The sequence below is a fragment of the Nelumbo nucifera genome, chromosome 3 (assembly GCF_055504915.1).
Source record: "Nelumbo nucifera cultivar China Antique chromosome 3, China Antique-T2T, whole genome shotgun sequence".
Classification (NCBI taxonomy): Eukaryota; Viridiplantae; Streptophyta; class Magnoliopsida; order Proteales; family Nelumbonaceae; genus Nelumbo; species Nelumbo nucifera.
Window position 1 is genome coordinate 1,462,063 of NC_142651.1, and position 144,179 is coordinate 1,606,241.

Genomic DNA, 144,179 nt, shown 5'->3' on the forward strand with positions numbered 1-144,179 from the left:
TTCAGGGAGCTAAAAATTTTGGATCCGTCTCCAATCAGTATTTGTTATATTTCATAAAGTCGTAATCCGATCCGACCCCTGACCCCATTACAAGTTAGGTCGAAACAGTTCTAAATTGAAATGATGCTATAACCAGTCATGAATGATTGGAACCCTATTCATGAAGGAAGAGGATGACTTCTTAATTTCCCCTATTATACCAGCTCTAAATGTTGTCAACATTTTCTTTTTCAACGTATGACAAGGAGAATCTATATAAGTCTCAAGAAGAAAACCCGGATATTAATTTAAGATAGGGAGATATTGACCAAATGCATTAATAAAACGTTGTAGCACCTCCAGACAATCGCTTCAGGTTTTATTTTTTTGCAATCGTGGACCTTGTAGTTTCAAGTACTTCTGATTTGCTCATAATTCTCAACCTTTTATTTTGGTCAAATACTTAATATAATATAATATAATAATTGAAAGGATAGATTTTTCATAGTTTATTTATTTGGTAGATTCCTTTCAAAAATTTCACTTGATAATTACATAAACCATATATCCAGACCATTAAATAGAACCTCAAAACTAGTCAATTGATCTTGAAAATCCAAGTGATGTTAAGTGGTTTCAATTAATCTTGGGCATGGAAGTAAAAAAAAAAAAAGTGGATGTAAAGTGCAAAATCTTATATTTTGTATTATTATTTTATATGTATTTGTATTGTACATATTTATATTTGTACTTCTTTTAGACTGAACCTAAGGGTTATTCGGCAAAATGGTTGGTTTTGTTTTTAAAAACAAAAAAGCAAAAGCAACAATGGTTGATATTATTTTTACTCATGTGGTGGTTGTTTTCTTTTTCTCAAAAAAAAAAAAAAACATATTGTCAAACACCCCTAAATAACATTCTCCACCGATGTTTTTAACCTGTCGTTGACCCTGACAGTCGAACCGCCCAAACTGTCACCCAGCTACATTTCCGGTTTTGGTTTCATTAAAATTCATCTTTTTAATGAAAAATCGTTGATCAAGTCAACAAATCATCAACCTAGATGACTTGGTTGGCCGGTGACGATTAGGTTTACTGACCCTTTGCCCAACCCAACCCTCCTTTATTTTCATTCTCCTTTTACTTTCTTTTTTCATTTTAGGGTTTCACTGAGAAGAAACAAAGGAGGAATTTTTGTCTTTCAGAAGAAGAGAACAGAGATCCCACCATCTTTGAGTGAGAGATTTAGTGCCGGCAACTGCAGTGGTTATCTCTGGCAACTTGCAATCAGATATGGAGTTTTGGAGGGCTTTGCTGAGAAGAAATGGAAGAGGAGTTTCTATCTTTTAGAAGAAGAGAACCCCACCATCATTGAATGAGAGATTTAGCGTCGAAAACTACAGTGATTATCTTCGGCGACCTGCAATTGGATCTGGAGTTTTGCATGATTTACATTCAATGTTTTAGCCTTTTCGTTGGGCAAGTTTTAACTTATAATTTCATTTTTCATTTTTTTTTATTTTTAATACTCAGAACTCTCAGGCTCTAATTCTAATATGCTGCGTTTTACATTCAAAACTATAGCCTTTCATTCTAAGCTATATTTTTTTTTTCCAAATTTTCTATTATCCTCTTATTGATTTAATCATTTAACGGCTGCAAACCTACAAGTCGACAATCCTTTTGGCTTTGTTCACTTTTCGGGAAGTTACTTATTCAGGTAAGTGCATTTACCCATATTCTTTTATTTCTCAAATAAATAAGAAAATAATTGTTTTAGCCATAAAAAATTATTATTAAAATTTAAAAAGGGTATTTTTATCCCATCAAAGTGTTGAAAATTTTCCCCCAAATGGGAAAATTACTTACTCACCTTGGGAAAATAAATTTTTTTGTATACCATACATAAATCTGGAAAAAAAAGAATATGAATATTTTGGTCAATGAAAACCAAAATTCCATTAACCAACTTCCCCTTTCAAAACTCAAAAAAACAACAGGCCCTTATAAATATCTAGTGACATTTGAAAGGTATGACACTTGAAAGAACATTGATCAATGGAAGCCTACATGAATTTTGATGAAAATAAGTTGATTTATTACCACTTTTATGATACGAGTTGATTGATTATATGTTTTTACTTGTGTCATAGTTTATTGGCTATATAACATTTTATTATTATTAAGCTGACCTAATTATTTTAGCATTAATTAATCTGACCTAATGAAAAATAATAAATAATAAGTATGAATGTTAACAAAACGGGCATTCTTTACCCTTCTATACATAAAATATAAAAAAAATTACAAGAATACCATGAAAAGTTATAAAGATAATCATGGAGTACCATTGTCTTACTGCAATATATATTGGACATATTTACTAACTTACACATATCATCATATACTTATAGGTGATGTTTGATATAGTTTATGATTATTCAGTAAATGTTTATTGATGGTGCCACATAAGCGTAATTTGAACATTTTCTCTTTTTTGTTCTTTTGCATACATTGAAAATATAAAAAGTGAACTTTGGTTTATGTTATATCAATCATTTGTAAAAATTATTTTTTAAAGCTTCTATAAACGGTCAGAAATGGTGCCTAACGATGTCCAGTTGTCATAAATGATTGTAATTAATGCATTTTTCGATTTTACTAGCATATAAAATACAAACCTTTTTTCAATAAACATAAACGGTACGGAATTTGATTACGTTTATTGAAAAAACGGTACCACCTCAGCGCCATATCAACATTTGGCGGAATAAATGTTTATTGGTTTTGAAACTATTGTTTGATACGAAAGTTTATTGAAAAAATACTCGTAAACGTTTTTTTCATCAGTTTTCGCGAAAGGAGCCGTTGGAGGAAGCGAGAAATTCTCGGTTAGCCGTTTCACGAAACGCACCTCTGATGTGGCGATGATGTGTCATCTGACGTGGCGTTTTAAATTTTTGATCCGGTGCAACGCGGATCTACCTTTCACAATAAAACATTCTTTTGAAGCCCGTGGAGGCCACCCGCAGACGGGGAGTTCTTTCTTGGGACACAGTGACGCCGACCAGTGGACGCCAGTAAGTTCGCCGAGAACACCGGTTTTTTTTCTAACGAATCATGATATCTCTCCTTGTTTTTGCAGCTCAATAACCATCGGCAAGGTGCTTCGTCAGCAGTTCTTCGGCTTGCGAATTGTCCGCCGTTCTTCAACGGCAAGGTGATTGTTCTTCGTCCGCTGTTCTTCATCGGCAAGGTGCACTTCTAACTTCTAATTTCTATTCTTCGTCCACCATTCTTCGTCGGCAAGGTTCTGCTCTGTTTTTAGTTCGGTGTTTTGCCTGATTTTAGGCTGCTCTGCAACACTTAAAACTTTCCCTGATTTGATTGCTCTAGTGGCTCAAGAAATTAAAAGATGATAAATATCTCAAAAAGCAAGACAAAACTTGTTAGCAACTTAGTTGGAACTTGGCTGAGAGGTAAGACACCTCTACCAAAAATTAGAACAGAACCATATTTATCCAACACTCCAGATCCTGCTAGTACCTTACAAATTGTCGTTTATCGTCTTCACCTTTCTTCCTTCCATAAGGGTTGGTTTCACTGAACCCACTTCATATAATGCGAATTGTATGCTAATATATATGATTTATATGCATCCTTAGCAGACAGGTGCAGGAAATGGTTGTCTGTTACTAGATTCTCCTGCATCAATTTCCAGATCAACTGCAATCCCTCCACTTTATTGCTAACTACCAGAGAATTACCAAACATATAAGAAGTAGGAGAAAAGAATAAGATTTACATGAAGAGAAGAAAAGAATAAGAAACAGGGAAGGTTTGTTACTAGATTCTCCTCCACTTTAACTGACTGCAATGAATTAAGAAAAAAAAAAAAGAAGAAAAGAATAAGATCGTACTAAGATCTGTCCATCAAATTCATCGCCCCATCCCTAAAATAAAACAAGAAACAGGGAAGGTAGTTTTCTTGTTTATGAAAAATGCTAAACCTTAAGATAACTCAGAATTTGCAACTCCTCTGGTATCAGGAAGAGCAAGCCATGACCTTCTGAACCTTCTGAGTGAAATTTGACCGATTTACATGAAGAGAAAAACACCGTCTTTCTTTGGCAGGTGTCTCTTCAAGAAACAATATAGAACAATAAATCTCTTGGCACTTGGCATGACTGCACGACACAATAGCCTTCATGCAGTCCATCATTAGTGGCTTAACAGATTGTGAATTAACTCTTCTATTTACACAAACTGGTGATTGTGAGCCATCAATAATTCAAGTGATTCACATGTTTGTTTTGTGATTGAATGCTCCCCCTCCCCCGTAATGGTGCTATTTTGATCTTATTCTTTTAAAATTTTAAAATTGATAAATTATATAATATACATCAATAAAATATGAAAATCAAAGTGAATGTAATTTAGACCGTTGAATCTAAAAATTAGTCATTAAATAAAAACATATGTAATATGGACCATTGGATTAACTAATAGATTCTATATCAAAGTGAAAATGTCACACTGAAACACTCATATGCCTGTTTCTTGAAACATGTCACCAAACAACAAAATATGAAAAAAACATTTATTGTGCTGAATTGTAAAGGGGTGTTTCTTGAAACATTCAAAATAGGCTCAATCAAACAATAAAATAAAAAATGTTTATGTAATAAAGGCCCATCTAATAAACATAAACTCAACCAAACACATGCATTATCCCAAGCCAATGAAAATCGAGGCACAAAAATAAGAATCAAGCCCGACGTAATTGGTTTTCTTCGACATGGTTCTATAAGGTGGGCCCCAACATTGACAACTTTATAGAGAGGAAAGCAAATAGAGAATAAATAAATGAACTAAGGTGGTGTATGGTTGGCTGTTCAAAAAAGAGTTATTGTGTTCGCTATTTTTTATAGTTTTTCTTTTAAAAAAAAGGAAGACAATACAAGTTTGATTGGTTAAGAGTTTTTCTGGTATCATAATCGAACTTTAAAAATGAGTGTTTTTACTTATTCTAGAACCATGGTTTATTGGTTTTGATTTTTAAAACTACCAACAAAATGAAAATGTCCGGTTGCGTTTGTGAACCAGATGGAACACTAAACTTAAAATTTTCACATACCGTGGTCTGAATGTTTAGTAATAACTAATAAGTATCCATTGGATATAAAAATGGGCTATAAGAGAGTATAACAGCCCATCTAGAGGCATGTGGACTGAAGCCCTAAAAGCTAAGTGGGCCGGGCTAATTTCTTAAAAGGCCGACGCAAATTGGACCCATATGTTGTCTGTCTTCCTGCTTTCGTCCAATGCCGATAGCAGAACAAAGCGAGAACTGAGGTGGAGAGCAGAAAGCTAGAGAGAGAGAGATGGAGACGAAGACAAGTGAAGAGGCGGAAGGAGCAAGCGTAGAGTTCGAGCCGTCGGACATAGAGTACGTAAGCTACGGGGGTGAACATCACCTACCCCTTATCATGCGCCTTGTGGACCAGGAACTTAGTGAGCCCTACTCCATCTTCACTTACCGATACTTCGTCTACCTATGGCCTCATCTCTCTTTCCTGGTTCGTTCATTTACTTCATTCCCAGGGTTTTTCTCTCTCTAGAGTTTTTCTTTACTTTGGTTTTCAGCTTTTATTTAGTTATTTATGCTCCTTTTTCTGATATGAATTTGTTGATGGTTTTGATTATTTCGATTCGCCTTTTTTATTTCTTCTGTTTTAGATTTGGTATTTAACGAAACGTTAGATCCTTTTGGTTTGGTTTGAATATTTTCTTCCATTTCAGATTTGAACTTGATAAAACAACGTTCGCTGGTTCTTTTTATGGATTCTCTCTTCCTTCCTCTCGCTTATTTAATTGAAAGATTGCAACTTGGTTTTCTGATGGACCTGCAGGCATTCCATAAAGGTAATTGCGTTGGAACCGTTGTGTGCAAGATGGGAGAGCACCGGAACACTTTCAGAGGTTACATTGCGATGCTCGTCGTGATCAAACCTTACAGAGGGAAAGGGATCGGTAGGCTTTTATATCAACATATTTCCTATTTATTTATTTATTTCTTAATTTTATAGTTGCATATGTGAGCTTTCTTTTTTCTTTTTTCTTTTTTTTTCCACACTTGGGGTCAAATTTTTAGTATAAGTAAATAGAAAATTAAAAAAACAGCTCTTTGCCCTATAATGATACACAATTAAGTGTTACTTATCCAAAAACAAAGGAGATATATATTTGAGGCATACTTCCATCCACTTTCGTCATGATAGTTGATAGAAGTTGCCACTACCAGTCCACAGTGATTACCTAAAATGACCATTACCCAATGTTGATCTTATCTATTTGGGGTCTTGGGAGGGGTGGACTGCATACAAACCTAGTCTTTGGCATTTTTTTTTTCACAAAGTGGGTGCTGGCTCAAACCCACTTTCCCATGCTTGTCACTTGTCAGCCCAAGTTTTCACCATTATACCAATTACCGAGCAACACACAATGATTACCTCAAATAGCTAGTGGGTCTAGAAATGAGTACTTGCAACTATCCTGATTAGTTGGCAAGGTACCCTATGCTTGAATCAGATAGATAAATACAAACTAACTTCTAATTTTGTAAGGAAGAAACCCCTTGACCTAGAAGTACCTATAATAAAGCAATGAACAATCCATACTCACAAAGGGAAAAAAGGTTAGAAAAGCAAAAGAAGTTATGCAGGTGGTGTGCTTTGCAGCTGTTAAGAATAAAACTTCAAAATGATAAATGAATAATATGTGCAAATGAGCAATAAAGTCTTGTGTTACATAGGCATGGCAAGGACATTCTATGGACAACTTTGGGATATCAAAATTTACACTAGAAGGCGATGTTTCTAATATGGACAAGATACCCATTTTGAATTGTCCATGCAACACAAGTAAAATAACAAGAGAGGTCGTCTGGGTAAGAGTAGCGCAGATAAAACCACAATAGAGATCACTTAAAATAAAATAATAAATAAGTAGAAGAAAAATAGTGTAAACCTTGTATCTAACAACCAACTTGGCCCTGCTATATGTATGATAAAAAAAATGTATAACATATATAATAAAATAACAAACACATATATGCATATATAGTACATGTATAATATATACATATGTTGTAGATCAGGCTGGGCAAGAAACGTTCAGCCCTGGATCTTGTTCAAGTAAGCTTCCTAGCCTACTTGAACATGATTTCATCTCTAACTTGTTCCATCCGTCTAGTGGCCTGTGAACCTATGTCAATTGGAGTCTGTGCTACACCATGGAACACGCCTCCCTCTCTGTTGAGGGCCCGGGAATAGGATCTCGTCACGGGTCGGTCCACGGGGAAAACCTCCTGTTTTCCCTTGTTCCTTCCTGCTCGTGATGAACCTATCTTGGCACCTTCGGTGATTTGTCCAAGAGATCACCAACTCTCCTAACTCACTCTTGACTGAATAATTTGATATCTCATTCAATAATGGGGTCTCCTTAAATAGGAGATTACAAGAGTCCTAATCAAAGGGAGTCTCCTTGCTGAATAGGGAGACTTCCAGTTTTATCTTGCTAAGGATAAGATAAGCTAATCCTAATCTGATAAGCTACTAACAAGATAAGATAAGCTAAGCTAATCCTAATCTGATAAGCTATTAACAAGATAAGATAAGAGATAAGAACAATAAGATAAGAACAAGCAAAATGAGTTAATCTAATCTAGATAAGGCTGCTATTGCCGAACTGGGTAGGATGAGCATCACTGAATCCTTGCTGCTGCTGGCGGTGGGCCCGGGGCCTGTTGCTGCCGGCGGCGATGGTACGTCTTCCCGAGGAAGGCGTCCATAACATTACTCCCCTCCTGGACTACGAGTTTGTCCTCAAGCTCGAAAGCTGGATATGTGGCTTGGAACTCTGCCAATGGGATCCATGTGGCTTCTGTTGGTGGTAGATCACACCATTCCACCAAGACTTCAAGGATTCCACGATTAAAACGAGAGCGGGTGATAGTTTTAGGCTGGGGGACCATTTTTCCATCTTTCAAGGGTGGCAGGGAGGGAACTTGGTCCAGGGGAACACCCTTAAATGGTTTCAGCAAGGAGATGTGGAAGACATCATGAATTCGACTAGTCTCTGGCAATTCCAGCTAGTAGGCCACACTGCCAATCCGTCGCAAAACCTTGTAGGGCCCATAGTACTTAGGGGCCAGCTTCGGGGCAGCCTTGTGGCGCAAGGAGCGCTGCCGGTAGGGCTGGAGCTTCAACCAAACAAATTGTCCTGGATCGAACGATAGTTCCCGGTGGTGCTTATCATAGTGGAGCTTCATGCAGAGCTAGGCCTGCTGTAAGCGAATGCGGACGTCGGCGAGGAGGGCGTCGCGGTCCTGTAAGGAGTGATCGATTGCGTCCAAGCGAGTAGATCCAGGCTCGTAGGACAGCAAGCGGGGAGGATCCGTGCCGTAAACGACGCGAAAGGGAGTCATGCCTTGGGAGGAATGGTAGGTTGTGTTGTAGCAGTACTCAGCCCAAGGAAGCCATTCCAACCACCGTCGAGGTTGATCGCCTACGAAACAGCGGAGATACATCTCGATAGTGCAGTTAACCACTTCTGTCTGACCGTCAGTTTGTGGCCGGTAAGCTGATGAGTAGGCCAGGGTGGTGCCGTGTAGTCGAAATAACTCTTTCCAGAAGGCACTAGTGAAGACCGGGTCTCTATCGCTGACGATGGATTCCGGCAACCCATGTAAGCGAAAGATATGTATAAAGAAGGCGAGGGAAACCGAAGTGGCACTGTACGGATGTGATAGAGGAATGAAGTGCGCGTATTTAGAGAAGCGGTCGACTACCACAAAGAGAACTGATTTGCCCCCTACCTTGGGAAGTCCCTCAATGAAGTCCATGGAGATGTCGGCCCAGATCTGCGATGGGATGGAAAGGGGCTGAAGGAGGCCTGCCGGGTGTAGGTTTTCCCATTTGTGCTGTTGGCATGTGGAGCAATTCTGGACAAAATCTCAAATAGAAGTCTTCATACCTCGCTAATGGAAATCAGTCCGGACGCGGTATAGTGTTTTTTGAATGCCCTCGTGGGTGGAGTTATGGATGCTGGTGATGATGGTGGGAATCAACGGGCAATCTGCTGGAAGATGGACTCATCCCTTATACAGTACCAACCCGTCGTGAAGTGACCAATCGGGGTCGGCCGTGCCGGTCTGGATCTTCTGCAGTAAGAGCGACCATTCTGGGGACTGTGGTGCTGCCTTCTTAATGTCGTCAAACAGAGAGATCCGAGGTTGGGAAATGCTACATAGAACCATCACGTCTTCTTCTCGCCTAGACAAGGCATCAGCTGCGCGATTAGAGGATCCCGCCTTATATTCCACCCGGAAGTCAAACCTGAGCAGTTTGCTAACCCAATGCTGCTGAGGGGAAGTGGTGAGACGCTGCTCTAACAGGTATTTGAGGCTGTAATGATCAGTTTTGACGATGAACGACCGCCCCCACAAATACGGCCTCCAGTGCTGGATGGCTCGGGCAAGGCCGATTAGTTCGCGCTCATAGGCTGGAAGCTTCAAATGCCGGTCAGCCAATCTGCGGCTGAAGAAAGCGATCGGGTGCCCTTGCTGCTGTAGTACGGCCCCGATACCCACTCCGGAAGCATCGCACTCAACTGTAAATTCGAGGGCGAAATTAGGTAATTGCAGGACAGGGGTTGAAGACAGTGCATTTCGCAGTGACAGAAAAGCTTCATCAGCTGCGTCGTCCCACCGGAAGGAGTTTCTCTTCAACAGGTTGGTTAACGGGGCTGCCAACACTCCATAGTTCTGTACAAATTTGCGGTAGTAACCCGTTAAACCGAGGAACCCGCGTAAGGCCTTGGCAGATTGAGGTTTGGGCCATTCTGTTATAGCCTGAATCTTGGAACTATCAACTGTTACACCCTGCCCATGGATGATGTGGTCGAGCTAAAGAACCTGTCGCTCCCCGAAGGAGCACTTGGACCGTTTCAGGAATAAGCTGTGTTGGCGTAGGAGTACGAAAACGGTCCTCAGATGGTGGACATGATCTACCCATGATTTGCTGTAAACGAGGATATCATCAAAGAAAACTAAAACAAATTTGCGCAGATGGGGCTGGAATACCTCGTTCATTAGTGACTGAAATGTAGATGGTGCATTGGAGAGTCCGAATGCCATGACTAAAAATTCGAAGTGGCCATGGTGGGTGCGAAAAGCAGTCTTCTTCACGTCACCGGGAGCCATGCGAACTTGGAAATATCCGGACCTGAGGTCCAACTTAGAGAAATACTGGGCACCATGCAACTCGTCCAGCAGTTCGTCAACAATGGGAATAGGGAACTTATCTTTGATCGTCCGGTCATTGAGTTCTCTATAGTCAACACAGAACCTCCACGTTCCATCCTGCTTCGCCACCAACAGAACCGGCGAAGAGAAGGGGGAGTGACTTTTGCGTATGATCCCTTGGTTCAGCATCGCTGTACATTGTTTTTCTATCTCATCCTTCTGTAAGTGAGGGTAGCGATAAGGCCTGACAACGACTGGTGCTGAACCCGCCACCAAAGGAATACGATGGTCGCAAGCTCGGGAAGGGGGAAGGCCCTTCGGTTCCTGGAACAGATCTGAAAACTCGGCGAGAAGTTTTTCCATGGCTGTCGGTTCTGTCTGGAGTGCATGAACCTGCGGTGTCTTTTCTTTAACCCTACAACCATGCCATGAAACTTGCTTGCCATTCAGGTGGAAGGTCATGGTGAGTGCGCTGAAGTCCCACAAAATCGGGCCTAGGGTAATTAACCATTTGACCCCAAGAACAATATCGAACCCATCCAATGAGAGTACAAATAAATCAACAAGAATTAGTTCAGAATTGACCTGTACTGGAACGTCCTTACAAATCCCTGGACTGTGAACTTTTTCACCATTTGCGACGGCTACCTGTAGTCGCGGCTGGAGTTCCATTGGTAGTTTTAACTGTAGGGCTGCATGTTCACTTATGAAGTTGTGTGTGCTCCCTGAATCGACGAGAATGCGCACCGGCTGACCTGCGATCTGTGCCTGTAACTGCATGGTCTGAGAGGTTTTAATACCGGTGATCGCATGGAGAGAGATCTCTGGTTCGAATGTGACGGGTTCCCCTTCCTCCTCCTCTTGCTCATCTATGAGAAGGCAAAAAAGCCTCTTGCATCTATGTCCTGTCGAGTAGAGGTCATCACAATTGAAACATTGACCTCTCGCTCGGCGCTCTGCCATTTCTGCCCTGGTCAAGCGCTTGATGGGAGGAGTGACCATGTTACTGCCTGTACTTGTCACTGCTCTAGAGGTGGTGGTCGTGGGAGGCTTCATTTCCCGGCTGGTAGCAGAAGAGGGGGTCGTTGCTGCTGGTCTTGGGGGCACCCACAAGTTCGGTGGACGACCCACATTAAAAATTCCGCGGCTGAGCTGCAGCTTGCGCTCAAATGCGCGGGCTAAGTTCATGGTTGTGACCAAATTTGGGGGATTCTGCATCTCGACATCCACTCGCAGGGGTTCTGCTAACCCTGCTGTGAACATATCGACTTGCTGGTCTGGTCGCACGGAGGATGCCCTCGCGAGGAGGGTTTGGAACTGTCGCTGGTATTCAGCAACTGTTCCGGTCTGTTTAAGGTTAATTAGCTCGCCCAATGGGTTGCTGGTCAATGGGGGTCCGAACCGAAGAAGGCAATAGGATTTAAACTGGGGCCAACTGAGCCCGGGTTCTTCTTGCTCTAACCGATAAAACCAAAGCTGTGCTTCTTCTGTTAAATGAAAGGCGGCTAGGCTTACCTTGTCCTGGTCATTTGTCCGTTGATTCCGAAAGAACTGCTCGCAGCGGTACAGCCAGCCTAGGGGGTCTCCGTTGCCGTTGTACGATGGGAACTCCAACCTGCTGTACTTGGGGATGATGGTTGCTCCATGGCCGACGGACTGCTGTTCGCCGGAAGACTCTGGCAGATCTGGCCGGCGGTCGTTAGCTACTATCCCTCCGTCAGAGTTCCTTTCCCTGCTGGAAAGAAACATCTCCATTAGTCGTCGCAGTTCTCGCACTTCACCTTTGATCTCACGAACTTCGGAGCTAGTCTCCACGAGTTGGTGCTCGAGGTCGTGGACCCTGGAAGGTAGCTGCTCCAGATCTCCCATGACGCCTTGCTCTGATACCAAGTTGTTGAAGGCCCGGGAATAGGATCTCGTCACGGGTCGGTCCACAGGGAAAACCTCCTGTTTTCCCTTGTTCCTTCTTGCTCGTGATGAACCTATCTTGGCACCTTCGGTGATTTGTCCAAGAGATCACCAACTCTCCTAACTCACTCTTGACTGAATAATTTGATATCTCATTCAATAATGGGGTCTCCTTAAATAGGAGATTACAAGAGTCCTAATCAAAGGGAGTCTCCTTGCTGAATAGGGAGACTTCCAGTTTTATCTTGCTAAGGATAAGATAAGCTAATCCTAATCTGATAAGCTACTAACAAGATAAGATAAGCTAAGCTAATCCTAATATGATAAGCTATTAACAAGATAAGATAAGAGATAAGAACAATAAGATAAGAACAAGCAAAATGAGCTAATCTAATCTAGATAAGGCTGCTGTTGCCGAACTGGGTAGGATGAGCATCACTGAATCCTTGCTGCTGCTGACGGTGGGCTCGGGGCCTGTTGCTGCCGGCGGCGATGGTACGTCTTCCCGAGAAAGGCGTCCATAACACTCTCCTTCAACAGGAACATCCTCTTGTAGGAATTCATTCCAATACACGTCCTATATCCGCAACATCCGGATGAAATTGTGTAGTACACATCCGGGCTTCTAAATAGCCGGTAGACCACATGGAAAGACTTGCCAACCAGGGCCTTAGTTTACTTTCTTTCATTTTATCACCTTTTGGAGCTACTCCTAGGTACCTTCAAATGACTTCATTTCTGACGATATCTTTTCTAATTTTTCCACGCATCCATCTCAGCATATGCATTTCTGCCACATTTTTTTGTCCTTTTAACTTTGTTGTTTCACTATGTTTTTAGATTTTTCAGTTTTTATTTTGGGTTTAACTAGTTAAAATAAATATTTCAGAAGCCAATTTGGGCTTATGAAGAAGAGAGATCTGTATTTTTTTATTGATCTAGAGAAAGCATGATAGAGTCCTTAGATAGGTAATATGGTGGTTTTGGAAAAGAAAGGAGTCCCAAATGGGCATATGGACCTAATTAAGGATATGTATGAGGGTGTAAAAACCAATGCTAGAACACTTGTGGGAGAGACATCAGATTTTACAGTTACAATGAGTCTTCCACCAAGGTTCAGCCCTTAGTCCTTGTTTATTTGCAAGCAAAGATTATTCCATTGTTTGAGATGGTGAGAGGGTGAAGCAAAGAGAAGTACTTATTTTGCTTATTATTATGTAGCAAAAAAAAGGGTGGAATATTGCAAGATTATTCCAGGGTACTTTTTTTTTATTATTATGTATCTAACAACCAGCTTGGCCCTGCAAAAAAAAAAGGGTGGAATATTGCAAGATTATTCCAGGGTGAAGACTGCAATCGGATTATCTCATTCCCAAGACCACAGAGTGCGCAAGGTTTATTAGAAGGGGAAAACCGGGAGAACCGGAAGCAGAGCAGGAATATGCTTTCTAGGGGTGACCCAGTGGTAGAGTGGAAAGATCACCAGGTTGATCAAAGGACAGAAGTACTTCCCAACCAACTCAGGAAGATAATTATTTACCAAACTTCGGAACAAGAGAAGGAGGCCAGGAGCAGTCCTACTCTAGCTTGTCCTTCAGTCCCAGGTAACCATGTGATTTCGGTTTGTGCTACTAATGTGTCTCTTGTGTCTTTGGTTCCAGATTCCGTTCCTGTACCATGTCCTGTAGCCCATGAATATGCAGCCGAGCTAGTAGGCGGGCTCTCTGAGGAGGGGGAGAGGGGAAGGAAGGATTGTGGGAAGGTGTGGGAAGAAAGGTATAGAAGTGGACAAGTGTGGGAAATCATTGAAAGAGTGTTTAAGGATGTGGAAGGGCAGCTGATATGGAGGAGGGAAGGGGAGGAAGGAAGAGAGGAGGGGTTAATGGAGAGGAGGGACAGGAATGAGGGTAGAGATGGAGAGGTTTACGGGGAGAAAGCAAGGAAGGAGGGAGGTAACAGTAAGGGGAGGAAGGTTGGAGAGGAAAGAACTAAGGTGGGAATAGAGGAGAGGAAGGAAAGGCAGGTAGACAGAGATGAAGGGGATTCTGTAGGAAGGGTAGGGGTGGCGGAATCAGTGAGAGAAGACACAATAGCAGAATTTGTAGGGAAGTTGGGCTGTAGGCTGGAGGATTTGAACGAGTTGAAAGAAAGTTTACAGAAGAGGAAGATGCAGATCATAACAAAGAAGAGGAGGTTGAGTGAAGTAGAGAGACTAAAGAGAGATGTAGAAGGAGACAAGAAGCTCGAGGTAAAAGGAGATAGAAGGAAAGGGGGAAAGTAGCGGGGTAGGTGGCAAGGGGTTTGTAAAAGAAGCGGAATGAAGATTCTTAGTTGGAATGTGAGGGGAATTGGGAGTGCAAAGAAGAGAGCAACAATGAAAGAGGTAATAAGACGGTATGACCCAGACATTGTGCTGTTGCAAGAGTCTAAGAGAATGGAGTTTAGTGACAAATGGGCAAGGAGTGTATGGAAAGCCAGGGGGATTAGCTGGGTGGTGGCTCCATCGTGGGGTGCTTCCGGGGGTATTGTAACAATGTGGAAGAGGGGTGTGGTTGAAGGGACGGAGGAGTTGATCGGAAAGTACTCGGTTTCCATGAAGTTTAAGCAGCAAGAGGATGATTATATGTGGGTGCTAACAAATGTTTACGGACCGAATGATTACAGAGAGAGAAAGGAGCTGTGAGAGGAACTGGCTGATGTTAGAGGGTTGTGGGATGGGCCTTGGTGCATGGGTGGGGACTTCAATGTGATAAGGTTCTCGGAAGAGTCAAATAAGATTAACTAGAGGGTGACAAAAAGCATGAGGAAGTTTAACAGTTTTGTGGATGCCTTTGAGCTTAAAGAGATTCCCCTAGCGCATAAGGCATTTACATGGTCAAATCTCCAATCTAGACCCATTTGCTCTAAGCTGGATAGATTCCTGTTCTCTTTGGATTGGGAAGAACATTGGGGAACCTTGGATGCTAGAGCTCTCCCAAGGGTGACCTCGGATCACTGGCCCATAGTGTTATGCAAGGAGGAAAGAAGGTGTGGAGGTCCTACCCCCTTTAGATTTGAAAATATGTGGTTACTGCATCCAGGGTTTACTAACAAAGTGAGGGAGTGGTGGCATGAGTGTAACCCGTCGGTGGAGTGGGAGGGGATAAAATTCCATAAGAAACTACAATTCTTGAAAGCAAGAATTAAGGAGTGGAACTTGATGGAGTTCAGGAGGACAGAAGAAAGAAAGGGAGACTTGATGAAGAAGATTGAAAGCCTTGACTTTAAAGAGGAAAGGGGAGAATTTGGAGAGGAAGACAATGACCTCAGGAGAGAATTGAGAAGACAGGTAGAGGATTGCCTGCACAAGGAGGAAATTAGCTGGAGGCAAAAATCTCGGTGTAAATGGTTGCAAGAGGGAGATAGAAACACTAGGTATTTCCACTCTCTAGCAGATGGCAGGAGAAGGAAGAACTTTATCTCCAAACTGGTAGTAGATGGAGTTGAGTTAGTATAGCAAGAGGAGATTGCTAGGGCTTGTGTGGAGCATTTCAAATATATTCTAAGAAGGCCTGTGAGTAGAAGGGTGTGGGTAGAAGGTTTGGATTGGCCAGATGTAGGGGTGGAGAACAGGAGAAGGATGGAAAGAAGCTTTAATATAGAAGAGATCAAGGAGGCTGTGTTTTCTATGGATAGAACAAAAGCTCCAGGGTCGGATGGGTTTACAATGGCTTTTTATCAGGATTGTTGGGATATTTTGAAAGATGATCTCTTGCGGGTGTTTGAGGAGTTTTTCAGGAAAGGAATTGTCAATCCGGGTGTGAATTCTACATTTATAGCCTTAATTCCCAAAAAGAAAGATGCATCCCACCCGAAGGATTTTAGGCCAATAAGTTTGGTGAATAGCTTGTACAAGATCATTGCAAAAGTGTTGTCTTTGAGGCTGAAGAAGGTAATTCCGGATATCATTGAATACTATCAAGGAGCTTTTGTGAGTGGAAGACAAATTACAGACCAGATCTTAACTGCTAATGAGAGTGTGGAGAACTTTAAGAGGGATAAGAAGGGAGTGGTCTGTAAGCTGGACTTGGAAAAGGCTTATGACTTGGTGGACTGGGAGTTCTTGAGGAAAGTTTTAACCAAATTCGGGTTTGGGGCTAGATGGTGTAAGTGGATCATGGGCTGTGTCCGGAATTGTCATTATTCAGTGCTAGTGAATGGGACAGTGGTAGATTTCTTTCCAACCAGTAGGGGTATAAGACAAGGAGACCCCCCTTCTCCTTTCTTGTTCATTTTAATTGCGGAGGTTTTGGGGAAATTGATTCACAGAGCAGATTCTAGGGGGCTCATTAGAGGCTGGAGGGTTGGGAGGATGGAAACCCCCCTCACACATTTACAGTTTACTGATGACACGATTCTGTTTTGTGAAGGTGGTAATGTGAGGTTTATCAGGAATTTAAAGTCGGTGATACAACCGATTGAGCAACTATCCAACTTGAAGGTTAACCTTGGGAAAAGCTGTGTAGTGGGGGTGAATTTGGAGGAGGGAGAGATCAGGGAGAGTGCTGAAGTGTTGGGGTGTGAAGTCACGGGGTGGCCTCTGAATTATTTAGGATTACCATTAGGTGATAATCCCAAGAGAGAGAGCTTCTGGAATCCGGTGATGGAAAGGTTTGAAAAAATATTGGTATCTTGGAAAAAGAATTACCTCTCTCTTGGCGGGAGAATTACATTAATTAAGGCCACGCTTGCTAACTTACCCATTTTCTTCATGTCGGTGTTTAAAATCCCAGTGAAGATTGCTAACAGATTAGAGAAGTTAATGAGAGATTTCCTATGGGAGCCGGGAGAAGAGAAGAGGGATCATAGAGTTAGCTAGGAAATAGTGTGCAGGAGTAAGTCGTGTGGTGGTTGGGGGCTTGGGAGTATTAGGAGAAGGAATATGACTCTGCTGGGGAAGTGGTTGTGGAGGTTTCCTTTGGAGAAGGAGAAGCTATGGGCTAGAATAGTGGCAAGTATTCATGGGCTGGAGCACAACGGATGGGACGCTGGAATCAGAGCTAGGATCACAAGCAATTCTCCTTGGAAAGCCATTCATGACCTGCTACCTTTTTTCATTCTTAATATCAGGTATGACTTGAATTCCGGTAATTCCATAAAATTTTGGGAACAAACCTGGGTGGGGAGCGCCCCTCTAAAGGATCAGTTTTCGTCTTTGTACGCTCTTTCTGATTTGAAAAAGGAGCCAATCTCGTCTTTCACCACCCCGTCCTCTTCCACTTCTGGGATTGGGTGGAACTTGGGTCTAAGAAGGGATTTGAGGGATTCAGACTTCGACTGTATTTCGAGCCTTCTTGCAATTCTTGATAACGTTGTCTTAGACCCCACTAGGGTGGATTCTAGAATTTGGACACCTAACCCCAATGGCATTTTCTCTTGTGCTTCTTTCTTCAAAGTCTTAAGTCAGTCCACCAGTCCTACCCTGTCCCCTTTTTCTGTTGGTGAGGTTTGGTGCAGAGCTATACCTCCTAGGGTTGGTAGTTTTTGTTGGGAAGCCTATCTGGAAAGAATCAACACTGGTGATCTACTCCAAAAGAAGAGACCCAATACTTGCTTGTCACCTCAATGGTGTGTTCTGTGCAAAGCAGACGGGGAGACCGGTTTTCACCTAATGGTGTCGTGCCACTTCGCGAGGTCGTTGTGGGTTTGGGCTTTCTCCTTGTTTGGATGCAGCTGGAATCCCCCATCAGACATGCAGGGCCTTTTTGCCCCCTCCTTCTTCAGGTGGCGGTTAAAAAGGGGAAGGACAATGTGGAGAGGACTAAGGGCTGCAGTATGTTGGACACTGTGGGAAGAAAGGAACTCCAGGATATTCTCAGAAACTCAGAGAGGGACAGCAGATTTGAGGACTATCATACAGTTTAGGGCGGTACAGTGGCTGAAATCTCTGGAAATATTCACAGATTACACTGTGGATGACATGTTGGGGAAGTGGGGTGAAATTGCAAGTTGCACGCAGACCAAGTCAGTAATGAGTGTGGCTTGGACCCCCCCACCTAGTGGATTCTTGAAATTAAACTTTGATGGATGCAGTAGGGGAAACCCGGGACAATCAGGGATCGGGGGTGTTTTTAGAGATGAAAATGGGGTCATCTCTGCTTTGTTCTCAGGCCCAATTGGAGTGGGTGACTCCCTTAGAGCTGAGATATGTGCAGTTATGGAAGAAGCTCGGAAAGCTAAGGAATTGAACATCAAGAAACTTATAATTGAAGGGGATTCAGAGGTGGTGATAAGGTGGCTGACCAAAGAACAAAATGATCTTTGGAAGTATAACAATGAGAAGAGGAAATTCAAATGGCTGGTGCAGGAGATGGAAGTTAAGACATGTTGGATTAAGAGATCAGCTAATTCCCTAGCTGACGGTTTAGCAAAACAAGGGGCAGAAAGGGATTCCTTGTTTTGGGCTAAGTTGTAATGTTAGTGTCCTTGTATCTTTGTATTTTCTTCTTTCCTTTCTTGAAGTTCTTTGTGACTCTTGGAAGATAAGTGTGTTTGTCTTCCACTTATAAATTTTCTACTGATGAATTAATGAAAGCGTTATTGATCAAAAAAAAAAGTATTAATTGATGAAACTAGTGAATGATTAAATGCAAAATTAGGTTTATGGACAACCGCATTACAAACAAGAGGTTTTAAAATAAGTAGGTCTAAAGCAGAATATATGCAATGTAAATTTAATAATAATAGATTAATAGGAGCACAAATCAGGATAAACTTAGGCTTGGATACCAAGAGATAGCTTAATGTGACCTCTTCTGGTACCTTAGTTCAAGAATTCATAACAAAGGAGAAATTGAGGAGGATGTCATCCATAGAATTAGAGTAGGATGGGCAAAAGAAAAATTCTATAAAACAGTTGTAAGGCCAGCTATGTTGTGTGGAGAAGAGTGTTATGCAGTTAAGAGACAGCTTGCCCAATAAATGAGTGTGGCAGAAATGTGAACGCTTGGATGAGTGGTAAAATTAGAAAGGACAGGGTTAGAAAGTAAGTCACATGAAGGAAGCTAGGAGTAGCTCCAATAGGTGATGATAGAAAGTAGATTGAGATGGTTTAATTACATTACATATATATAAGACCTTTTACAGCAGTTGTTAGAAAAAGTGATCGCTTACAAGTTCAAGGGGCTAGAAGAGCTAGGGGGCAGAGAAAAAAAGGACTTGGATGGAAGTAATAAGAAATGATTAAGCACCTATAATTTAACGATGGATATGGCACTGAACAGAAGGAAACTGCGAAACAAGATTCATGTAGCTGACCCCATATAGTTGGGACAAGGCTTAAATGATAATAATCATTCATAACAAAAGGACTTAGATGATAATAATGATGTAAACAATACTCAAAGGAGAGCATCATGTTATAAATTGGGTCAATGGTCACCTCCTAAATAACTGTGAGATTGATGAATAGGGCAACAAGGAACAAGAACTAAAGCAACCATTTAAATGCACCAAATGTCCAAATCTTAGGGGTGCAAGTCGGAGCCTCGGGGTTACCTGATTTCAAGAATTTATGCATTGAAATTTTAACAAATGCTCAACATGAGTCTGCCCAACTCTACTAAATCTCAAAATGAGTTGTCTCCTTATAACTGTAGAATTAAAGAATATAGCAACAAAGAAATGCAAGATGTTCCTCTGCAAATAAAACCAATGACCACGAACATCACGAGTATCATTGTTGTGAATGTTGTACTGTTTAATGTGTGTTATTGGATGAATTTTAACAACTCGTGGTTATATGTATGATCTTTAAATATATTTGTAGAGCAATTCCTTAATGTGTGCCTGGGTTGTGAATGTCATGCATTCTTAGATTTGTGTGGATTCAGGACTATTACACATCCCAAAGCTATGAGTTTTCATCTTTATTTTGTATTGTTTGAGTTTGACAAAAGCTTTAATGCTGGCCGCCAACCTAACACAACCCTGTTATCTTGAGATCAGTAGTGTAAGACATGCTCACACTAGCAGAGTTGAAGGAGCAGATTGAAAAGGACTTGGGTGGAAGTAGTAAGAAATAATTTAAGTGTTTATAATTTAACAACACATATAGTACTAAACAAACCAGAATGGCAACAGAATAGGATTTATGTGGCTGATCCCATATGTTTTTCTTTTCTTTTTTTTTTTATTTGGGGGGGATGAGGAAGCAGTTCATTGATAGGATAAAACAAAATGTTATCTTAATTTACCCATTGCATGAGTTTTCTAGTAGTGCCTACAAGTAAGAGAGAGAGAGAGAGAGAGAGAGAGATTTGACTTCATTCTTCTAACCATATTTGCCATTACATGGCCCATTTTGTTCCTTGCCCTATTTATATAAACAAAAGATAGATTTACTAAAAAAGGATGTTAGGTCCTGTATATGATCAATTAGGGCTTGTTCTGTCCATTGAACTTCCTTTATCCGCAAATAAAAAAGCTTCTTTCATGTCCAATTGATCAGCTTCCTCAAGCGTTGGATGATTGCCCAGATGTCAGCTTCATTTGATGAGTTGTCTTTACATAGTTGTCCTTATGCAGCAACAACCACACATTGGGAACATCTCCCTATGATTTTAACATGCATGTACTGGATGATTTATGTGCAGATTTGCTTGCAGGAGATCTGGGCCTGTCACATGAACCATCTATAAATATTCTAAAGCAAGGAGTGTTATAGACTTATAGTTCGGCAGTGGAAGGCTGTGACTCCTAATTGCTTGCCATAGTCAACTGCCAGTTGAAAGTATGCTTCTGCTCAAACCATAACTGATAATGGATCCAGGTTATTGCTCTTGAAGAGAATTTCATTTTGTTCATCCCAAATGCTTCTTATTAAAGCAGAGATGCAAACCATGTGGTTCCTCTTCAAGAATTTATCATCATTATTATTATTATCATACCACCAGTCTAAAATATAGACCGCTTCTCTTCTATGCAACATTGCAACTTGTCTGAATTGAGACCAACTTGGGCCTCAACCAGACAGCCCTAGTGAAGTTACATTCAAAAAAGAGGTGGCGTTGAGTTTCCATTTGCTCATTGTACAAAGAGCAGGATGTCTCACCTTTTCTTCTTAGGCTCCATATCCTATGCTTGGTGTGCACTGCTTCATTATAGTAATTCCATAGGAATAATTGTAAACGTTATGATGCATCTAAGTGCCAAATCCTTCTCCATTTGGCTGATCTTTGTGTTGATGGGCTAGCACACTTGGTGAAATCTCTATATGCTGGGGACATGTATTGTCAGGCTCAGGGTGTGGGTTGGGCCAGGCCCAAGCAGGTCTCAAGGCCATTAATATCCAGTAAAAACCCGGCCTGGCCTATGATCATGTCTATTATTTATTTATATTTATTCTTTGCCCCAACAGCTAGTCAAATTGTCTCAATTTCTTTTAGATTTTAGTGGGAATTCAAATCTGCTTTGCAAAATAAAAACAATCGTCTACAAAAGGAAGATAGGTTAGTTATTTTTCATCTTTTGCCAATTCAAATCCATTAATTTGTTGTCTAGTTGTCATTTAGCAATTTTGGGCATCTCATTTACTCTATATCATGGGTAGAAATTTCTACCACACATTTGAGGTTTAGGTGTTAATTCTCCTAATGGATTGTTATACTTGATTTGCGATAGAAACTAAAGTATATTTGATTTTTTCGCATAATTTGTGTTGTATATGACCAACTCAACATCAGTTAGATGACAAATAATGTTAATCCAACTGGAGATGGCAGCGGTTAATCGGAGGCAAGGGGGTCCCCAGCCCCCCCGATGGGGCTGGGCCAAAAATGACGTATTCTTTGGGGCTACTGTCGTTTTCTCAGAAATACGCAGAAGGGAAGAGGATTTCAAGGACTGAGAAGATCTTCAACACTCCAACTTTGGCCTTCACAGGGTGAAGTGCTAATCAAAGCTACTCCAAATCCTTTTTCCTGGAACTGGACAGGAAAAGCACGCTGGAACGATCCGAGTTCCTGCAATCTTGTTTGGTAGGAAGTTTCAACTTGAAAGAACTTGATATGGAGGAAGTACGTTCCTGGTCTTCAAGAGTGTGGAGATGTAATCAGGGCTTCGACGTGAGGTGTCTGGATGGAGAAAATTGGCTGTTCTTCCTAACCTCTAAGGAAGAAGCTCGGAGAATTTTGAATACCGGTGCAAGGTGTTTTGGGGGAGCACTTTTGCACCTAGAACCCTGGACGGAGTACACCAAGGTTTGGCAGAAAAGAGAGGATATGCAGAGACGCTTTTGGTTTAGAGTGTTCGGCCTCCTGGTACATTTGTGGAATAACGAAATAGGATGGAAAGTTGGAGATATGTGGGGGTTTCATGGAAGTGGACGACTCAAGAGGCTTCAGGGAATCTTTCGAATGTATGAGAATAAAGGTACGATGGATGGGGCTGTCTCCACAAGCAGTTAACATAGTGGTTGGGGAGACGATGTATGCAGTTACGGTCTGGCCGGAAATCAAAGCTGAAAAAATGAAAACCCCAGCGGATTACAAAGAGGTAGTCTCGATAGGCATGGACTGTCTCAGATTTTAACAGGGAAATCAACCAAGGAAAAAGCACAGGCAGTGTTGGAATATTTGGAGAAAGAAGACATGGAGATTGCTCCTGTCTACACTTATGGTAACCAGCAAAGTGCAGAACTCGCCGAAGGTCAGGAGGAAGAAGGATGGAAGAAAGTGGAGAGGTGGAAAAGAAGAAGGTGAAATCCTAGCCTAGACCTTCAAACAAATCCTACGGTCAGGAGTTTCGTGCGTCTGACAAAGGAAAAAGGACAAGGCCGGGTCGGTTTCAAATTTCAAATCCCTTTAGTTTGAAATATGCTGACGTGGCCTAGGTAGATAAGCTGGCTGATGCAGTAGCAGACCGGCTAAAAAATCACACTCAGGAGTTGGGCTTTGAAGCCCGCAATTTCAGGAAAAAGGACAAGCCTGCCCATTCTTTTAACCCAGGCCCAGTCCGTTTTAAAATCCCAGCCCAAAACATCAATCGGAAGCCCAACACAGATGGATCTGAAGGAAAAGGTAAAGGGAAAGCCCAAAATGTGTTTTCGGCTTCGTCCTCCTCAGAGACTGAAGATACTGTATTCGATGGAGAAGGATCAAGCTTTTAGGAGAGATGGGACACTGTGTATCAATGCAATAGTGAGAGAAGCGGTGATACTCTGTATGAGAATGTCCTATCAGGCTCAGGTGAAGCTGGTGAAGAAGAAGGTTCCTCCAGTAAAAGTCCATAGGCCCTGTAGGTCAATTATTCTGAAGGACCCTGTTCAAGCCAAGTCATTCTCAGATGCAGTCAGAGGCTCGGAAGAGAAAGTAAAGGGCATGATGGCGAGTTTGGAGGAACAAAATAGCATGGCAATGGTAGCTACAGCAGTGGAAGACGTTGGAGAAAAAGAAGATTTTCCACTGCTATGTCAAACACAGTTGCAACACACTCCAGAACCTCTCGCAATGCTCCTACCAGTTGATGGATGCTCCCAGAAGACAAGAAAAGTTGTAAAAGGAGAAACGAAGGCATGAGTCTATTCAAGGATTTTATTCAAAATTGGGAGCTAATCAATTTGCCCCTCTCTGGAGCTAGGTATACCTGGACCAATAATCAAGATAGGTCTTCATTGGTAAGACTAGACAGATTCTTGATCTCTACTGATTGAGAAGATGCCTTCCCCAACTCAAAGCAGGAAGCCCTTCCAAGATTTGTTTCTGACCACATTCCACTTCTATTAGACACAGGTGGTTTAAGAAAATTTCACCCCTCTTTAGACTTGAACACTATTGGCTGGAATCAGAGGAGCTGGTTTCCAATATCCAGCAATGGTGGGCCGAAAGTTTCTTCGAAGGCACAGCCAGCCGTGTATTTTTTAAAAAGCTCCAGTGGCTGAAAGCTAAACTAAAACAGTGGCAGAAAGAATGATCAAGGAAAGATGAGGAGAAAAAGGACTTGCATGAAATTAATTGCTGATTTGGATGCAGAAGAGGAAACTGGACCTTTGGATGAGGAGAAGAGAAAGTGAAGGGCAGGGGCAATGAAGGATTATGAATCCTTAGCTTACCAAAATGAAATTAAATGGAGACAAAGGCCAAGGGCTATGTGGCTAAAAGAAGGAGATAGCAATTCAGCTTTCTTTCACAAGTTAGCTAATGCTAGAAGAAGGCTAAATTCCATAAACCAGCTAGAGGTGTGAGATAAGACTATCTCAAGAAAAAGAAATTGCTGAAGCTTGTGAATTCTTCTTCAAAAATCTTTTCAGTGAACCTTGCAAACGAAGACCAAAGCTGAATGGTATTCAGTTTGACACCCTCACAGATCAGCAGGCCAAGGATCTAGAAAAACCTTTCTTGGAAAGAGAAGTTAAGGAGGCTATTGACAGTTTGGAAGGGGAAAAGGCCCTTGGACCAGATGGATTTACTATCCTTTTTTACAAGAAATTCTGGGAACTAATTAAAACGGAACTGTTGAAAGTTTTGGAGGAGTTTTATGAATCGGCTACTTAGAGAGAAGTCTAAATGCCACTTCCTATCTCTGATCCCTAAAAAAAGCAGAGCTAAAGAGATGAAGGATTTTAGGCCATTAAGCCTGATTGGTAGTGTATACAAAATCCTTGCCAAAGTACTGGCAACAAGGCTAAGAGCTGTGATGGAATCTCTGATTTCACCTCACCAAGGTGCCTTTGTTCATAATAAACAAATTCATGATGGAGTTCTTATTGCAAATGAATTAATTGACTCCAGGTTAAGAAGTGGGAGGTGTTTGCTGAAGTACAGCAGTAGAAGAAGAAGAAGAGAAGAAGCTTGTGAATGGGCGAAAATGTATTTTCAGCCGGCCCTAGAAGCTATTATATATATTAACAATAAGATATTACAGGAATAGACTAGAATGCCCCTGATTAGTGATGGGACACCTAGACATAATAAAATAAAACAGGTTTAGGCCCATAACAAACTATAGAACTGAAACATAAAAGATAAATAAGCCCACCAACACTTAACCACTCAATCCAACACTCCCCCTCAAGCTAAGCATGGATGTCAGTCATGTTTAGCTTGCCAAGTAAGCCAAGGAACTTCACTGAAGACAGTCTGTTTGTCAAAACATCAGCAATTTGCATCTCAGAGGGTGTATAAGGAATGCAAAGTTCGCCCGAGACAATTCTCTCCAGCAGCACTATGGGCTGTGTTGTCAGAAAGAAATAGAAGGCTGTTTGAGAAGAAATCCTCTTCTGAAGCCATGGTCATTAATTTAGCCGTAGATGCCATTAGGAGCTGGTTGTCAATGCATTCTGATTTCAAAGATGTTACTTCTGATATACTTTTTTGAGAGTGGACTTTTTTTGAGGTCCTTTTTTGTACAGATTCTCGTTGTACAAAGGACCAGTTATTAATATAATCATACTTTACCTTCTTTCAAAAAATAAATCTGTATAGATGTTTATTTTGGAGATGCCATTTCAGAAAGTTTACAAGTTTGTCTAATTGCATGGAAGGGAATTAAAGCGATTTCATTAAATGAGGTCTCTTATGTTTGTCAAATTTATGGGGCAACATTTGATTGTACTATTTGCTCTCTTTAAATCAAATTGAACTTTCTCGATTTTGCAGCTACAGAACTTGTAACTAGATCTATTAAAGTGATGATGGAATCAGGGTGTGAAGAGGTATGCTACTCTATTAAAGTGATGATGTAATTCTGATTATTGCATCTGAAAGGAAGAAGGATTTTCAACTTAAGTCTATTTTTCCTTCTAAGGTTGTCACCTTATCAAGTGTAAATATTTTATGCTCTTCTTTGTAGGTAACTTTGGAAGCTGAGGTGACAAACAAGGGAGCCCTTGCATTATATGGTCGTCTTGGTTTTATAAGGGCAAAAAGGCTTTTCCGGTACTACCTGAATGGAGTTGATGCATTCCGGCTTAAGTTATTGTTGCCCCGCCCAGAGATAAACCCTGCCCTGCTTATGGCTGCAAACAACGACAACAGTCTTCTACACGATAGTAACAAACCACCGGAAGGAAGCTCTCAACATTATTAGAGTAAATAGTTCAAGATCGAACACAGCTGTTCATTTATTTCTCCTTGTATTGCTTGGTGTAACGGTGGAATCTCGGTCCAACAAGAATGAGAATCCAGTCCATACCTCCCTAAACCCCAGGTATCTGTGACCAGCATTGGGTAATGGCCTTTTTTCTGCTGGTTTTTTGTTCTTGTGTTAATGAAAGTGTAAGTGTTATCTTTGTAAGTTTCTATGTCCTTTAATGGGTGATTGCATCCCATATATCATTCACTTCCAATTTTTCATTTAGAGGCCATCAATAGACTTTGTATGAATCTTGATCCAACATTTGATTCAACTAGCAAGTGTGCATGTGCTTTGCAGGTGACAATTTTTTATGATGATGGTGATAGTAAATAATATGTTTCCAAAGTTTTCTATAGTTTTTTTATATTTTTGTCTATAAAAATTATTCTTATTTGTCACATTTATTTCGTTCAATATGATGAATATACAATATTAGAGATGTAATCAAATGTTTTCTATAATTTTTTATATTTTTGTGTTTTTATTTTTTTATTATTTAATTATTACAACTAGGGTTTGCATATTTAACCCAAAAGGTTGAATTGTTGACTCACCACCAAACAGGAAAATAACTTCATTTTTGGGTGGGTTATAAATTTGTTTTTTATTTCTATTTTTAATAAAAACAATTGTTCTTTGTCACACTTAGTTTTTCCTAATATGGTTAATTAATCCAATTGAAGAACGGAAATTAAAACCCTAAATGTTAGATTTTGGAATTAATGAGGAGAAATGTAGTAGTTCAAATTACATTCCATACTCTAACAATTAGAGATGGAGCAAATTAAAAAATAAGAGTATTCTAGTTAAGAATAGGATTTGATGAATATTAATGATAATTAATACTTGAGATATAATACCTAACGGGAGGGATTTGAATGAAGAGCAAAGTGGTTGTTCAAGTCATTAATTAGAGATGGACTAAATTCAAAATTTGAGATACTTTAGTCAAATAAAATTTTGGCACTATCATTCACAATTTTACTGGTAGTATATATTATCTCAGATTTAGATGATCCATTTTATGAGATTAGATTTTATAATCTTTACAATTTGCATCTGATTATGTTAAAATGTCACACAGTCTACTTTTCATTAATTCATGTTTTACAATATGTTCATTCTTATTTTACAAGGTGTAATTGCCAATAAGACTTTAAAAATTTTAAAGATGTCAATTGTGACATGTTTTATCATTGGTTCACTTTTTTTTTCTTTCAAAATATTGTTCATGCACCATGCATTTTGTCTAGATTTCTTTCATTTTTATATTAATTTATTATATAAATATGTAAGTTAAAAAGTATAACTTTTTTCGTTTTTCCTCATTTAAAAAATGAAGGCGTAAACCCGAATCTGATCAAGTTTGATAGATTTCAAACCCAATGATCTAATCTAAGATCTCCAAATCAGATCAAAGTAGTTTATAAGAAATTATTTTAAGAAGTATGAAACTACCAGATACACTTAGGAAACATTAAGAAATAGTTGAATTAAAAAGGATGGCTGCAGAGGTGTCCTAGAAATATCGTTGAAGCAATCCTCTTCAAAAGACGTATCAGCTCTTCTGCTGTCCGTGAGATTTGTAAGAGAGGATGAGTATCTGATCGTGCTTTCTTCTATTGTTATTTTGCCCATTGCATCTGGTTTGGCAGTGGATTGAGTTTGAGAATTCAGAACCCAAATCCACATGAAAGCTTCGGTAGTCGGTTCAAATCATGGTTGGCTTTGTGTGACAACCGAGGAAGGGTAGAGAAAGCTGAGATTTTAACTCTTTCTTTGGTTGGTATAAAGTAGTGCACCTTTCTCAGGGGCAGCCTTTATTTCAAATCGGATCGGATTGATGCTTTTGGTGTTGTTACTAGGAACAGTTTTGGGAGGTGCCTTAGCTGTCTGTTTTGGTCCCTGTAGGGCATCCTCTCCGGCCCTATCTGAAGCTTTAGCTGTAGTTGAGACTCTGAGCTAGCAAGCAAGTAATCTAATTTTATCTACAATTGTTATAGAAAGTGATGGTAACCGTAGCCCTATGGATAACGTTTTGTATGTGCAGGACATCGTTCATGTGAGCAGAAAGTTGAATGTATCTTTCTCAAAAATTTGTAGAAGTTTGAACAATGCAGCACATTTAGCAGTTCAGAAAGGCCTGTGTTGCTCTGAAACGCTGATTGGTGTCAAATTCTTGGCTGAAAGATGTTGTCAGCTTTTGAAGATGGTAGAATTTTTTCTTGTCTTTTCCTTTAGTTGGTCTTGTTGTAATGTGACTTCATCTGTTCCTTTTTTTTGTGTGTGTGTGTGTTTTATAACTTGTTTTGAGTTTATCAATATAAATTGTTATTTCTACCTAAAATGGCAAGTTTGACCTTTCAACCGTAAATGGCAATTATTAGTCACATAAATGTATAAATGACACTCGTATGATGCCACAGTCCATAATTCTCACAAATTTGTATTCTTCAACCCTTTTATGACCTATTCCTTTAACATTGACAAGAATTCTCACCTTCATTTCAAGACTTGCTCCTTAAAACCTAATCAAGAATATGGAAGAAAAGTAGAAGATCAAATCCTTGTTCCTTTCCCTCTTTTGCTTCTATTACTAAAGCCTTGTTTGGCAATATACTTTCTTGATAGTAAGAAGGTAGAAAGCATGTGCAATACCTTTACTTTCACACTTTTACTTCAAAAACTATTTGAATGAAAACTTTTTAAAAACATAATTTTTAAAGTAAATATAAATGTTGACATTTAGATAGAACAAGACAATACATTTGCGCATTACATGACATCCATGTCTACCAGCATATGCCATATGTGTCGATGAATATACTTAAATGCCATATTGCATTTATATATGCTGCCATGTAGCACCAACATGCCATTAATTACATTTAAATGTCACATGACATTCATATATATTGCCGTGTGGCACATATATGGCAATAACCATATTCGAATGCCTTCTGACATTCATATATGTTATCGCATAACATAAAACATGTCAATGATTACATTCAAATGTCATATGACATCCATATGCCGCTACATAGTATATACATGCCATACTGACAACATGACACACATTATTTGTGTTAAAATGCCACTACATGGCACATGCATTTCATTGAATATATTTAAATACCATGTGACATTCATATATGTTACCACATGATATATATGTCATTAAATTTATTGTTATGCCTATGCTTTGCACACTACATTCATATATGCTACCATATGGCAAAATATATAATAGCACACATATAATTGATGTACACGTTTTTAGAAAGTATAAAACATGTAAGAGAGCCAAAAAATACAATGTATCAAAAATTGATTTTTTTTATGAATGAGTAAGAATTTCAAAAATTGATTTCATGCTTTTCATATTTTTTGTACTTTTATTTCATTTTTTAAATAAAAATGTGTCAAACAAATACAAAATTATGTTTCACACTTCCATACTTTCAAAGGTACCACGATACTTTTAAAAAGTCTTACCAAATAAGGCCTAAGAAAACATTTTTGTTAAAGAAAATGAGCAAATTAACAAGGATAGAAAATTCTCCTCATAGAGAACATTCTAAAGGAGTCCATGAAAACGGATCAGACAATTTGATGACTTTGGCAAGGAGAGAAAGATGCTGAATAAATAACTACTCACTAAAAAGGTAGAGACAGCACGAGGCAGAAGTAACAACGCCCATTTAGAAGAGAGTGGTGCCTATTGAGTTATTCGTCTAGAAGAGTGGTATTTCGATCAATGGACAATCGAATCTCATCATCCATGGACAATTTAGGGATTTTAAACCTTCCAAAGCATGGCATCATCAATTTTTATCAGTAGAGGTTAAAGCAGTTGCTTTTTTTTTTAAATCAACTGGTTAAGATGCAGTGTAGTGATAACAGAAGTGGTCTTTTATGATGATTTGGGTTCGAACCCCTTTACCAACATATAATTTTTAAATAATAAGTTTAAGTGGGGCAATTTCTTTTCATCAAACCTTAACCCTTAAATATAGGAGTTGAGAGACAATGTAGGATTTATTGTAAGAACCAATGAGGCGTTGAGTGAAAAAAGACGGTTAAATAAACCGATACAAGGGGCCAAGACATGCCAATTTGAGGCAGTGTCTCTGATATGTTTTGTTACTTTAAACCTTGGGTAAAACCATGGAAGTTGATAAAAATGGGCAGGAGAATAATTAAAGCAGGATAAGGCATATAAGAGAACAAGCACAATTTTACTCCCCATCCCCAACCACCACCACTACACCCCAAAAAAAATGGAAAAAGAAACAGTATTTTATATCCACATTCAGATGATATTTCCTTCATCTATACCCTCTATATGATTGACTAATGAATCAAAGAACCTAAGAACTTATGGGAGGCAGGTGACAGAGAGACTCATGTTGGCATCATGGGCCCAACTTAAGGTGGAGGCATCTGGGATGAAAAGCAGTGAAACAAAGAAACTCATGTAACTTTTTTGCCAACAATCAACTACATGGATGAATATCTCTTGCTCGCATGTAGGTCACAAACTGTCCAGATAATTCTGCTAGAAGTGATTGGACAATTGAGATTTCTCCATCTGCAAGTGAAAGTGAAATCCACCGATGTAAACCAATATCAAATAGCTTGTTATCAGCAAATTCAAGATAAAACAGTGATTAGTTGAAAAGCTAGTGTCATGTTGAGAAATTGTCTATAAAGATATACCTTGTACTTGCCGAAATGGAACAAACTGCACTATATCGCGCGATGCAACTCGTCCAATGGTACTCTCAAGTCTCTCTCCTTTATCTGCGTCCAAGGCCTACCAAACGAAAGCAGAATCAGGTGAACATGAGGTGCAAAAACAACTGTATCAAGTCAGATTTAGCACATGCAACTTTTAGGCCTCAGGTTGAATTTCCAGCAAAAAACAGATGGAAATAAACGCTTCTCTTTGAAGATAGAGTTTGAGGAAAATGCAGCACCTCCATGACTTTGAAGTCAGCCCCACCAACTCCCACAATGAGAATGGATAATGGCAGATTAGAAGCCTTAACAAGAGCATCTTTTGTTTCTTGGAGATTCGTTACTACCACATCCTGAAATGGTAATTCAAATTATAGAGGTATGGAAATGGGACCTCACAGTATGGCCAACCATCAATTCCTGGACCATTTGATGGTCCCTCACAGGAGAAATTTATGGCAACAAAGATCCAATGTCATACCCATTTGGTAGAATCTACTACATTTTCTGGGCTATTGGAGAACACATTGTAATAGTAGTCCAGAGAAAATATGACGGTATTAAAGAGGAATGGTCATGCTTGGCATAAGATAAAAAAGACCAAGGTGAGAAAAATAAGATGCGAACCTCACCCACTATAAGCTTGCCACTTAAGTGGTTAAAATGACAGTAAGGATCTTTGCTGCATGCATGTTGTTGTTCAATAGAAACCCCAAGTTCTCATTCTTACTGTCATTATCAACAAAACATAGTACTTTTGTTGGCTTCTGGCAAGAGAATGGCTGGCTATTGTTGCAGCAGTGTTAATAACAGGCCCAAAAAGAGCTGGCCGTCATAATGGAGGGCACTTGTATAAGCCATCATAATCCCTTGGATTCCTTCAACCTGAGAGGCAATATAATATGATCAGCTTAGTAGAGTAGAATGTTAACCAAGATATAAAATATCAGAAGCCACACGTTTAAAACCATTAGACTCATCGAAGGCTACTGACAATTACAGATTTTGACAATCTTTCACCTCACAATTGTAACTGCTTCCATTCAAGTTAAAACAATGAGAAACGGGGCCATCTATTGGTCGGGCTCCAGGCTGGAAATCGCTTATCTGAATCATAAAATTGCAATACCTCTCCAACCTCCAAGATTGCGTGAAAAATATCAAAGATCATCCAGTCGGTTTAGTTCAACAAGAGAGAATTAATAAGAAACAAAATTGGCAAAAACCAATTTCTTACTCTCTGATATGCATTTGGCCTGCCTGAAGGGTCAATATAGTGCAAGGTATTGAGGATAACCCTACTGCCACACCATCAGGAGCTGCCATGTCATCAGATAGATCTCCATCTACAGATAGATCTCCTTCTACAGATGTAACTCTATCCAGATTGAGAAAGAACTCAACTAACTAGATAGAGTTTAAATCTATGATAAACTCTATCTGATAGAGTTCAATGTTATCTAACTCTCTCCAACTAGTTGTACCTAAACTGTACTTCTTCATCTATAAATACACAGGATTCGAATGGTTCATCAATTCCATCAAACCATTCTCCATTTATTTGTTTTTTCTATTTCTGTTTTATTTCTTTAACTTGGTATTAGAGCTAGTTCTCATGACTTCTTTCAATAGCTCGACAGGAGGAGAGATCAACAACCTAGGGTCGTTGACACCATCATCTGCAACAGGCACGCCAGGTTCAATTCCAAATGTCTCTCACTATCTCCCTATCAAGCTGAATAGCGACAACTACCTGCTATGGCAAGCACAGCTTCTTCCCATTCTTCGTACTCACAAACTCATGGGTATCGTAGAAGGGAAGATTCCTGCTCCTCCTGAAGAAATTGATGATCCTGAAGATCCATCAAGGAAGATTATCAACCCAGCATTCGATAACTGGTATCAACTGGATCAACTAGTACTTAGTTGGATCGTTTCTTCACTTACTGAGGGTATCCTAGCTCAGGTCGTAGGTATGTCCTCTTCCTCTAAAGTTTGAAATGCGTTGGAAGAGTCATTTGCTTCACACTCACGTTCCAGAGTCTTGCAATTAAAGAGACAACTCCAGGGCATCAAGAAAGGTACTCTTTCTATTTCTGAATACATACAGAAGGCCAAAGATATTGCTGACAACCTTTCTACTGTTTCTAAACCTGTCTCTCAACAAGATCTTGTTATGTGTATTTTGAGTGGACTTGGATCTGAATATGAGTCCATTATTACTACTATTCCTAATAGACCTGATTTTGATAGATTGAGAATTGTTGATGTTGTTGGCCAATTACTCAATCATGAGTCTTGGCTCAAAGAAAATCATTTTACTAAGACTGATGATGGAGCTTCTGCCAATTTTGCTTCAAACAATAAAAGTAACTCATAACACTCCCAATAGTCGCACAATAGTTCACAGCACGACAGAGGCAGAGGCGGCCGTGGGAACCAGAATGATGGTTCCAAAAGAGGTCGTGGACGTAGCAATATTATCTATCAGTTGTGCAACATCCCTGGCCATGGTGTTTGGAAGTGTAGATGCAGGTTTGATATCTCCTATCTTGGTCCAAATCGACAACTTGCTCAAAATCCCACACCAGATCCAGCTACTGCTTTTCAAACTAGTTATTCATCACAGTTTGATCCGGCCTGGTATCTAGACTCTGGAGCCACACACCACATCACATCCGATTTGGACAATCTACAAATTCGATCAGACTATGGTGAGTCTGACCAGGTGAAAGTTGGTAATGGCGCAGGTTTGGAAATTAAAAATATTGGTTCTTCTATTATTTCTCATGACAAAAATAAATTTTATCTTAAGGATATTTATCATGTTCCCTCTATTACAAAGAATCTAATTTCTGTCAGCAAATTTACCAAAGATAACAATGTTGTCTTTGAGTTTCGTCCTTCGTATTTTCTCCTGAAGGATCATATGGGGAGAGTTCTACTCCGCGGGCCCAATAAAGGTGGACTCTATCAATTTCCCGCTTCAGCATCCATTCCTTCGTCTTCCGGCAGTACTGCATTTATTGGCGAGAAAGCATCAGTTCGAGTTTGGCATCATCAATTTGGGCATGCTTCAGTTAAATCAGTTCGACAAGTGTTGTCTCAGTTCGGTCTTCCTTATCATGGTTCGTTTGATATTTCAGTTTGTCATGCTTGTCAATTAGGAAAAAGTCATTGTCTTCCCCTCCCTAGTTCGCCATCATCTTACAATAGTCCTTTAGAACTTATTTATTCAAATGTATGGGGACCAGCCCCAGTTGAGTCAAATAATGGTTTTAAATATTATGTGTTATTTGTTGATGCTTTTTCTAAATTTTCTTGGATTTTTCCTATGCGCCATAAATCTGATGTGTTTAAGATTTTTATCAAATTTAAATGGCATGTTGAGCTATTATTTGATAGAAAAATTAAATGTATTCAATCTGACTAGGGAGGGGAATACCGGAGACTTTCACAGTACCTTGACTCTCAAGGCATCGGACACCGTCTCGCCTGTCCGCACACTCATGAGCAAAATGGCACAGTTAAAAGGAAGCATCGCCATGTGATAGAGTCCACCCTCACCTTACTGGTCGTCGCCTCTCTCCCCCTGAATTTTTGGTCTAATGCAGCTGAAACTGCGGTTTTTCTAATTAACCGCATTCCTTCACACTCTTCAAGGCAAGTCACCATATGAACTTTTATTTCAGCGCACACCAGATTATTCTCAAATTTGCACCTTTGGCTATGCATGTTATCTGTTTCTTCATCCGTACAACAAACATAAAATGGATTTTTGTTCTTCCCTCTGCATATTTTTGGGGTACAGCTCCTCTCACAAGGGGTACTGCTACTATGATGTTCAAACAGGACGAATTTATATCTACCGCCATGTCATCTTTGATGAAGATCGGTTCCCTGCCTTGCCACTGCCATCTTCAGCTCCAACACCCAACTCTACGGGTGTTCACTTACTGCCAGTAAGTATGTCTCGACTATCAGCACCTGTTCCTGCAGCTTCGTCATCACCCTAGACATCTTCCGGGACAAATGTACCCAGTTCCGATTCCAGTGATAATGATGTTGCAAGTGCTGGTCCTCCTTCTGCTTCAGATGAACTTCCACACACCCGACCTTGGACTCGGTTGGTTCAGGATTTAATGAACGCCACACAACCTGTCCCTGCTTTAGTTCAGCACACTCATTCTATGGTCACCGGGTCCATGCACACTCAAGCCTCTCTGGCTACTCGGTATCCTCTGCCCCTCTGTTATACTGCTTCTGTTGCTGCTACTGAATCTGAACATAGCACTTATTCCCAAGCCTCTAAACATCCTCATTGGTGTGAGGCTATGTCCAAGGAGTTTCAGGCTCTTGTTCAAAACAAGACTTGGGATCTTGTTCCGTATCATTCCTCGATGAATGTGGTAGGGTTCTAAATGGGTTTACAAGGTCAAATGGAAACCCGATGGATCTGTGGATCGCTATAAAGCCTGGCTTGTTGCGCAGGGTTTTACGCAAATACTGGGTGTGTATTTTTCTGACATTTTAGTCCTGTTGTTAAACCCACTACCATTCGTACTATCCTCTCTCTTGTCGTTTCTCATCAATGGGTTATTCGGTAACTGGACTTTGATAATGCTTTTCTCAATGGTATGGCAACTGAAAATATTTACATGCGGCAGCCTAAGGGTTTTGAGGATGCAAATCGGCCCAATCATGTGTGCAAGTTATCTAAAGCCCTCTACGGGCTTCGATAGGCTCCTAGAGCTTGGTTTTCATGCCTTAGCTCTAAGCTTGTTGAACTGGGATTTCGTTCCTCTAGTTGTGATCCCTCTCTTTTTATTTACTCTCATGGTGTTCACCATATCTACTTGTTGTTATATGTGGACAATGTTATACTTACTGGCACTTCCTCAGCTATTATCAATTCTGTTATTGCCAAACTGAGTCATATGTTTCAGCTCAAGGATCTTGATGATCTCCACTATTTTTTGGGTATTGAGGCTCACAGGGATCACACCGGACTTTATCTCTGCCAACGCCGGTACATTATTGATCTTCTTCATCGTGTTGGGCTGGCTGGTGCTAAACCTCTCTCTACTCTTATGGCGGCAAGTGCTAAACTCTCTAGACTTCATGGGTCTCCTCTCTCTGACCCATCTCAATACAGGAGTACTGTGGGCGGATTACAATATCTTACTCTCACTAGGCTTGACATCAGTTTTGCAGTCAACAAGGCCTGTCAGTTTTTACATAATCCCACTGATGAACATTGGATAGCAGTAAAGCGTATTCTTCAGTACCTCAAATATACCCTAGATCACGCTTTGTTCTTCTCCTCTCAGCCCTCTACCAGACTCTTGGCTTTTTCTAATGCTGATTGAGTAGGATGCCCTGATGACCGCCGGTCTATTGGCAGGTATTGTGTTTATCTTGGTTCTCATCTAGTGAGTTGAAGTGCTAAGAAGCAACAGACTGTTGCTAGATCCAGTACAGAAGCAGAATTTCGGTCCCTTGCCAATACTGCCACTGAATTAATTTGGTTGCAGTCTCTCTTACAGGATCTTGGAGTTTGACTTCCATCTGCTCCATCACTTTATTGTGATAATGTCAGAGCTTGTTACTTTGCAGCTCATCCGATTTTCCATGCTCGGACTCGTCATATCGAAGTTGATTTTCACTTCCTACAGGATCATATTCTCAAGAAAACTCTTCAACTCCATCATGTTCAGTCCCTGCATCAGCTCGCTAACATTTTCATTAAACCATTGGCTTCCCCTCGTTTTTCCTCTATTATGGACAAGCTGCATGTGCTTCCAATGCCCATTCTCTTGAGGGGGCGTATTGAGGATAACCCTACTGCCACATCATCAGGAGCTGCCATGTCATCAGATAAATCTCCATCTACAGATAGATCTCCTTCTACAAATGTAACTCTATCCAGATTGAGATAGAACTCAACTAACTAGATAGACCCTATCAGATAGAGTTTAAATCTATGATAAACTCTATCTGATAGAGTTCAGTGTTATCTGACTCTCTCCAACTATTGTTGTACCCAAACTGTACTTCTTCATCTATAAATACACAGGGTTCGAATGGTTCATCAATTCCATCGAACCATTCTCCATTTATTTGGTTTTTCTATTTCTGTTTTATTTCTTTAACTCAAGAAATCTGGGAGATGGGGATTTCCATTTGAAGCTGGTAAACAAGAAATTATGGTTAGATTTAGTAACTGAGCATGCCTCTGCCATCACAAAAACTAGTGCATATCAGAAGATATCTTCAATGGTAAATGATAGTAAATAATGGTTCTACAACATAAACCTTGAAGAAATTTAGGAAGCTCAGCAGGACAGTAGGTACAAAACAACCACCAGTAAAGAGATTTTTTTAGAAGATATCTTTCACTGGTAAATAATAGTAAATAATGGTTCTACAACATAGACTATGAAGAAATTCAGGAAGTACAGCAGGACAGCAAGTACAAACCAACCACCACTAAAGAAATTTTTGAGGTCAATAGATGAAGCCATCAGATGAGAGTAGGCCTTGGTGCAATGGTTGGGTTGCTCCATTGTGAGCTGAGTGATCAGGGTTCAAATATTGGAAACAGCCTCTCTGTATGTGCAGGGGTAAGGCTGCATATATCTGTCCCTCCCCAGATCCCACATTGGTAGGAGCCGCACGCATTGTGATGCCCTTTTTAGATGAAGCCATCAGATAATCTTCGAAATCCAATTTGTGGACTCTTCCGTAGAGCATCACCATTCCCATGACCATTCTAATTCACATAAAACATATAATGTTGATTATTGCTGCACTATTTTGACCCAAGGATCTCCTTGATGGGATCCATGGTTCAAATACACCATGACTGATGCAACAAAAAGAGCAGATAATGGGAGGATAATACTCTGATCCTCACAAGTAATTGGCTATGATTTTTTTTTTTTTTTTGATAGGTAATGGGCTATGGAAGATTTCTTTATTTTTACCCATTCTTTTTGGGATTAGCTGTTAAACATAATTCCTCATAAGAGTTGTTTAAAGTGACTTAGCATAAACTTACCTGTGAAATCAATGGCCACCATGAAGTTCAGTTCACACCCGCCAGCAACATAATCCAAAAAGGTATGTTGGACACTCTCTGAGAACTTATCAACAAATAACCGACTCTTTAATACCTGAGAAAGAAGTTAACATCCAATTAAAGAAAACAATCAAGCACCGACTGAATGGGAACAACCACCTTATAAGAATGACCATGACCTTGTTGTGGTAATTATTTCCTACGGTAGAGTGTAGAAATAAATTTTCTCCCTGCTGACTAGTCTGCAGTTTTTCTAAGTCTGCCAGTGATTTTTGAACTTTTCTGGTTGGTTCATGACATGGAAAAAAAATCAAAACTCCAGTAAACACAGAAAAAAAACAATAAATAAAAATGGTATCTACGTACCCAATCAGATCATGTTTGCCATTGTTATTGAAGTTAAAGCACTCTATAGTTAATGGATTATCCTGCACGTAATGAAAGATATCAACAAAAAGAGAGAGAGAAATAGCAACAGAAAAAGGAAACCCAGTGACTTCTGGGCAAAGACACTATATAATATATTATACAGATATTATTATACTTAAATGTGGTGGATAGATGGTTACTTCTTTGATTTTTTAAAATGGTGGTTTTAAGAAACCGGGACCATGAACGGTTTTCTGGTTAAACCAGTGGGTCATTTGGTTTTCTCTATAATCCAGTTTCTAGGGTACAACTAAACCGGACATAGGTCCAGGTCACAGTTCAACCGGCCGGTCTGGGCTGGTTTCCTAAACACTACAATACACCAATTGGAAGTTTTCTTGCAGGTAATATGGATAAAAGTGTTTGTTAACTATTTGAGAGGTATCCATAATCAAGATGATCCAAATGATCCTATTTGTCAGAAACCACACAATTAGCAATTCAAACTTGGAATCTTGGATAATCCACATGTTATAAGTGTACAAAGTATGCCTTGCACAGTAAGAGGTGGGCCTTCACGGAAAGACACCAGATTTCCTCTGTACATAAACCTAGGTTCTGATAAAGACTTGCTTCCGATTTTCTGAAGATTCAAGAATACTGGCTTCCATGTTGGGTTGAGATCATTCTTTTTCACTTCAGCATTGCAAACTGGAATAGATAGCCCATTCTCCACAGATTTTGATATTACCAAAAAGGGGTCCTGAAAAGATACATGAAAGCACATATCATTGTAAATCAATACTCCTATGTCACTCAGGGTACATGTACTCAAAAAGGTAAAGAAATAGAAATAGAATGCTATTCCATACACATGTGGAGAATAGATCCTTGTTTTCTAGATCTGAACACCGTAAGAGAATTTCTGTCATGTGCTTTGAGCCAACATATTCTTCAGCCCGAATGGTAAGCTCACCCAAGTTTCTGGGAGACAACCAGATCTAATAGATTCTTCTCTATATACAAGGTTTATGGTCAATGGCCGACTTGATTTAGTGATTATCTGCAAGAGACAAAAAGGTACAAACATGCAGTAAGTAGACAGAATAAACATTCAACAGAATGTGTTGCGTTTTGTAATAGAGATAAGATGAATAAACTTATGTTCAAATATGTCCTGGAAGCAACTTTGCTTAGTAAAAAAAGAAATCCAGAAAGTGGATTTTCATTTCACCACTAGCACAAAAATTGGAACAAGCCAAAGCAGTAAAAGATGATAAGTGCAAATTCGTCAGCAAAAGTTTGAACCATCCAATAAAAGAGTATGGTAGTCCAAGGACTATTTGCAGTGTTTCTACTATATACCATGTGTTTAAAAGCAGATCCATTGATTCAAGCCCACACATCCTGGACAAGATGTGAACTAAAATCACAGTTATGGAAACCAAAAGCCTTACTGACTTTTAATGCAATGATCATGTTTTTCGGATAAGAATGCCTATCAGTTAATTTTAAAGATCATTTTATCACAATAACCTTTAGGGATTTAAAATATAAAAGGAATATTAATTGGAGAAAGAAACTGTTGTCAATGCTTTGAAGTTTGAAGGCGAGAAGATGGTGTCTCTAATGCCAAATTTGGAAGAAAAGGTTCTGACTGATACAACCCCCTGCAGGTTTTGGATCTGATTGATATAGTACCAATAGATGAAACTGGAGAAGAATTAAATGCAACACCAGATTTATGGAGGATGCCATAGAAGTAAGAGGCTTTAAAATAAAATATGTTTTAACTTTGAATATTAATCTTAGGAAGAGTGTCATAACCCCAATAAGGCATAGAAAGCCTGGTGGAGCTGCTTGGATGTGGGTGAGTAGGCTCCTTATTAGATATTTGGGTAGCATATAAAGTGCCATTTGGGACTCGGTGGTGAGTTGCCTTCTTGAAAGGAAAATTTTTTGTCAAAAAGGGGGCAAGGTCACCTTAAAAGCACACTACCCGACCACCCATCTTACTTTCTATCCTTATTTCCTATCCTGGAAGAGGTAGGAAGAAGTTAGAAAAATATTAAAAGGGACTATCCTTGAGGTGGCTGGAGAGATGACAATAAAATTCATATAAATAGAGCTAGAGAAAGCTTGTAGCTCTATAGAAAAGAAGGGCTTGGGAATATGAAAACTAAGAGTAGCCAACATTGCAATGCTAGGAAAATGGTTTTGGATATTCAATATTCAAACAAGGTATTTGTAGATGCAGATCATTGAAGAAAAGTTTGGCTCACAAAACCATGGATGGGATCCAGGTGATGCAACCATATCTTATGGTTTCTCATAATGGAAAATAATTGAGAAAAATCGTATGGAGTTCATGAAAAGGGTAAACTATGGTTTAATGTATGGTGCCACAACAAGACTCAAGGGCGTTGTACCCAGGTTTGTATGCTGTAGCCAAGGATTGGGAGGCAGTAGTTGCTCAAATGTATGCTTTAGTAGGGGGAAAAGCAGTCTTGAGAGTTGAGACCAACTTTAGAAGAAATCTGCAAGGCTGGGAAATCAAAGCGGTGGCTTGCCGCACTATTATAGAAATTGTAAGAGCACATACCATATGAAAATAGGAAGTACAGTAGGAAATGGAGATAAGAAAAGTCAAAACATTGTTGGTGAAGTCATTCACAAACCAATTACTGCCAATCAGTCACAACGCTTTCCCAGCTAAGGAGATTTGGAAATTGGAAATCCAAAAACTCAACCAGTTTGCCATTCATCCTTTGGATGCAGTCCTGGAGAAATGCCTCACAAGAGACCATCTTGAAGAGGTATAGAACTATCACCTTCTGAATGTGTTTTATGCAAAAAAAGAAGTTGAAAATGTGGACCATCTGTTTATTCAATGTTTGTTCAGTTCAAAGGTGTCAGAATACTTCCTAGAGAGGATAAACACCCAGAACACTATAGGACATCTTTAAAGGTTAGCATGTGAATGGTCTAAACAAGAGGGGAAGACTAATTTGGAGCACCATCCTAGCAATCATGTTGGGCTCTTTGAAGGAAATAAATGGAATAAACTTTGATAATAAGGAAGTGGAAATTGATGAGGTTATAAGAAGAGTGATGGCCAGTCTACTCACAGCTGTCAGTGAGAATGAGCCCAATAACATGCATTTGATGGAAGAAGGGGATCTAAAGTTGTGGTGTGATGGTTTAGACATAATTGTAAGGGACCATGGATACACAGATATAACAGAGAGAAAGAAAAGAATATTTGAGGAGATGGGGAAAGTTTATGTGGACACATGGTTACAAGGCCAACAATGTTGTATGGAGCAGAGTGTTGGGCAGTGAAGAAACAATATGTCCAAAAAGTGAGTGTAGAAAAAATGTTAAGGCTGAGATGGACAAGTGGGAAAATAGAAAGCATAGGATCAAGAAGGAACATATTGTGTAGGAACCTAGGAGTAGCCCCTATATGTGATAAAATGAGAGAAAGTAGACTAAGATGATTACATCACATGCAAAGAAGACAATCTATAGCACCAATGAGAAGCGATTTGTTGCAAGTTGTGGGTCTGGAAGAGCTGGGTACAAACCAAAAAGGATATGAGTTGAAGACTGAAGTTGTGCAAAATGATTTGAGGGCCCATAATATAAAAACGGATATGTTACTGAACAGCATGGAATGTCAGAACAGGATTTATGTAGCCATCCCCCATGTAATTGGGACAAGGCTTAGTTGACTTGAATTTAATTTTAGACAATAAAAAAAAGTCATCACCCAATGTTGGTCCTAGCTATCTGGGGTCCTGGCAATGTATGGTATAGAAAACAAGGGGTGCTGTTACATAACAAACCTTGGGACTAACAGAGTGCTTCTCTTCAATGACTCAAACAGTTAACTCACCCATAGTAGGATAACAGAAGGCATTACCTCAGATAGGGAACAAGCAGCCTCCCCAAGAAACTGCTGCTCTTCCAGCTTTAGCATCTGCAGGTGTTTGGAAAACATATAATGAATATATTACTTCAGCCTTGAAAACTTTGAAATTGAACAAAGATAACTGATGCCAAAAGCAGAAAAGCAAGTATCCAATAATATATACACGCTATGTAAGGTTTCCCCAAAACATTCGGGAAAAGTTTGCCTGTTCTGCTAGAAAAACAATGCCAGGATTTTTAACGATAAGGCTCAAACAAAGGAAGCTGACCTTTTCCATGGAAGATATTTTTTGGGGATGACAAATAGTGACTTTGACGTCAACATCAAGGACAAGCACTAGCCTGCACTGGTGTGCACCGGCCTCTCATCTCATCAAGTAAAACTTTGATGGGTGTTGTTTAGGCAATCTAGGCAGGTCTTGTATGGGTAGAGCTTTTAGAAATATAATGACCATGTTCTAGGGTCCCATTGGCCGTGGAAATGCTACAAGAGCAGAGTTCTTGGCTATCTTACAGGGATTGAGATCGACAAAAATACTTGATTATAGAGACCTCTTGGTGGAAGGTGACTCAAAGATGGTGGTGAGCCAGTTTAAGAACAATAATGATGGCTGGTTGTGCTACAGGCATAAAAAGAGAGAGAAAAGACAATCAACCACAGAATTGACAGTAATATAATATTCACATGGGTCCATAGATCAGCAAACAGCCCTGTTGATGCACCAGAAAGGGAAGGGATTAATAGAAGATTGAAGAATGTTATTTTGAGAGGTTGTATGCCACTGGATATTTCTTGATTATGAGTTAGGTAGCTGGTGCCAGCCTAAACTAAGAGGGATGCTTGGCACACTTGTATTTTAACTCATTCATTTCCATATATCAATAAAAGTTTAAAATTATTGATAAATAAAATTTGTTTTGCCTTTCACAAAGAAACAATAAAAGGGAGAGAGAGAGAGAGAGGAAAGAAAGGATTTGTTGTTTATAGACCTTGAATGAATAGATCTACATGCATGTTTTTCATTCAAATTCATTGATTTGGTTATCCATAGCCTTGAATCTCACTTTTTGGCAGGAGATCAAATGAGGGAACCATTTTTTTTCATCTATGATTGGATTTCTTCATATATGCTGGAGGTTAACACCATATCCAGTCCACTGTTCCAAGCAGTTTTGCATGGACATCCCATCCCACCCTTGGAGGAGTCTCACAAGTTCACACCGTGTCCAAAAGTCCACTCATGTCAGACTCTTCAAAATACATGTTAGGCTCCGCTAAAGTACAAATCAGACAGATTTTCCAAAATGCCCACCACATCAACTCTCCAAAACATGGTTTTTAAAAACGAATCGGTGACCAAACCGGTCAGGGGTCTGGTTACCAGTTCGAATGGTCTGACCATTCGACCTGAACGGCCGGCCCGTTCTAACAAAAAAATGGAAAACGGTCAAAACCGTTCGAACGGTTAATTGGCCGGTTCAGCGGTTTGCTGACCAAAATCAACGGTTTTGGGGAAAAAGCGGTTTTGGGGGAAAACGGAACCGGTTCCCGGTTTTCCGGTCCATCCGTCCGGTCTGGTCCGGTTTTGAAAACCATGCTCCAAAATTGTGAATGTTCTCCTTAAGTACTTCTACATAAATGCATATGTATGTGGACATGCTTTCTTTTTAATCCTCTAGTGTCTCATGTCCCAATGCTACTAAATACCAAAACTATTTTATTAATCCTCTACTAAATACTAACATTATTTGTTTTTTTCTTTGCACAAGTTCTAATAAAGCAACAAAAGCAACTGAAGTTTGATACTCTTTGTCTTATTCATATTTATTAATGAATAAGATAAAGATAAAATTAATAAAAAAAATAGCAGCAATCATGATGGTATGCAGTATCCTGTGACGATTGCCATGATCAATTCCATATTTTGAGGACCCAAACACATCATTTAGTGGTTCAACCATTTAAGCCATTCAATAGGGGACTCTAATATTTGAATTTCCCCAGTTTGCAGAACTCATAACCCAGAACCCATTATTGGATCTTTTGCAATTGGTGTAAGAAATGAAATTATAAAAAATAAAAGATAATCAGGTGGCAAATAGGCAAAGGTTGTTCCTTATAGATACAATAGGTAAGAAGATCAACTAATGGTAATAATTGTTCTGTTCTCAGGTCCAGTGGGTGTGGGGGATTCCATCAGAGCTGAGTTTCTTGCTGTTTTCCAAGGGGTTCAGATTGAAAAATAATTGAATTTGGAGAAGGTAATTATTGAAGAGGATCCCAAGTTGGTGGTAGTCATTAATAAAATATCTAGCAACTATGACCTTAATGAAGAAGTTCAAAAGATTGAAACCGGAGACAGTCATATGGGTTTCTAAGGACTTCATGAAGAAGTTCAAATGGCTGACTAGCACTATGACCTTAAAGATACAATGGGTATTTCTCTGTAAAGGGATATCTTCTCAGGAAGCAAATGGACCTTTAAGGATTAACCTGCTAATTATATGGAGAAAAGAACTTGTCTACTAGTAAGATATTCATTAAATCAGTTTCCCCAATTCATCAAAAAAAAAGAAATCAGTTCCCCCAATTTGTTACAAATGAATACAACAAAATAGATGTACAACAATCTTAAAGTAGCACACTGAGATTTCCTTTGTTATTTGGAAATTCATGCATGCTAATAATGATTAATGTTTCACCCCAGAAACTGTGATAAAATGTAGCAACCAATGAAACAAGCATGATAATAAGCATTTAGACTTACAATAAGGTCTGCACAATCTCGAAATGATAAGTAAGAGTATGTTTTGTAATCCATACATGATTTAATGAATTTAACACTACTTCAGTGCGACCAAGCTCATCAAGTGTTCCATCTTTTCCTTTTGCATAAATAACTGACATGGGGTCACTCTACAAGCAAAATGAAACTTCTCAGATAACAGGCAAACCATACTGCAACAATTACAGAACTTCCAGAACTATGGAGCAAAACCACACAACTTTAAACAAATGACTTTATAAGTTATTTGGTTCATAGTATTTTAAAGGCTAGAATGTAAAGCTTAAGTTGGCTACAACAGTTGAAGTAAGTTGTTCTCAGGGTTGTGCAACGGATCATAAACAAACTGAGTTATTAGAAAATGTTCATATCTCTAATATTTGTCCTGGCATACTTTGCATGAAACTAGGGCAAGTTGTCATCTAAACTAAATTGTCTTCCATGCAGCCTAATCACAACAATCATGATGAAAAACAAAAACTGACAAAATCCTGAGTGATTCAAGAGTGCTTCAGAAATTTGTTGGAAAAACATTTAAAAAAAACTACAGCCTGAGGTGATTAGAGATCACAACAATCTTGATACAATCCCCCCCCCCTTGTACTATTATTTTTCAACCTTCTGATACTGTATATGCTGTTTCAATCTTCCCTTAGAGTATGATGTACGACATTTACAGCATATAACAGTATTAAAAGGGGACACATATTGAATGAGACTATGGCCCCTTCTGCTTTTGCCATATTACCACCACGCCTATTCTTTACTTAAAGATGGGAACAAGAGTCAAGAGTACCAACACGTACCCAATTGTCCCTCGATGGATAAGCATAGTAAAAATTTGATAGCATGAGCAATGAAGGGAAGATGTTTAGATGTAAACTACTCACCAAAATAATTATATTAGGAACAATAAGGCAAAATATTCAAATTGCGGAATGACTTAGATCCAATGCAAGTGATGGTAATTTATACTCTACAAATAGTTAATGACAAACCATAGACAAAATGTCCCGATCTCGCAAGTTTGATGCAGATAGTGATAACTGTCCCACATGTTTTCCAGGGTCAGGTCAATATTAAACCCAAAAAAAAGGATGTGCTAAATACAATAAAATTAACTACAAATGTCTATAGTATCCATAACAAGACAACCCCTTGGCGAAGACTTTAATCAAACATGGGACCCTGGCAAAGCAAAAAACATCTCAAAGTATTTCCTATGGATATAAGCATCCAAGTCTGGCAGTGCTATTGAAAGCCCAAGCAGGAAAAAACCCACCAACAAACTCATTAGCCCAGAAATGGCAAGCTACAGGATATGGGATTATAGAAGTCCAAACTTAAAGCATATAAACAACTATAACCATAAAATTGTAAATCCATGCATACAAGACCCATTCGTAATAATTTTTCTAACCATTACTGATAGGAATAAAAAGTCCAAAGAACTCAAAATTTCAAGTAAATAAATGTATAAGCCCTGTAAAATAGAAACATACTATGTATATATGTGTATCTCGTCTAAGATCTACAAAAACTCAAATTCTGCAAGGAAAATAATAAGGCCATTCATCACCCACTAATCTCTTGTCACTATGTATTATGTAGCAAGTATTTGGCAGTTTTTTTACTATTACTATTATTATTATTATTATATTTTTTTTTTCAACTGATGTGGAGAGTTTGAATCCACATTGTTAGAGAATAAAACCTCACTTAAAAGCTTAAGCTTTTAGGCTGAATGGTTCTCTGAGATGGTATCAGAGTGACTTTGACCAAGTGGTCTAGTGTTTGAAACTTGTCACCTCCATTATAATTAATTAAGTTTCAGCACAAGGTATGGGTGGGCTGTGCTGTTCTATCTTCAAGCCAATTGGCTTCCATGTGAGGGGGCATGTTAGAGAATAAAACCTAATCAAGAACCTCACTTAAAAGCTTAAGCTTTTTAGGTTGAATGGTTCTCTGAGACACGTGTTCAGTCATAAAACTTGGACAATGTCCAGTGTGCCTTTTGTAAAAAGAAATGGAATTGGTATGGTGATTATGGTCATTGGGAGATGTCCCCAATACACGTAAGGTTGGGATGTTCTGTGGGTTTTTGGGGCGCAGATGTGAATTCCCTCACTCTTCCCTCTTCAAAGGAAAGGAGTGATTTAAGTCTGTCATGTTATCTACGGTGAAGTTGTCAGTGGGAGATGTTCCCAATACACGGTTGGTGGGGCTTCTGTGGGGTGCCCTCTGTGGGGCACAGATGTGAATTCTTATTAATACTAGGCCAAACATCATGCACCGATACGATGTTAGTTCTGTACCATTAATTCATGATGGGGTGGCTTCACCCAACCCATTCTTTATCGGGCTTAAACATAGTTTTAGGCTCACGAGCTCGGTGCAAATGCATGAAAATGAAAAGTTGGTTTAATTTTGTGACAATAATTTTTGCATTTTTAGTAAATGACTTTTAGTTGTGATGGGTGCAAACACAACTCCCAAGATTGAAATATACCACTCCACTAGGGTTGTGGGTTAAAGGGATAGGCAATGGGCTACCCCGATTGTGTAGTCCCATAAGGCTCCATTTGGGAAGAGTGCAAATACAACTATGTAGAGTGCATTCTGCTCCATGTAAATGCAAAGTTGATTTATTTTTGCACTATAAATTTACCTTCTTGCCAAACGATTTTTAGTTGTAATAGGCACAAGCATGAATCCCAAGACTAGAATATACCTTTTTAACATTTATTAACTTTGAATGCAAAAATTGCAAACTTTGCTCTCATTTTTGGTGCAAACATGCCTTGATATTTGTAAAAAAACATTACTTTTAGTACATAACAAGGTTTTTAACCCATCATTGACCTAGATGGTGGAACTGTTTAAACAATCACCTGGTTAGCTTTTCGAGTATAGTTTTAGCAAAATTCTCCCTTTCACAACAAATTATTGACCAAGTCAACAATTTGTCAACCCATATGGTCAAACCAGATGACTCGTTAGTGGGGCAACAGTAGGGGTGCTCACGGTTCGGTTAACCAAACCATTGGCTAATTTTTGAAACCGAACTGGGGTTATCGATTTTTGGAAAACTAGTAACTGAAACTGAACCGAAGCCTATTGGTTAACCGGTTAACCGGTTCAGTTTGTCGGTTTTTTGGTTTTTTATTATTTACAATATTTATTATAGAAAAATATATAAATATATAATAAAATACTATAAATATATATAATAAATGATATATTATATTATATATATTTATATATAATGCATATTTATTAATTTATAATGTAAAAAATATAAAATATAAAATATAATATATGTAATATATAATTATACATAAAATATATATAAATATATGTATATTGGTCAATTCGGTTAACCGTCGGTTTTCTATTTTGGTTAACCAAAACCTAATTGGTACCTTCGATTTTTTAAACTATTGAACCGAAACTGAACCGATTGGTTTGATTAACCAAAATTCCGGTTCAGTTTCAATTGGTTCGATTTTTTTTTTCAGCTTTTTTGCTCACCCCTAGGCAATAGTTTTAATTTTGAAAGACTCTTTCATTCCATATTTTAGGTTTAAAACATTTAAAAATAACTCTTTGTCCCATATTTAGTTGAACTCCCTTTTCCTTTTGTTTCTTCATTTCTTTGTCATTTCCAAGGTTTTGAACCCATTTATTGACTTAGATGGTTGAACTATTTAAACTGTTGCCATGTCGAATTTTCGGAACTCGATTTTAGCAAAACTTGCCCTTTCACCAAAAAACATTGACGGAGTCAATGGCTAAGTCAACAAACCATCGACTTAGACAGTCAAACCATCGAACCGAACGACCTGGTTAGCGGGTGATGGTTTGAATTTCATATTACTTTTTTCATTATTTTATGTTTAAAATTTTGAAAATGACCCTCATGTCCCAGATTTAGCCCAACCCCCTTCCTTTTATTTATTCCTCCCTCCATTCTTTTACGTAGGATTATCAAGAAATAACAAAGATGAGGGGGAAATAAGAATATGAAAACACCAATACATCATTGCTTGACTTCGAAACAGGCATCTTTTTCATCTTTCACTCATTTTAGTATAATTTCCTTTTGTTTTCAATTTTCCCACGATTCTTTAAGCTGCAACCTGCAATTGACAACCTGAATATGGACTTTGAGCTTCAAGTTGGCATTTGGCAACACTTTTGAATATGTTTGGTTGTAGCATTCCAGCTCTTAGAAAAGTTGCTATGAGGATTCATAGCCAAACTTGTAGTTATTTTGGATGTGAGTGTAATTGGAGTGTTTTTGAACGTATACATATAAATAAATGAAATACATTATAGCAGAAAAATGACTCAATGACTTTATATATGTCCATTATAACATATGCTTGAAGTGTAGGTATGAATTTAGTCGCTCATCTTCTTATTCATTCTATTTCATTAGTTATAAATTATTGATTTGTTCACAACTAGATTGTGGCCTATTGGCCTATGATTATTTGATCATAACTTGTATGAAGAAGATTAAAGACTATGATCCCATTGAGGTTGAACACGTTGACATCATAGAAGATGGAGAGTGGATGATGTTGAAGAGCTTCCACTACTTGATAAAGATGAGTTAGAAATATGTTTAAGGGGGGTGATGACACAAACTCAAATCATGTATTTGTCAATGAGATCAAAGAAAAAAATGCTTAGGGAAGAAGGTAAACGAGTAATTGCATAAGTTGAAGGGATTATAACAAATGGAATATAATTACAACTATGTTAGAAAGTTTAGGGGAGATGATTGCAATTACCAAATTTCAAGGGAGGTTTCAGCAACAACTACAAACTTCAGAGGAGGTTTCAATGGTTTTGATATTAAGGAAGATAACCTAATTAATGTAATTGCAAATTAATAAATATAACATTTACTAAGTTGACTTATCATATTAATGGGTAAATTACATAAACCTCCTCTCTATTCACCTATTTAAGTAATTGAAGTAAGTTACTCATATGTTTATTTTACTTAATAATAATTTACTGATATGTGACTTTAGGATTTTTCTGAATTATTGTTGGTTTAACATCATTGTTGACTTTTTTTTTCTCTCCCCCACCCTCAAAAGGATGGTTTATCCTTCACGTCTGCTTTAATTCGTTCTATCATAATATTTGGTAGCAGAATTTCATGTGCATTTCTAAAATATAAAGGTTGTGTTTGGTTGCAGTGCAATTTTATTTGCACTAGTACAAGTGAATAGGAGTGCAAATGTAAAAAATGCAAAATCTTGTTTAATTTTGTTTTTAATTTTACTTTATTCTACTTCATTTATACTTTAATCAAACAAAACAAGCTAAAATTTGAAACAAAAATAGGTCAGAATTTACACTCAAATCATTTGCACCGCCATGGTTTTGCATCAGTACAAATATATTTGCATTGCAACCAAACACAACCAAAGGCACATTCACACCATTAAAATAGTTGATTTAAGTTTTAATTGGCTTGGAGCATTTAAAACCGTTCCTAACCCGATTATGATTGGGACACGAAAGAAAACCATAACCAGATCCTATATAATTGGTTGGTTCATTCTAATTTGTGGATTTGCTAACATTTTTATTTTTATTTTTTACTTTTTATGATCATTTAATTGAACATCTCCTATAGTTTTATAGATTTACTTAGCCCTACCCTATAATTTACATTTTACTAAAACACCCCTTATAGTTTGCTACATATTTACTTGATTGACCTTTCATTAAGAACTATTTGTTTTGCCATATGAAAATAGTAATATGATCACCTAAACTAAATGGAAAATGTTTAAGGGCATGGATCCATGCTTTTAAATTCCAAAAGTACCCCTAAACTGAGTGGAAAATGTTAAAGGGTATAAATCAATGGTTGTTTATTTCAAAAGTATCCCTAACACTTTATTGTATAGAAAACAAAATTGACCAAATAGAGAAAAATAGAGTGGTTGTATGTGTTTTAATAGGGGCAAAAATATCATTATTGTTTTTAGTTTCTTTTGATTAAATTTAATTGAATGGATATTAATATTAAAATTATCATTTTCTACTTTCATTTAATGAAAGGTCGATTAAGTAAATTGATTACAAATTTTAGGGATATTTTAGTAAAACATAAATTATAGGGTAGATTTTAGTAAATTATGAAATTATAGGGGTGTTTTAATAAATGACCCTATTTTTATTTATTTATTTATGTTTGATAAGTGGACCCACTGACTCTGTTATCACTTACCGCTCCGTGGGGAGCCAATCCGAACTCAGTTACAAATGCTGTAAGCGGTAAAACCCTAACAAATTGCATACGAGTCATAAACGTGATCCTGACGCTCCCATTAAAACAGCAAACCTGAACGGTTGATCGGCGAAACGCTCTCATGAACTCTCTCTCAGAAAAGAAAAGCTCGGATTTGACTGGAGAACAAGAAGAAGAGTGAAAGAAGAATTGATGATCTTCTATTGATCTTAGGGCAGGTAATTATTTAGATTGTTTTATCGAGAAAACGTTAAAGAAGAGAATTTTGTGGTTATTTTGAACTTGATGTGATTACTTTCAGCTGTAACTTGATGAAATTGTTTGTTATTGGCTATTTTGGTGAAATTTTCGAGTTGCAAATCGACGTCTTACTTAGCTTTACGAGGTTCGAAAAATTTAATCTCTCTCTCGTTTGTGCATAGTTCTATTTAGAGCTTTGGTTTTCCGCAGACAATGCGATCTAATGCGGATATAGAGAGACAAAGAGAGGGAGAGAGAGAATTGTCTACACTTGGAGAATCTTGATGCGTTAGTGTGGTAGGGGCCATTACTGGGTGTTATGGTAAAATCTTGAGCTGGCAAACGTGAAAACGCAGGTTCGAGTCTGAGACCGGTCAATTTGTGCAAGAAAATGCCAAAGGTTAGGACCGTAATCTGCCCGTCCCAAAACCCAGATAGTTGGGACCAACATATGGTAATGTCCCATTTTTTGATGCATAAGTGTGGTATTCCCTGAGAAATCTTATATAAATTGCAATTAATCTAGTTTGCATGGACTTACACAGTTCACATGCATTTCTACTGGGCATCACATCCACCGACCTGGTGCTTGTTCTAATTTCTTGCTGACACATGGAGAAAACGAGGTTTTCCAGTGATTTCTTACATTGGAAAGAAATATAATCTCCTATTTGTTTAAATGAATTGATATTATGTTGTAGATGAGTTGAAAAAAAACATCCTGGAATCTTTGATTGGATAAGAAATTCTTGAATTAATTTCCCTTTTTTTATGATTTTGTCAGAAGTTGGTGCCAAAGACAATGCAACTGTATTCAATTAACATGTTTCAAATATTACCTTGTTATGTCAACTGATGGAAGAATTCTAGGGATACTCATCAATAATTTCCATAAGTACATAAATTGAATTTCTCATTGCCAAAACCCAATTGACATGTTACTTATGCAGCCTCATCGGCACGAGGTTGTCCAGAACAAGAGTGTTTAGATCTCCTTATTTAGCAATACTAATTTTTGCTGGCAATTCTGAGCAGATCCTGTTGCATTGGTTCCATCTTTATGTAGCACTGTAAACAGAGCAAATTCAACTTGAATCTGGCACAATTCAAATTTGAGTTCGACAAAACAAATGGTGATTTGAATTCAATTCAACATTTGATGGATGTTAAAAAAGACCGACTGAATTTGAATTTGTATCAATAATCAATTATCTGAAATAAGGAGTGTAAACCTAAAGATCAAGGAGGCTTGGGTGTAAGAAGGGTGAAAAACGTAAATATTTCTCTTTTGGGAAAGTGGTTTTGGAGAGTTTGGTGAGAATCAAGGAGGGTGGTGGCAGCTAAATATGGATATAGAAACATGGGATGTGACCCAGGGGTGCCAAACCAATCCCATGGATGCTCTGTTTGGAAGGGCATTGAGAAAGCCTATGATCTTTTCTTCAAAGGGACTGGACTGAGATTCAAGGTTAGATATGGACTTCGTATGAAAATTTGGATGCACGGTGTGAAAACAGATCACTAAAGGAGATCTTTCCAGCCCTTTTTGAGATGGCTGTGGATAAAGAATCTTGTTTGGTGGATTGTATGCAGAGATTGTGAGGTAGATTCAATGGTGGAGATGATGCATAGATTGTTAACACTCAAGTGGACATCAGTAGAAAATGATAAAATTTGGAAATTTGTCTGTTAAATCCTTCTACAGTTCTATCTCGAGATCTGATGACCAAATAATTTGTTTGGTGCAACTGTTAAAGAATGTTTAGCCTTTTTTTTGTATGGACTACCTATTTGAACAGAATCTTAACTAGGAATTATCTGTTAAGGGTATGATGCTGGATTCTACTAATTGTGTTCTATGTGAGGAGCAAACAGAACCGGTAAATCATTTGCTGATACACTGTAACTTTTCTTTGAGGTATGGTAAAAAATTCGGTACCTGTTTGAGATGAAAAATTGCTCCCCAGAATTGGTGGTGGAATTTGTAAAGGGTTGGATAGTTGGAGGTCTAACTAAGAGGGGTAAGTGGCATGAAATATTACTCTTGCAGTGGTTTTTTTTTTTGGTGGACATGGCAGGAGCAAAATACAAGTATATTCAAGAACAAAAGTAGCTCTACAGACAGTGTTTCAGAAAATCTTGGGAAGAATGTTTTCTTGGCTTGCTGCAAACAAATTATTTAAATATAGAAATAAGAGCTCCCTATTTTTGTACATGATAATCTTTTTGCTGTGCAGGGTTTGGGGGCATAAGGCTGCATGGTCAGTGATTCTATAATCCCTGTGTACAGCAACTCGTTGTACATGTTTTTTTGGCCAACATAAATGATACTATACTTTATCTTTTCTTAAAAAATATCTTAATTTGATTCAAATTTGACAGATTGCAATATACTTCAGGGCTATTAAAGGTTTTTGAGCACTCGTCTATTTAATTGGAGAAGAGAGAGAATAGACTAAAATGGTTTGGTCACGTGCATAGAAGACCACCAAGAGCTCTGGATAGGAGAAGTGATTTATTACAAGTGGAAGGGGCTAGAAGAGCTAGGGGTAGACCAAAAAAGGACATGTGTAGAACTAGTAAAAATGATTTAAGCACTAGCAATTTAACAGTGGATATGGCTTTAAATAGAATGGATTTCGAATTTGGAAATAAGATTCATGTAGCCAATCCCATATAGTTGGGATAAGGCATGGTGCAGTGCTACACTGCTATTTACTCGGAGTGAATAAAGTAAAATAGTGCTGGAGTGGTATCTGCTTGCTGGTGCAGTGCTACACTGCTACTACCATGTTGGTGTGGTGCTGTCACTTTGCTGCCTCAATACCAACTCTTGAGATTACAATAGATGCTTTTGCAACACTGCACATGCCATGGGTAATATATAAGACCATCCCTCCCCCATGCAAAGGATCTTCTGAGGTATGATTCAAAATGGCTGCCACACCAAAATATCTACAGAGTTGCAAGACCCATTAAAGTATTAAATTTGAATCAACTAGAATCTGGTGATGCTTCTACTGGTTCGCTGATTGCGTTGCTCATTTTTTTCAATCAATTAACTTTATTCAAGAAGACTATTGCTAGGGGAAGAGGAAAGAGAAGTGTGAGAGAGAGAGGGAGGGAGGGAGGGAGGGAAGGATTTAAATTTGCTTCCCAAACATCTAGATCAAATTCTTATCATGGAAGGATTTTGTACATCCCTACCAGCTCAGAATTTTTCTAATGCATTCCCTCATATCCTTTGGATATTTGTTGTCATTTAATAATTCTATGATTATTGGGAATGTGATTATACATATTTGTGTAACAAATTTACAATATTTTTTGTTTGTTGCCTATAAATTTACAATATTTTTCTAATGCATTCCCTCATATCCATCCGGTTTGATGTGGGACAAGGTAATAGAATTTTGTTTTGGGAAGATCTCTGGGTAGGGGAAGCCCCACTAAAAGATAAATTTCCTGATCTCTCTTTGCATTATCTAACCTTAAGGGGAAAGCAATATCCATGTTAGGATCCATGTGTCCAACTAGTGTGAACTGGAATTTAGGCTTTAGAAGGGGGTCTAAGGGAAAATGAGTGTGAATCCTTAACTCGTTTGCTGAACCTCTTAGGGCAAATCCACTTGGACCCTTCATTGGAAGACTCAAGAATATGGGTAAGCTCTCCAGATGGCCTCTTTTCTTGCTCCTCTTTCTTCAAAGTACTTGCTTCCCCCAACCCTCTAGGTGGGACTTTCCCTGTGAAAGAAATCTGGTGCAAGCTTATTCCCCCGAAGATCCAAGCTTTCTGTTGGGAAGTTTTCCTTGGTAAGGTAAACACTTGTGATATGCTGCAGAAAAGAAGGCCATATATGTGCCTTTCTCCTCATGTGTGTTCACTGTGTAAGGAAAGTGGTGAGACCCTTTCTCATTTGATGATATCTTGCTCTTTTGTGAATCGAATTTGGGATTTCTTTTGTACTCTCTTTGGCTGCAGGTGGGCTCCCCCTCAAGATGTGGCAGGACTCTTCAACCATGATTTCTTGAGACAGAGAAAGAAAAGAGGGATGGTAATGTGGAAAGCAACAAAGGCAGCAATATGTTGGGTAATATGGGAAGAGAGAAACAACAGAGTTTTCCTGGAAAAAAGTAGAACAGTAGAGGAAGTGATTGATAATATCAAAGTGAAAGTAGCCCATTGGGTAAAACTCCTAGACTGCTTTCAAGTCTTCTCAGTTACAAATATTCTAAGAACATGGTCCGAAGTAGCACAATCTTCGAGAGTAAGAGATAAATCAAGGCTGGAGTGGAAACCACCTGAAGGCAACAAAGTAAAGCTGAATTTTGACGGGTGCTCATATGGAAATCCAGGAATCTCAGGAATAGGAGGAGTATTAAGAACCCCTGGCAGGAGGATATTGGATATGTTCTCAGGGCCGATTGGCAATGGAAACTCACTGAAGGCTGAGCTACTGGCATTATTACAAGGGTTAAGGCTAGCTAAACAACTAGGATGCAGACGCGTTGAAGTGGAAGGGGACTCAAAAGTAGTAATCTCATGGGTTACAAATAGCAGCCACACCCCATGGACATTTAAATATGTGATTAGGGAAGTGGAGAAGATTGCCAAGGAGGTAGAGGCTGAATTCAAATGGGTCCGTAGAAGTGCAAATGGGTTAGCTGATGGATTAGCAGAACAAGGGGCACAGAGACAGCAATTATTTTGGGCTTCATTGTAATGAGGGATGAATAGAGTGAGGAAAAGGGATCAACAGTCCCATCCTTAATTTGTATAAAATGTTTACAATCTGAATCTGAATTTTAATAAAACACATATTTGCTGATCAAAAAAAAATTTAGAATGTTCCTGGTCAATTATAGCACATCATATGCCATCTTTTTTTCCTTTTGAAAGAACATGGACGACAACCATAGCACATTTAGAATCGTACTGATTCTTGGACAAATTTGAAGGATTCTAATTTTTAAATTCATTCTGGAGATAAGAAACTAATGCAGTGATAGATAGTATGCTTCTTTTTTTTTTTTGGATCAATAGATGGTACATTTCTTTCTGTTGTTCCTGTGTTTTTGTCTTTATTGCATATTTTCTAGTATGCATTTGTGCAGAATGCACACAGCTTTCTATTATTTGTTGTAGTTCCTGTACTTCAGCAGATAAAGATTTTCTGTAAACAGCTTCTGAACTCTACTGAGGAAGCTACAAGAGATAGTGTGCAAGTGGTTTTCTTTCTTCTGTTTGGGAGACAATGCAGCCTCAGGAGGAGCTTGTTGCAGACAAGGAATTGGATTCTGCAACTTCTGATCCATTACTCTCCATAGATGATTGGGAAAATTTCAGAGATGATGATATCATGCAACAACAAACTGCAATAAGAGCTGAGGAAGCCGAGAAAATGCCATTTGTTGGTGACAAGGCAAGAGCAACTAATGGCACATTTGTAATTATATTTATATTGCATTTCTGCCCTTCTATTGATTATCACTGTTATTTGGAATCAAATTCGACAAATTCTAAAATCTAATTTCATCTTAATATTTTTTTTTTCTGTATGGTATCCTTCTTTGTGGACTTCATTTTGTTGTTTACTCCTTCCCCTTTATCTCTCATTGAGACTCTCCTATTTTTAATGGCAAGGTTGTGCATTTTCTTATTGTTTCTATTGCATTATTTACTTAGTTTGGGCCTCTAATTTTATCAGTGTTTTTGTATTCATTTAATTCATTGTATTCCAATAGGAAACAATGTAAATGCCTAGGCATTTAAATTTGTAATTTGCTTCCATCTGGAGCTTGTTTCCACTGGTCCAACAAACAATTTTCCTTGTTCTTTATAATTACTGCTTCTGAACTTATACTCAATACAGCTAAATGGCAGATTTTATATATTTATATTTAAGTTCAGTTTTGCTCAATAGTGCTCAATAAAAGATCTCCTCATATGATCATGTTATAAAGATTAGGAAAAGACTAAAAATGTAGAAAACGTGGGAAAATATAAATAAAATCACTAAAAATGAAACTAAAAAGAAAGATATTCAAGGCATTAAATCGAAATATCAAAGGGTTCTGGTAAAGGATGAAGAAATCAGGGAAAGATGGAGGAGCTATTTTAAAAAATTATTAAATGAAGAATATACAGACAGTGTGAGCTGTAGAGGGGTTAGTAGCTCCTATGTGGCTAGAAACTATATGTATTTTCATAAAGTTAAAGCATTTGAGGTTAAGGAAGTTTTACACAAGATGGAGGAAAGACATCAGAATTCATGTAGCTGATCTCATATAGTTGGGACAAGGCTTAGTTGAGTTGAGTTGGGGGAAGGGTTACTCTTATCAAATTTGACCTTCTTAATTCTTCTGGTCTACTTTTTGTGTTTAGGACTTCCATAAAGGTGGAAGAGAATGAAGAATATCATAGATATTTTCTATGGGAACTAGGGCTTGAGAAAAGATCATCTCACAAACTGGGATATGATTAGCATGAGCAAGAGGAAGGAAGTCTAGGGATAGGGAGGTTAAAAGATGAAAGCACTGCTTTGTTGGGAAAATGGCTTTGGAGATTCCCTATTGAAAATATCTCGCTATGGTATTTGATAGTTAAAAGTAAGTATGTTAATGAAAATGGTTGGGATTCAGGTCCCACTAGAGATACCATGCTCAGGTGCTCTTGGAAAGGCTATTATGGCCATCCACACTTGTTTTTACAGCACATTAAATATTGATCCTATCACAAGGAGTAGGGTGGAATTTTGAGAAGGTTCTTTGGTGGGGTGGTTTACCCTTGGTACAAGCATAAAACTTTTGCTTCGTCATATAATGAAAAGAAGCTCATTTTGACATGGTGCACTTTGCTAGTGTGGGCATTTTTTTTGGATGTGGATCTTAGAAGGGGTTTGAGAGGCTCTAAAAACTACACAGAAGTGATAAACCTTTTGTAAAGTTTAAAAATGTCTTTCTGCATCCTTTTGGTTCTAACAAGAGAATTTGGTCTCCCAATTTTGTGCCCTTTTGGAAAGTTTTGAACATGTCTTCAATAGGTGCAGTCTAGGCAACCTGATTACCTGAGAGCTTCAGCATTGGTGTGGTGGTAAGAGACAATGGAGTAAATTAAGATATTTGGGTCATGCTGGTTTTGGCATTTTTTTTGATCAATAACAAAGATTTCATTAATCAAACAGAATAATTAATTACAAAGGAAGGGAGATAAACTTAACTCTCCCAACAGAGGCAAGAGCCCTCAAAGTGAAAAAACCAAAATTACAACTGAGCCCAGAATAAAGATTCCCTAGTCACCCCTTGCTTGGCTAACCTATCTGTAAATGAGTTAGCAGATCTCTTCACCCAGCTGCACTTTGGTAATTCTCCGAAGGCAAGATGATTATCCCTAATTTGAGGGCTAAAACTTGTTAGTGTGGTGGGATGGGTTGATTTAATAGTTGAAGGAGGGTATTGGGTTGTTATCAATTGGCTAATACTAGGGGAATGAAGCCATGATTTTTATATTTTTAGTTAGGGAAGCAAGAGCTTTTTAGATTCTAACCTGAATTGCTCATTCAGGTGGTTCCCTAAAACAAAAGTGGATAGAAGGGGATGGAATCCTTATTGCTGATAAAAAAAGAGCACCATGTTGCATACTTAAAAACAAAAGTGAATTTCAAAGTTGTAATAAGTATCGTGGGATTAAACTTTTTTTTCCTGATAATAAGGTAAAGTTCCATTAAATAAAATTGGAAGCAAAACCGGAAGAGCTTTGTGTCTCAAGCAAGAAGGGGCCCCAAAGCCACTAGACACAATTTACAGAAATCTCATCACACTATACAAGTGAAGCTGACCACCATCATACTTGCATAGATAAAGGATTGAAAACCTGTATCTGTGATTATCATTCTGCACGTCAAAGAACTCAACTGTCATCTTGACCACTTGCCACTCCAATGACCCCACCACCACCACCAACAAAGAGATAAACAGGAGAAAACAAATCTACAATAGCTCCATGCTTCTAACAGTGGGTGAAAAAGGGTGGTATTTGAAAATCACAAGAAATTTTCGATGGATGGGTGTGAACAGAAAGCCATGGGGCCCAGTGATCTTGGTAACAACTCAACAGAGGACGGGGATAGAGTTGTTGGTTAGGCTTTTGAAGTAGGATCAGAAGAGTACATGGCTTGGAAGTTGCAGCATTGAACAGGAATAAGTAAGAATGAATTAGCTCGCAAAACAGATGTTGAGTTTGGGAAAGGTTTGAGTATGGATGGAGATAATACATGTGCAGTGGACTTCAGAGATGGACCCTTCCAATCAATCACACGTGTGAGTTTTTTTTTTTGATCAATAACCATATTCGTTAATTAATCACAAAAATAATTACAAGGAGGAAGATAAACTTTCTTATCTTCTAACTGGAGCTTGAGCTCCCAAGAACAGAAAAAGGAAAAATTACACTTGTGCCCAAAACATTGACTCCCTCTCAACTCCTTGCTTAGCTAACCAATCAGCAAAAGAGTTAGCTGATCTTTTCACCCAGTTGATCTTAACTTTCCATCTCCTGAACCAGCCACCTAAATTTCCTCCTCTCATCTCTTGAACCACACGTGTGAAGGTTTGGTGATGATGAGTTCAGCGGATAGAAGTGAACAACCCATCGAGGTAAGAATAGAGAAAGAAATCAATAGGAATTTTGATGAAGGCTTTGACAAACCTAAGGAAACAGCAGAACTGGGAGCAGAAGATAGAGAATTTGAAGGGTCTGTTAGAGAAGTTTTTGCAGGTAAATTGGGAAAGGATATTGGCAGACAACGGATAGAGATTTTGTAGGGCTGAAGAGGGTGGAGTTGCTTTGAGTTCAAAGAAACTAAAAGGACCAAACAATTGTAATCTTGTTCATGTAACCAAAGTTTTCTGACTTTCTCATGCTTGAAAGAAGGCTTCATTGGTACAGAACCTAGCAACAAATTCAAAAAGGTTTAAAAGAGGAGGTGGGTAAAAGTTAAACAAAGAAATCAGAAGGAATTTGGCAAACCAGAGGGAAAAAAAAGGAAAAGTCAGGATGATTAGAGGGTGGAAACTAAAAGGACCAAACAATTTGTAATCTTGTTGATGTAACCAAAGTTTTCTGACTTTCTCTTGCTTGAAAGAAGGCTTCATTGGTACAGAACCTAGCAACAAATTCAAAAAGGTTTAAAAGAGGTGGGTAAAAGTTAAACAAAGAAATCAGAAGGAATTTGGCAAATCAGAGGGAAAAAAGGGAAAAGTCAGGATGATTAGAGGGAGGGAGGGAGGGACGTGGAAGTTCATGCCAGTAGTCATTTTGGGTTTATGGAACTTGAAAATAGAAAGTTGAAGGTAATGATCCAAAAGAGTTGGAGGAGGGATTGGTGGCTGAAGATGAGTTTGGCTAAGGCATCAGAAAATTATTTGCTTCCCTTCTCATCCATAGGAATTGAACTCCAATTGTTCAGAATTAGTTTGGAGTTACCTTCTTCAATCATTTCTCTAAGTTTAGAGATTTCCAAGCTCCAATCCTTGGTGTACAGCCAAAAGTTCAGCCTGTAAAGAATCTCCTTGACCTATGGGTCCTGAATACAATGCCAAAATTACACCAGTCTCTAAACACCCTACCAATGCTTGACCTTCCTGGATTTTCTACTCTACTCATATCAAAGTTGAGCTTTACGTTATTGACATTGGGAACTATCCAAGAGGAGAACTATGGTTTTCTCGTAGTAGAGGAGTTTGCTACATATGGCCATCCCCATACAATGTCATCTATAGAGAATGGATTAAAAATAAGCAAAATCTTAAATCAATAAACCGCCTTTTTTTTTGGATAAATAATATATCACATTTCATTAAAATCAAGAGGAAATTACAGACCCTTGGGAAGGCGCGAGATGCCACCTCTCCAAAACAGGGAACCCAAAAAACACATAAACCCTAAGAACTATAGCAAAGAGTACATGAGTGCTATTGACCAGAAAAGAAAAAAGAGTACATGAGTGCTACTACAAGATTACAGTTTAGCCCAAAACAGTGTTTCCCTATTTGTCCCTTGTTTTTCCAAAATATCAGTTAAGGCATTCACTGATCTCCCCACCCACTGCATTGTAACAGACATATTCCTTGTCAGCCATTTATATTTCTTTAGCCACCTTTATCAATATGTTTTCTATTACCACTTCCTTTGAATGGGATTCTTAAAAAAATTCCATTCTTTTCTTCCCATACTGCCCATAAAACAGCCCCTCTAATACATCTCTATAGAATCTTCTCTCTCTGTTTAAAGGGTTTAAAGAAGAAATGGGCTGCAGCATTGGGAAGCTCCACACCACATATCTATTCTGCCTCTTGGTTCCAAATGCAATTCAAAGATGATATGGGATGTTATCCTTGAGAGGTTTGATAGAAAGCTGGTTATGGAAAACAAAGTACTTACCAAAGGGAGGTAAACTCGCGTTGATTATAAGTTTCTTATCATCCCTCCCAATTAAATATTTATCACTATTTAAAATCTCTTTTGCAGTAGCAAAGCAACTAATTAAAAAAGATGAGAACCTTCCTATGGGCTGGGTGGAGGGATAACTTTAAATTTCATTTGGTGAATTGGAATAAAATGTGTCATCCAAGAAAATATGGTGGATCGGGTATCAAAATCTTAGGAAAACAAACAAATCATTTCTTGGAAAATGGTGCTGGAGCCTGGAGGTTCTATAGGGAAGGAGGAAGCCTGTGTAGAAAGGTAATTACAGGCAAATATGCGCTTACAAGCCGAGGGTGGGACCCTGATCCTGCTTTGATTCCTATGGGCTGTGCAGTTTGGAATGGCATCCAAAAAATTCTACCTAATTTTTCATAAAGGAATCAGGTATAAGGTTGGAAAAAGCAATGATCAGGTTCTGGAATGATAGATGGTGTGGAGACCTCACACTGCAAGAAAACCCTTCACTTTACGAATTAGCCCAAGACAAAAATGCTATGATAGAGGACTGTTATGGACAGGTGAATGGTGAAGTGATTTGGAGTCCTGCTTTTAGAACAGGTGGGTGATAAATGATTGGGAAATCAATCTAATGACTGAGCTGTTAAGGTTGATTCAACGTAGAAAACCTAATACTTTGGATGCTGGTGCAAGGGTATGGTCGTGTGAGAAATCGGGCAAGTTTTTAGTCGAGTCGTTCTACAGTAAGTTGGTTCACCAGCAGGAAATTTTCTTCTCTTGGGTTAGAATCTGGTGCTCTCACATCCCATCAAGAGTAGTTTTTCTAGTCTGGATTGCTACTCTTGGAAGGTGTTTAACTACAGATTTTCTGATAAGAAGAGGAATGACTTTGAAGAGCTCTTTGGGCAGTGAAGTTCTGGAATCCTCAAATCTTTGCTTCATTCATTGCAAATTCTTATACCAGTTATGGCCTATGGCTATCTCATGTTTTGGAGGAGTTTTGTCTCCCCAAAATACCGTTGCAGCTGTTTCAACTTTCAAGGGTGGAGGTTACAGGGTTTAAACAGCACCAGATGAAAGGTCTTATGGAATGCTATTCTGGCAGCTATCATTTGGACAATCTGGAGAGAGAAATAATTGCTTTTTTTTTTTCAGAGTAAGTACACTGATTTGGATGAAGTAAAAAGAAATCACAAAGGGCTACTATGATCTTGGGTAGGTGTCAGAAGCACTTTCAAGGATTCCAGCTTAGCTCTTTTAAAGCTGGACCTTTTTTTTGTCTGACACTTTCAGGGAAGGAGATCAGTAAATGATATCTTGTAGTTAATATAGAATGAGATGAATGGAAGGATGGTATCAGATTCGATGATTCAATCTGAACAGAGAAGAGTTTAGGTGCTTCTTGATGGATTATGTGGTAAAAAGGGTGGTATCAGGTGACTTTGTCCTGTATCAGCATAAATGTTATGTATTTGTGCTTGACCTTGGTTCACTGGTGGTGGTGAAAGATGTTTACGAGTTAGTGATAGGTTCGATAAGGGATGGTAAAGAGGGTCCTTGGCTGTTGAGACACCACATCAGAGTGGCTAATCTTTGACTGCTAGGGTGATACATCTCACATAGTCCAAAGATCTAGATTTTTTTTCCTCTTGTACTCTTCTATATTTCCTCTTGGATTTTGATAAATTCTTCACATTACTGATAATAATAATAAGAGAAAGAATCGTTGAGACAAATTGGGGTTTTAGGCATTGAGACAGATTTCAGTTTTGGAAGTACAAGGAAAGAAACCACACTTGGAATGTCAAACCTTTCGTTTTGCTTGGATAATAAGGTAAATTTTATTAAACCACACTTGAGTTGGGCCTTTGCATAATCGTGGGGAGCTTCAAGGGGAATTATTACTTTGTGGAGAAATGAAGACTGGGAGTGTGAAGAAGAATTAATTGGGAACTTCTTGGTGTCAATAAAATTGAAGAGAAAGGAAGATGGGTGGGCTTGGGTGTTAACTAATGTCTATGGTCCTACCTCTTATAAGGAAAGGGAAGGTTTCTGGGAAGAACTAGTAGCCGTTAGGGGTTTGTGGGATGACCCTTTGTGTTTGGGTGGGGATTTCAATGTAATAAGATTCTTGAACGAGTCCAATAACCCCAGTCGTAGGATTATATCTAACATGAGGAAGTTTAATCTCTTTGTGGAGAATTTTGAATTGCGGGACCTCCCTCTTCAACAAGCAAATTTTACCTAGTCAAACTTCCAAGAAAGCCCTACCTGTTGTCGATTAGATAGGTTCCTCTTTACAGTGAATTGGGAAGCTGAATGGGGGATTCTAGGTGTTACAGCATTGCAGAGACCTATTTTAAATCATTGCCTAATCAGGTTGTCTCAAGAAAGACTAGATGGAGGCCTGTGCCCTTTTAGGTTTGAAAACATGTAGTTACTTCATCTAGAGTTTCTAGCTAAGGTAAAAGAATGGTGGGAAGTGGACCAAGTGGAATTCCGATGGAAGGGGTATAGGTTTTACAAGGAACTACAACTCTTGAAAGCTAGACTCAAGATTTGGAATAAAGAGGTTTTTGGTAGATTAGAGCAAAGGAAAGTGGAAATCGGTCAGAGAGTGCAGGAGCTAGATGGACTAGAAGCTGAAAGAAGGTTGGGGGAAGAGGGTAGGATGGAAAGATGGAATTTGAAACAGGAACCGGAAGATCTTCTTAGGAAGGAGGAGATAAGTTGGAGGCAAAAATCCAGGTGCAAATGGCTAAAGGAAGGGGACATCAATACAAATTCTGTTTCAAAATTGGAGTGGGATGGGCAATTGTTGACAAGGGAAGATGATGTAGCTCAAGCTTTGGTTAATCACTTCAAATTAGTGTATGACAACCCAGGGAGACCTAGTGAGAGCTTAGAGGACTTGGAGTGGAGGGTGGAAGATAGTGTCCTATCGGACTCTTTGGAAAAAAGATTTGAGGCCCAAGAAGTGAGAAATGCAATCTTCTCCATGGATCGATCTAAAGCTCCTGGGCCTGATGGTTTTTCGATGGCCTTCTATCAAGATTGTTGGGAGATAATTAGAGAGGATTTGTTGGAGGTTTTTGAAGAGTTCAATGAGAGAGGCAAATTTAACTTGGGAGCAAATGCTACTTTTATTGCCTTGGTTCCTAAGAAGAAGAACGCTCTCCAACCAAAGGATTTCAGACCTATAAGCCTGGTGGGAAGCATGTATAAGATCATCTCTAAGGTCCTAGCGCTAAGATTAAAAAAGATCCTCTCGTCTCTAATCTCACCGTATCAAGGGGCCTTTGTAGAAGGAAGACAAATTGTAGATCAAATACTTATTGCCAATGAATGTGTTGAAGTGAAGAGGAGGAGAAAGGAAAAGGGGTTGGTTTGCAAATTGGATCTTGAAAAGGCATATGACATGGTGGACTGAGATTTTCTACTAGAGGTTCTCAAGCGGAGAGGGTTTGGGGAGAGATGGTGCAGTTGGGTAAAGTGATGCATTTCTTCATGTCATTTCTCAATATTGGTGAATGGTGTAGCTAGGGGTTTCTTTCCTGCAAAGAGGGGTATTAGGCAAGGAGATCCATTGTCCCCATTCTTCTTTACCCTAGTAGCTGATGTGTTGAGTGCCATGATTTCGAGGGTTGATGCTAACAATTTGATAAGAGGTTGGAGGATTGATAGGGAGGAGGTGGTGGTCACACACTTACAATTTGCAAATGACATCATCTTGTTTTTGTGACGGGGAGGAAGGGGAATTACGGAACTTAAAGAGTCTAGTGCTTCAATTTGAAAGGAAGTCCAATCTTAATGTGAACTGGGGAAAAAGTTGTGTGGCAGGGCTCAATTTAGGGGGAGAGGAGGTGGATTCCCTAGCTAGGATTTTGGGGTGTGAAGTGGGGGGTTGGCCTTTACAATATTTGCGCTACCACTGGGAGGGAACCCAATGGTTGAGTTTTTGGTACCTTGTAATTGAAAGATTCTCCAAGAGGTTAGCAAATTGGAAGAGGAATTGCATCTCTTTAGGGGGTATGATAACTTTAATCAAGTCAACCTTGCCAACTTGCCAGTTTATTTCCTGTCTATCTTAGAGTACCAATGAAAGTAGCTAACTAGTTAGAGAAGATAATGAGGGATTTCTTGTGGGAACCAGGGGATACTAAGAAGGATCACTTAGTGAAGTGGGAGGTGGTTTCTAGGAGTAGGGATGATGGAGGCCTTGGGTTAGGAAATATAAGTTTAAGAAACACAACTTTGATGGGGAAATGGATTTGGAGACTACCAATGGAACAGAACAGACTTTGGTCTAGAGTGACTGTTAGTATTCATGGATTGGCAGATAACGACTGGGATGCAGGACTCGACCCTGGGGCTTCTCAATGTTCTCCTTGGAAAGCTATTCAAGGTATTTTGCCTCTTATGCTTCCTTATTTCAAATATGATGTATGCGTTGGAAATAAAGTCTTGTTTTGGGAAGATGTTTGGGTTGGTGAAAACTCCCTTAGAGATAGATTTCCTTCTATTTATTCCTTGTCTGAAAACAAAAGAAAAGTGATCTCTTCAGTGTTTGTTGATAACTCTTGGGATTTGGGCTTGAGAAGAGGTCTAAGGGATTCTAATGGGGATGGTTGATGATTTGATCACTCAGTTAGGGGAAGTCTTTCTTGATCAGTCCTGTAGAGATAGCAGAATTTGGAAACCTTCCCCTTTTGGTTTTTTCAATTACTCTTCTTTCTTCTATAACATTTTGCTTTAGACCTCTAACCTTGTAGGGAACTTTCCTTCAAAGGAGGTGTGGGGTAGCCCTGTACCCCCTAAAATTCAGGCCTTTTGTTGGGAAGTGGTACTCCAAAAAATCAACACCTTGGATTTATTGCAGAAAAAGAGGCCAAATATGTGCCTCTCCCCCCATGTTTGTTGCCTCTATTTGGGTTCTGGTGAGACAATTTCACATTTACTAATCTCATGTCCCTTTGTGTTCTTTATTTGGTCTTGGTTCTCTTCTCTCTTTGGCTGCAAGTGGACTCCCTCCTCGAGCATGGTGAACCTCTTTGATCTAGCTTTTTTACAGGCAACCAATGGTTTGTGGAAGGATTATGTGGAGAGCCACTAGAGTTGTTGTATTGTGGTCAGTGTGGGAGGAAAGAAACAATAGGACCTTCAAAGGCAGTTGTAGATCCAAGGAAGAGGTTGCGGAAGGAATAACTACTAAGGTTATCCATTGGTTGAAATCCTATGATCTTTTTAAGGATTTCTCAGTTGAAGACATTTATAGAAGTTGGGGTATTGTGGCATCTACTACTACTTCCAAAGCTATGATACAGGAAGTTTGGTCCCCACCGGCACAACAAAGGGTGAAACTGAACTTTGATGGAAGCTCTATCGGTAATCCAGGCCCATCTGGTATAGGAGGTGTTTTCTGAGATAATGAAGGCAAGATAATGGTTCTGTTTTCAGGTCCAATAGGAGTTGGAGATTCCTTAAGAGCAGAAATCTTGGCACTACATCAAAGTGTAAAACTGGCCAAACAATTGGGGCTACATTGAGATAGAGGGAGACTCCAAGTTGGTAATTGGGTGAATGCAATCAGGGCAGCTGGGAATTTGGCAATATAGACAGCTGATAAGGGAAATTCTTAACATAACAAGGGAGGTGGGTGTTTGGTTCAAGTGGGTAAGGAGATCAGCAAATGGTTTTGCTGACGCCCTAGCAAAACAAGGGACTGTAAGGGAGAGTCTTTATTGGGCAGTGCTGTAATGTTTGATGTTTATTGGATCAACCTTTTCTAATAAGGGTTGACTTCTGTATTTCAGTTTAATTTATCTCTAATGAAAGTTATCGTTTCTGATAAAAAAAAAGATAAGTCAGAGATGCAAAAGATTGCATAAACAGGCTGACTAAACCAGTAAATCATTTTTTTTTGAAGGATAAAAAGGAAATTTCATAAAACTGAAAAAAAAGCAGTACATCTCAGAAAAATGGTTGTCTAATTGACAAGCCAACTACTGAACAAAATTACACTATAAAAGACGCAAAATTACAGGGATTCGACTCTAGAGTACTCTATCAGATCAGACTTGTTCACTTGGTCAAACTCTGGAAGACTGAGAACCCAGGCTGCATTCGAGTTGCTTACCCCTGCTAACAGGTATTCGACATTCTTTGCCTTGTCTTCAAAGATCCTTCTATTTCTCTCTTTCCAGATGGACCAAAACCAATAAATCATAACATTAGTCAAAATGGCATTTGCCAATTTCAACATTCTGGCTGATGTTAAGTTGTGAAAGGGGCATCAGGTCATTGTTGTGTGCTTCACCTAGTTTAGTACTATCTATGCTCTTCCTTCTCTCTAATACTTGTATATCTTTGGATTTACCAGCTTAATTGAAAACTTTTACTACGTTACTATGTTGCTCACTTAGCCTAATGTTATTAAGCACCCTGGCTGATGTTAAGTTGTGAAAGGGGCATCAGGTCATTGTTGTGTGCTTCACCTAGTTTAGTACTATCTATGCTCTTCCTTCTCTCTAATACTTGTATGTCTTTGGATTTACCAGCTTAATTGAAAACTTTTACTACGTTACTATGTTTCTCACTTAGCCTAATGTTATTAAGCACCCATTTGGTACTGTGTTTTGTTCAAATGCATGCTAATATTTCCAGCTGGTCCAGGAACTACTTCTGGACCTGTATTTCTCTAACATGATTTGAGGTCTTCAACAAATTACAGTTTTAGATTATATCTGCACTTCACATTATTGAGATAATCTCTCTCTCTCTCTCTCCCTCTCTCTCTCCCCCTCCCTCCCTCCCAGGGTGGTATTTTGAATATGGATTTAGTAGTAATATACTTTATGGTCCAGCAGGAACCTTTATCTGCATTAGCAGCTGAGTATCAGTCGGGCAGCCCTATCTTGCAGGAAAAAATAAAGGTTTGTTTTAAGCCAATAAACTTATTTTCTCTATTGGTTTATTAGTCATTGTTATTTTTGTTAGTATTATTCCTATTAGGCTATTACCATGCCTTTGTGACCGACGGTATTACTTCTAGATAGAGTTATTTTAAAAGGATACCTTGGCTTAACTACATGATTTTATTTTCCAATACACAGCTTCTTGGTGAACAATATACTGCCATAAGACGAACACGAGGAGATGGGAATTGCTTTTTTAGAAGCTTTATGTTTTCATATCTGGTATTTTCCTAAAACACAAATCCTGATGGATTGTTCTGCTCATATGTAGTTTTAGTATCTACCCTCCAGCTGGTTGTTGGAGGGGAATTAATATGATTTTGTGGTTTTAACTACTAATAAAATTGTGAGATTACGGAATTAGGAGCATATTCTGGAGTCGCAAGATAAAGCGGAAGTTGATCGTATCATTGTAAATGTTGAACAATGCAAGAAGACGCTCCAAAGCCTTGGATATGCAGATTTTACATTTGAAGATTTTTTTGCGGTAATCTATCTTCTTTTTATTTTCATTTCCTTTCTTCCATTTGTTATCTTGCTTTTTTGTTTGTCTTATAATTTGTTGAAGGAAAAACTTATGTACTTATGAAATGCTTCTTGCTAAATTGCTGATTTAGACAGCTTCAACTGCTCCAACAGGGATATAGTCAAATAATTCCAATGAAATTTTCTTCTTTATTGCATATTTATATTGAAGTAAAAATCCATTAAAGAAAAAGATCTATACGGAAGGTATTTTTGATAATAAGTAAAAAGAAAAAAGATCTATGCGAATTTTTTTTGGCGCCGTGCACTTTTAAAACACTGGGAACCCATTGAATCCTCACCTCCATATCTCTAGTCAACCACCTAAACTTTTTTACTTCATTAATGCAACACTATAAAGCAGCCTCCCTCTTTTGCAACCAGCTTACCACCAATTTCAAATCTCCTTCAATAATTAGCTTTTTCACATTCATCTCATTTGCCCTCTGCACACCTTCCATTACCACCAAAACTTCATCCCTTAGTGAGTCTCCTGCTCCAATTGGGCCCGAGAACAAAGCAATATTACCTTCCTTATCTCTAAAAATTCTTCCCACTCCTGATGTCCCTGGGGCTCCCCTAATTGAGTTTTAAGAACCCTCTATCTGGTGGCATCCAACTTCATTCACCAATGTTTCTCAGCATGTTAAGCAAAACATCTAGCTAACTACCATTGTGACAGAAAGTTCATCTCCTAGTGAGGGAGACCAATCATTGTGTATCCCCAACTCTTTAAGTTGAAATGGAGAAAACTTTGCAGTTTATTCTACAAGGTGCATTCCTCCAAGAGAATGGTAACTTGACATTTGCTAGTCCCTTGTGTTAAAACTTTATACCTACCACAGACTTTGAAAAACAGAAAACTTTATTTGTATGATTTATTTTTTTAACCAAAATGTTATTAACATTGAAAACTTAACTTTCAGTTATTTCTGGAGCAGCTGGAAAGTGTGTTGCAAGGAAGTGATAGTTCAATAAGGTGAGCCTTGGACTTGTTCCATCAAGGTTTAGATATAGAACCAGGAGTCAAATATAACATTATGTAGTTAAAGATTGCTTCTTCTTCTTCTTCTTCTTTTTTTTTTCTTTTTTTTTTTTTTGCAATGGTTTCTTCCTGTATGATGGTAGGTTCTTTAAACAATGACAATAACTATAATCGATTTTGGTTCCAGTCATGATGAGCTTGTGACAAGGAGCAGGGATCAGTCAATTTCTGACTATGGTAAGAGGTATTCAATTTAGGTGTTTGTGAATCTCATGCTTTAGCTTTTCTTCTAATAATATTTGTTGTCAGTTGTGATGTTCTTCAGATTTGTCACCTCTGGGGAGATACGAAGACGTTCTGATTTTTTTGAACCCTTTATTTTGGGCTTAACAAATGCATCAGTTGAGCAGGTTGTTTTTATTTCCTTTTTCAACTTAAAAATGTTGGCTAGCTTTTCAGCCTTTTCTATATTAGCTTGATCTTCTGTTCTATTCTTGAGAACAAGATAGTCTTCAGTAAGATATAAGATAGTCTTCAGTAAGTATTCAAAACTCAAAATATAAACAAAAAGCAATTATTTGGAACAAACAAGATAATTGGCATGAAAAATGAAAGTTTTATAGTGAACTCAGCATCAGCAACTCAAAAAAGGCTAATGTATGGAAGTTCTGAAGTGACATACACAGAAAATTGTTTATAAACATGGCGATAAATATATATCCAGAACATAGTAAGGCAGATCCTTGTAACTTATATATCAACACAAACATGTTCTTCAAAATACTTGCATGCATTTATTCCCCATGTGATATTTGGTTTAGATGCTACCTGGTCCTTGTCCCCTTGAATTGCTCTTGAGGCCAGTTGGATCCTCAGGTCATGTTGATGGAGGTGATCATTAGGGTAGTAATAGTCCTTAAAGTAACATGAGTGCAGTTTTGACCTGAATCAGATCTTGACTTGTGGCCATAAACGGGGCCAGTTTAGCATGGAAGTTTGAAGGTCTGTGATAGGCACTTTAAGGGAGTTCAAATGTTTGTATAGGGGAACTGGTTTCACAGTCTATAGCTTGGTATTTTGCACAAGGAAGACCTCCAAACAGGGAGAGTGAAGTAAGAGTGATTGATTTATTTGATATCTGTACTTTTAATGGCTTTCCTTAGAATCTTTGCAGGGAACTGATAGTGCTTCCTTGCAAGTATATAAAAGGTATATTGAGGATTTTTTCTTAGAGAGGTAGGTGAAGAATTTGCAGTAGTCACAAACAATAGGTAAGAAAACGAGAGAAAGTAGTCCAAGAAGACCATCTAAGGAACTTGTAAGAAGTAATCTCTTGCAAATTGAAGGTTCTAGAAGAGTTGGGAGGCAGGCCAAAAAGGACATGGATCAAATTAGTTTTAAATGATTTGGGGGATCCATAATTTAACAATGGATATGGCACCGCTTTTTTGGGAAAAAGGTAAAATATATGTTCATTATTATATAAAAGTTAACTAGAAGAAAAAGAAAAGAAATGAAAATAGACTGCACTACATCCCATGATCAGAAACGGTCGTCATAGAAATTACAAACGGAAATAATACCCACAAGGCCACAATTACCAACTACAGCAGCCCAAAAGGGGAAAAAGTGGAAGTATGGTGAGAGATGCTAAACAAAAGGGGAAGGGATCCATAACAATGACTGAATGAAGTAATAAGAAACTGTGTGTCTGTGTGTATGTATGTATTTATATGTATCAAGATCACTTGTATAGAGATCTTGGAAACAGCCTCTCTGTATGTGTAGGGGTAAAAGGCTGTATACATTTGTCCCTCCCCAGACCTCACGTTGGCAGGAGTATCGTGCACTGTGCTTCCCTTTGTCACTTCTAAAGAGATCTTGAAGACAGCCTACCATGTGTGGTAATTAAGAGAGTAAAGAAAAGGCTTTTTATTGAGGTGATGTGAAAAATGGGTTATGGAACTGAATACAGCACAATGGCAGAAACGAATTTATGTTGCCAATGCCATATAGTTGGGATGTGTGTGTGTGTGTGGATAGTGATAACAATTTCATTGAAAAAAAGAGGATACATATAGATGAAGATTTTAACCAAAAATAATACAACAAAAGATATCTCAAGCACCGACAGACACAGCTAGGAAGTTACCTATTACAAAATTCTAAAGTATCCCACAATCTCTCCCCAAAGTCAATTCTGCTTATATTTTTAAACTCAGAATGAGTAAGAGCCCAATCAACAATTCAAGACCCAATCAAAGAGCACATTGATTGGAGTTGAGGAGGTTAGAAGGGAAATCCTTTCAGAATGTGCTGCAGCTTTTGAATGCAGATTAGGGGTGCTGCCTTTTTCTTATTTGGGGATGCTGGTTGGGTCTTCTTCTTCTTCTTCTGGAAAACATCTGCTGGAAAAGTTGGAAAGAGTCAAGGTATCAGACCATTTGAGGTATGAGCTTTGGTGGAAGGAAAGCTCCAGTGGAAAATTTTCTGTTAAATCCTTTTACTCAGCTTTACGTGGGAGTCAAATGGAGTTTGATCAGTTGGGAGGTATTTGGGGCAATCCTGTGCCCCCGAGAGTGGAGGTTTTGGCTTGGCTTATTGCCATGAATAATGTGTTAAGTGCTTATCATCTTAAGAGTAGAGGATTCTGTTAGGCCATTATTTGTTACTTATGTAAAGAGCAAGATGAATCAGTTAGTCATCTATTTATTTTATGTAGAGTGGCTGGTTTCATTTGGAAGCTGTTCTCAGAATCTCAGCCTTATTTGTGGTGAGATATATCCAGCCTGGTTCTCCTGCACAATTTTTTTTCTCGTGCTGAAGATCTGAGGTAGTAAGAACTATAGAAGGCTAAAGTGCTTTGGAGCTGTATTCTTTTTGCTGTGTGCTGGTGCATTTGTAAGGAAAGAAACAGAAGATGTTCTGAAGACAAGTGCTGCAGTCTGAGAAGATTGGCGGTGTCTATTGGCAAAGCTGCTACAGAAGTACAGAATGGGTGTTGGTGCATCCAGAATTTGCTCAAATTAAAAAGGAAAATTTGGGGGAAAGGTTATGGGAGGTGTTAGAGTTACAAAGTTGTGATATTGATAGTTTCTTTTGCTGATGTAGTGTGTTTGTCATTAGTTGTGAGTTGGACTTTGTTAGTGGGTGTTACCTCAACACCCTATCTGAATTGTATTTTCTTTTGGTTTGATTAATGAAAATTTCTTTTTTACTTATAAAAAAAAGGAGTTGGCAATGGGTTGCATCATCATCCTCTGTTACAAGAAGCACATTAAATTATTAGATCCCACTGGCACCCTACATGCTAAAACTCAACTTTGATGGAGATGGATGTAGTAGCATTGAAAGCATAGGGTCTTTGGGAATTGGTGGAGTGTTTGGGAATGACAAAAGGGATACAATGCTATTTACTTGGGACCAATTGGTCAAGGAGATTCAATCAATGCAAGGTGCCAACCAGCGGGTTGGTCATAGCGGAGACTTGGGATTGAATCCCGCCTGTACCTGGGTTGGCGGATGGGCTACCCCCCATTGTGTAGCCCTTCAAAAGAAATAAAAAAAAGGATATTCAATCAATGCAGAACTGGAAGCAGCATTATATAAGGTCTTAGATTAGGCAAAGAGCAGAGCTATAAGGATATTGTAGTGGAAGGGACTCAAATCTGGTTATTGTCTGGCTCAGAGGTGGCAGGGAAGGCATGTGGCAACATAGATATACTCTAAGAGAAGTAAAAGGTCTGGTAAGGGAATTAATATTTTTTTTGATAGAATTAGTAATAGTCTGACTTACACTTTGGCTAGGCAAGGTGTCAGTGGAACTCACTTCTATTGGAGAACTATGATGGGGGAGTTGGGTAAGTGATTGCAAGTGGCAGACAGCTAAGTGTTAGCATTGCTGCCCTAGGGATGTTAAGCATACTACATTATTCTGTACATAGTATTCTTTGCATCATATTAATAAAGTTACAGTTACCAATCTTAAAAAACGTACAGACTATTAAGATAATCCATATTTTTTTTTTCGAATTCTAACATTATACACTCATAGAAAATGGTGTAGCACTTAATATTTGATATTTGGTGGATATGGTTATTTGGTAACTGAAGTGGGTCAACTGAATGGCGTGTTGCTTTGTATTTTGTGGATAAGTTTTGTTGTGAGCTCCTTAATGGCTGAATAGCATGTTAGTTTGATTATCATTTTTATAATAATTACTTTGTTCACTAAAAGACACCATAATAAGTCATTCAGTTCAGCCATTCAGTGTTATCAAACAGCCCCTTAATTACATTTTGTAGGAAAAATGTATCCATTGTGTACATTAGTTGTTCATTTCTGTCAGTTTGTGTTACTACGTCCCATCTTCTATTCCAGATGTCAATTGTAAGACACTTTCATTCATCAAAAAGATAAATAAATAAATAAAGAAAAGAAAAGAAAAGAAAAGTTTCTTTCTTGAGGTAGCTGAAGATGCACAAAAAAAAATAAAAACTTTGAGGCCACCCGAGGCCTTAGGGCATGTTTACGATTCTTCAATGAACATACCTATTAAAATTTCCTTTGTGCATGCTATTATTGTTGTTGTTGTTGTTATTATTATTATTATTTGGTTTGCCTCTTGGTATCTGATTAAATCTATTGAATTAACCATACTGTGACTTAATTAATTGAATGCTAAAACAGATACACAGTCAAAGTGGCCTAGAAGTCTGAGATGAAAATTGATATTTTTTTGTTCGATTACAGAAAAACTGAACTTTGTAATTTAGAGGAATAAACTATCTTTTATCTAATATTTGATTTTAAGAATGTGTACCCTTCTGTTTTATAAGTAATTCAGATGCCACCTAATTCTCTCTCATGATTGCCCCTATAGCCCATATACATGCACATACATAAAATGTATGGAATCAGCAGTTGATATGCAAGAGTTATTACTTACATGTTTTTGACACATCCACCCACCTATTCATATCAAAAACACATTAATTTAGTGGTTCAGAGTTCTGATGTCTCATTCACAGTTTTGCAAGTCCTCAGTGGAACCCATGGGAGAGGAGAGTGACCATGTCCACATCACTGCCTTGTCAGATGCATTAGGTGTGCCAATTCGAGTAGTGTACCTTGATCGTAGCTCTTGTGACACTGGTGGTGTCATTGTAAATCATCATGATTTCCTACCTACTGTTAGTGATCTCCAAAATGTAGCTGAAGGTGGTTCTGGCACCGTAAAACCTTTCATCACCCTGCTCTACCGGCCAGGCCACTATGACATTCTCTACTCGAAGTAACCTCTTGCCCTTATCTGCTAAGGTAAGCTCTTTTACCGGTATTCAACATGCTGTTTTTCTTTGGATGCACTTTTTTTATAGTAAATAAAAAGAGTAAAAATTAAAGAAAAAAAACAAGAAAGGTTGTAAGATATCACCCACAAAGGCACAAACAAAGAAACATCAACTCCGACAACCAAATACCCTCCTTAATGAGTGTTTCAGTGTTTGTTTATGAATGCTATGGTTTATGAGACAATCTTTGGGATGTTATTGTTGGTCTTAAATGCACTTCATGTTGGACTTATACAGGGGGATCGATCTGATGCCTTCCAAATAAATGGAGCGGATATGATGCTTTTGCAGAGAAACTGTGTGTATATAATTAGTGGCACGTTGTAGATATCCGTAGTGCTAGACATTAGATTGGGTGGTAATATCTGATATATGTTGCCATGTTGGATTTTACCCAAACATCCTTTACAGTGCTTCCATTTTTCTTCATGTTTGGTTGTGCTAATGCACTCTGTTTTGGGGCCTCAGCTTATAGTTGCGGCTCTTGGTACATTAGCACACAAACATTATTCATCATACTGCTAGTGCCCTACTTTTTCTGTACTGCTTCCTGGCATGAGAATGCAAATGCTGGAATCAAACACTCAACTCATTTCAATTCAGCAATGCCTTAATTCCCAACTATGCGGAATTGGCTACAGGAATCCTTCCTGCTTTTGTACTCCTGTCAAAGAGCTATGTCTTCTGCCAAATTGTAAGTCCCTAGATCGTTTCTTACTACAAATCATATCTTTGTTTTTTATAATAAAATAGAATTTGCATAAAAAGAAAAAGAAAGTATGCAAGAAGCAGATTAGCTTTGTGTCTCCAGCTCCGTATGTAAGACTCCCAGATATTACCAGCATAAACTCTAGAAGGAGAAAATCAAAATACCACAACAAGCCTGACATACAATCTGGAATCTACAGTCCACACCAATGACCAAACAAATAATTCTAAAAGCAACTTCGTTCCAGACAACGCCCACTCCCAAAATAAGCATCCAGGAAGAAGCATCTTTCACAACTTTGCCAAGACAAGAAAAACCATCTACCAGAATAACATCCTCTGGATTCTTTACTTGTCTACTTTGTTCAAAATGTGTCAATCCCAGTCTGCCCTGTGTCAACCTTGTCATATGAGTCTGAATTTTTGAATTGTTCTCTCACCTCTAATTCCATAAACACTCTTTTTGCAAAATTTTATCCACCTAAACAGAACAAACCCAAACTTTTACTGATCTGAACTTGTCAACAACCTTATTTAAGTAAATGATAGGGGAGAAATCCTGGGGTTGTTTTCAGGACCAATTGGGGAAGGGGATTCCACAAGAGCAGAGCTGATGGCAGTCATGTTTGGTCTACAGAAAGCTGTAGAGTGGTATCCAGAAGATGATAATTGAAGGTGATGCTAAAATAATTCTAAGCTGGCTGAGAAAAGAGGAAAAGAACCCATGGTGGTTCAGAAATGAGATCAAAAAATTTAGAAGACTGTCAAAAGATATGCAGTTAATAGTTCATTGGGTTCCAAGGTCAACCAACAGTCTAGCTGATCAGTTGGAAAAACAAGGGGTTAACAGGGAACATGTTTTTTCGGCACAGTTGTAACCTTGAAAAGCAAAGACACTGGGTTAACCTTATTTAAGTCCAAATTTTCTATTTGACCTTTTTTCTAACATAGACTTGGTAATGGTGGACTTTTGGTTTGTATCCCCCACCTCGACACTTCTAATTGGTTTTTCTACTGCTTTACCCTCCTTACTTGAACAACTCAATTCTTTCAAAATTCTCCCCTGGCATTCCACCTCAGGAACTGCTACAGTAATGCCCAGTGACTCCTGTGGAGGATCTTTTCTTGACATCCCAGCAGCCTTAGATTCAGATGGATGAAACTCACCCTTAGCCCTCCTTTTTTCTTGTAAACCTTTTGAAACTCTTGCATGATCTGTAGCTCCATAGCTCTTTCTTTTATTGAGAAAAGATTTTTGAGACATGAATTAAACATCCATTTCTGTTGTAATTCTTGAGTCTCTTCTCCATGTTTCAACTTCTCCACCAAAGTTGACTCTCCATCGGTTGATGGCAACATACTTTTCTCAAAACATTCCAATGAGAGGTCACTAGTAATCTTCTTGATCCAGCCCAGATCCACCCCCCACCCTGCCTATAGGAGTTTCAATTCTCTTGAAAGCTGGATCCAACTCTGCTTCCAATATTACCACCCCCATCTCTAATTCTTCATTGCCTCTATCTACATCCACTTTAAGATATGACACTAACCTCATATTAATGGAACTGTCTGAATTCAAATCAGTGATTGAACTACTTTGGTTCTTTTGCCCTTCCTCGAAGTGTTACCGGCATAATCACAAACATCATTGTCCATCCTTACAATCCCATATTAGCTTGACAGAGACGTTGGTCCAAAAACGTCCTCATTACTTGCCAAATCAGAATGATTTACTGCTGACATCTCTCTCCAAATCAGTAAGATTGTCAGCATCTCTATCATACAATATCTCTTTGTTGTTATACCACTCTATGTATGGTGCTTCATTACAGCTGATAGGAATAGCATCACTTGGAAGTTTATTAGACAGGTAAAGATCCTTTTTTTTTATGAGTAATAGTAAAATTTTATTAATTCAAAAACTGATTTAGAGTTGTGATTTCATACATCCAAGGGAGAGGCACGAGCTACAGCCCCTCCTAGAATCTTACAATTTAAACTAGGAAAAAAAATACAAGAGTCACAGCTGAGCCCAAAACAATTCTTCCCTATTTACCCCTTGCTTGGATAACACATCGAACAGAGTATTTGCTGATCTCCCCACCCACTGTAAAGAAACCAACATATTCCTTGTCAACCAACTGAATTTCTTCATTTCGTTCTTGTAGCACCATATAGCATCTTCAGGATTTTTCAACCAGCCCACCACCACCTTGGAATCCCCTTCAATTATCAGATTCTATACCCCCAGCTGGTTTGCAAATTGCACCCCTTGTACAGCAGCTAATAGCTCTGCCCTGATAGTCTCCATTCTCATTTCTCAGAATACCCCCCATTCCGGATAATCCTGGATTACTCATGCTACTTCCATCAAAGTTCAACTTCAGTGAGCCTTCAGATGGAGGAGACCAGCTTGTAATTAACTTGTTCTTTAAGGGTGAACACCTTGCTACTACTGATCAGTTTCTCCAAAGGTCATTAAAAGAGAATTGGTGAAAGATTTCCAAAGTCTTCAGCCAAAGAATTGCTCTATGCAATAGACAGTCTTTCAGTTTCTGACTGCTCCTTTTCTTGAAAAATTCTAGCATTCTTTTCTTCCCAAAGAGTCCAGATAAGGGCAGCGCGAGCGCATCTCCACATAAGTCTCCCTTTTTTTGTAGGCCAAGAGAAAGTAGAATGGTCAAAGATGATGCGAACTTCTTCTGGTAAGCTCCAACTACTCCCAAACAACGAAAGTAGCTAAGCCCAAAGGTCTGATAAGATGTCAAACATTTCTTTTGTCCAATTGGATGTGGATCTAACTTTTGCAGGTGAAAGATATGTAGTTTGGATTATCATTGAAGGTAGTGAGGATCTCGCAATCAAGGTGGAGTGGCAGATGGGGGTAGGGATAAGGATGAAATTTCAGTTTCTTTCTTTTAGGGGAGGGGACATGTTGGGATTGTGAGGATTCAAGGGATGTTGGTGCCAACAGAAGATTTAAAACGTCTAACAGGCGGATGAAGGAGACTCTTTGAATGGAAATTTAAGTCTCTTTTATTAATGGTAGTTGTTTTTTCAGAAAACAAATCTCATTAAAAAAGGAGGGTGGCTAAGAAGTTAAATAGAGGAGGCTTCTTGAGGCATGGACATCTGGCAATGAATAGAAGAGAGGGATTGGGTTAACTGGGTTCATGGTTTTAGTTCGGTGGATTTCTCAGTCAAATGGAACTTTGGGGTTCTTTTCGATTGCTTCAATGAGGTATGACATTTGCTATTCAGGGGATTCAGGGTAGGTAGCTTTCTTAATAATTAACATATTTGACTGTGTGAGGTTCTTTTGTGATTGCTTCAATGAGGTATGATGTTTGCTATTCAGGGGATCCAGGGAAGTGGCTTATCTTCTGGCTTTCTCCTGGTCCTTGGTGGCATTCCCTATGGTAAGTGGTCAACTCTGAAATGTACCAATGTGGAGGGAGGGAGGGAGGGGGGAGGTCATAATTGCTGTGATCACCATTGGCTTGTGGCATTTTAGCATACATAATAATATTGTGGTCCAGATATATGAGAGGGAGGGAGGGAGATCACAATCACTATGTTCACCATTGGCTTGTGGCATATTGGCTTACATAAAGCAGAAGGTGCATCATGGCATCAATTTCTTTTCAGTTTTAAAGTCTCTGTTTCCTTTCTTTACATCATATGGTGTACAAAGACATGCAACCTCTAATATCTAACATGTTTCTTTGTCTCTCTTTCCCTCCCTAACCCCATCATCATCATCATCTCTCTCTCTCTCTCTCTCTCACACACACACACACACAGAAACACACACATGGTCTTAATTTGCAACTATTTGGGGGTCACTCTGCAAATGGAAAAATTCCTGTCCCACTGCCATTCTTTATCAACAACCATTTTTTTTTGTCAAATTTTAATTTCTTAGGTCATTTCTTATCACTTCAGCCCATATTTCTTTTGTTATTCCTCTTGTTCTTTTAGAACCTTCTACTTGCACAGTTGCACCAAGTTTCTAATTGATATAGTCTGGTCGTCTAGGTATATGAATTGCATGTGGACCATATTAGTTGACTTTCCCTCATCTTCTCAGCAATTGGATTGCTCCTAAATCTTCTCTGATGTGTTTATTTTTAATTTTGTTCTTTTAGTCTGAAGGTCCAATAGAATGGCCGTTCAGTAAAGTATGCAAAGGGGGGAAAAGGAAGAAGGAGAGTGGACAGACCACTGGAGGGGCTGCACTACATACCCTCTGGTGAGGGATCGGGCCACTGTAGTTCTTCAGCAGTGGAATTCTGGAGAGATAGGTAGATACTAACATACTAGTAAATATCTCTCCTTTATTCTCTAAAATTCTATATTAATCTCCTTAATAAAAAAGATGGTTTCTATAGTTGATTTTCATAGTACAAATTAAATTTTGTTTCCTGATATAAGTTTCATGTCCTAATTGCGATGCACTAATTTCTTCTGCATATATCACCTTTATTCTGATGCACTAATTTCATCTCTCTCTCTCTCTCTCTCACACACACACACACACAAATATAGAAAATTGTTTTTTTTTTTTAATTATTTTCTCAGTTCTCCCACTAATCCTTTTAAAATCCTGTTTATCATTGAGGAATGGTTAGCCAAAGTTACTTTTAATCCCTTCAATAATCCTTCTCATATCAAGATTGGAACTCTTTAACTTAATGCCAAGAAGAAACCCTTCTCCTTCCACTCCAGAACCCAGGAAAGGTATCCGTCCTCTTCTTTCTTCAATGCATCTGCTTCCCCTGGTGCTCAGCCCTGTTTACGGCTTTGGAATCATCCCAAATCCCTTCTTATGTTTTAAAAATTGCATATGCTTTAGTTGGCGATTCACCACAATCTGATGTGACTAATCCCTTCCCTTCATCCCTCTGTCTCTCATGGCATTACCTCCAAGGCTCCAACCAGTACCAAATCAGGACAGTCACTCCTCTCTCTCTCTCTCTCTCTCCATATTGGAATTGTAGACGAGTAGATCCAGAATTTTTTACATGAGAGAATTTGAGACGAACTAGATCTCCTTGGTAAAGATTGAGTAAACCTATATCCCAGTGCATTTTACTGCATGAAATCTGGAAATGCTACCAGAAATGTTTGATTATATCTTTGCTCAAGGGTTTGGTGAGATCCGTGAGGAAACAAAGGGAGAGCTAAACATAAGGCAGGCAGCAGCCTAGCTGAGTTTGTGGTCTGACTGGGATAAGATTATAATTACTACTACTACTACTACCACCATCAAAGTTGTAAACATATACATGGTTTAAAAGCCCCATAAAAAGGAAAATGTAAGGAGAATAATATTTAATGCTATTCCACTCCTTTAAAAAATGATCCTGCTCAAAAAGCCTTTAAGAATTGTAGCCCAGCCTCCAAGAGTACCTCCAAGCCCACTTTTTGGAAATGCAAATAGTGGGCTCTCAACCCCAAGATGCAGGAGAAAGTGCTCTACAATCTTCTTGCAACTTTGCTGAACCGTGAAACCAGAAGATGCATTTTATAAATGCTTGTTTCACTATTCAAAAAGCATGACGGAATTTGATTGTGTGCCCATTTGGGAGGGCTTTCATGGCAGTAGCTTCTGGCTTTGCGAGGTCGACCTCACATGGACAGCATAGAAGCTATTTGGTTAAAAACGGATTGCTTTGGAGACGCTTTCATTCAGCCAATAAATTGACTTTCCAGTAAGGCTGGTTTTAGTAGCTTCTTCAAGTGGCTCGGTGAAAGCTGCTTATTAATCACCAAAAAGGAATTCCACTTCCAAAACATTATATTTTATAGAATTCATAGAAGGGGGGCATTCCCGCTCTAGACCATTCCTATTTGTGGTCCCAGAATAAAAAAGAACCCTACCCAAACAAAAAACCTGCTTTCCATTTCCAAAAGCCTTGAAAAAGAAAAAATAAATGATACCCCAGTTATATGGGTTGGCTAAAAATTATCATTATGATATATACAAATATAAAGTGAACACGAGGGGTTTCTATTTAGGCTATTTAATTAGGGGTGTCCTATCTATCCAAAAAATGCCTTACTTTATCCTTATAGTATTCTTGAGTCAAAATAATCTCTCTTCAATATTTGGGGGCATCAAGTTGAACGAATCAATGAATTGATTTGGGGACATATTCTTTTGTCAAATTAGGTATATTATCAAAAACTGCTTATTTTTTGTTAGACATTATTAATTGCTTTTATTCTCCAATTCAACATGTTACCCCATCTCTCCCTCTCTCTCGATCTCAATATCCATTAAATCTAATAATATAATTATTTTTGTATATTCATGTTTAAAACCATGCCTTTCAATTCTCTAATTTCGTTAGTTTTTTGTTTTTTCCATTTTTACATGCTCATGCCAACCAGTCATCCCGCTAGTTTTATATTTGAAAGGCAATAACCACTAACAAGTGAAATTGAACAACTAATGTTGGAAAAAACGAGCATTCTATTAATCTTCCCCTTCAGTTCTTTTACTTCGTAGCCGATTGATAAAAGAAAAAAATGGCAATTCAATTGAATTATAGTCCGTGGCAATTCTTCACTGCAGACAAATAGGCTCATCATGCAGAAAATATGTTGTCAATATGCAGCGATTGGGAGGTGAAGACTTCAAGTGATCTATTTCCCGCAGAGAATTGCATTTTAGTTCCAAATGTTGTCCCATCACTTCAAACTGTATACTCAAACATTGAAAGTCAAAAAACATGGACAGTTTATCTCTGAATACAAGATTGCATGCAAAGGAGCAAGCCTTGTTATTTTCATTTTCTTTTTTCTTCCTTGGTGCTCTGATTTGATATAGTTGATGAGTTGATGTGAGATCATCTTATATAGGACCTCTGGTGGGTCCTGACTATGAAAATGATGGTAAAAAGTGTGACCTCTTTTGCTTGCATTTCCACCTGATCTTTTGCTTTTTAAGCTCCGTGGTTGAACCCTTTCCCTTTCCAATTTTGTGCTCAATAACGGCTTGATGGAATGCATTTAGTGCACATGGCACGAGGATGATCCATTTAATACAAGATCCAATGCGATAGTCCCACATGTGCTAGTATATGCAACATGAACATTATGTTTAAAGGCGTCGCATTTCTTTTTGCATATTAAGCTTTGTTGTAGTCAATTGACACAGCCATATTTCAGTTCTTCAGGAGACATGGTGCAATTATTGACACAGCCATATTTCAGTTGACCCCTTCACCTGGATTTTTGCCACATCATATTGCAGTTATAGACTTGCTTCTATACCTTCTAGCAGCGTTGAGGCTTGATCCTTGGTGTAATACTGCCAATGATACTGTTTATCCAATTATGATTATCTGAAATTTGATTTGTTTATAAATGGAAAATAAAGCCACCTTAATCCTGCCTGTTATAATGCAATCTAATAGTCTACTTGCCTTGGCTTAACGTTCAGGCCACCCATGCGAAAATCTAATGCAATTACTTTTCTCTCGCTGCTCCATAGATTTTTTTCCTTCTATTATTTCTCTCTTATATGTGCATTTGCACGTGCATGTTTGATGTTGCATCTTTTTAATGGTCAAAGATTGAAGTCTTAAGATTCATCTCATGGTCGAGGATCAAAGTATGGGTACTGTGCATCATATTGGATGGTTTAGATAGGGATACAAATACAGAAACACTCCAGAAACATATGGATACGAATGAAAGATATTAAAATGTTTGGATATGCTAAGGAAATGCATACAAATCACATAAAAATATATTAATTATACTAAATCTAAAGTCAAATTATCCATGGATAAGATACAAATGCACGAGAAATGTACATTTTAACATGATATATAAAGAGAAACATTGCAATCAAAAAAATTGGGGCTTTAAAACATGTATACATCATGGTATCATACAATAATTATCATTGATACTTTTCAACGTTTATTAAATTTTTGAAAAGTTTATTTGTTTAGTATTTTTTATATAAATAATGGCGTGATATGATTCGATATAGGGGCATATGTCGATATGCATGACTTGTTGGATATGTATCCAGGCGTGGCATATATCATATTCATGGCGATGGATATGGATATGATACTTCGTATATCCCTTGCTCATAGTCAATGTTTTAAAAACGGATTGGAGGTTGAACCTTTTGCCTTTGGGTTGTGGTTATTGGTTCTATCTTTCAGGTTGAACAGGTTGGACTGTGACATGTTAGCACATTATGTGTATCAACTATTATATCAACAAAATAATGTGTATTTATATCCTAATGTAATATGTGTATATACATGTATTTTTAATATTTAATTTGTATTTTATTTCACTTTTTATTTTTATCTATAAAAATGCTAAAAATTAGAATTTGAGAACGAAAGAATATTTTTGGCACAAATAGCAAGGCAAGTGCATTGGGACGCATAGATGTCAAACATCATCCAAAATTGATATAAAGATCACCCTAATTGGATAATTGATCACAAAATTAGAATGGTTTGACCCTTAGGTTTTGAATTGTTGTTGAACCAGATGGTCGGACTGTTCATCCTGAAAACCAGCCAAGCAACTAGTTCTATTTCATCTCTAAATTGTTTTTTCTTTTTGTCAAAATCGTTAATTTGGTTAACAACCCATTAACCTGACTAGCTGAGTGGTGGAACCGTTATTTTGGCCATTTTTTATTTTTTATTTTTATTTTCAACAGGCCAGTCTGTTTGGATTGAATGGTTGACCACCGAACCAAAAGCCAAAACAGTTCCCATTCTGGATCTGTTTTTAAAACATTGGTTCGAAGCAGTCCATGCCGAGACGGGAAGCTCTGCCTAGCTCAGCTCGCAAGTTTGTGGTATATTCTAGGTCCAGAAGCCTGACCCTGATCAGGCTTATTAAGGCCGGGCCACACTGCCTCTTTTTATAGGTATCAGCTCCGCCTAGGCCCATGATTACCCCTAGTTCAAGAGTTGTTATTTATGATGAGTCATATTTTGTTACTTGAAACTCCCTGCACCATGCATGAAAAAAAAGTGGGAACTCGGAAATTCAGACTCCCCTCCATTAGCTTCGCATGAGTTGCCTTTCAAGTTTCAAATGTGGTCGGTCGCTTGTGCCTAACAAATTTTTCGTAACTCTACTCTATCCTTGTTTGGCTTAAAAATTGCTTCGACCAAAATCCAAAATACCCTATTTTCTTCTATCCTCTAACTTAACTATGGGGTTTTTCCAATATCTTATTGAAACTGAAGTTCCAGTAGGCTTCATTGTGGCTAGCTGAAACCGAAGTTAGTTCAGTAAGCTCATCAACCCTTTCTTCCTCTCCTCTCTATACACCACGGTTCTTACAAAGCCAAGCATCAAAGACCAAGCCTTGTTCCACTGTAAAAATGATTTAGCTTTTTCTAAATAACAACAAAGAGTAGAAACAAAGTCTCTTAGAACACAGTAAAAAGAATAATTGCAACGCCAACTGTGAATCTGAGTATCAATGGTGATGTGGGACACGAAAAGTGTAAATTAGGCTGGCATTAATTCATGTAGGATAACGAAATCATGCAACAAGATCGATTTCATCGGGCTGGGGAGGAACCACATCTAATCTCATCATGCTTCTATACTCATCTGGAACGGGAGCACCTGCCTGCACGCACAGTTCCACCACGGCGGGTGCCTTACCATAGTATCTCTTCAGGTCATTGGCTAAAGCTGGTCCATGATGAGGATCTCGAACGTGCCAAACGTAGTTGGGCCCAACCAAATCGTCTATGGTGGCTTCTTGCCATGCATGCAAGCCATTGCGAGACTGGTGCTTTGATGACCTACACATCCTCACCTTGTGTCCCTTGGGTCCCACTTGAACCTCTGGACAATACCCGCACGTCCACACGCTGTACTTCTGCATGAGCTTCTTAGCTCCTGAAATCATCTCAAACCATGAGTTTAGTGTCCTAACACCCACTGTGCTGCTACTACTATTACTACCACCCATGTTCTTTTCCTCGTCATTCTCGTTCCATGGTTGAATTTCTGGTTGTTGTGAATCTTCCAACATCTCCAGTTCTTCTTCGGACTCGAAATCTACAATCCTTCCTTCGATACAGTAAACTGGTTTCTTTCTTCTACTTGTGGGATAATCTCTGATGTTTAGGCCTGCCTGTATACACAGTTCAACGATTGCGGGCAGTCTCACGACCTTACACCTCTCATCGTGCCCGATCCTAGGCTTCCCGACTCGGTCTTGGAGGTGGTAGCATTGGGGGAAATACACCACATCCTCGATGCCTCCTCTCCTCCATACATGAGTGGCGCTCCGGAAACCGCTCCTAGGCCCGGTGCATGTCCTAATTTCGTGTCCCACATCGCCAATGTGAACTTCAGAGCAGAATCTGTGGACACAAGTTTAAAGAAGAAAAACATGTTTAATCAAGGGCAGTGCAATGCAATGCAATGCAGTTTTGGTTAACCCGGTCTGAAACTCAATCGGAACATTGTGATGAGATCGATAAAGCGAGGAACAAGCAAGCAAGCAATTTGGTACCTGCATCTTTTAACGGGTACTACGACATCGACGAGCATCGATAGGCCGTAGAGAAGGGATTCCCTGGATCGGTAGACTCCGTGAGCCACTTCGACTAATTCGGGAACGAGTAGGCCGTTAGCAGGAGCTTCTTGGAGCATCCTACAAGGCTCAGCCTTTCTCGCCTCTCTCTCCTCCTTGGCCCTCCGAATCAAAACTTTCATGGGCGTCGGGTAGGGTTTCCTCTCCGATTTCTTCCTAGGGGGCTTCGGTACGTCTGTGTACATCGGATCATCAGCCCCTCCTTCTAGGGTTCGGGTCCTTGCCGTGGCGAAAGAGATGCTCGAGTTTGAACGGAAATGCAATTTCTGAAGATGGGAAATTCCACACACTACTCTCTTCTGCATCTCTCCTGAATCCCCCAGTGGGGAATTAAATCGAAAACCTTAGATGCAGCAATTGGGTTCTCACTCCTGAGGTGATATTTATCAAATCGTGGCTTCCATGGTTTGTTATTGCTTGTGCTTGGTTTGGCTTTATGGTCGACCGAGTTCAAAAGAACCTGTTCAAGAGCAACGAAGGAAAATGGATATTTTGATATGAAGCCGTTAGCTCAACTACCAAAGGTTTTTAAAACCGAACAACGAACCGGTCAGGGTCCGGTTCCCGGGTCGAACGGTCCGACCGTTCGAATTGAATAGACGGCCCGTTCTGATAAAAATATAAAAAATAAAAAAATAAAAAATAAAAAATGGCCAAATCATTAGACGGTTCAAACACCCGGGTCAGCGGTTTGTTGACTAAATCAATAATTTTTGGCGAAATAACGATTCTGGGGTAAATGAAACCAGTCACCTAACTGGTTCCTGAGTTTTCCGGTCTGACCGTCTGATTTAGACTAATTTTGAAAACCATGCAACTACCCCTTCTATCCCACCGATGAGGCTGATCAAAGTTTTAAAAACCAACAAAAAAAATAGATTCGCTTTGATCACCGGTTTTCAGGTTAATGATTTATCATTAGGGTCAAACGGTTTAAGCAATTTGATAGATTTAATCTTCCTATTGGAATATTAGGATAAATAGGGGTTACACACAAGCATGCACACAAGAAGAAGAGGAAGAAAAAGAAAACAATGTTCACCAATCACCTGATGGTGACGGCAGTGGTGATAGAAACGGCAGCAGCGACATTTCTCCCCCAACCTTTTTTATCTCTCTGATGTCAGATCTAATATCTCGTTCATGGTTTTTAAAATCGGACCAAATTTTTTTCAAAAACCGTTGATTTTGGTCAATAAATACTGATTCAGATGAATAACCATTTGAACTGTTTTGATCGTCTTTTATTTTTTTAATTTTTTGTCAAAACGGGCCGACCCTTTAGTTCAAACGATCGAACTGTTCAACCTGAGAACCGGACCCCTGATTGGTTCATTCTCCGAATTGGTTTTAAAAACCTTGATCTCATCTCAATCCTTCCCCATCTTTCAATGTCCACTTTATTTTATCTATTAATGCTCTTTAAAAAATTAAATAAATTTTTATTAAACCACAAACCACAGCTTAAGTCAAAACAGTTTAGTGATTTGATCACCGGGTCAGTGGTTCTCCAGTTCAATCTAAAACTGGACCCTAAAACATGACCACTCACAAATTGGCGACTCTAAATTGAATCAGTTTATTGTTAGTCTTTAATTTTTCCCCTCATTCATATATTATCCAAAACAAATCCTAAATCGTTGGAATATTGCCTTTCCAAGGCTGTGTTTGGTTTGAAAAAGTGGAAAAAGGAGAGGAAAGGTAGAAAAACCTTCACAAACCTTGTATTGATTTCCCTACCTTTTCCTTCAAACCAAACATCTATACTACCTATAAAAGAGCATTTCTTTCTTTCTGGAATTTTCATTAAACGTTTTTTACCCCTCTTGTCTAAATATATAGAAGACATAAAAAGGGCATGAATATCTTTTACTCACTTTAGAAATTGCCCACTTATAACAAGAAACTATCCATGAATCATAAAAAGTTTTATCTTAGAGATATTCTGCCGTGCAATAATTGCACGTACACGCTTACTTGTAGTCTAAAAAAAATAAAAAGCTTTGATCCCTTGGACAAGAGAGCTTTTTTCCCCCCACTAATTTTGAATAATTTCCAAGTCCCAAAATCTTAAAAAGCAACATGCCAACATCAAGTAATCAATTCCAAACAAAAATATTCAATCCTTCAATATGATGTGGGATGCAGCGCCTCCTCTTGTACAAATCAAAAAAAAAAATTCACGACCAGAGATCATTTCTCTCTGATCTGTAATACCCGCTCAATCCAAAACAGAAATCCCCAAGGATTCTAACCCCATAAAGCAGAACAAAAGAAATACATAGAAGGGGCAAATTAAAGTAAATGAGAATGATATAAAGATAAAAAAAGAAGAAAAAAAAGAAAAAGATAGGTCAGCGAAGTCTCCTCGAAATATCTCAAACAAAGCTCTCCCTGGCTCAGAAACTCATGTACATCTTTTCTCTGTAATGCTTTTCTCATTGTTGGCCTTGATACAAACTTAAAAAGGTCCCAACAAGAAAATGGAATTTCCGGTGCCTCCGCTACATGCTCTGGTTCTCAAAATTTGGAAGGGGCTTCTTGCGAGCACCCAAAAGAATATGTCAACCGCCCCCGAAGACTATTAGAAAATAGAGGACTGATTTGCACAAAATTTTGTTTAGGTAACATTGTTAGTTCCCAAAAATAACACAGTTTGATCAATCAGAGTCCTTTGTAGAACCCGACGTAGAATCCAACCCACTGGAAGATTCGTCTCCATTAGTAGAGTTTGGTGGGCTTCCTTGATTATCCTCGTTACCACTGGTCCGTGATTTGCCAGGTCTTGAACGTATATTGGCCCCCACAGGGAAGGGCTCCTGCAGGCGAACTTTCCAGTAAGTGAAAATTAAATGCTCCTTCAGTGAATTGGAAGTACATAAGAATATATTTAATAGACTAGTTCTTAATTAGTTATACATTAAGCGGTTTTTCCTCAATATCAATTGTTTCTCCTGTTGTGAGTTCCAAAAGCAAATCAAAACCATCTGGGTTGAAAACAAATTGATTCTTGAATCAAAGCAGTGAACATGTTTTTGGTTGTAATTTTGTGTGTGTGTGTTTCTTTTTGTTTCTAAAACTGAAGCAAAAAATAAATAAATAAATCTGGTTGTAATTTTGTGTTTTTTTTTTTTGTTTCTAAAACAACTTGTTTTTACTTCTCAAAACAAAAACACAGTTCAATAACATGTTTCAATTTTTATTGTACCCAACTTTGACCAGAAAAGCTCAAACCTGATCACCAGCATTTGGACCATCAGTGCGAAATAGAATAGGACGGCATCGCTTATCCTCATTCATCAAGCTAGAGTTCTGGAAATGGGCAACTAGAGCTGCTTTCCCCTGGATGCGTGCATAGGCAAGTGATGCCACCTTTTCACTATTGAACTTCTCCCATTTCTTGCCATTAAATGCCTGCAAAGATGTATTTCCTTTTTCTCATAACCTTTTTCTGCTTGCTCTTAGCACAAAGTATGAGGCATTTGGATAAACCTGACAAAGAAATACTTAATAATTGCTCATCTTACTGCACTTAATGCAAGTCTCACCTTATAGAATGGAACAATCTGAAGAGGATCAATCAAATTGATGAATGCATAACCCACATTGCATTTGTTCTAAAATGAAACAAGGGAGACCAGAATCAGTAGAAGAAAACACAATTACTAATATTGCACTTCATCTTTAACCTGCTATCCAAAAAGATGAAAAGAAAAAAATAATCCATTTGTGGCAAAAATCCACTTGCCTTGAAGTCAATTGGCAAATAGATGAAATCATAAGTTCCCCGATGTTGTTCATCAATTGTAGCCAAAAGCATCTTTGAAGTATACCTATAAATATCAAATCAAAAGGGAACAGGTAAGTGAAAGAAAAAAAAAAAGGAAAACTACTGAACATCTATACTATATAAAGCAGATACTTGCCTTGGTTTTGGTGCAGGTCATAAAAGTTAAATCCAAATATCATATATAGTTTTTTTTTTTTTATCAATAACACCATCTTCATTAAATTAAAAGAAGAGAGGGAATAAGGATACAAAGGGGGAGATAAAATAACTTAGCTCCCTAAAAACAGAAAACAAAGGGAATGCAAAGAAAAAGATTTAAAAACTAGCCCAAAAAACAGACTCCCTATTCACTCCTTGCTTGGCCAACCCATCCGCAAATGAGTTGGCACTCCTCTTCACCCAGCTGTATTGAATCTCAATGTCCCTACCCAGCCATAAGAACTGTTTTTTTTCATTGTTAAAGTTCCACATACCACTGTCCTCTGTCTTCAACCAACTAACCACCACCTTTGAATCACCTTCCAGAATCAAACGGCTGATATTTAATTCCTTTGCTCTTTGAACTCCTTCAAGCGCTGCAAGGATCTCAGCCCTAAGAGAGTCACATTCTCCAATAGGGCCAGAGAATAAGGCAGTAACAATCCCTTTCTCATTCCTGAAGACTCCTCCAATCCCAGAGGGCCCTGGATTCCTTACACTGCTGCCATCAAAATTCAGCTTTATGAAGCCCGAGGGGGGAGGGGACCAAAACGGACAAAGAGTCCTCTTGCATCTAGCAATGGAAGCAATCTCTTTCCAGTTTCTTAGCAAGTCATCCACAGGAAAATCTGAAAACAACTCCAAAGATTTTAGCCAGTGGACAACTCTTAAAAGGATTCGATCTAACAATTCTTCCAATGTTCTTTCCTTGTCAGAAAAAATGCGTGAGTTTCTTTCTTCCCACAAAGACCAGCATACCGCTGCCCTAATACACCTCCACATAGTCTTCCCTCGCTTCATAGGCCAACTGAAAAAAGAAGGAGAAAACAAACCTTGGACAGTCTACAGAGGATACTAAGAACACCCAAAGCGGGAGAAAACCCACTCCCAAACAGTTTTAGCAGCTTTACAAGAGACCATGAGGTGGTAGCCAGATTCCCCATCAGCTTTACAAAGAGCACATCTATTAGGAAGTAGACAATAGTTGGGTCTCTTTCTCTGAAGTAAGTCTAAAGTGTTGATTCTTTCTAGGAAAATTTCCCAACAAAAAAAACCAACCCGAGGAGGAATAGGCTTGCTCCTTCCTTAACTAGAAAGGACAACCCCAAGGGGATAGGAGGCTGAGTTAAGGTTTCAAAGAATGAAGCACAAGAAAAGGTACCAGAGTTAGAAAGGGTCCAAAATCTGGTGTCTTCCTTAGCAGGGTTTAGGAAGACACCCTCAAGGGAGGCTAGCAGAGCTACCAAGCTATCCAAGTCTGTATCCCTAATTTCCCTACGCAGGCCAAGGTTCCATCCAAAGCCAGAAGTGGAGGCTAAAGGCACCAAGAAAGAAGATATGGGTTCATTTTTCAAGTCTGATAGAGCATACAAGGAAGGAAACTGGTCTTTCAGAAGAGAATCCCCGACCCAAAGTTGTTCTTAGAATTTTATTCGATTACCAGAGTTTAGGCCATACCTGATCCAAGGGGAGAAAACTAGAAGCAGATTGTGAATGGATTTCCAAGGAGAAGCAGCTGAAGCCCTTGCCAAGATTCCAGGATCCCAGCCATTGTCTTCTAGCCCGTGAATGCTGGCCACAATCTTAGTTCACAATTTATCCCTTTCCAATGAAAACCTCCACAACCACTTCCCCAGTAGAGCCATATTCCTTTTCTTGAAATTACCAATCCCAAGACCTCCTAGTTTTTTACACCTAGTGACCACCTCCCAACTCACCCTATGATCTCTCTTCTCCTCTCCAGGCTCCCAGAGAAAGTTCCTTATTAATTTTTCCAAAAGATTTGAAACCTTTGAGGGGATCTTAAACACTGACATATAGTAAACAGGTAGGTTAGCTAGAGTAGACCTAATGAGAGAGACTCTCCCACCTAAAGAAAGATAATTTCTCTTCCAGGCCACTAGCCTCTTCTCAAAACTCTCCACTACCGGAGCCCAAAAGCTAACACTCTTAGGATTATCTCCTAAAGGGAGGCCCAAATATGTCAGAGGCTAGTCCGTAATTGCACAACCTAGCTCACCTGCAAATTCCCTTAGGTCCCTTTCGTTCACATTCACTCCCACCACACAACTCTTATCGAAGTTTACCTTGAGGTTAGATATCTGCTAAAAGAATTGTATTGTCAACTTTAGATTCCGGATCCAATTGAAGTTCCCTCCTTCACAGAAAAGTAAAGTATCATCTGCAAACTGTAGAAGTGTTAAGGGAACCTCCTCCCTTCCTACTCTCCACCCTCTTATCAAATTCCTCGAGTCTGCTCTATGGATCAATCTCCCAAGCACATCAACAATCAGGGTGAAAAGAAAAGGGGAAAGAGGATCTCCTTGTCTTAGACCTCTCAACGCAAGGAATAAGTCAACCACAGTCCCGTTCACCAGGATAGAATAATGACAAGTCCTAACACAGCCCCAGATCCACTTACACCACCTGTCACCAAAACCAAAACTCCTCAACACCTCCATCAAGAAAGACCAATCAACCAAGTCATAAACCTTCTCCAAATCCAATTTGCAAACCACTCCCTTCTTCTTTGACTTCCTAAAGCTCTCCAAGCTCTCATTTGCAATGAGAATCTGATCGGTGATCTGTCTTCCCTCCACAAAAGCACCTTGGTTGGGTGTGATAATAGAGGGGAGCACCTTCTTTATCCTGAGAGACAACACCTTTGCAATGATTTTGTACAAGCTAGTCACCAGACTAATAAGTCTAAAATCCTTTGGTTGAGAAGCATCTTTCTTCTTTGGGACTAAGGCAATGAAAGTTGAGTTCAAGCCCAGGTTTATTACACCCCTCTTGTGGAACTCCTAAAAAACTGATCTAAGATCATTCTCCAAAATATCCCAACAATCCTGGTAAAAAGCCACTATGAACCCATCTGGACCCGGAGCTTTTGTCCTATCCATAGAGAATACTACTTCCTTTACCTCCTCCATATCAAACCTTTTTTCTAACCACTCTCTCTTCTCTGCACTTAGAGACGGCCTATCCAAACCCTCCAACCACACTCTCCCATTCATAGGCCTTCTAAAAATAGATTTGAAGTGGTTTACTAGAGCCTCTGCAATTTCTACCGGGTGGGACAACACTGCTCCATCAACTTCCAAATTAGAGATGAAATTCTTCTTTCTCCTCCCATTTGCCACTGAATGAAAAAACCTTGTGTTTCTGTCTCCCTCCTTTAGCCACTTACACCTGGATTTTTGCCTCCAACTGATTTCCTCCTTAACCAAGATGTCCTCCATCTGCCTCCTCAAAACCCATCTCATCTTCCTTTCTTCCTCTTCAAAGGAGCCTCTCTCTTCCTTCAGGTCCAAATCCTCGATTTGCTCCACCAAAACTTGTTTTCTCTCTTCCAATCTTCCAAACTCCAGCCTATTCCACTCCTTTAATTGTGATTTTAAGTATTGTAGTTTCTTGTGGAACCTCATTCCCTGCCAATCAACTACCGGATTAATTTGCTCCCACCACTCTCTGATCTTCTCAATGAAACCCAGATGAGTCAACCACATGTTTTCAAACTTGAAAGGGGTAGGCCCAACTCCTCTTATTTCCTCCTTGACCAACACTATAGGCCAGTGGTTTGAAGTAAGTCTAGGAAGAGCCCTAGAAGTAATAATGCCCCAATGTTCCTCCCAATCTGTTGAGAACAAAAATCTATCCAACTTAGAGCCCAAATATCATATATAGTTAATACTTGCACATGTGCAAAGCATGCGGTCTTAAACTAGTATATCTAAAAACATTATTTCCACCAAGGGAAGTCTACAACAGTTAAAACCAAGAGACAGTATTTGATGGATGGGCTAGAATAAAGAAAATCCATGCCTAACTCCCCTACCACACCTAAATAATGGTGGATCAGCTGATAGCAACCAGAATGCCTTGAGAGCCCTCCTAACCATTTGCCGTTCTGGCTAATATCATGCACAAACAGAGAACTCCATCAAATGGACTATAAAATGCATGGAACTTTGTTGCACTGGAAACCCTCCTAACCATTTGTATTTTGTAATTCTGTCTAATATCATGTACAAACAGAGAACACTATCAAATGGACCATAAAATGCATGAATTTCAAATACTTTCACATACTTTGTTGCATTGTAGACTCTATAGGTATATGGCAAGTCCACAATTTTTGTCGATGCATATCACTGTTAACAAATTGATGTTTATTTCTGGTAACCTCTTTTTCAATGTGCGTGTGTGTGTGTGAGAGAGAGAGAGTATCTACATACTTGTTAGGAATGTTCTTTATCATAAGTGTTGTCCGGGTGTCCTCTCCACGCAATATGCGGTCAATGTCAAGTTCATACTGCTTCTTGTTCTCAGTCTGATTGGAAACAGTATCACTTCTACGACCTCTAAGCCGCTCATTAGGTGCATCAAATGAACTTGCCATTGGGATTGTTGGGCTTCGTCCAGGGAACATGTGACATCTTTGCTGAGGGGAATGCAGTCCAACATTTGTAGAGGGAATAGATGGGTCCATATGGTTGCCACCCACATGAAATATGTTACGAGAAGAAAGTTCTACAGGATGCAATGTAGAACTACCCGGAAATCCTGTACTCCCAAGAGAACCTGGAGGGAAATTGGATCTCTCAGGAGATTCTCCTAAATATGCATGCCGCCTATCCCATAAAGAGGGATTAACAGCAGGTGCTGATCCAACATGGTGGTGTACAGGTAACACTGGGTTCAGCAAATGGGATGGCATCCTCGGAAGGCCATTCAATTGTGGAGCGGCATGATTATGAGGACCATTGACGAATGATGGTGAGTTTGACCACATCATGGGAACTGGAGGACGAGGATGATATGAATTGGAGTTACTCCACACATACTGATGTCCATGAAGAGGGCAGCTTCCATTTCTGGAAGAGCTGAAAACTGCAAATGAGATGATCTATCAGCCACAATGCAAACCAATAAGAAATAGCAGAACTATATAGTAACAACGTAATCAATAGTTCTTAAGCAGAAAGATATCAATTTAGGTGGTGTTTGGTAAATTGGTGTTTTTTGTTGGGTTTTGAAACACAATGTTTTGGTTATATGTCAGCATTGAGTCCCTATATCTCAACCACACCACACGTTCCAGAGCATTTTTTTTTCTTTTTTGGGTGGCAAGTACAACACACCTACCACATACCACAGAACACCATGTGGGGTCTGGTTTTGTTCAAAAGATGTGATTTCATTTCAACCACGTCACAGTGGGCCCAGTTATCTGAAACACACCACGTCTCTTTGAGAAAACAGTATAGAGCATCCCCTTGGCCTTGGTGTGAAAACAGTGCTAACTTTGTTAAACCAGGCTGGTAAATATTATGGAAATAATTCTATCATTTTAAGAATACGAAGTCTAAATATCAGACCCAAAAGCATTGGTCAGATGTGTGATTCTTTTTCAAGCCACATTTTTTCGTCCTTGCTATTCTCCTTATTTTTTATTCTGGAAAAAGGGAAATTTAAGGACCACTTCAATTGGATGTTAAAGGAACCCTGCAAATTATACAGCATAATAAATGGGTATATGCAAAGAAATGGAATTTGTGGAGTTTTCCCTAATATACAATCCAGGTATTTTTCAAGATCACTTGCCACCTCTTTTTCTCCCAATAAGTTGGCAGATGAAATAGAATAGATTCTTAGGTTATAATCCAATCATATAGACTTTCAGGTGGAGATATTCTTGGTAAGAGTGAAAGGCAGTTGCCACCCATCTGCACAGCATTCAAGTGTACCTTGATGGTTGGTGCATTGGTGCATTGTACTTATAACAAAATGGGGCCTTAAGTTTCTATTTTGAAAAGTGTCCGTCATTCTAAATCACTAGGACTGGTAAGTAACAGTCCCTCAGTTTAATGAGAAATACATATGCATTGAGCCAGACTGCCAGACACTTAAAAATTCGAAAATAAAAAATAAAGCTTTACCAAATAATCAGTTCCACATACCACCATCATTAACGTCAAGTGGATGCCTATTTGAGCCTATTCTGTGGATGCACCTGTTATCAATTCCTTCTGATGGTCTAGGACTCATATTTGCTGCCATTGCCGCCATAGTGCCTGGAGAGTGGTAAGGGACACCATTGACTAAGCCATCATGATGCTCAGGCAGTGAATGAGGATGAAAACTTGTCAGGCTCTGAAAACCAAACTTCATCTGACCAAGTGAGTGGCTATGCTCGCCAAGTGCAGATTGATTGCCAAATGATGCAATTCTCACTGGAGAGGATATGTTATTTGGAACACTAGAAGATATTCCATGATAGAATGTGTTTTCTGCTAATGGACCAATAGGAACTTGGATCTTGGAGTGCAGACCCTGGATTGCTCCATGCTCCATACCAACAGATGTGGTTGACCCTTGTGAAACTGTTAGTGTGAAAGATCTGTTAGAGTAATACAGCATAAACTTTTCTTCCTTGGTGCAGCACAAATCAATTCTTTAACAAGTTGCCAACTTTATCAGGCAAGAACCATACCAAAGCATTCTGCTGGTGAATTATTAGGAGGGCTACCATGTGGACGAGATGAAAAGGAATCCTCTTGTTCCAGCTCTGGAGATAACTGTTGCATCAGACTGCAAAAAACATGTTGTTAGAGGAGAGCCCCAAGAAATTCAGGCATTGGTAGAGTTATTAGATATGACGGGCAATATTCTCAATTTTCTCGAGATTGGGGATTTTCAAAATTCTTTGAAGGCAAAATTTCTAGCTCTTAGTCAAGACTTAAAACTTGCTTCAAAAGATGGAAGGAGGGATTTAATTGTCAAAATAGATTGCTAAGTGGTTATAACCGCTTAAAAGTCTGACTGCCTCATTCAGGTGGATGACTAGAACAGCAAACAATCTAACTAAACATCTAGCTAGAATAGGAACCAACAGGGATAATTCTTGTATGGAGAAAACCTGGGCAAAGGGCATTCTTGTTTTCTCTGTCATGTATGGTCAGCATCATTTTGTCTTGTAATTGACTCTCCAGATGTCTCATAATTTAAATCCTGGTATTATAGCAACAAGATTAACCTTTTACAGTTTCTTATCAAAAAACATGTCTTTGGAAACTTGAATCTTTAGAAAGAAATGAACTCCTTCAGAAAAAAACAACTGGTCGTACTAGTAGGAACTAGGAAAAAATGATAGGAAAATGCAGAATTCCACATGAAACATCAAAAGCAAGAACTTAAAAATCAGTAGAGTTGAGATGGAAAAGTAGAAACACCAGAATAAGACTTGATGAGAGTTTTTAAATAGAAAAAAGGTGTCTGTCATTGTATCGGCATGTTAGAGAGTGAGACAGAGAGAGTATGCTTGGACAATACCACCGTCTTGCACCACCAGGGCGGCTTGGCTCAAGCTTGATCCGTTTCCCTGCAATATCACTCCGGTTCAAAGCACGAAGAGCAGCATCTGCAGCTCTAACATCATAAAATTCTATGAACTTGTGATGGCGTTTGTGTGGGGTTTCACGGATCTGCATGCCACAATTAATAACTAAGTCCATATCGTCACAATACATGTTTTAAAAAGAATCAAGGCAGAAGATTAACAAAACAAGCCCACCTCCTTAATTTCTCCATAAACACCAAATATCTGGCGGAGATCATCATTTGAAACAGAAGAATCTAGGTTGAACACCACTAAAGTTCCTTGATTAATATCTTTCTCTGAAGGATTGTCCTAAAAGCCAATAACCCATGATTTATGAAGCAATACCATGAAACAGGCAAGCATGTGGTGAGTAATTGGAAGAAACGAAAGAGTTTACATGTACATAAGCACATGATCATAATTTAGTCCATGTAACCACCAAATTTTACAAAATAGTAGGAATTCTAAGATCTCTCCATTTTCAGTACTTCTCTTGACTATCTGGGAAGCTGCAACTATAAAACATCATGTGTTTGATGGGAAAAGCAGAAGGGCAAAGCATCATACCTTAGGAATTGAGTAGTGTATGTCAAGTTTCCTCCGCCTTAGTGGCTTGTTCTGAAGTGCTCTCATTGCATTTCGTGCTGCCCTTATATCATAATAAGAAATCATAACAAAACCGCGATGCTTGCATGCTGTATAAAGAGTGCGAATATCTCCATATTGCTGCACAAGTAGAATACAGTCATTGGAATAAAATGACAGGTTGAACACTGAATTAAAGAAAAAGGATGAAAATGCTAGCATGAAGTGATTTCTAACTTAAACATAGAATAGATAAAGAAATTACAAATACCATAGAAATAAAGAATACCTCAAAAAGAGCCTTTAATTCTGTATCCTCAACATGGCTATTTATATTTCTCACGAAGAGTGTCCTGGAGGGGTGTTCACCATAAGGGTGTTCCCCTGCAACAGATCCATAAGAAACTCCCTGCTGACCATTGGAAATATCTCCAGAAATACCAGAAATTTGGACCCCACAGGAACTGTCATCTCCTTCTAGTTCCATCCCTCCACCACTGCTAAACAGATCAAAATCTTCTGTGTCATCCCCACTATTTGGTAGGGCAATGTACTCCAATTCATCAATTACACCAGAAAGCAGGTCATCATCATCAGGAAGGAGGTTTCCGATTGTTTGTGCCTCAATTTCATCAAGGGATTCAAAGGGCTCCTGTTCCTCATATTGGGAGGCAACAGTATCAACAGATTTTCCAAATAGAACATCATTGGATGATAGTTTTACTGCACAACAAATAGAAAAATATAAGCAGAGAATACAGCAAGTAGATATAGCAATGCATGTAAGGCAGCAAATAGTAGTCTGCATATAACAGCATTGCATCGATAAATAAATTTCAAGATGGAAACTTACACTTCCTGCTAAATATTTCTGAAAAGGAGCTTGAGAATAGACCATTCTCACATAGCACTGAATTCTTCTCTATTCTGCCACCTTCCATAAAATAAGATGCTGGCTGCACAAATAGATTGGACTTTGCTGCCACATCTTGGTCCACAGATCTCCACAAGGTCATGGATGAATTGGCTGTTTTATCTGTCATCACAACTTGGTGCTCTAAGTTAAGCTTAGCATTCTGGTCTCTGACAGGGTAAGATGCAGGTAATTCCAAGCACTGCATTGAGTGTGTTCCCATTGGCATAAGTTTCTCTAGGGGTGATGAAGCAATTGACTTGCTCCCTGATGTTCGTGATATTGCACCCATTCCTACTCCTGAAACACAGCAATACATCCATAAGATGGCAGAATGACGAAAAGAAAACAAAGGACAAAAAGAAAACATCTTGATGCTGGACAACATACAAATGGCTGAAAGATCTACCCTAGAAATTACGGATGAGGTTGCATGGATATCTAGGAGAAAACAAGAGTCATGTTGGTTAGGTTTAAGAGGGGTTTTAAGACTAAAATTGCAATGACAGGTTGCTACAAGCAAATCAACTTAGAAGAGTAGTAGGGATAAAATAATGGGAAAACAATAGGTTGAAAATGAGCTTTATCAAGATAGTGACCACTGATTAGTGCAATGGTAAACTCTTGGACCAACATGCATGAAAATACAGAACAGAATCTGAGAGTTGCAACTTTTGGGGAAAAATGACAAATGTTAGGTCTGTGTTACCCCCCGGCGACACCCAACACACACAAGAACCTTCACAATGAGGGGTAATGGCCCTATCTGTATCAAGCTTGCTTCAATGAGGCTTAGCTTGAATATACTAGGAACTTGAGAGTGTTCAAAAATTCAGAAAGAAAAACAGGAAGAGGTCTGAGCTATGCTGTTTATGAACTACAGAAAATAACAGAAATAACGAGTCAACAAAGAAATATGGTGAGAGTATAAGAGGAAATAAGAGCTAAGTGAATGGTTTACCATTGAAGTAATAAAGAAAAATTAGAAAGCATGGCTGAATATAACACAAAAACCAAGTACACTAGTGTTCAAAAATAGATGAAATACCTACTATAACCCAAAGAAAGGTCCTAACGGTGTTGCACCACTAGCTTTATCTAAGAATCAGCACTTTCAAAAGTTAGGAGTAAAAACCAAACTGCAATATTCTAAGAAACAATGTAACTTTTATTCATCTTTACAAAAGAGTGATTACAATGGCTTTTATAGATGAACTCTATTTGAGATCTACATGATATTTATTTTCCTAATAAGTGCAACTAAATATGGAAATACTTGCTAAGAAAAAGTATTTAATCTAACTATATTTAGTAGATCTTCTCAATCTCTATCAAATCTTTACTTGATTTAATTGAAAGAATCTTCAACTCAGAAACACAGGACCTACTTGAGCTAAACAAATTCTAAATTCATTGACTTACTAGAATGGGCCTAAGTTCATGGGCCTTGGGCCCAACCTGACAACTTATTAAGCTTGGGCTTACAGGTGCAATTCCAGGGAATTGGGCTGAAGTTTATGTGGATTTCTGAAAACCAATAGTTAGTCCATCTTGGCAGCCACACAAAGGACCATAAAGACCAAGATAAAACCATGGATTTGGCTTCCTTTTTCTTAGAATCTGGCCCCACATAACATATCCAGATATCTGTGCAATCAAGGAGCAGTGAAAAATCTTACAAGTAGTGTTATCATGCACTGGGAAATGAAGATTGAAATAAATATTGTATAAGGGATATAATAAGAAAATATAAAAGGAAAATGCCACAGAAGAAAATAGTCCCTACCAAGCAACCAACAGCTTCAAGTGCCTAACTGAAGAGATCAAAATCTACTAAATCTACTAAAGACTGGAATTCTTTCGCATAATCTTATCTAATTCCTAAAATAAATATATAAGGGCAAATTACAGATTACCACCCTGTACTTTGAGGGTAGTGACAAGCCCCCTGAACTTTCAGATTCCAACATTTTTCCCCTTCTGTTATCATTCTGTCAATTAACTTCTAAAAAGATTCTTTTTCTAAAGAGGTCAAGTGTTGTATTAATAACAAAAAAATTACATGCCCACATCTATACAGCAAGGAGCTGTGCCAAAATAACCGCTATCTGTATAAAATATCGATTAAACATTACAAAAAAGCAATTGAGCTTTCAAAAAAGAGTCATGTGGTATATCCGTAAAACATCTGTTCATTGAAACCCAAGAATGAATTCTACCCCATAAATCCTTCTCAACTCCGCCTCTGATTCTCCCAAGCCTTCAAAAATTCTGGCATTTCTTTCCATCCACATGGTCTAAAAAATTTCCACATGCAGCACCCTCCACATTACTTTTCCTTTTTTACTCAAGCCCTTCAACTGCCAACAAATTAAAAGCTCCACCACAGATTTTGGAAAGCACAACTGAAGCCCAAAAAGTCCAACACTTTAGACCACAGCCTTCTAACAAATGAGAAATGCAAAATTAGATAATGAGCTGATTCCCCTTCTTCATCACAGAAGATACAGTTGATGTTATCAATCAAACAACCCCTCTTCAACAAATTATCTCTAGTCAGACATCTGTTAAGAGAGGCTGTCCACAGCAGAAAGGAGACCTTTGTTGAAGCGACTGTACACCAAATACTTTCCCAAGGGAAGTTACTTTCTCCCCTCTCCACCAATGTGCCATAAAAGACTTAACTGAAAACTGCCATCCTTGCACCATCTCCATTCTCTTTTATAAGAATCCCCTGACCTGCTTGGGTTATGTCTGTACAGCTTTTGTAGAAGATCAGTCATTTGCTCCACCTCCCGGTCATTTAGATTCCTCCTAAAAGTGGGTTTCCACACTGCTGTATCATTGTGACAAGACATCGCATCTGCCATTGTAGCTTCTTTGTTTTGAGCCATATAAAAAAAGGCAAGGGTAAACCTCCTTCAAGCTAGTCTCATCACATATATTATTTACCAATTCTTTTGGCAGGTAATATCAGCCTAGAATGTCCCAGCTCATAAAATTTTCAAGAATTCCAATGGATCCAAGAGGTTGTAAGGCCCCAACCTCTGTTTTTTTCTTTTTGATAATTACCCAACTTCTGGGGTTGGAACACTTTCTGGGTGTCTTCACAAACTTTGTCTCAAATTAATATGAGGTTAAAAGTGGGGGAAATGAGAATAATCTCCACAATGTCACAAGCCCAAAAGTGATAACTGTGAATGACTAGCCTCCTAGAGAGGAGGAAGAACAATCAAAAGGATCATCCAAGAAGCTTATTTAGTGCAAATGGCATCCTTGTGAGTTAGAACTTAGAACCCAGAACCTATGCTCAATTTGTATGTACAGAATATCATTTATATAATAGATATAACAAACTATTTATTTGATTGCACAGGCCTCAGTTATGTCAGGATCTCAAACAACCTTTGGTCTTTTATGGGCTAGAACAGTGAACACCTGGTAAATCAAACTACAGATACTCACCATGGCTATCAGGCATATTTTCAGACGTCCAAAATCCAACTTTTCTCTGGTAAATAAGAAGACAGGAGGGAAAAAGGTAACTTAGATAACCAAACTGGAAGATTTGAACTGCTTAACACTTAAACGAATACATAAATTTGGAAGCTGTCTTGCGGATCAATACCTCGGCAGGAAAACGGATTTCCTCAAAGAAGTAGGACGATGGAGACAAACCCCTTTGATCCATTACTTCAGATGGCATCGTGCAACTCAGAAACCACAACCCTAAGAAAGGAAATAAATTTCAATATTCCATATATCAATTGCTCCTTCTACCCGATAGGAAATTCAATATTTTCCCTGTCTGTGTCCTTCACAAACAAGAGAAACTAACATAAATTTAAAAAAAAAAAAAGAAGAAGAAGAATAAGAAGAAGCAGAAATCCATTAAAATATGTATAAATTATACAAGCAATAAAAGATGATAAAAAATGAAAATAAGAACAAATACTAAATTGATGCAACTGCATAATGCAACCCTATCGCAAGGAAAACAAATGCATAGCTACTGAAGGGAAAAGAATAGCGATTTTCTTCAAGAATCTTGAAGATCATAAAACAGAATCAAAACCATGAAAAATAGAGAACAAAAAACGGAATTTTGATTTACTCAGATTGAAGATCATCAAATATAACGAAGACGAAGAAGAAGAAGAATTAGTTCACGCATATATCCGAAGAAAGAAAGAATTTTTCCTCTACAATCGAAACCGAAGAAAACATTAGCTACCGAATAAAAAAACGAAGATTCTACGAATCAGTCGAAATTGAAATAGAAACAGAAAAGATCGGCACGAAACCTCACTGTTAAAACCCAATTCAAACAAAAGATCAAATTATAACCTCCAAAACCGTCATAAACAAATCAAGTTTCCATCTTTCCATCACAAAACCAACCGATCAACTAATCAAAGCACCAAAAGCAACAAGAATTCAACAAAAAAAACGGGAGAGAACTCACCACCAAAGCATTATCTCCAGCTCAAACGCTCCTCTCTCTCTCTATCTATCTAACTCTTCCGTGCTATTCTTTTTTTCAAGTTCGAGGATAAAAACATAGAGAAAAACGATAGAATTTAAACAAAAGAGAGATCGAAGAGACGGAGGTAAAGAGACGAGGAAAATCAGAACGGATTCGGCATAAGTCAAGAGGATCGAGTAAGGGATCTCGGCTTCTGTGCCGTGTAAGGGCCTCCTACTTTATGATTCTTTCCCTTCTTTTCCCTGCATTGCAAGCTAACACAGCCACGACCAGAGAGAGAGAAGATTCCTTTATTATTATTTTTATTTAGAGAAGAATAAGAGCTTCCTATCTCTGGTCCGGTCACGTCGCATCCGGGGCCTCGAAGCCTTGAGTCGGAACCAATGGACTTTCCGACTGGGTTGAGCAATTCTCCGCAAGATTCCGAACCCTCGCTCGCCCGCTCCGAGAGAGGGCGAGAGAGAGAGAGAGAGAGAGAGAGAGTGCAGAGACAGAAAGAGGTTTGTTTGCTTGCTTTGAAAAAAAAATGTAAAAAAAGGCGGTTTATGTGGATAAACGGCGGTCGTAAAACGAACCAGGCCCGCTCCCTACGCGAGAGAGAGAGAGTAGATGCACTTGCGACTTGTGTCCGTTAACGGTGTAACAGCGTCAGCTCCAAATACGGGACGGGGTCTAACTGAATCGGCATTCGGCAGCGAATCGTAAGCAAATCGAACTCAAAGTCCCACTCGGCACTTGCCGTGAAAGATTTCTTCATTCTTCAAAATTGCCCAAGTATGTCCCCACTATTGCAATTGATAAAGAGGATAAAGAAGGGTATTTTAGTGAATTGAAAGAATGTAAGAAGCGATCACCTATCACCCGCAATTTTTTTTCGTTGTGGGGGGGTTAGCAGTCCGCAAAAGTGGTAAGTGGGTCTGCACAATCGCTGTGCAAAATTTAGTCAGAGGATATTTTGGTAATTTTCAAGTTGGATTATCTTATCCAGTTTGTCTACGTTGTAAGTGGGTCACTTAGATCTCACGAGCCAGGTGGATGGTAGCGTGGTCTATTCCGATCTTCCAATTGACGTTATTGGAACATATGAGCGCCACTTGGATATAGGCACGGCATGTGATGTTCTAGTAAAACTGGAATGATGGAACAACTAACAAACCTCTTTTGCTACGACATGGTTTTAGCGCTAGCGTTGGATTTGGATGTAACGTTGTAATTCCACCTAGAATTAGATTGAGTGATGTCGCAGACTTACGGGTGCAAATGATCCCGTATATATTTGCATTTGTGTTCCTTTCAAACTGTTGAGAGAATATCTGGAAATGTCACATTACCACGAGAATGGGCAACTTAGTAATTACATCTTAATTTATTTTGATTAAAAACAAAAGTATGGGTGTGAATAGGTGAATTGCCCAGAATGTGTCTAGTGCAGAATCTGTCTCAATAGCCTATGCTGTTGGGCCCTAACAGCCAAAGTTAACCCAATCCTAATTGGTTGAATTCGGATCACCCCGGGTCTTCGGATTGTATCCGTTATATGTTATATATTTATATAAGTATATATAATGTATGTTATTTATTTATTTTTTATAAAAAAATATGTATATATGATGAAAATAATAATAAATACTATTATTTTTTATTTAAATTGATATATTTTATTTTTCTTTTAACAATTTATTATTATTTTTTAAATAAATCAGATCTGATCTGAAGATTGGACTTTCCAATCAAATTTGAATATAGATCCTTCCTTACCTGTTAGATCTGATTAGATCTTCGAATAGGATCATCTCCACCATAAACAATATCAAATCGAATTTGAATATACCGTGTTTCGAATCCAATCCATTTACACCCTTGTTAATAATATCGTGGAAATTAAATTTGCTCCTCGCAGACTGCATTGGGAATATAAGGATTTTTGTAATCAGATAAACGATGCTCATACTCACAATTACTTGAAGCTATACATTGAGAATATCTCCCCATATATAAGGAGATATCCTCAATACATCGTTACAAGTGGCCGTAGTTGTGAGGACGGTGTGAGCTTTGTGAGTACTGAAAACAATTCAGCAAACCCCAGTGTGTATACCTATGTGCAGTCACAGGACATGCTGTGAAGTCTGTATGAAGTGCGTTCTGTGAGGAGCATCCTACTCTAATTCCTTATACCCACCAGATACACGAGGCCCAACAACTAGACTAGATTGGGTATGAAGATTTATTTGTAGGGGAATCCCACCCCATCCCAATTGTTAATATTAACTCCACAAAACCCTAACCTCCTATTGCCTGGAACCGGATCTGCTTCTTATACATAGGTGCCTCATAGATATATCCACACTGCATTGAAAATATTTCCCATAAATAATAACTTATAAATACGGGAGATATTCCTAATGCATGATAGGATGTGTCTGTAAGATCGATGAGAAGCGCCCTGTGTGAGGAGCATATCCAGTCTCCCATTGCCTCCCCCAAGATGGCCAAATCCCATGAAACTCTTAGCCTCATAGCCTCCCTTATCCCCTATCAAGCAGCAACCGACAATCTCGACATCTCTGACTATCCAGCATAGCAACATCCGCAACCATCTCTCTCAAGCTGCAAGTCTATAACGTCTTGAAAGTATTTGCCTATTGAATTGTTAATTTTTTTTCTTCTAATTCACTATTGAAAAAGGAATCTTGCTCGGATTCATGATAGTATCACTAAAAAAATGCTTTGCTAAAAAGTTAGAACGGTGAAATCGAAACTTTCAATTTAGTTTAAAGGTTTTATACATCTTTTTCTTTTCCCTTTCTCAAAAAAAGCAAAAAGAAAAAGTAAATTTTCATAATTATACTAGTGAAAAATAAAACACCACCAAATAGACATTGAATTTGATGTTCTTGGTATTTTACTTAACCTCGAAAACAAGTCTGAATTCAAGGTTTCAGATCCTCAATGGGGAATCTGTCTCTATCAGGGTTGGGGATGGGGGATTTGTTTTCTCCCCGGCAAGAATAGATGACGGGGATGGGGAGTATAGTCCCTACCTTGAATCTGCCCATTGCCATTTCTTTTTTTTTTTCTTTTACTAATGCACTTAAATATTTAGGTGGGCAATTTCTTGTTGTCCATCTGCCTATGCAGAGAAATTATTAGTAGATAGGGGTTCAACTTGGGTAGGCCGAACCTAAGCCTGATCTAGTTCTTAGACTGGGCTTGGGTCCAAAAGTTCAAACTTTTATTTTCATTATTTTCATTATATATATAAGGGTAAATTTCTTAAATTACCCTTATGGTTTAGTTAATTGACTAAGTGTATCCTTACTGTTTGAAAATTGACCGATGCTATCCCTACTATTTCTGACAATTGATTAATACTTCCTTTATTGTTAGCATCCATTATTATTCGTCAAAACCCGTATACACGTGATATCACGTGGTGTTTAAAATTCTTTTAAAACCCAATATTACCCCCTCCCTCGTCCCAATTCCCATGAAACTATAGAAATCAGCGTTCTTAGAGAACTTACCGCAGTTCAACATTCTGATTAAAATTCAAACTCTTTAACCTAGTCATACATCTCGGACTAGGCGGCTAACAGCCTGTTACCACAGTTCAGCATTCTGATTTCTGATCAAATCATAGAAGTGGAGGCAGACTTTAGAGAACAAAGAGAGGCCAGAGGTGATAGGAGGGGGACGCACACGGGAACTGCTCGGAACGCACACGAGAACTGCTCTATTTCCACCTCTCATGAGCGCAATCTGCTTGAGAGCTTCTCCGGTTGCCCTTCGGTGACTAAACTTGCTTCAAGTTGGGGTTTCAATCTTGGAGATAAAAAATCTCTAATGCCTCTCCCGCTGTCCAAGCTTTTGCAGGCTAATCACATTTTCCCAAGTCGGGCTGCCCTCTACCGCCACTGGTTCGAGCACTTATGATTTGCTCTGGGAGACTGAAACACAAGCTCCATCAAATAGTTTGACCTTTTTGATGCCAGGGGCAATGGATGCAGTGGTGGTGGTGGAACAGGGGAGAAAGAAAAAGAGAAATAAGAAGAGGAAGAAGGAGCATAGAGCCCCTTGGCTGGATATGAGATTTTCCTGTTAAGTTCTGCTAGAACAATCAAAAGATTATTTTCAGATCTACTTCTAAGACTGTTAGGGCCATTCTTTCTACTTCCAGGAGCTCCAACAGGGTTTGATGAACCAGTGTTTCTTTCCCTTTTTTCCTATTTTATTTGGAAATTTTGAAGAAGAATAAAAGGTAAAGTAGTATTTTTTGTCTTTCTGTTAACATGCGCCAATAGTAAGGGAAGTATTAGTCAATTGTCAGAAACAGTAGGGGTAGCATTAGTTAATTTTCAAATAGTAAGGGTGCACTTAGTCAATTAGCTAAACCATAAGGGTAGTTTAAGAAATTTACCCTATATAATAATTCTATGCAAGTTGGACCCAGGTTGGACAATTTGGGCTTGACATTGGGCTCAAATTGTTCTTGGGCCTTAGGCCCAATTCTTATGGATGAACCTGAGTTGAACTTAAACCCATCTCAGCCCACCAGACTTGCACCTCTATTAGTAATGACATCTATTTTTGCATATACACAAAGTGTTTGCTTCAATATCCACTAACAATGTGTTTAATTAGAGTGTTACTTGATATTAGTCTAGATTTCCTCCCAACAAAAAACAGTCTCAACATATTCTAACATAATCTATGTCCGCACATCTCATGCATGGTGGATCCTACTCTGAGATGTGTGGACATAGATCATGTTAAAACTATGTTGGGACAAGTTTTGTTGGTTGATGTCTTACATCAACCAAACATGTCGTTCAACAATGACTAGTGGTTGAGGACCCGTGCTATGCACGGGATTTATTAAGTGAAAGATAAATAATAGAAAGGGTCATTTATTAAAATACCCTTATAGTTTCATGGATTTACTAAAATCTACCCTATAGTTAGCATTTTACTAAAACACCACTTATAATTTGCAACGGATTTAATCAATCTTCCATTAGATGATAGTGGAAATGACAGTGTTGACCCTAATGTTCATTTAAATAAATTTAATCAAAATAAAATAGAAATAAAAATACCATTTTTCCCTTAATAAGACATGGACAACCACTCTATTGGTTATATTTGGCCAATTCTGTTTTCTGTATTAAAAAAGTGTTAAGGGTATTTATGGAATAAAAAATCATGGGCCTACTAGCAAAACAAACACTCGTTAATGAAAGTTTGATTAAGTAAATAAGTTGTAAAATATATGTGATGTTTTAGTAAAACAAAAACTATAAGGTAGGTTCAAGGTTCAAAGTATCGACACGTATCGTTCCAGGACTCCTCCGATACGCCCCTACAGTGGGTGCATCGGGGGTCTGACCAATTCAAGGGTGGAGGAGCTCTAAATTGACCACCCTGAACCGGTTTTGAAAAAAATAAAAAAAAAAGTAAAAAAAAGGGATTGATTCGCTCGATACACCCCTATCGACGTATCGAGCTATCAATATTTTGAACCTTGGGTAGGTTTAAGTAAATATGTAAAACTATAAGGTGTGTTCTAGTAAATGACCCTAATACAAACACATAAGAGTACACAATTGTTTTATATATTTCAAAATTTTAAATAATTAATAATTATTCATATTTTATATACTACTTTTAGTAAATTTTTTATAATACAAAAATAACAATAATTAATTTTAGTTAGGTTTATTCATCAAACTTATGAAACCGGACAACCCGATCAACTCGACCCGAGTTGGTCAGTTTTCTAGTATTTTATATTGGCTTTGGTTCAAAAAATTCCCAATTCGACCAAGTTGGATCAGTTTCACTTTGGCCATTTGTAAACCGACCTAACCATGGATATATATTAATATTTTATATTTTAAATACAATTATTAATATAAAAAGTGAGAAATTTCCCATATTTCTTAGTATAAAATGTTTTATTTCATAAATCTAATTTTTATATTTATTTTTTAATAATTGCACTGTAATTTTTAAAATTAAATTAAAGTTTTAAGTTTAAATATTTTGAACCAACTGACCTTTTTTGAAAACAACCCAAACCGATACAACTTGAGTGGGTTGGTTTTCACAAAAGGTCAGTCGGTTTCAACTAACCAACTTCCCATCTTAACTAGGTCAATTTGGTTGGCCAAATAGCATATGGCCGGATCGAACCAACTCATGAACACTCATAATTTTATCTAATTTAATAGTCTTATCTGCAATAAATAACAATTTTTTAATCTATAATAAATATTAATTAATCAATAAGTCATAACAAAAATACAATAAGTACAATAAATTAAATTTAAAAGATTCAATAATAGTAGTTTAATCTCCAATAATTATTGAAAATTTTCTGTTAAATAACAAAACAAAATAAATTTATACATAATCATTGAAAATACATTTATCACAAAAAATAATAAATAATTACTGAAATACAATAAATATTAATTTTAGTATATATAATTATATTAATAAATACAGATTAAGAGTTTAAAATTATTATTAATAAATATTAAATTTTTTGGAAGTTATTTTCTTGAATTATTACTTTATATAAGTGAAATTAGTTATTTACAATATTATGTAAAAATATTAAATTATTATTATTTTCAATATTATGTTATAGTTATTTTTTCTACTTTTCAGTTTTTTTTAAATTTATTACATAATTTCTTTATTTTAACTATTTAAAATCTAGTTATGTTAAATATTTTGTTATTTAAAATACTTAAATAATATGTAAAATATTTAAATTTTAAAATATTAATTATTTATTGAATTTAATTATCCATAAAATCATAATTTATACTATTATTACATAATATAATTATTAATTTTGTAATATATTAAATTATTATTAATTTCAATATTATTTTATAATTATTTTTCTACTTTGAAGAAATTTTTTAAATTTATTACATAATTCCATTATTTTAACTATTTAAAATCTAGTTATGATAAATATTTAAATAATTTATAAAATATTTAATTTTTTTTGTTATTTGAATTTTATTTATTTAGAGCTATTACATATTATTAAATATTTGAAAATTTTTAAATTGATAATCCAGAAAAAATATAATTTAAATTGTTAGTACATAATTTTGTGATATATTTTGTAAAAATATAAAATTATTTTTTGTGTTTTTAATAAATATTCTAAAGTTATTATATAATTTTGTTGGAATATTTAAATAATTCTTAAAATTTTAATCTAAACTTTCTTGAGATAGACATAGATAAAAAGTAGGGGAGAGGATACATAGGAATTAGAGATAATTTTGGAGATAAATAGAATATTTAAATAAATCTTAAAATTTTTAATCCAAAATTTCTTTATATATATATATATATATCTAAAGTAGGGGAGAGGATAAATAGGAATAGAGATAATTTAGGAGATAAACTCTCTACTAAATTAGAGATAATTTTGGAGATAAATAGGAATTAGAGATAATTTAGAAGATAAATAGGAATAAGAGATAATTTTGGAGAAAGTGGGGGAGGTAGTTTAGGAGAAATTTTAGGAGAAGAGATTATTTAGATTCTAGGAAAGTGAATCTCATTGGTTGTTTCAAAAATGACATGGAATAAAAAAAATAAAAATTCAAAAAAAGGAGAAATTTTCTTGACTGCCTTGTTTTAATGTATATATATATAGATAGATAGATAGATAGATAGATAGATTTCCTGAAAACATCAAAACAAAGGTTCAAAGTATCGACATGTATCAGCCCATATCGGCCGATACGTATCGTTCTAGGACCCCTTCGATACGATCGGGGGGTCTGACCGGTTTAGGGGGTGGAGGAGCTCTAAACCGGCCCTCTTAATTGGTTTTGAAAAAAAATAATGAAAAAGGTATCGATTCGCTCGATATGCCCCTACCGGCTTATCGATATTTTGAACCTTGATGAAAACATATACCTAATAGAGTTCTTTCTTTGTTATCTCTTTCATTGCTCGACTTGACTTAAAAACTTGCTACTCGAAACTCAATTGAGTTTTGCATTTTTCCTTCTTGAACTATACTTATTCCAAGTGACATACTCAAGTATCGATTCAACTCAATTGTCGATTACCATCAAGCCAAAATTGAGCTTGAGCTCAAGATCAAATACTTGTACTATACAATTTTAATTAATAATAAAAGACTATTTCTTATTAAAAAATAATATTTTATTAAATACTCAATTAGGCTATTGAGTCACTTGATCTGAGTATTGTGAAACTTGAACTTGACTCAAACTCAATTATTTGTGAGTTGAATTCAAGTATTCAACAAGTAGCTTGACTCACTTGTACTCCTAGTTTGTGATAATGAGAAGGCCAATCAACAGTGATAAGGAAAGTCGTGAAAAATAGATTAGAGATTAGAAAAAGCAAGATAGATAGAGTTCGACTTTCTCTCTATGCATCATCTAATTATGGGAACTAAAATAGCTAGAATAGTCGAAAGGAGTCTAATGGTCTTTCTTGTCTTCCATTTAGGGATGGACATGAATCAAGCTATTCAAGAGCCATTTGAGCTTGGTTTATGAAAAGATAAGCTCGGTCCAAATAAAGCTTTGAGATAAGTTCAATCTCTATGTAAAGACTCAATTACTAATTGAGCCAAGCTCAAAATAATATGAATTTAGGCTCATGAAACTTGCTCAATGAAAACACGCTAAAAGGCCAAGCGGGGGTAGAATAATGGTGAACAATGAACGGAGAAAGGTGGTGGCAATATGGCGAGGGGAAGACCGCCATGGCTGGGGGATGAGGGTGCAAGAAGGAAGGCAGGGTTTCTTTCAAAGATGTCAGTGTAACAAATGCCTGGCCAACTAAGGGTAGTTGTCACTTCTATCGGAATGAAGATCTTTTCTTCATTGAAACAAAAGGTAATGGAGTCGACCTCCATAGGAAGTCCTTGGAATCATGTCTAGTTGGTAAGTTCGAGGGGGAGGCTCTAGATCTAGCAGGTGTTGAAGCCTGGGTAAGGGAAGCCTAGAACTTCTTGGAGGAAGTCAAGGTGAAAAAGCTTATCAATGGCTTGTTTCTATTCATTGTCCCTCTAGAGTTGAATTTGAAACATAATTTGAGTAGGTCTCGGTGGCAATTGGGGGGTAAAGCTCTATTCATCGACAAGTGGAGTGTCTGTGTTGGTTGTACCATGAATGAGCTTCCAAGATAGGGGACCATGGATAGGAAAGTCTGGATTAGAATCTACGGCCTTCCGCTGATACTCTGGAGCTCGGAAATCATAACAGTGATAGGCAACTTCTGTGGGGGTTTCCTGGCTACAAAAGACTCGGTGAAGGAGATAGCAACATATGAATGGATAAAGGCTCATGTGATATGGAGAGGAGAACCGCCAGCCTCAGTTGACATCAAGGTAGGTGATGTGGTGTATACAATGCACATCTAGTTAGAATTTGAACCGGGAGCTTGGCCAGAGGATGAGAGATATCTACGAACAAGAGAAATCTCAAGGGAAAAGCTTTTGAAATCCTATGAAGAGGGGGAAACTAATCAAAAGGGGCTATCAAAAGTTGCAGGTCTACCGAAGATGCCAGCCATAGCTATCGAATCCCCCAAGCAAGAGACTGGTGTAAAAACTCTCCGAAGGAGACTTAGGGGAGCTATTCGATAGACCTGCTTTTTAGAGGGAAAGATCGATGGAGATTTTGCATAATCTTGACCATGTGGTAGTCTCTGAGTAGAAGGAATTTTTTCAAATTTTGAACGAGGCAGATTCAGTGAACAACAAGTCCCAAGAGGGACGTGGGATTCAGTGACCATGTGGTAGTCTCCCTTTCTTGTGCTTGTTTATTGGTAAACAGTGTTTTGGGATGAGAAACAACAGGGATGCGGGATCCCAAAATTAAGTGAGTGGGGTCGCACCAAAACAGTGCGACCTCGGTGAGAAAAGAAAACGCTAAGAAAATTGCTTGGGCTTTGTCAGAGCAAGAAGTCGATCATCTTCTCTCTCTCTCTCTCTCCACCACTAACCATCTTCTTCCTGTTATCAGCACCTCCACCACCGCCGCCGATCATCACCACATCCTCCTCCAGCATCCCAACCATAACCTCCTCTCTGTTTGCTCATTCGCCTACTCCTCATCGGCGATAGAAATTGAAGACTCGTAGCGGCCAAAATCTTTGTCGGCATTGGAAAGCTCCTCTTCAATCTTGCGCTAAAGGTCGTTGTCGGAAGAAATCGAGAACTCGCAGCGGCCCAAATCGTCGTTGGCGACAGAAAGCTCCTCTTCACTTTCGCGCTAAACGTTGTCGTCGGTAGAAATCGGGGACTCGCAACGGACAAAATTGTCATCAGCAACGGAAAGCTCCTCCTCATTCTCACGCTAAAGGTCGTCGGCAACGGAAAGAGGGAGACGGAGAGAAGGAGGGATCTCTGCAACCAAACCAAAATTACCTTGAACTGCATCAGACCCTGCAACTCATGGCGTGAACGAACCCTTCCTCTTCTTCTCTTCACCTCGCCTGCTGATGCCAGAATGTCTCCAATGCGTCATCTTCTTCTCTTCACCTCATCTGCCGATGCCAGAATGTCTCCAATGCCTCCAATTCGTCCTCAATAAATGCCCTTAAAGTGCCCAAGGTGGGAACTCGGTTTTTGCGTTTGCCATGGCTGTGAATAACTATGGCGCTCATCTGAACCTAATTGCATATGGGAACTTGGTTGTCGTGATTCCATTCTCATCAGTAAATAAATCAAAAGCTTCGAGCAAGTAAACAAAGCTTCGAGCAACCACGGGAACTTGGTTGCCGTGGCCCAGGCAACCATGGCCAATCCTCAGCAGGTGTGAAGGCATTTTGAAGAGGTTTCATTGCTGGAGGGATTGTTGTTCAAGTAGAAGAAAAAGAGACAGATTGTTGGTCCATGACAACTTGGTTTGCGATTGTGCAAACCTTGTTTTTGACGACCGAGTTCCCATTTATCAAAACAAAGAAGATCGCTGGAACAAGGTTCGCAACATCATGAAACAACCCTATTGACCAAAATCAGACTCTCCATAGAAATCAATGCTTCAACCGTTCTCAAAGTCCTATTATTCTTTCTCTGTGAAGCTCTCTACAACTAATCTTCTAATCAGCTTTTCCTAGGTTTCATCTCATTTTTCTTTTTTACTAACTTCAATTTTGTGTCTTGGACAAGAATCTCGATCTCAATGAGTAAAAAATCATTGAGAACAGTGGAGTTTTTGTGTACTTTTCAGTGATTTTCTTTGAAAACCTGTTCGTTGCTGACTGAAACTTGAAAGACTCAAGGAGTTCTTCTGTGCTAAGTTAGATGGAGTAGATGAAACATGGATGAAGGATTTGGGTGGTTTTGAGCAACATTTCTAGTGCCGAAGCAATTGCGAAGGATAAATGGAGTGATTCGAGTGGAAATTTTATCAAAGTTGGTTGATTTGATTTCCATCGAACAATTGTGAGCTATTTTTTACCAGATTCTATTCCTTGCAAAACAAACACTAGAAAGTGGATTTTCTCACAAAAATTTTCTCAGCAAACAAACACATTATAACTAACTGAGAAAATAAATTTTCCTTTTCTCATCCCATCCAGTCCAATTTTCTCAGCAATCAAACAGACCCTAAGTGACCTCCCAAGGAATGGGCAGGAGCTCAAGGACTTAATAGGTGAGTGTTCAAGGGAGCTGGACTTGAACAGACCAACACAAGTGAACTAGACCAAGGAAAAGCCAACCAAGTTGATTGGGCGGTTAAAGAAGGACCTAACCCATGGAGTAACAAGCCGGGTGTGGGTTCGGGTTCAGGCAATAGCAACACGTTTGACAAGAAGCAGGCATTTATCTTTAAGGAAACTCGGCCTGTTTTGTCTCACTCCACTTAGAAGTGGCTGCTATCCCATCGATTGAGGCAGGACGAGAAGAAGAAATCCCCCTAGAGCTTGGGATAGAAGAGAGCCAGGATTGATCAAGTTCTATGAGCAGGGTTGATTGCAAACCAAGCCTTGTCGAAGATATAATAAAGGGAAAAGGAAAACATTAGGCTATGGAAGAGCTCTCTTTGTTGGAGGATGAACAATAGGTTGAGTTTGGGATTTCAAGCTCACCAAAGTTTAAGGGCAGTCCAACAAGAAGAGGCCATTGTACCCTTACAATCGATTCCTCCACCGAGGCACAATGGCGAGGGATCGTTAGACTATTTGCAGTCGTTAGTTCTACAAGGAGAAAGCTCTGTCATGACCTTATAGTTGGTGGCTCTCGAAGAAGGGGAGATGATGAAACTCCCTTTGGAGGTCTGCCCAGTGGAGGAGGTTAGGGAGAACTGGCACAACCCCCTAGACAATGAAAACCTTTTAGACTAGGTTTTGTCGAAGTATCTGAGTTTTGGAGAATTTTGGGGAGTCTCAATCAGGGGTTTTGAGGAACTCAACCAGCTTTCTAGAATGAACTCAACCAAGTTTGTGCAGGCAACTTTATTATAGGGGGTGATTTCAACATCATCCAGTTCTCTCATGAAAAGAAGGGAAGTGCTAAGATTTCTTCAAGAATGAGGTTGTTTGTGGATTTTGTTAATAGAAATGGTTTGATGGATCTACCACTAGTTGGGGCTAAATTCACTTGGATGAATAACCAGGCATCCTCTTCCTTAGTTCAACTAGATAGATATTTGGTGTCCACAAACTAGGAAGCATCTTTTCCAAATCTTTTTCAAGAGACCTTGACAGAGGAAGATTTTCGCAGAAAAATTGCCCCATTCCACTTTGAGAACTGCTAGTTCCAAGAAACAGATTTTGTTGCTCACCTGAGAGAGTGGTGGCAGTCCTTTGAAGTGGAGGGTTTGGGCTCCCATGTGTTGGCCAAGAAACTACAGATGTCAAAGTCAAAACTTCAAGTCTAGAAAAAAGAACATCTTGAAGAAGACTGATCATAGGAAGGATGAGCTCCTAAAAATAACAAGGGTTCTGGATAGGAAAGAGGAAGAGGGCCCCCTCTTAATGGAGGAGAAATCTACTAGGGCAGAGGCAAAACTCAGTTTTGACAAGGTGGCAGTTCAAAAAGAGTTAAAATGGCATTAAAGGGCCAAAGCTATCTAATTGAAAGCAGGGAACAAAAATATTAAGTACTTCCATGCTCTGGCTAACTGTCCACGAATAAGTAACAATCTCGATGCTGCACGATCTGGGCACTCCTAGCTAGCTGTGAACTAGCTTCTGATTGGAATGAACGGCACCTGAGAGGAAGTAGAAAGTGAAGGGTTCCTGGGGAGTTGTCCCAGTGGGAACACTCCGATGGCTAAGTTAGAACTGGAGAAAATCTCAAAGAGAGTAGAGAGTAAGAGTGCTCAAAGTGCTTAAGCTTCAATACCTTTTCTTTGTGTGGGTTAGAGTTCTTTTATGTTGGAGCTTGGTCATACGTGGCATAACCGCCATCGCCCTTGCCGTTACTGCCAGGGCAGGTGTGGCAGGCGCAGGTTGCCGCCACAAACTGCCATTGCTAGGTACGGGCTTGACAGACGCGTCATGCTTTCCAAAGGAGGCAAACAGAACGCCGCCTGGCGAGGGATCAGAGCCCTGCCATAGGGTCCGATGGGTACGGATGTCAGACAGGGCTCCCCACAGCCTACCGAGCTACCGCACACCGGACTGTCTGGGACAGGTTTTTCCTTGTACCGAGGTGCCGAGGTGCCTACACTGGGGGGAGGGAGGACGGTGCTGCCCCGAGGTGCTCGGGACACTTAGCCACGAGCCAGGGTGCTTCCTCTTTGGGAAGGGAGAGCTCCGGGCCCCTTAGGGGGAGCTCGGGCCCCTAGGAGAGCTCGGGACCTTCCACACTTGGTGAGAGTCAAAATTGGCTAGGCATCAGTCCCCGACGAGTTGCTTAACTCACTGAGTGGCCAGCGTTGGACTCGGCGTGTCTCTTCCGTCGAGTTGCGGTCGTGTTGTTAGGCTGAGCTGTTCACTGGGCCAGGTCATATACATGTGCCCCGGGCTACGAGGTCGGGTCAAATCACCCTTCATCAAATCTAATTGAAGGAACCAAATCTATAGTATCCTTCTGTTCTACTCTGACCCAAAACGGCTATTATATTGAAGTCATATCCAAACCATCAATCGCCTTTCTTCTCTTTGCCCATATATCTTTACTCGCTTAGACAACCCTAGGCCCTCTTTTAATCGTTGGTAAAGAAGTAAATAAGTAGAAGACAACGACAACATCATTACAACAACTGCTGAGCAACAATGTGAAGGAGAAGCCTACAACATGCATTAGTATTTGTGAATAGCAGTTTGAGACTTGGAGGAGATCTAATTTTCCTTTTGGTTAATTTGAGTTAACCGTATATTATTGGTTTAGATTGCTATAGTTTAAGTGGTTGCCTCTGAAAATGTGAAAAATAATTAAGGATAAAATAGTCTTTTCATTGGTTATGTCAAATATGCTGCCACATTTTATTGACAAGCGAGGTTTAAGTCCTATTAGAAATACTAGGGGAGGTATTAGTATTTGTGAGAAACCTTGCGGGAGGTTCAAGTCTTTTACCCTGTTTTTAATTATTTATATGTATAATAAGAAATAACTTTTTTTGTATATAATTTTTAACTTTTATATGAACCTAACTCATTGCCAAGCTAAAATTGAACTGAGTTCAAATGTATGAGCTTTTGAGTCAAATTAAAACTTAAGTCAAGCTCATACTCAAACTCAAGCCTTATATATATTTTTCTACAAAGCTGAACTCGAACAATCTAATACTCATTTGGCTCAACTTTACTCGACTCTTATCCATCCCTACTTCCATTATTACCATTAGGGAGAAGGGCAGATGACTAGAATGAGTTAGAGAAGAAAAGTATTGAGCTAAAATTTTTGAATGGTTGTTTGACGTGAGGCAAGGAACATATCGGCATTACTTATTATATATTAAAGAAGATAAATTGTTTCATTACTTGTTTAATATCTAGTAGTATAATCTTGCTGCACATGCAAATGCTATTTGATCCATATCTATACTCCAAGGAGTCGTAGAGAAATGACGTGTACTGATGATTGGTGGGAATTAGACTTTCAGAAATTTGCCTTGACAGTTGACAATGCATAATTACAACATGCAAAGTTTGGTTAAAAGACCTTGATTCCAATTCGATCTGATTGCTTGAATGAATCCAAATTTGATTCAAATAACACAATGGAATGTTGGAGACCAACATACATTGTTAGAATAGACCTCATACTCGAATCAGATCAAATATAATAAGCCCCTACCACTGATCACATGTGCGGCTGTGAATCTGCGATGTATAGAGGGTAGAATGTGGGTAGGAAATCCAATGACCGGTGTGCATTGACATTCCTAGTTTATGTAATGAGTTGAAGAGACAAAAATACGATTCTACATGTTTGTCGGTGCAACTGGGGTCTCAGGTTTTATTTATTAAAACTAGTAAGTATGCATGTAACAGGTTTTATAGCCACTGTACTCGTGCATCAACAGCCAAGATTGAAACCATCCAATGCTCTCTGCGAAACCGGCTGTGTATCCCTCGAGAAAAAGTCAATTGGCGTGCATTTTTGACGTTCAAAAATTTGAAATCGCTTACGCGCGTGAGTTATACGCAGCCCGGGATTGACCCCTGGTCGAACCAAGCCGACCCTGGTTGAGCCAAGAACACAAGCAGGTCAGACCGGAGAAGTTCCAAACTAAAGCCAAAGTGTCCCGAGGCAAATCCACCCGTCATCCCGCGAACTCCCCACGCCGGGTCAGTACCCTGGGCATAGGGAGTGGGGGGCAATTGATGGAGGGAGATTTGACCCGACCCCTTGGCCATGCGACACGTGGAAGCAACCGAGAGTGACCTGGCAGAAGCGCCAGCTCGGCACGGCAGTGGGCTCACAACCCGAGCTCCAAGAAAAAGAGTTCCAAGCTCCCCCAAAGGGGGAACCTACAACCCGAGCTCCGAGCTAAAGAGTCCCGAGCTCCCCCAAAAAAGGAACCCACAACCCGAGCTCCCCAAGGAGGAACCCGAGCTCTCCCTTCGAGGTTCTGAGCCTTATAAGGAGCACAAAAGGCAAAAAACCTGGACTGCCCACCCAGGGGCAGTTCGGGCCATACTTCTATCCGAACTCAAGACCACCTCGCACACCACTTCGGCTCCAAGTCGCCTGACTGAACAACCGTACCAGACGCCCAGGAAGCCCATACATGGAGGCGGCACACCTGACTGATTAGGAGTCCGACACATGACAGCCGCCCTCCAACGGCCACCTGCCACCGCCATCTCAGACGTGGCAGAGACGGCCCTGACAAGGAATAGTGGAGGTTATGACACCCGAACTGGCAACTGGCAACTAGCAGTGGAGGTTAGGACATCCGATCTGGCAGAGGAAATGACACCCGATCTGGCGGAGGTAATGATACCCGAACTGGCAAAGGTATGGAAGTAAGTGTACAAGGTGATTATAAAAGGCCCCCATCTCTCAAACAAGGAGGTATGTGATTCTTGCGCTTTCTGGTCTTAGAGTTCCTCATTTCCCTTGCCTTCTGAAGAGCACTAACTTGAGCTTTAGAGTGTTCCAACCGGGTTCCTCCCCGGAAGTCTCCATCTTCTTCCTTGTTTCAGGCACCTCCAATCTCGTCAGAAGCGAGGTAACCGACAGCTAGGACCGACCGGATTGAGCATCATCATTTGGCGCCGTCTGTGGGAACCTTTCAAAAAGCCTCCCCTATCCTTTAACTCTCTCTCTCAAAGAAACCTTAGCTTCCATGGCTTCCTCCAGCAGCAACAGGCACAACGCCGACTTGAATGCTATAGGGGAACACCCTCAGCCCGTCACTGTATGCATCAGACAATTCACCGTCCCCCTCTCGACTGACGGAATCCCTAGCTTCAATGCACCAAGCATGGTGGCACCTATGAATGTTCCCCTTCCCCTCCCTATCGAGACAACTTTTGCTGAACCTACTACTGTCCCTCTGGCGACTAGCCAAAACCAATTCAATGACTTGATGCAGTGCATGTGGGCAATGCAAGCTCAAATGCAGCAATTCCAGCAACATCAGCTCCATCAGCAGCAAGTACTGCACCACATTTCTTAGTATCACTATCAGCAGCAGTTCCCCCAACTGCCTCTGAACCAACCACAGCTCCCACCTCGGCACCCTGCTTTGAAGCTAGCCAAGCCCTCCCCTCAGGGCGGGCGCCTTCACCGAGGAGGAGCCTCCCAACTCCAGGACCCCTCCAAGAGCCAGCCCTCATCCCTGGGCAGGAGGGAAAGACTAATCACCCCCGCCTCGCAACTCGCTGGCGGATCGGGAAACTCCTTGCCAGTCAAGTCAGCACCTCGACACTCTAAGTTCGAGCTCCCGCTCACAGAGAACCAGTTTGGTGTCCTGGTAGTGGACTACCAGCAGTTCGGGCCGATCAACCTTGGCAACACCAAGGCAAGTAGCACCAACACCAGGCCCTCTAAGCAGCAGCGAAGACATTGGCGAAGTCGCCGAACTACCACCCGCATCCTGCCCGAGCTCCGAGGTAAAGAAGAAACAAGCTTGAACGAGGTAAAAGTTGCCCCTATTCTTTCAGTCCCTTCCCCCTGTCATCAGAACTCCTTGCAGTCCCCATGCCCAAGGATTTCAAACTCCCTCCTCTAGACAAGTATGACGGGTCTTTTGACCCCAATGATCATGTCGATGATTTCCAGTCCCAAATGCACCTAGCAAGGGCCAACGAGTCTTGTATGTGTGTGGCGTTCACTACAACCTTCAGGGGAGTAGCCCGCACCTGGTACAGGAACCTAGCCCCCGGGTCGATAAGAAGCTGGACCTAGTTCGTGCAGGTCTTCACCGCGCACTTTGTTACCAGCAAGCGGTGCTCCCGCACCGAGGAGAGCCTCCTCGAAATAGTCCAGAGGGAAGGAGAGTCCATCCAGGGCTATATCAAGCGGTTCAATGACGCATGCTTGCAGATACCGCGCCTAGACCCCGCGGTACAGCTCGCAGCAGCCAAGAGGGGCGTGACACACAAGGAGTTCAGGTGGCACATGGTAGCCAACCAGCCCGCGACCGTAGCTGAGTTCCTCAAGCTCGCGGACAAATTCATAAGAACAGAGGAGGAGATCAACCAAAGGACTGAAGGCGGGATCGAAAAAAGGAAGAGGGAAGGCGAGCCCTCCAACTCAGATGATAGGAGAAAGAGAGACCCAGCTCGGGGGCCGAAGCCAAGCCAGCCGTTCCGAGCTCCCTTAGCAGGTCGGGCGGACTACACGCCCTTAAACGCGAAGCGGGCCGAGATCTTAATGACAATCAAAGACGCCCCGTATGTGAAGTGGTCACCTCGTCTGAAGGGAAACCCAAACGAGAGAAATAAAAACTTGTACTGCAGCTTCCATAGGGACCACGGTCATAGCACCGAGCATTGTAATAATCTCCGCGATGAGATAGAGGAGCTTATCCGTCGCGGGTACCTACGAAATTTTGTACAGCATAATAATAATAATAATAATAATAATAATAATAATAATAATAATAATAATAATAATAATAATAATAATAATAATAATAATAATAATAATAATAATAATAGTAATAGTAATAAGACATGTCGGCAGGGAGAGCACAACAGAGATGCTCCCGAGTCCAGCAGCTGACCAGCTGAACCGCAGAAGCAGCCCCTAGAGGAAAGACCAGTTTGGGGAACAATCCACGTGATCGTTGGAGGATCAATCGTAGCAGGATGCACCTCAGCAGCAGCTCGGGAATCAACCCGGGAGGCCGCCAGAGAAGAACAAAATCCCCCAAAGCGGCCTAAGACGGAAGACCCCATATTCTTCACCGAAGACGATGTGCGCGGGGTCCACTACCCCCACGACAACGCACTTGTCATAAAGATGAAGATCAACGACTTCGAAGTCCGGCGGGTACTCATTGCCTCCGGTAGTTCGGCATACATCCTTTTAAAAGCTGCCTTCGACAAGCTCCAGTTCCGATAGAGTAACTTGAAGCCCACGAACACCCCGCTGGTCAGACCCCTGGGAAAGGTCACAGTACTTATGGAAGTCGACATGTGGCCTAGCACGGTAAGACTCAGTCACGATTTCTTGGTGGCCGCGACCCCCTCCCCCTACAATGCCATAGTAGGTCGGCCGATCACCCACGCTTTAAAAGCCGTGGTGTCCACTTACTATTTGGCCATGAAGTTCCCAACGGACTTCGGCATCGGGGTAGTGCGGGGCGACCAACTCGAGTCCCGCAAGGCCAAGGTAACCAGCGACCTCGAACTGGAGCGACCTATGGAACAGAACGAGGAGCAAGCTGCACCAACAGAGGAAACTGTTCCCATCTCTGTCTCGACAGAAGACCCCGCCATATTACTTCAAGTCGAAGCATCCCTGGAAGAACCCCTGCGATCCGAACTGGTACGCTTCTTACTCAGTAACTTAGATGTTTTTCGCTTGGTCCGCGACAGAAATGCCTGGCATAGACCCTATGCTCATAACTCACAAGCTCAATACTGACCTTGTAGTCAGACCCATTAGACAGAAGAAACACAACTTAGCCCTAGAACGCTGGAGATAATTTAGGAGAGAAACTCTCTACTAAATTAGAGATAATTTTGGAGATAAATAGGAATTAGAGATAATTTAGACGATAAATAGGAATAAGAGAATTTTGGAGAAAGTGGGGGATAGTGGGGGAGGTAGTTTAGGAGAAATTTTAGGAGAAGAGATTATTTAGATTTTGGGAAAGTGAATCTCATTGGTTATTTCAAAAATGACATGGAATAAAAAAAATAAAAATTCAAAAAAATGAGAAAATTTCTTGACTGCCTTGTTTTAATACATACATATATAGGAGTTAATGAAAATTTCTTGATTATTTAATTATGACATCATGGGTTTATACATTTAACTTAAAAGGTTTTCACTTGCTACCAAATAGGAAAGAAACTCCGTTTTGGGTTGATTTTAAATTTGCATTTTATTTTTATCATCAATAAACAATTATTATTTTGGCACACTCATTTTTTCTTTAATCTGGTCAAGCAATATAAGAGTTAATGAAAAATGTGAGTTACTACCCTAAATATAAGACTTAATGGGAATGATTTTCTATTCATAAATCTTGTTCATTTGATTTATTGTCTTAATTCTGTCCAAGGAAAATTCCAGAAAACGAGACTCATTCACACTTTTATAAGTAATATAGATTAGAAACCTTAGCATTAGGGGTGTTGATAAAAAAAACAAAAAACTGAATTGAACCGAAAAATGTGGTTAACTGAATGGACCAATTCAGTTTTGGTTCAATATTTTTGAAAAATTGAAGGACCAGTTCAGTTTTCGATTAACCTAAAAAACCAGTGGTTAATTAAATTGGCTAGTACATATATTTATATGTACATTATATATATTTTTAATATATGTCACATATTTTATATATATGCATTCTTTATATAAATATATACATATATTATATTTATGATTATCTATTTATAATATATAATACATAATATATATATATATATTTATAGTATTTATAATATAATATACATATTTATAATATATTTATTTATTTATTATATATGTTATAAATATAGAAAACCAAAGAACTGAATTGATAAAAAATCAAAATTGATTAACCAGTTAACTGGTGGTACTAATTCAGTTTCAGTTCGAAATATTATAAAAACCAGTATGAATGATTTGATTTAAAAAAAATGCCCATCGTTAGGTTAACGGAACCGTGAGCACCCCTAACTAGCATGAGATTTAATTTAATTGCAGGTAGGGATGTCAGTGGATAGTGAGTCGGGTTATGTGGTAACCCCACCATGAGCGTATCGAGTCTGGCCTAATTGGGTTTTGGAGTGGGTTCGAATTGGATCTGGCTTAATCGGGTTTTCATTCTATAATCCCTCTCTCATTTGAACAATTGAACACCTAGGGGTTCTCACCTCTCTCTCTAACTCTCCGTCCTTCATTGACATTTTAGAGTTGCAGCCTTGGCCCAAATGAGCAATACCCGTGATGCTATCAATGCTCCTTTTTAGGGAACACTTTTGGTTACAATTCTATTTCAAAGAATCTTACGGAGTATATCTGAACCAAATACAATTTTTACACTGGTTCAGTTTTAAATCTATTTATTTATAATTATGATTAGCACTCCTATTTTATATAAAATTTGTACTTCTTGTCTAGTTTGCATTCATTAATTGGCACTGTGAATTTTGTATCTCAAAAACTAATATAAAATACAAAAAAAAATAATCCAGCAATATTGTGATTTTCATGACTTCAAACTTCAAAATAATTATGAAATTCATCAGTATTTATTCTCTGGAGCAGAAAGCCGGAAAGAGTCACGAGTTCCAACTTCCAACTCCCGAGACGCGTCACTGTTGCGGTATACCATATACGCATAACGCACTCTCCCAACCATCAGTCGATCACTGGATCACACGGAAAGGTCACGTTATATAATAAGCGGTAAGGGGAGTTGTCAGGACTACAAGAAACATATCTGACACTCACAGAGAAACGGCTTAAGCAAAGGAAAGGAAATTTTGTTTGGTTCAAATTTCAAACGAAAAGGAAATAAAATAATTCTTGCTCCAAAAATAATTATTATAAGGGTACCATGTGATGTAATCATACGTCATCACTTCTACTTTGTAGTAGACTAGTAGTTCAAATGTTCAATATAATACGGCGGGCCTACGAGATACTCCCATGCAGGCCTGTTCAGTGTTCATGACCGGGCCCGGGTTCAGGTTTTGCGAAAATGTAAGTGGGCCTGATGCCAAGTCCAAAGTCGTAAAGCCGAGTCGGACGGGTTGTCCATGAACATGGGACCCATGTTTATTTACACGTGTTATATTAATCATCCTCCAAAGTCCAAATAGATAAAAGGATACATTAAAGATTGTCACCGTGTAAGGGCAAGCCCGTGCCCACACCGTTTCAACTGCTTTTTGCAATCTTGTATTGGGAATCTTTCCATTAAATAAAGCACATGAATACAGAGATATTATCAATGCTAGGTTCTCTTCGAACAGAGTTTGCCTGGATGGAAGCTGAATTTATTATTTAGGGGGTGATGATATTGAGATCACATTCTTGGTTAATCGAACCGGCCAGTTTGATTTCGATTAATCAATATAAAAAACTATCGATTAACTGAACCGACCGATATACATATATTTCTATATATATTATATATATTTTTATATATTATAAATTAATAAATATGCATAATATATATAATATGATATATTACTTATTATTTAAAATATAATATTTTTTATATATTTATAATTTTTTATTATATATTGTAAAAATTAAAAAACTGGAAACCTAACAAACTGAATCAACGGTTAACTGAATCGATCAACCAGTTAACCGGTTGACTTTGGTTCGATTTTGATTACCAATTTTCCAAAACTGATAGTACCGGTTTGGTTATAAAAAAAAGGCCCACAGTTCGATTAATCAAACTGTAAACACCTCTAGATATTCCCAATGCATAGAAATAATGTTATTTGAGTAGATATGGGTAGAATTATTGTGGGAGGAAATCCGAAGTCATTTCCAATACATAACTGGGATGTGCTATGGGGTGTGCCTTATATGACGCAAATGTGAATTCGATAATATTATTTAGAGTTCCACTATAATACCAAAAAGATATATAATATATAAAAAAATGAACTTATAACCTATCAATTGGTATCATAAAAAGGTAACCAAACCAAACAGGCGGTATTTATCAAATTTCACTTTGTTTTGAATAGTTTAAGACCTTCGTTTTCCCGTTACTTTATTAGACTATTTAAGTTACCTTTAATTTAATAATAGTTTTTTTTTTTTTCTAGAATCACCACTCTTACATGTTTCTCTCAACTTTAACCCAGCAACAACAGTCATAAATCATAATCTTGTACCACAGAGAATTCTAAAACAAGCCATCCATCTCACCTAATACATGCCAAATATGTACAACTATCTAATCATCAACAAAACCATGTTCAGGTTGGTGGGCATATACGGTATGGCCATGTGAACGCCACTCAACTAAAAGCAAAAGACCAATTCTTTAGACCAGTTAGAAAATTAATTAAATATTTTACATCTCAAAGGTATAAGCAAGTAGAAAACGCCAAAACAATGTTCATTTCAATTCAGAAAATCATCTATCTCTATTCGTTTGTAGCACATCCTGTAATTTGGTATCGTAAAAAGCTTCATTTCACATGAAAAGTTTCTTGAGGGTATTTTGCGACAAGTCTTTTCTCTCATAACTTGCGTCAACCAGTCCGGATCTGCTCCTCACACCAAATTCACAATGCTTCTCAGCTGTATATTGGAAACATCTCTCATATTTTGTACTATTATTTACTGGGAGATGTTTCCAGTACATGGTGGGATAAGGCTGTGAGGTCGGTGTGAGGTGTATTTTGTAAAGAGCAAATCCCAATTCGCCCGAATTATAAAAAGGAAAAGTGAGTCCAATTCTAACATAAGCCATGTGGAAGTGCCAATGCTAGAACACGGGAATTTCCTTTTGCGTTTTCTTCTACATTTAGGCTGCATTTGGAAACGGTGCAAATAAATAGTGTAAAATGCTCTATATAAATTGCAAAGTTGGATTAGTTTTGCACCGACAAATTTAACTTCTTGCTAAACATACTTTTAGCTGTAATGAATACAAACACTAATTCCAATAAAGCATATGCCTTTTTTTTTTATCAAAAGCCCACTTGAATGCAAATTTACTTCTTTTTTATTGATATACTTTTACATCTTATTATCAATGTAAATATGCATTGGAAGATGTGTTTTCTATCATTTGTCATTGCATAAATGTAATGTTGCCAAACAGGAACAAATGAACCAGAGTGCAAATTTACCCTAAACCAGCATTTATTCTCCATTTGCATCGTTTCCAAACGCAGCCTTAGTGATGGATGGTTTCATTTTTCATGTCCAATTTGATACTAGCAAATTTCTAAGTCCTAGGAGATAAAGTTGGTCAAGACGAAAATGGTGATGTTGCATTGGAATTCAAATCTGCACCCCATAGAGGGTGCCACACAAATGCCCCACAGCACATCCCAACCGTATATTGGGAACACCTAATGCATGCTGAGATGTGCATGTGGGGCACCCTCTATGGGGAGTAGATGTGATCTCGTTGCAGTGGCATAAGGGAAGAGGAAGATGGTACTTGACATACTTGAGTATTGGCTCGAATCAACTCAATTACCATTGAGCCAAAATCAAGCTAAAATCCCAGTTTAGGGTAAATTTGCACTTTGGTTCACTTTTGCTTGTGTTTGGCAACATTACATTTATGTATTGAGAAATGACAGAAAACACATTTTCCAATGCATATTTACATTGATAATAAGATGTAAAAATAGATCAATAAAAAATAAGTAAATTTGCATTCAAGTGGACTTTTGATAAAAAAAAGGCATATGCTTTACTGGAATTAGTGTTTGCATCCATTACAACTAAAAAGTCTGTTTGGTAAGAAGATAAATTTGTCAATGCAAAGCTAACCCAACTTTGCAATTTACATGGACCATTTTAGACTCTACATATTTGCATTCACATTTATTTGCGAGTATTATAAATAAAAATGCAGTAAACTTAATTCAACTCAATTAACTACTCAAGCTACTCACTTACACCCCTATTAATGTAGATCACAATATAGAATTATACTTAAACATGGAATCTCAAATAACCACTCAAAGAAAGAGAAAAATGAAAAAAGAGAGGGGAAGGAAATTACTAATACTTGGGTTGTATTAAGTCTACAAAGCCAATTTTGCTTTCACACGTTTACACCATTTTCCTTTTTTTATTGATACACATTTTTTTGGGAAAGTTCCACTTAAAGTATCCTAAACTTTGGGGTAGTGTTAAGATAGTACCCCAATTTTCAAACGTGTCACTGCAGTACCTAAACTTTCAAAAAGTGTCAAGTTGGTCATTGTCGTTAATCGATAGTTAGTTATCTATTGAAAATGTCAAAACTACCATTCAAAAGAAGACATTGCTCATTGTCTTCTCCCTTGAGACTGAACTAGTTATCTTCAAAGAAAAAGAGAGAAAAAACATGAAATATGATAGAGTAGAAAAATAACTAAAAGAAAAGAAATAACTAGACAAGAATGTTGTTCAGACCAGCTACAGCAGAAATGGATTGGTTTTAAAGATTACCTAAAATTGGTTTAGCAGAAGCTTCACAATTGGCTCTAAGCCTTTGACCATTGCCTAGTTGACGATTATCCTGGGTTGAAATTTAACTTGGGTTTGAAACAATGCAATAAGGGATTCCCTTATCTTAGACAATACTTTGAACCTTTCAAAGAGTGTTGTCGGCAACTAACAAAGGAGATTCTGAGACCAAGACCGCCGGTGGAGAAATTTAATACAAAGAGTATCATTTCTGATTTCTGAAGCCTACTCGAGACAAGTCTTCATGGAGTGAAGAAAATCCAATTGGGCAATCAAGTTTAGGGGAGGATGATCAGTTGGGATAATGTGCAATTAGGGGTGGCAATTTTTAACCCAACCCGCCTATTTACTTGGTGGGTTGTGTGATCAACCCATCACCCAACCCACCCATTTAAATGGGTTGGGTTGTGGATAACCATTGGGCTAACCATTATAGACACAAGTATTAATTCCTTAGCATTTTTTTTAATTTTCTTCATTTGAATTAAATAATTTATAATTAATGCATTAATTTTCTATTAATAATTGACTAAATTTAGTTTTGTCTTGAATCAATACACTTCACTCAACATAAATCCAAATCAATTTGACCCAAGTTCGGACTAGTTCAACGCGGTTTGACCCGATCCAACATATATTGATCTGGGTCGACCCAAATTCGAAATAGACCCCAGGCGGGATGGTTCGGTGCCACTTGTTCTATCCGATTTGGGCCGTCTGATCCAACCAATATTCACACACTCTGGCCCGACCCGGTACAAGTCGACCCGATTCCGAAATGTTTTGGGCGGGATGATTCGGCCTCCGCGTGCTTTGCCCGATCTGGGCCATCCATTCGACCAATATCCACATGGCCCGACCCGAATCTGGACCGACCCAATTTAGCTACATTGACCCGGTTCGGGTCAGCCGTCTAATCTCGAACCCGTGCACAAACCTGATATGGTCCGGTCCAAGTCAATCCACCATTGACGGAACCGGTCTGGTCCGACCGGATTGATCCAGATCTAAACAATTCAACCACCCTTGAACCTGAGTGGTTTAAGTTGGTCTGACCGGTTTGAACCTAAGTGGTTCGGTCAAACCCGGAATCCGAACATAGTCAAATGGCTTCACCGCTAGTGTAAAAATAAGATGCATGTAATGTGATTTGAACCTTCACCACTTATGTAAATAATGATGATGCGCAATCCGGTCGGTCCTAGCTGCCGGTTACCTCACTTCTGACGAGATTGGAGGTGCCTGAAACAAGGAAGAAAATGGAGACTTTCGGGGAGGAACCCAGTTAGAACACTCCGAAGCTCAAGTTAGTGTTCTTCAGAAGGCAAGGGAAATGAGGAGTTCTAAGACCAGAAAGCGCAAGAATCACATACCTTCTTTCCTATGAGATGGGGGCCTTTATAGTCACCTTGTATACTCACTTCCGAACCTCTGTCAGTTCGGGTATCATTACCTCTGATAGATCGGGTCACTTCCTCTGCCAGATCGGGGGTCATTTCGGGTGTCATAACCTCCGTTGCCAGTTGCCAATTGCCAATTTCCAGTTCGGGTGTCATAACCTCCACTGTTCCTTGTCAGGGCCGTCCCTGCCATGTCTGAGATGGCGGTGGCAGGTGGCCATTGGGGGGCGGTTGTCATGTGTCGGACCCCTAATCAGTCAAGTGCCCCGCTTCCGTGTATGGGCTTCCTGGGCGTTAGGTACGGTTCAGTCAGGCAACTTGGGGCCGAAGTGGTGTGCGAGGTGAAGTCTTGAGTTCGGACAGAAGTATGGCCCGAACTGTCCTTGGGTGGGCAGTTCGGGTCTTTGCCTTTTGTGCTTTTTGTAAGGCTCTGGACCTTGAAGGGAGAGCTCGGGCTCCTCCTTGTGGAGCTCGGGACTCTTCAGCTCGGAGCACGGGTTGTGGGGCCCGTTGACGTGCTGAGCTGGCGTTTCTGCCAGGTCACTCTCGGTTGCTTCCACGTGTCGTATGGCCAAGGGGTCGGGTCAAATCTTCCTCCATCAATTGCCCCCCACTCCCCATGCTCGGGGTCTTGACCCGGCGTGGGGAGTTCACGGGATGACAGGTGGATTTGCCTCGGGACACTTTGGCCTCGGTCTGGGACTTCTCTGGTCTGACCTGCTTGTGTTCCTGGCTCAACCGGGGTTGGCTTGTTTTGACCAGGGGGCAGTCCCGGTCTGCGTGTAGCTCACGCGCGTAAACGATTTCAAATTTTTGAACGTAAACAACGCGCGCCAAAGTGTCTTTTCCTCGGGGGGTGCACAGCTGATTTCGCGGGGAGCCGTTGGATGGTTTCGATCTTGGTCGTTGACGTGCGGGTACAATGGCTATAAATAGTGGGGGGCCCCTTGTCACTTTCCTCCATCATCCTTCAGCATTTGTTCCTTGAGCTCGCGTCACTTGTTCGTAGTCCTCAGCCCTCTTTGTTTCGATGTCTATCTCGGGTAGTTTAGGTAGTCTCCTGGGGGGGTCCGATGCTGGTTCTACGAACCGAGCTGCTGCTCCTGACAGCCTTAGTGAGTCTGAGGTGGTTCCCGAGGTAGAGCTCGAGTTCGAGCCCGTATGCCGAGTCACCTCGGGTAGTTTGGCATCCACCTCCCGCCGAGGTCGGGTGCCAGATAAGTTCGGACCTTCCACTATGACGCCCGAAAGGCTTTGGTCCCTTATCGTCCAGTACAACCTACCCGGGGAGTATACTTACTTTGTACCCTCGGGCGACTTTCCTTGGGAGCACGGTCCGGATGAGATCGTGATATTCCGGGAGCAGCTCATTGCCGGGCTGCACCTTCCCTTTCATCCTCTTATCATCAAAATCATGAACCACTTCGGCGTCCCTGTAGGTCAGCTTCACCCGAACTCTATTCGCAACCTTATCGGGACCATCCCCCTTTGCTGTGAGCACTGCCTTCCTTTGGACCTGGAGATTTTTTTCGCTATTCTTATGCTTAAGAAACAAGCGGGTCCTCTGCCCGGGCGTAGGAGGGCGTACTACTTGTCACCTCGCCCGAGCTTCAAGCTCTTACACGATCTCCCAAATAAAGTCCTGGCATGGAAGCGAGACTGCTTCGTGGTTCGAAGTGCTACGGGGTGGCCGTTTCCTACTGAGTAGATACGGTGTTGCATTAGTGGAAGCGAGACTGACCCCGGTGTTGCATTAGACGAAGATACGGTGAAGGGCCTCCAGGATTGGGCCCGACAAGGGCTCAAATGCGAAGTCTACCTGACGGAGGACAAGCTTATTCAGGCCGGTCTGAGTGCGGATAGGTTTCTTGCTCAGACGAAGATACTCTTGCTTTTGTTTTTATTCTCGTCTTCTGACGCCGATCTCCTTTTTGCAGGTGTTATGGAGGCAGAGAAGACTCAAGGTGCGAACTTGTTTGCTGGCATGAAAAGGAGGAAGCGAGCTGCTAAGCGGGTCTGCGTCAATCCTTCCCAGGTTGCGGAGCCTGAGGCACCGAGAATGGAGCCTCCTGGGGAGCCCGAGGTGCCCCCTTCAGTTCAAGAAGCGGTAGGGGCTCCCTATGCCGACATTGCCTATACCCGGGCTGTGCCTTCGGGCTCGGGAAGTCACAAGGAGGTTGGGAGCATGCTGACGCCGAGCTACTCTCTCCGAAAAAGCAAGAATGCCATTTTCCCTAAGGAGGTCGCGCAGTGGGCCGATCTTCCTACAAATCTCATAGGCGCTCGTGCTGCAACTCACGCCATGGTGGTAAGTCGGAGTAGTGTTTTTTTTTTTTTTACCGAGCTGATTTGTCCTCGTTCTGGCAGGTGAACTCCTCTATCCACGCTTTGGCAATTCAGGCGGAGAGGGGCTTGAAGCGAGCAGAAGCTGCCGAAGCGGCTTCTCGTGCTGCGCGGGCCAAGCTATCGAGGTTTCGGAGGGACAAAGAGGCCTTAGGAATGGTGGTGAGACATATGGCCGACTTGAAATTGGACCTGGAGCATCAGGTCGAGTACCTTCAGGAAGATATTAGGGAGAAGACTCAGATCTTTTCTCAGGCCGTCGAGGAGGCGAAGGTGAAAGTCGTTGAGGATTATATCGCTTCGCCGCGTTTCGACGATATAATGGTGGGCTCGTTTCGACGGGGTTTCGAGTTGAGCCGATGAATGATAAGGAACACGTACCCCGAGCTCGATATTAGTGCCATAACCACTTTGCGTATCACTCAGGAGATGGCTGCCGCGGTTGATGACGATGCGGATTCCGAAGACGAAGCGGGACCTTCGGGTATTGTCGAAGTCCCTTCTGAAGGCGAGGAAGATTGACCTCCAGGCTTGTGAGCTCGTTTGTTGTTTTTTGTTTGCTTTTGCTTTTTCTTTTTAAACACTATAAAGCAAACATTTAGCAATGAAGTACTTTTTCTGTTCAAAAGTGTTGTGCAAACATTCTCCTTTTGTCGAAGTGACTAGGCCCCGAGGTGAGTTAACATAGTAAGGCTATGTGCCCGATCTGTTCTCTGCCCGGGTTAGTTAACATATGCTGAATTGGGCCTTGAGCTATGCACCTCGGGATCCATACATGTGCAGATTGCTTTCGTTGATGAGGTGCCGAGGTCATCTTTAGCTCGGCATTCTGCCCCTTTCGGTGCCGAGGTCCTTGTTAGCTCGGCATTCTGGGCCTTAGGGTGCCGAGGTCTTTGCTATCTCGGCATTCTGGCCCTTGGGCTCTGGTAGTGGCTCATGGCTTGCTTAGTTTGATAATTTACAGGTAAAATCATCTCAAGTTGATGATGTTCCATGCCCGGGGTATCTGTTTACCTTCCAAGGTCTCGAGCTCGTATGCTTCCCTGAGTACTCTCTTCACTCGGTAGGGTCCTTCCTGGTTTGGCCCGAGTTTGCCAACGTCGGGCTTAGGTACCATGATTTTGCGGAGGACCAGGTCGCCAACGCGAAAGTTTTGTTTCTTAACTCTGGCATTGTAGTACCGAGCTACCCTTTGCTGGTATACTGCGGTTCTGATGTATGCGAGGTCCCTCACCTCGTCAAGTAGGTCGAGGTTGGTACGTAGCTCGTTGTTATTAGTATTGTCGTTGTATGCTTCCAACCAAAGTGAGGGGATTTCGATTTCGGCTGGGATGACTACCTCTGTGCCATAGGTGAGGTTGAAGGGAGTTTCTCCAGTGGCAGTCTTCTTTGTAGTTCGGTATGCCCATAGGACGCTGGGCAGCTCATCTGCCCATAACCCTTTAGCTCGGTCTAGCCTGGCTTTTAGTCCGCGGAGGATAGCTCTGTTCGTGACTTCTGCCTGACCGTTTGCTTGTGGGTGCGCAACCGACGTGAAGTTTTGCCGGATCCCCATGCCTTGGCACTCTTGGAATTTGATGTCTTCGAACTGCTTGCCGTTATCGAAGATCAGCACCCGAGGTAGCCCGAAGCGACACACTATGTTCTTCCAAAAGAAGTTCTGGACGTTTCGAGTTGTGATGGTTACGAGAGTTTCAGCTTCAACCCACTTGGTGAACTAGTCTACTGCCACTACTAGGAACTTCCTTCCTCCTGTTGCTAGCGGGAATGACCCGAGTAGGTCGATACCCCATTGTGCGAAGGGCCATGGGCTGGTGAGGCACTTGAGGTCGGCGGCGGGCTGATGGTGAATATTGGCGTGCTTTTGGCACTTCTCGCGGTTCCCGATTAGCCCGATGGCGTCTGCTTTCATTGTTGGCCAATAGTACCACTGTCGTAGTGCCTTCTGAGCGACGGCCCTACCCCCCAAGTGTCCGCCACATAGGCCTTCATGAATGTCGTGGAGTACGAGCTCGGCTTCGGGAGGTCGCAAGCAGCGCAGGTAGGGGAGCGTGTAGGATCTTTGGTACAGCCGTCCGTCTATCATGACGTACGTGGCTGCCTGACGCTCTACCCTCCTGGCGACGTTGCGTTCTGCAGGGAGGGTTCCAAGTAGCAGGAAGCTCGCGAGTGGGTCAATCCAGCTCGGTTCTGCTTGGGCGACCGGAGCGACCTCCTCTGCCCCCGGAGAATGCTAGGCCGAGGTAACTCCTCTATGTACATAGTTCTCATGGTGTTGTCACTGGTGTTGGCTAGCCGGGATAGGGCGTCAGCCTCAGTGTTCTCTGACCTCGGGATTTGCTTGATGGCGTGACTGGAAGCTAAGCTGTGCCTCTTTTACCTTTGCCAAGTAGGCGATCATAGCTGGCTCGCGGGCTTCGTATTCCACTGTAACTTGGTTGACCACGAGCTGGGAATCGCTGCAGATAACTATGTGTTTTGCCTTTACCTCTTGCGCCAGAGCTAGCCCTGCTATCAATGCCTCGTGTTCTGCCTCATTGTTGGATGCCGCGAACTTGAAGCGTAGCGCGTACTCCAGTTTCGTGCCACTCGGTCCGCGAAGAACTACACCGGCTCCGCTGCCCTGCTGATTTGAGGAGCCATCTACGTGAAGGATCCAGGGCTCTTCGTCCCAGTTCGTGCTCGGCCTAACCAGAAGAGATACCGAACTGGGTGCGACCTCAAGGGGCTCGGACTCAACCGGACCGGGAGCACCGGGCTCACCCGAATTGGAAGCCTCGTGCTCAACCGGGCTGAGGATCTCGGAGCTGAACATGCATTTTGCAACAAAATCAGCCAAGGCTTGAACTTTGATAGTGGTTCGGGGCTTGTATTGGAGATCGTACTCACTGAGTTTGATGGCCCACTTCGTCAATCGTCCAGAGACCTCGGGCCTAAGTAATACTTGCCTCAAGGGTTTGTCGGTGAGGATGATGATGGTATGAGCTTGGAAATATGGGCGGAGTTTGCGGGCCGTAATGACCAGCGCATAGGCTAGCTTTTCTATCTCTGGATATCTTGTTTCTGCTCCCTACAATATCTTACTAACATAGTAGATGGGTCGTTGGACCCGATCTGCTTCCTTTATCAGTACCGAACTGACCACTTCATTGCTTGCCGAGAGGTACAGTTCTAAAACATCACCCTCTTTGGGCCGGGTCAACACCGGGATGCTGGCGAGGTATTTCTTGAGCTCGTCAAATGCGAGCTGGCAGTTCGGGTTCCACTCGAACCCTTTGCCTTTTATTGCCTTGAAGAAGGGCAGACAACGGTCTGCTGATTTAGACATGAAACGACTCAGAGCGGCTATCCTGCCGTATAACCTCTGAACCTCTTTTACTTTTTGGGGTGGTCTCATATCTAGGATGCCCTTTATTTTGTCCGGGTTGGCCTCAATACCGCGCCGGTTGACGATGTACCCTAGGAACTTACCCGAGGTGACACCGAAGACACACTTGTTTGGGTTTAGTTTCATGCTAAATTGACGCAGAATTTGAAAGACGTAATGTAAGTCTTGTATTAATTCATGCGAAAAACTGTGTCTTGACGACCATGTCGTCTACATAACATTCTATCTTCATGCTAATTAAGAGTTGAAACAGCTTATTCACGAACCTTTGGAAGGTCGCCCCAGCATTTTTCAGTCCGAAGGGCATAACCTTGTAGCAGTACAGGCCAAACTCGGTTATGAAGGTGGTTTTTTCCTCGTCAGATGGGTCCATCCTGATTTGGTTGTAGCCCGAGTAGGCATCCAGGAAGCTTAGCAACTCGTGTCCCGAGGTCGCGTCAACTAGGCGGTCAATCCTGGGGAGGGGGAAGCAATCTTTCAAGCAAGCTTGGTTCAGGTCGCGTCAACTTGCCGTTTGCCTTTTTTACCAGAACTGGGTTGGCTACCCAGCTCGGGTAATACTTCCCTTATGAATTCTACTGCGAGGAGCTTCTCGACCTCCTCATCGACCGCCCTCTAGCGTTCTGGGGCTAAGTTGCATTTTTTCTGTCTAATGGGTCTGACTACAGGGTCAGTATTGAGCTTGTGAGTTATGAGCATAGGTTCTATGCCGGGCATTTCTGCCGCGGACCAAGCGAAAATATCTAAGTTACTGAGTAAGAAGCGTACCAGTTCGGATCACAGGGGTTCTTCAAGGGATGCTCCGACCTGAAGTAATCTGGCAGGGTCCTCTGCCGAGACAGAGATGAGAACAGTTTCCTCTATTGGTGCAGCTCGGTCCTCATTCTGTTCCGTAGGTCACTCCAGTTCGAGGTCGCTGGTTACTTTGGCCTTTCCCTTGAGGGCGGCAACATAGCACTTGCAGGACTCGAGCTGGTTGCCCCGCACTACCCTGATGCCGAAGTCCGTTGGGAACTTCATGGCCAAATAGTAAGTGGACACCACGGCTTTTAAAGCGTGGGTGATCGGCCGACCTACTATGGCATTGTAGAGGGAGGGGGTCGCGACCACCAAGAAATCATGACTGAGTCTTACCGTGCTAGGCCATGTGTCGACCTCCACAGGTACTGTGACCTTTCCCAGGGGTCTAACCTCTTCTCCGCTGAAGCCAGCCAACGGGGTGTTCGCGGGCATCAAGTCACTCTCTCGGAACGGGAGTTTGTCGAAGGCTTCTTTAAAGAGAATGTCTGCCGAACTGCCGGAGTCAATGAGTACCCGCCGGACTTCGAAGTCGTTGATCTTCATCTTAATGACAAGTGCGTCATCGTGGGGGTAGTGGACCCCGCGCGCATCGTCTTCGGTGAAGAATATGGGGTCTTCCGTCCTAGGCCGCTTTGGGGGATTTCGTTCTTCTCTGGCGGCCTCAAGGGTTGATGCCCGAGCTACTGCCGAGGTGCATCCTCCAACGATCACGTCGATTGTTCCCCGAACTGGTCTTTCCTCCGGGGGCTGCTTCTGTGGTTCGGTCGGTCGGTTGCTGAACTCGGGAGCATCTTATTTGTGCTCTCCCTGCCGACCTGTCTTATTACTATTATTATTATTATTATTATGCTGTACAGAATTTCGGGTTTCCCTTCAGACGAGGTGGCCACTTCACATACGGGGGCGTCTTTGATCGTCATTAAGATCTCCGCCCGCTTCGCGTTTAAGAGCGTGTAGTCCGCCCGACCTGCTAAGGGAGCTCAGAACGGCTGGCTTGGCTTCGGCCCCCAAGCTAGGTCTCTCTTTCTCCTGTCATCCGAGTTGGAGGGCTTGCCTTCCCTCTTCCTCTTTTCGATCCCGCCTTCAGTCCTTTGGTTGATTTCCTCCTCCGTTCTTATGAATTTGTCTGCGAGCTTGAGGAACTCGGCTACGGTCGCGGGCTGGTTGCCTACCATGTGCCACCTTAACTCCTTGTGTGTCACGCCCCTCTTGGCTTCCATGAGCTGTACCGCGGGCAAGCATGCGTCATTGAACTGCTTGATATAGCCACATATGGACTCTCCTTCCTTCTGGACTATTCCGAGGAGGCTCTCCTCGATGCGGGGGCACCGCTTGCTAGTAACAAAGTGTGCGGTGAAGGCCTGTACGAACTGGGTCCAACTTCTTATCGACCCGGGGGCCAGGTTCCTGTACCAGGTGCAGGCTACTCCCCTGAAGGTTGTAGTGAACGCCACACACATACAAGACTCGCTGGCCCTTGCCAGGTGCATTTGGGACTGGAAAGCATCGACATGGTCATTAGGGTCAAAAGACCCGTCATACTTGTCTAGGGGAGGAAGTTTGAAATCCTTGGGCATGGGGACTGCAAGGAGTTCTAATGACAGGGGGAAGGGACTGAAAGAATAGGGGCAGCTTTTACCTCGTCCGAACTTGCTTCTTTACCTCGGAGCTTGGGCAGGATGCGGGTGGTAGTTCGATGACTTCTTCGGCGTCTTCGCTGCTACTTAGAGGGCCTGGACTGCTGGTAGTCCGCTGCCAGGATGTCGAACTAGTTCTCTGTGAGCGGGAGCTCAAACTTAGAGTGTCGAGGTGCTGACTTGACTGGCAAGGAGGTTCCCGATCCGCCGGCGAGCTGTGAGGCGGGGGTGATTAGTCTTTCCCTCCTGCCCGGGGATGAGGCCTGGCTCTTGGAGGGGTCCTGGAGTTGGGAGGCTCCTCCTCGGTGAGGGCGCCCGCCCTGAGGGGAGGGCTTGGCCAGGTTCGGAGCAGGGTGCCGAGGTGGGAGTTGTGGTAGGTTCAGAGGCAGTTGGGGGAACTGCTGTTGATAGTGATACTGAGAAATGTGGTGTAGTACTTGCTGCTGATGGAGCTGATGTTGCTGGAACTGCTACATTTTGGCTTGCATCGCCCGCATGCATCAAGTCATTGAATTGGTTTTGGCTAGTTGCCAAAGGGACAACAGCTTGTTCGACAAAGGTTGTCTCGACAGGGAGGGGAAGGGGAACGTTCACAGGTGCCACCATGCTTGGTGCGTTGAGGCTAGGGATTCCGTCCATTGATAGGGGGATGATGAACTGTCCTATGCACATAGTGGCGGGCTGGGGGTGTTCCCCTACAACACTCAAGTCGGCATTGTGCCTGCTGCTGCTGGGAGAAGCCATGGAAGCTAAGGTTTCTTTGAAAGAGAAAGAGAGAGTTAAAGGTTAGGGGAGGCTTTTTGAAGTCTTCCCATTGACAGCGCCAAATGATGATGCGCAATCCGGTCGGTCCTAGCTGCCGGTTACCTCGCTTCTGATGAGATTGGAGGTGCCTGAAACAAGGAAGAAAATGGAGACTTTCGGGGAGGAACCCGGTTAGAACACTCTGAAGCTCAAGTTAGTTCTCTTCAGAGGGCAAGGGAAATGAGGAGTTCTAAGACCAGAAAGCGCAAGAATCACATACCTTCTTCCCTATGAGATGGGGGCCTTTATAGTCACCTTGTATACTTACTTTCGAACCCCTGTTAGTTCAGGTATCATTACCTCTGATAGATCGGGTCACTTCCTCTTTCAGATCGGGGGTCATTTCGGGTGTCATAACCTCCGCTGCTAATTGCCAGTTGCCAGTTGCCAGTTCGGGTGTCATAACCTCCACTGTTCCTTGTCAGGGCCGTCCCTGCCACGTCTGAGATGGCGGTGGCAGGTGGCCGTTGGGGGGCGGCTATCATGTGTCGGACCCCTAATCGGTCAGGTGCGCCGCCTCCATGTACGGGCTTCCTGGGCATTAGGTACGATTCAATCAGGCGACTTGGGGCTGAAGTGGTGTGCGAGGTGAAGTCTTGAGTTCGGACAGAATTATGGCCCAAACTGTCCTTGGGTGGGCAGTTCGGGTCTTTGCCTTCTGTGCTTTTTGTAAGGCTCAGGACCTTAAAGGGAGAACTCGGGTTCCTCCTTGTGGAGCTCGGGACTCTTCAGCTCGGAGCTCGGGTTGTTGGTTCCCCTTTGAGGGAGCTCGGGACTCTTCAGCTCGGAGCTCAGGTTGTGGGGCCCACTGTCGTGCTGAGCTGGCATTTCTGCCAGGTCACTCTCGGTTGTTTCCACGTGTCGTATGGCCAAGGGGTCGGGTCAAATCTTCCTTCATCAAATAATAACTACAATGACCACCAAGCTACAACCAACTTGTTTGTTAAGAGAGAGAGAGTTTGTTTTTTAAGTCCAAAAGTATAAGATTAATGGGTTTGGGTGGGTTTGATTGGGCTAAAGCGGGTTTGGGTTGAACCCAACCCATTTAATTTTATATAACTGGGTCATTAATGGGTTGGCGGGTTAGATGGGTTGGGTTGAAACTCAACCCAAACCAAACCCAACCCAACCCGCCCAATTGCCACTCCTATGTGCAACCGTGGAGATGAAAGTTGTTGCTGTTGTGAACAGGTGGAGTTTGACTACTGACAAGCATCGTAGGGATCGAGAGTTATGAGAATGAACAATACCTTAGGTGTGAATCACATCCAAAGTCAAGGAACTTAAGCTGCTACTGCTATCTCCCGCTTAGTTATGCCGTATACGAGTGTGGAAACAAGGGATCGGTGATGTATTGGAGGAGCCACAATATTGAAATCGTCTGATATGTGCGATTAATAACAAAGGAACAATGAAAAACGGAGGGGGTTGATGAAGTAGAATGGCTAGGAGAAAGCAGATCGCTGCTGCTGTGAGTTGCAGTGGCGATTGGGAAGAAATAGAGAGGGTGAAATGATTGGTAAGAAGAAGGGTGAAACGACTGAAAGTGAGAGAGGTGGGAGATGAAGGGGGTAGCTGCCGCCTTTGTTCGTTTCGAACGAATGAGGAAGGTGAGCAGTGCCAAACAGTGGATTTTGGTCCTCGTTTGAATGAGAAAGTTTGGTGTTTATTTATGGGAAAATTCTTCCCATTTTGGTTAGAGGTGGGCCTACCATCTAAAGGTAGTAGACAATGACTTCATTAGTCTAGAATCTTAAACACCTCAAGTGGTTCAGTCTCAAGGTAGAAGACAATGAATAATGTCTTCTTTTGAAGGGTAGTTTTGATATTTTCAATAGATAACTGATGGTCGGTTAATAGCAGGGACCAACTTGGCACTTTTTGAAAGTTTTGGTACTATAGTGATACGTTTGAAAGTTCAGGTACTAACTTGACACTACCCCCAAAGTTCAGGGTACTAAACATGGTTTAAAGTATCGATATTTAGGCGTATCGTATTGTATCTTTTGAAAATGATACGATCTGAAACGCCTCTTTCCAAGCGGTTTGGACCCCCAACTTTTTTTAGTAATAAAAAACACATTTTAAGCTTCCCAAAAAACCAAACTTTGAAAAAAACTTAAAAAAAAGGTGTTTCGACCATTTCTAAGTACCGATGCGATACAGCCAAAATGCGTATCATATCGATACTTTGAACCTTGGTACTAAAGTGGAATTTTCCCTTTTCTTTTTTTATCGTTGACCTCTTGACATGGAGTAAGGGGATAAGTGTTGCAATTTGCAACAAAGATGGAGGGGTAATGCTATTTTCTAAATGCACATGTACCATTAGGGTTTGTGAGAAAGGTAACCATCATCTTCACTATTATATTTCAGTTCACTGAAGTTTTGGCACAAGGCAAGTCATAAAGTTTGATTTAACCACCAACTTGTAGGGGTTCCACTATTACAGTACGGATCTCTTGGCTACAAGAACTCTGCCCACGCCTACCCACAACACACTACCCCTGTGCATTAAGAATATCTCTTCGTGCATAATACTATGTAGGTGGATGAGATGTTCTCCATGTGTGGCTGCAATGTTATGTGGGTAATATGGGTAGAGTTCTTTTGGGCAGGAAATTCAGACTCCCACTATTATTAAGAGTGCTCATTGGTTCAGTTTCAATTAACCAGTTGATTTGGTTCAGTTTCAGCTCACAAGTATTAAAAAACTAAAGGGTTTGGTTCAATCTCCAAAACATGCTCAAGGTTGTAAGCATTCCTAAGTATGATACCAATAATACATGATATGGGAAAAGTTTATAACCAATCAATTACTATCATAAAAAGTGATAAGTAATGGGATTTGTCAAAATTCAAATGTAATTGATTTGATAATGTAGTATTATGCAAGGTTTTAAAAGGCTAAAGGCGGAGGCGAGGTGGTTGGGTCTCATAAGGGTGAGGCATAAGCCTCGAGCAAAAGAAAAAGGATATATTCATAAATAATAAATACATGAAAAACATAAAATTAAGATCTTATATGGCTTGTTTGATATATTAGACACAAAATTAGTATCAATACACCCCAATGCGTCGAAAAGGGTGTATCGAATATCGTCACTTTGAAGTTTGAACCATGCACATCTTTTTTTATTTCTTTTTTCTCAAAATTTTGCATTATAATCATGGTTATTTTTATGTTATTTAATTATTAAAAAAAGTTTTTTAAATACCTTAAAAATGGGTATCAATACCCTAAGATACAATGGCATATTGTATCAGTACTTTGAACCTTGCATGGCTAGAATCTTAACATAATAGTTTTTTCCCTAAAATCTAAACGCTAGAACAAAACAATACAGTCAAATCTTTAAGCTTAGAGATATGAACCAATATTGTTTTAAGAATGAAGCATTCTCATTTCATTTCTTGCACTTGTATGCATTAGTGAAGAATGACCACCTATGTGATGTAAAATAGATCATCAAATATGGGGTAAGTGGGCAAGTGGATAAGAATAAAGCATGGACAATACGGAATATGAATAAAGCAAGCTATTTTTTATACATTTATTAATTATTTGTATGCTTATGTATTTTTTTTTTTCAAAATACAAATCTATACAAAACAAAGCATTTGTCTTAAATTTCTATTTTACCTCTATTTAAACTTTCATATTTAAATAGAATTGATGCCTAAGCCTTGAACATTTTGAGGCCAAAGGCCCAAAGGCCTAAGCCTTGCTAGTGGAGTCAGAGGCAATTGAGGTTGAGGCCAGGCCTAGGCCTTTGGCCTCGCCTTAATAGCATTTTAAAATAATGGTATTATGCCATTTCAGTGGCAAATTTGAATTTGATCCTCACAAAATTTCAGTGC

General features: G+C 39.8%; 5 protein-coding genes and 1 pseudogene across 17 annotated transcripts; 2 read left to right on the forward strand and 4 right to left on the reverse strand.

The window, feature by feature from the left end:
- Positions 1-2,611: 2,611 nt before the first annotated feature.
- Positions 2,612-28,652, forward strand: ATMAK3 (Acyl-CoA N-acyltransferases (NAT) superfamily protein). Of its 3 annotated transcripts, XR_016084175.1 has the most exons (6): positions 2,612-3,059; positions 3,125-3,235; positions 5,892-6,012; positions 25,828-25,883; positions 26,021-26,377; positions 28,356-28,652. XR_016084175.1 is itself a non-coding variant. In XM_088901482.1 (5 exons), the coding sequence occupies exons 1-5, from the start codon at positions 2,907-2,909 to the stop codon at positions 26,255-26,257; spliced, it is 678 nt and encodes a 225-aa protein (XP_088757608.1). In that variant the 5' UTR covers positions 2,613-2,906; the 3' UTR covers positions 26,258-26,669. The 3 variants fall into 3 exon arrangements, 2 of the variants coding, with proteins under 2 accessions (XP_088757608.1, XP_010250516.1); XM_088901482.1 differs by lacking the exon at positions 28,356-28,652 and having other exon boundaries at positions 2,613-3,059; positions 26,021-26,669; XM_010252214.3 differs by lacking the exons at positions 2,612-3,059; positions 3,125-3,235; positions 28,356-28,652 and adding an exon at positions 5,184-5,558 and having other exon boundaries at positions 26,021-26,669.
- Positions 28,653-29,812: 1,160 nt separating this feature from the next.
- Positions 29,813-42,501, reverse strand: LOC104593252 (protein BONZAI 1 pseudogene; annotated as a pseudogene). Its single transcript, XR_016083669.1, has 9 exons — positions 42,424-42,501; positions 39,371-39,561; positions 38,496-39,261; positions 38,309-38,411; positions 38,109-38,223; positions 31,681-31,933; positions 31,288-31,401; positions 31,028-31,124; positions 29,813-30,899 (listed from the first exon to the last, which is right to left on the reverse strand). The product of XR_016083669.1 is annotated as a protein BONZAI 1 pseudogene (transcript).
- LOC148800895 (protein BONZAI 1-like) lies at positions 30,805-32,830 on the reverse strand. Its single transcript, XM_088902153.1, has 5 exons — positions 32,802-32,830; positions 32,309-32,426; positions 31,288-31,401; positions 31,028-31,124; positions 30,805-30,899 (listed from the first exon to the last, which is right to left on the reverse strand). The coding sequence occupies exons 1-5, from the start codon at positions 32,828-32,830 to the stop codon at positions 30,805-30,807; spliced, it is 453 nt and encodes a 150-aa protein (XP_088758279.1).
- An 8,981-nt stretch (positions 42,502-51,482) lies between the features above and the next one.
- LOC104592749 (ubiquitin thioesterase otubain-like protein) lies at positions 51,483-85,051 on the forward strand. 6 transcript variants are annotated; one of them, XR_016083995.1, is made up of 11 exons: positions 51,489-51,715; positions 56,922-57,160; positions 69,048-69,113; positions 69,294-69,377; positions 69,520-69,642; positions 70,607-70,659; positions 70,853-70,902; positions 70,975-71,075; positions 75,697-75,985; positions 80,874-81,029; positions 83,306-83,653. XR_016083995.1 is itself a non-coding variant. In XM_010252219.3 (10 exons), the coding sequence occupies exons 2-9, from the start codon at positions 56,993-56,995 to the stop codon at positions 80,979-80,981; spliced, it is 753 nt and encodes a 250-aa protein (XP_010250521.1). In that variant the 5' UTR covers positions 51,483-51,715; positions 56,922-56,992; the 3' UTR covers positions 80,982-81,029; positions 83,306-83,653. The 6 variants fall into 6 exon arrangements, 5 of the variants coding, with proteins under 5 accessions (XP_010250521.1, XP_088757107.1, XP_010250519.1 ...); XM_010252219.3 differs by lacking the exon at positions 75,697-75,985 and having other exon boundaries at positions 51,483-51,715; XM_088900981.1 differs by lacking the exons at positions 80,874-81,029; positions 83,306-83,653 and adding an exon at positions 84,734-85,051.
- A 1,044-nt stretch (positions 85,052-86,095) lies between these two features.
- On the reverse strand, positions 86,096-87,836 carry APO3 (APO RNA-binding protein (DUF794)). Its single transcript, XM_010252221.3, has 2 exons — positions 87,257-87,836; positions 86,096-87,104 (listed from the first exon to the last, which is right to left on the reverse strand). Exons 1-2 carry the CDS (start codon positions 87,640-87,642, stop codon positions 86,270-86,272), a joined length of 1,221 nt encoding a protein of 406 aa, XP_010250523.1. The 5' UTR covers positions 87,643-87,836; the 3' UTR covers positions 86,096-86,269.
- Positions 87,837-89,440: 1,604 nt separating this feature from the next.
- On the reverse strand, positions 89,441-105,230 carry LOC104592752 (protein MEI2-like 4). Of its 5 annotated transcripts, none has more exons than XM_010252222.3 (15): positions 104,673-105,230; positions 103,836-103,936; positions 103,673-103,718; positions 100,148-100,507; positions 99,584-100,017; positions 99,277-99,435; positions 98,902-99,018; positions 98,661-98,812; positions 97,822-97,919; positions 97,289-97,711; positions 95,564-96,218; positions 91,086-91,170; positions 90,886-90,954; positions 90,572-90,751; positions 89,441-90,156 (listed from the first exon to the last, which is right to left on the reverse strand). In XM_010252222.3, exons 2-15 carry the CDS (start codon positions 103,911-103,913, stop codon positions 89,998-90,000), a joined length of 3,015 nt encoding a protein of 1,004 aa, XP_010250524.1. In that variant the 5' UTR covers positions 103,914-103,936; positions 104,673-105,230; the 3' UTR covers positions 89,441-89,997. The 5 variants fall into 5 exon arrangements, with proteins under 5 accessions (XP_010250524.1, XP_010250525.1, XP_088757138.1 ...); XM_010252223.3 differs by having other exon boundaries at positions 98,664-98,812; positions 104,673-105,201; XM_088901012.1 differs by having other exon boundaries at positions 103,836-104,022; positions 104,673-104,811.
- Between the last annotated feature and the right edge of the window lie 38,949 nt (positions 105,231-144,179).

Bases quoted from the DNA above. Each gene is read 5' to 3' on its own strand.
- LOC104592752 (XM_010252222.3), bottom strand. From the start codon at position 103,913: ATGCCATCTGAAGTAATGGATCAAAGGGGTTTGTCTCCATCGTCCTAC. The intron at 103,719-103,835 runs GTATTGATCCGC...CTTATTTACCAG, and splicing joins AAATCCGTTTTCCTGCCGAG to AGAAAAGTTGGATTTTGGAC. The intron at 97,712-97,821 runs GTATGGTTCTTG...TCACACTAACAG, and splicing joins TTCACCAGCAGAATGCTTTG to TTTCACAAGGGTCAACCACA.
- LOC148800895 (XM_088902153.1), bottom strand. From the start codon at position 32,830: ATGGGAAGAAGCTGTGCTTGCCATAGCAG. The intron at 31,402-32,308 runs GCAGGCCAAATG...TTACCATTTCAG, and splicing joins GCACTATATTGACCCTTCAG to GATGTGGTAGTAACGAATCT. The intron at 30,900-31,027 runs GTATATCTTTAT...TTTCACTTGCAG, and splicing joins TCCATTTCGGCAAGTACAAG to ATGGAGAAATCTCAATTGTC.
- LOC104592749 (XM_088900981.1), top strand. From the start codon at position 56,993: ATGCAGCCTCAGGAGGAGCTTGTTGCAGACAAGGAATTGGATTCTGCA. The intron at 69,378-69,519 runs GTATTTTCCTAA...TTACGGAATTAG, and splicing joins GCTTTATGTTTTCATATCTG to GAGCATATTCTGGAGTCGCA. The intron at 71,076-75,696 runs GTTGTTTTTATT...TCTCATTCACAG, and splicing joins CAAATGCATCAGTTGAGCAG to TTTTGCAAGTCCTCAGTGGA.
- APO3 (XM_010252221.3), bottom strand. From the start codon at position 87,642: ATGCAGAAGAGAGTAGTGTGTGGAATTTCCCATCTTCAGAAATTGCAT. The intron at 87,105-87,256 runs GTACCAAATTGC...TTGTGTCCACAG, and splicing joins GTACCCGTTAAAAGATGCAG to ATTCTGCTCTGAAGTTCACA.
- ATMAK3 (XM_088901482.1), top strand. From the start codon at position 2,907: ATGATGTGTCATCTGACGTGGCGTTTTAAATTTTTGATCCGGTGCAAC. The intron at 3,060-3,124 runs GTAAGTTCGCCG...TTGTTTTTGCAG, and splicing joins ACGCCGACCAGTGGACGCCA to CTCAATAACCATCGGCAAGG. The intron at 3,236-5,891 runs GTGCACTTCTAA...ATGGACCTGCAG, and splicing joins CGCTGTTCTTCATCGGCAAG to GCATTCCATAAAGGTAATTG.